At 38.4% G+C, this 121896-nt stretch overlaps 1 protein-coding gene across 2 annotated transcripts; it reads left to right on the top strand.

Annotated features, from left to right (window-relative positions):
• Window positions 1-673: 673 nt before the first annotated feature.
• On the top strand, window positions 674-103764 carry GRB14 (growth factor receptor bound protein 14). Of its 2 annotated transcripts, XM_084891609.1 has the most exons (14): window positions 674-998; window positions 2426-2558; window positions 64277-64433; window positions 78357-78478; window positions 81062-81136; window positions 84119-84256; window positions 88379-88489; window positions 88713-88808; window positions 93237-93317; window positions 99027-99143; window positions 99235-99307; window positions 99443-99530; window positions 102027-102120; window positions 103391-103764. In XM_084891609.1, exons 1-14 carry the CDS (start codon window positions 850-852, stop codon window positions 103535-103537), a joined length of 1581 nt encoding a protein of 526 aa, XP_084747735.1. In that variant the 5' UTR covers window positions 674-849; the 3' UTR covers window positions 103538-103764. The 2 variants fall into 2 exon arrangements, with proteins under 2 accessions (XP_084747735.1, XP_084747736.1); XM_084891610.1 differs by lacking the exons at window positions 674-998; window positions 2426-2558 and adding an exon at window positions 48889-49109.
• Window positions 103765-121896: the final 18132 nt, after the last annotated feature.

Genomic DNA, 121896 nt, shown 5'->3' with positions numbered 1-121896 from the left:
TGTTCTGGTGAAAAGAAATATGAATCATTTCTTTTCTAATTCCTAGGACATCTTCAGGTTTCCTTGTGCTTTCTTAAGAATTCTCAAACACTTCAGCAGCTTCCTATATTGATTGTACTTACTGCCTCCCCTCCTCCCACCCTGGCCCCCCAATTCCCCCTACCCCAGCCTGGGGCTGCGGATGGAAGGAGGGGAGACTGGGGCCAACCTGGCTCCAAGGCCCCCCTGGCCCCCTGGCCCCGTGGGCCTGTCATGGCGGCCCAGCCCCAGCTTAGGTGATGATCTCAGCTTGCAGAAGGAGAAGAAAGGAATAGAGGGGGCTGGGGGTCCGGGCGGCGCGCACACAGCCCCACCTGCAGGCCCGCAGGCAAGCCGGGCGGGATCGTCGCCCGCTGGCTCCCCGCCTCCAGCGGCGCGGGGCCCACTCGGACCCCGGGCTCCTCCTCGCGCCCCGGCGCCCACTTGGGGGGCCGGCGGCCAGGCCAGGGGCGCAGCCACCGGAGCCCGGGGAGGACGCCAGCGCCCCGGAGCGCCCCCGGCCCGCGCGGGGCCCCACAGCACCGGGCGGCCTCCCCGCCCCCTCCGCGCGTCGCCCCGCCGCCCTCGGCCCCCACCCACCGCTCCTCCCCTCTCCCCACCCTCCGCCCCCGCCCCGCCTCCCCCTCCGCCGCGCCCGCCGCTGGAGCAGCTCCGGAGCCGCCCGGGCCGGAGCGCAGCGGCGAGGCCACCGCACCTGCAGCGCGCCCGGCGGCCGGACCTGGCCCCTCGCCTCCCGCCTCCCGCCTCCCGCCGCCGGCTCCCGGGCGCGGGTCCCCCCGGACGCCCGGGCCCCCGATCGGATCGGCCGCGATGACCACTTCCCTCCCGGACGGCCCGGGCGCGGCGGGCAGGGCGGCCGCCCAGGTGTGCGGCGCGGCCCGGGGGAGGGGCGATGCCCGGGACCTGGCGCCGGGCCCCGGGCTGCCCGCGCGCGCGCTCCCCGCCCCGGCGGCGGACAGGTAGGAGCCTGCGGGCCGGGAGGGGCGGGCGGGCGGCCGGCGCGGGGGCGAGGGGGCGGGCCCGGGGGGTGGGGTGTGTGTGTGTGGGGGAGCCATGTGCCCAGAGCGGGGCCAAGTTTGGGAAAGTCTCCGAAGACCAGTCCCTCGGAGCTGGCAGCCACCGGGGCGGCGGGACATTGCGATCTGGAGGAGCCTTATAAATAGCATCTCCGCTCCGGGAGAGCCCGGCTCTGCCCATCCCGCTGCCCATCCCTGCGAAGCGGGAGGCCTCGCTTCAGGCTCACCGCCCACCCCCTTCATTCTTCCTGGCCCTGTATTTAAAATATAAATAAATAAATAAATAACGCTTTTTTATAGATCTTTAAAAATATTTTATTGATATTTTACAGAGAGGAAGGAAAAGGGATAGAGAGTTAGAAACATGGATCAGCTGTCTCCTGCACACCCCCCTACTGGGGATGTGCCTGCAACCCAGGTACATGCCCCCTGACCAGGATCAAACCTGGGACCTTTCAGTCCACAGGCTGACTGAGCTCTATCCACTGAGCTGAACCGGTTTCGGCTTATTTTATAGATTTAAAAAATCCTACCTTAAACGAGTTCACCTCCCACATAGAGTCTTACAGCGACCCCGAAGGAGAGAGAGCATGGATTGACACTTGAGCAGTGAAAGAATAGAGGCTTGGGAAAGGTCTCCCAATTGCCATAGCATTCAGCACGAAGTGCCTTTAGAGTTCACGGTTTTACACTTGCTTTAGAAAAGGAAAGGGTTGCAACCATACGCAATTCTCGAGTCCTTTACATGCATACATGTAATGGGTACTTTCTCCAGATTTTCAAAGTGCTTCAACTTCACTGAAGTTAAAATTACTTTCCAGTAGACTAGATATTTACACTTGCAAGTTCTATTCACTTACCTCCTCAAGCCTTGTGATTTGGTATCTATAAGTGCTTGAAAAGCCAACAGACTGTGTGTGGGCAACATTGTGAATGAAATTTGAAGTGAGATGAACACAGCTATAATTAATAAAGCATAACTTCCAAAAGTGATTAGTAAAATAGCGAGGGATGAATTCACTCTATTTTTTATAGACTTTGTCAATTTAATGGATGCATAATAATGCCTAACTCCTAAAGGTGATTCTTGCATTCATAAATATATAGTATGTATTTGGGCTTCAAGGAAATGATCAAAGTGCTGGAAATGGGGTTTCCATGCCTGGTGACTTTTTATCCCCCCTCTTCCCAAAGGATAGGAAACTATACATGATTGAATATTAATTAGCATTTTATTTTAACCCACAGAAGGTACATCACAGACGCTTGTCACCAAGTGGTGCATGTTAGCCTTAGCTTTTTAATTCTGACAGCAATTACATTTTACTTTCTGTTTTATGTAAATTACATCCTATGTTCTCTTGGTGTAGGAGAAAAAAGAAAGATCTTGATGTTCTGGAAATGTCATCTATTCCAAACCCTTTTCCTGAGCTATGCTGTTCCTCATTGACATCTGCGTTATCGACAGACCTGCTTCCCAAAACAAACTCAAGAAAAAAACAGGTATGCATTTTAAAAATCTAATTAAAAATTATCAGGAGTCCTAAATCTATACAGTCTTTACAATGCTCAATAACTTGCAATATTAATAAAGGCCTATTTTATTTTTATTTATTTTTAAATAAATAAAATTTTATTTTTATTTAAAAATTTTTAAAAATTTTATTGATTTTTTTACAGAGAGGAAAGGAGAGGGATAGAGAGTTAGAAACATCGATGAGAGAGAATCATCGATCAGCTGCCTCCTGCACACCTCCAACTGGGGATGTGCCCGCAACCCAGGTACATGCCCTTGACCAGAATCGAACCCGGGACCTTTCAGTCAGAAGGCTGACACTCTATCCACTGAGCCAAACCGGTTTCGGCTAAAGGCCTATTTTAAATAAGTCTATTGACTGACATAGTTCTTTGGCATTATTTGCCCGTAAGGCCTCAGTTTTCACAGTTGTATGATGGGAATGTTGAAGCTTACCTGTCAGGCCTGGCCAGGTGGTTCAGTGGTTGAGCGGCGACCTATGAACCAGAAGATCATGGTTTGATTCCCAGTCAGGGCACAAGCCCAGGTTGTGGTCTTAATCCCCAGTGTGGGCCATGTAGGAGACAGCCCATCAATGATTTTTCTCTCATCATTGATGTTTCTCTAGTTCACTCTCCCTCTCCCTTCCTCTCTGAAATCAATAAAAATATATTAAAAGAAAACAAAACATGTAGCTGTCAGGTTTTGGGGATGGTTTAAATGACAAAATATCTGCATGTGTAGAGTCTGAGAGCTTTTATTATTCACAGAGTAAGTGGAAGAGGTCTATGTGATACTAGATTATCAATTGTAGGTAAGGAATTGGAAAGGGGGTGATATGGGGATGTGAAGGGGATTGGCTGGTTAATATCTTTTTTAATCTTTCATATTTTCAACCCAAACCAACCTCATTTGCTAAAGAAAAGTGATATAGTGGATCTGTGGCAAAGGTAATTGGAGTTTAGGACCCCATGTCTTCTTTATTTCAATTAATTCCTCTTACTGAAGGTAGGAAGGAGATGACTTGTAAGTGATCATTAGAAGAGGGACTTTTATTTTATGACTAGAGGCCTGGTGCACGAAATTCGTGCACAGAGGGTATGTCCCTCAGCCCAGCCTGCACCCTCTCTAATCTGGGACCCTCAAGGGATGTCCGACTGCCCAGGCATCCCTTTCACAATCCAGGACTGGTGGCTCCCAACTGCTCGCCTGCCTGCCTTCCTGTTTGCCCCTAACCGCTTCTGCCTACCAGCCTGACCACCCCTTAACCATTCCCCTGTCAGCCTGATTGATGCCTAACTGCCCTCCACTGCAGGCCTGGTCACCCCTAATTACCCTCTTCTGCAGGCCTAGTCACCCCTAACTGCCCTTCCCTGCAGGCCTGGTTCCCCCGTAATTGCTCTCCCCTGTAGGCCTGGGTTACCCCCAAGTGCCCTTCCCTGCAAGCCTGGTTGCTCCTAACTTCCCTCCTCTGCAGGCATGGTCCCTCCCAACTGCCCTCCCCTGCTGGCCATCTTGTGGAGGCCATCTTTTGTCCACATGGGGGCAGCCATCTTTGACCACATGGGACAGCCATCTTGTGTGTTTGAGTGATGGTCAATTTGCATATTACTCTTTTATTATATAGGATAGAGGCCTGGTACATGGGTGGGGACCAGCTGGTTTGCCCTGTATGGTGTTCTGGATCAGGGTGAGGGTCCCCTTGGGAGATGGAGCTGCCTGGGCAAGGGGTCTCTGGTGGTTTTCAGACCAGCCATGCCCTCCAGCAACCCAAGCGAAGACCCTGGTACCCAGTTTCCCCGAAAATAAGTGTCTTATATTAATTTTTCCTCCCAAAGATGCGCTAGGTCTTATTTTCAGGGGATGTTTTATTTTTCCATGAAGAAGAATACGGTACACATTTATTGTTAAATGAAAATAAAGGAAATTTATTACCTGTATATTGTACGGTAGTACAGTAGTTGTCAACACAAACCAGACAAACTGTGAATCCTACAGTATCAAGAATTTACTCATTTATTCAATGACAATCATGTCATTATCTTCTGGAACATCATCATAACAATCCAATTCCTGAATTTCCTGGTGAATTTCTTGTGACTCCATTTCTTTCAGAATCAGTGGACCAAATCTCTCATGTTTAGCCTAGGGGGGGCTTTATTTTCGGGGGGATGCCTTATATTTCACTCAGTAGGTCTTATTTTTGGAGAATGTCTTATTTTCGGGGAAACACGTTATCTGGGATTTATTTATCTTCTATAATTGAAACGTTGTAGCCTTCAGTAGAGGCCAGGGCAGGCTAGGAACTTGATTTCCTCCATCACCAGGGAAACCCAAGCTTCCTGTTCCCTCAGTGGCCACAGCCATTTTTATTGGGATTTATCTTCTATAATTGAAATTTTGTAGCCTTCAGCAGAGGCCTGAGCCAGCCAGGGTGTGCAGGAAGCTTGGCTTCCTCCAACACTGGTGAAACCCAAGCCTCCTGTTCGCTCTGTGGCTGGCAGCCATTTTTGTTGGGATTTATTTATCTTCTATAATTAAAACTTTATAGCCTTGGGCAGAGGCCAAGGCAGGCAGGGCTGCGGAAACTTGGCTTTCTCCATTGCCAGGGAAACCCAAGCCTCTTGCTCTCTCTGTGGCTGTAGCTATCTTGGTTGGGTTATTTGCATACTCACTCCTGATTGGCTGGTGGTTGTGGCTTGTAGGTGTAACAGAGGTATGGTCAATTTGCATATTACTATTTTATTAGATATGATTTTCTTTCTTTATGAGTTCCTAGTGTGGTACCAACTTAAGCAAATTAGATTTCAAGATCGAAGCAACTAGGGGAGATCCATCACGATTACACATTTCCAAAAGAAAACAAAAAAACTTACTCTATTCTAGAATAATTATATCTTTTCTTAACATTCTTCCCCCAGTTCTGAACCAAGAAAACAAAGAGAGGCTTCACTAGGCAAAATGTATCTTATTCTTGTAGGATAGAAGCAATACATTTAAACAGTCAGATGCTTGCAATGGGGAGGGAGAGGCTCTGATCATTTTTTCCCATCTGTTGTTTTCTTTCTTTTTTTCTGCACTTTTACTACCTGTGATGGGTTCAGTAATGTGTGTTTATAGTTTTAGGAATGGAGGAAATACCATCGGAAAGAGATGAATCCTTGTAACATATAGTAGTAATGCCGTCCATGGAATGTTGTGTTTTGACAAAAGTCTGGTATAACAAGGCATATACACTGAGTAGCCAGATTATTATGATCTCTGAACACATAATAATCTGGCCACTAAGTATATATCCTATATAATAAAAGGCTAATATGCAAATTGTCCCCTCGACCAGACCAGACCAACAGGCAGGCCAGCCAACCGCCCAGGTCCTCCCCCTGGCCAGGCTGGCCAGATCCCACCCATGCATGAATTCTTGCACCAGGCCTCTAATATATATAATGAGTGGCCAGATTATTATGCATTCAGAGATTATAATAATCTGGCCGCTCAGTGTATATTTCTCTTTGGTGCAGGGGAGGTGAAATTTAATTGGTGCATGTACCTTTTGGTTAAGGACTGGAGACAGTGGGAGTAAACATTCCCAAAGCAGACATATGTTAGGAGTTATTCCTTAAGCGGTGGGCTGAGACTTTGGGTGGGGAGATGAACAAGAAAGAGACTTTCTTGAGAACTTTATTGTAGAGTGAGGTTTAAAGTAAGAGCCCAAGGGAAAAATGCCATTCTGAAGTGTCTGGGCCCGTTGAGAGCTTGGCTTTTGAGGCTATAAAAATGGAAGTGTGGATGATAGAGTTGACTGTGTGTCTTGCTGGTGGAAAGAATTGATTCTGGATTGTCCATGTGACTCAGAACGGGAGAAGGAAACGTCTGGTGGAGTTTCAGAGCTCTGCCTGTTCCTTGTGCCTAGGCTCTGAGACATTGAGCTAAGCAAAAATGCCATCTAGAGGGTGTTTACCAATGTGGGGCTTTGATTTGGGGTTGGATTAATTTTGTGAATGGATATAGAGAATGCCTGTGTCTAAGAGATGCATCGGTGGGGCAGGTTTCTTTTGAATAGAGGGATAAGTATTGCTTGTTTATGTTACTAGAATAAAAAGAGAAAGAGTGGGTGTGGATGTGAGGGTAAGCCAAGGTGTGCCCTACGTGTGAGTCGTCATCATCCTAGAGTAAGACATCTTATCTTGGGGAAGGACATTTCTTCAGATCAGGCTTAGCAAATGGAGCGATGGGATGAGGGTGCAGTATTACTGTCTCAGACTGATATCTTGCTCAGGCCTTGTGCCCTGTTTCCCCAGTGACCTTCTCAGAGAGCTCCGCACCCATAGACAGCTGTGCTGTTTCATGAGCAGAGTTCTGGCCTGAGTCCTAGAGACCAGTCCCAGAGGGGCGTTCCCCCCAGAAAGGGCACTTTCTGCTCATCTCTTCCTCCAGCCCAAGGATTGGGGTCTCTAAGAAGAGAAAGGCTGTCCCAAAGTGGAAAAAGGGAAGGTTCTTTTTCATATGTTTTTTGTTTTCTTTTCCCTACTGTGACTTTGCCTTTAGAACTTACCCTTTGTTTTTATTCCTTTGTATAGGCTCAGTTCTTTAGAATGAGTGAAGTTTTGGGAATGCATGATTCTATGTTAGTGATTTCCCCAAGGTCAGTCAGTGTCTTGGTAACACAGGTTACCCTTTTACAAGATGTTATTTGTGGACCAGTTGTCTCTGAACTTTGGTTGAGATGATGCAAATGACAGTATGGAATAGGGACTATTGAATACTGCACATGGATAAAAAGTTCTAGGAAACTATGTATCTTCTTTATATTCTCTCTTTTGGTTTGCTTAACTATTCCAGTCATTTTAGCAATTATTTCTCCCATTAGAAATGCTAAATTATATGTGGCTTTTCAAAACCAAAATCATTTTACAGGCTATATATATATATATATATATATATATATATATATATATAGTTACAATTTGACTTGCCTACATAATGCATGAGTGCTAAACTGCCATGAAACCACAAATAGGATATGCCTTATCTCTTTTTGCAAATACAATATCCCAGAGTATTCAGTATTGTTGGCATCTTCTATTTTTCTTTTTTTTTTTTTTTTTTAAATGAGAGCTAAAATGAGATAAAATCTGAATTCTTTTACTTACCCTCTCTCCTAGTATTTTTATAACATTGGCCAGATATATTTCCTAGGCATAGTTCTTTGTGTTCACCAATAAAGCAATTTCAAAGTGTATCGTCTTTTTGTACATGGACCTGTCTCATATAGTTGCTCTGGTTAATTGCTTACCAGAACTATGTAGTATATCTAATTCAAAATAAAACCTTTGAAGATTTTAAAGATAAAAAGACACCTATGAAAAACTATGTCATGGAATGTTCAAGCTGGAAGAAATCTTTAGGATCATCTAGTCAAATGAGCTTCTTTCACAGATGAGCAAACGGAGGCTAAGAAATGCTGTGGCTGATAGAGGCATACCTGGACCCAGAATCTGGCTTTCTTTTTTACTTTTAAAATATATTTTTATTGATTTCAGAGAAGAAGGGGGAGGAAGAGAGAGATGGAAACATCAATGATGAGAGAGAATAATTGATTGGCTACCTCCTGCATGCCTACACTGGGGATTGAGCCCACAACTCAGGCATATTGCCTGACATGTAATAGAGCTGTGCTTTCCTGGTTTATAGGATGAGGCTCAATCACTGAGCCACACTGGCTGGACAAATTTGGATTTCTTGAGGCTTTGACCATCTTTTTTTGAGGAAGGTACAATTTCCAAAGCAATGAAGAACCGTAAGTGTTCTTCAATTAATAATCTTATAGTAGTGTTGTTAGTGATAACTCTGCCATAATACAAGAGTAGGGGTGACAAATACCATTTGTTAATATTCTAATAGCTAAGGACCTGAATCTTTTTATTTTTTGACAAAGATAACTGTGCCTTTGTATTTTCCCCTTCTAGTTTTCTTCTCCATCTTCAACCTAACATTGATAGGAAAAAGTTACCAAAAAATAAGTTATATCACTAAATAAGATGTATCAGCATTGTTAATAACTAGCTTTTGTATGTAGTTTATGGTCCACAGGATGAGGTAAGAGATAAGGCATCTAACAAGCACACAAGTGAGTGGGTCTCTGATCCAAATTTTAAGCTTTAAAAAAGGAAGTCCAAAGCCAGAAGTGATTTGCCTGTACGTCTGCAGTTTATTTTTAAAAAAATATATTTTATTGATTTTTTACATAGAGGAAGAGAGAAGGATAGAGAGCTAGAAACATCGATGAGAGAGAATCATCAATCAGCTGCCTCTTGCACACTCTCTACTGGGGATGTGCCCGCAACCGAGGTACATGCCCTTGATCGGAATGGAACCTGGGACCTTTCAGTCTGCAGGCTGACGCTCTATCCACTGAGCCAAACCGGTTTCGGCACGTCTGCAATTTAAATAAAAGGAGATCAAAAAGATGATTATGCCTCTGTGTGCTTTGCCCCTCACCACACTATTTCTAGTGTATTCTGTATGCAACTAAATCTTTTTTGTTATTTCAGAAAAATAAAAAATATCTTCCAAATTATTAAGAAATGACTTTTCCATATATGCTCTGCCTTTGAATTTTTTCCCTTTCATTTGTCAAGGATGATAAAAAGAAGCTCATCTCTGTTCCCAAATTAGGGGCCTCTGATTTTAATCCTTTGTGATGAAGTAATTATTCCATTTTGTGCGATGCAGAAACTGTGTGCAGAGTCCATTAGCTACACTCTCATATACTCATTTCTCCAGTCTACACAATAGAAAACAATAAACTGCAGCCCCTATTTTCATTTATCAGATTTAGCAATTATTAGGATTTTGTATCCTTTATTTCATCTATTTCTTTAAAAAAAATTTATTGTCTTTGAAATTTTATAAAGTAAACCCTGTACATCCTGGTTTTGTCTGAATCTCTGAAAAAATATTCACATTTCCTTAAAAGGCCATTATTCCCTAATGAGAACATTAATTACTTTTAAAACCATCTATAATCAAATTTTCTCATTTACAACCATCTATAATCAAATTTTCTCAGTTGGAATGTTACATCAAATACTGAAATTATAAAATGGCTGTCTTTCAAAGTCTTTAAATTAGTGCTTTGGAAATTTAAATTTATTTTCACATGAAACATTATAAATTGTATTTAGGCCACCCAAGCCATTTTACAAAATCCTATCTGGTGTAAAATGAAATGCAGATATTATGTAAAGGCAAAAAGAATAATAGAAACAATACTTGCTTCTATTAGGGTTTCAGATAAATATGTCTTTCCAACAGCAATTACTACTTTTGAATGTTGGCACTTGATGAATATAATTTTTCTTGGAGAGGAATTTGAAAGTACACAGATCTTTGTAGCAATATTGAAGCAGGCTTTAGAACAGTACTTCTCGAAGTGTAGTCACTGGACCAACCTTCCTCAGAATGAGCAGGGATGCTGGTGAAAAATATAGAAACTCGAACCTGTTCCACCACCCACTGAAGAATAACTTCCTGGTGAAGGGCATAGGAATTTGACATTTTATTATTTTTCTCTTTGACATATGTACAAAATCAGGGGTATTCTTATCCTCTGCTGCTTTCAAACTCTGGGGCAATCTGACTTTTTAAAATTGTGGGCAATTTCGTTTAGTTGGTGAAAGGTAGGGATATTACAAATGGACTTTAGTCACTCTTTGGACCAGGTATTGATTGTTTGGTGGAGGAAACAGAACTTCACATGAACTAGCCTGAAAGGTTATGTTATAGTACCTGAAGGTCAAAGGTCACTGGTCTCATGAGATATTAGAAACTAGAAAGTCAGCAAAAATCACCACAGCCATTTTCTCCCTTCTCTTTTGTTCTCTCCCAAGCGTAGCACGTAGTCTCTGCTTCGTGTAAATCGATTTCATTTTATGACCTTCTGCAGTCCTGCTTGTCTTGATTGCGTGTCAGTGCATGTGTCCCAAACGGTCACCCAAATAAGTATTTCCTCCTGGTTACTGCCTGGAGTCTATATCTGGACAGAGATTTTAGCCCAGAGTGTTTAATTCTTATTCAGTCAGCTGTGGTCAAAGCACATAGGGCCCTGGACCAAGGCTCACTAAGCAAGGGTTGTGGGAACGCATGTTGTGAACTGGTGGTGCAGGTTCAGTAGGTATGGTATATAGTGGTGGAGAAGAAACAATGATGGCTAGGGACCCCCCAAAAAAGATCTCAGAAAACAAATACCTATAATAAGTGTATGACGTGGTGATCCATTGATTGGTTTGGCTAACTTAACCTATAGTGACCAGTTTCTTCACCTCAAATCTCTTAATTCACTTGGAGTCTATTTAATTGATATGGTTTCAGTTGATGCCACCTGTCAGTGATGGGAACCCCCTTGCCCATTGTTCTGAGCTTAGCCTCTGATGACAGGAGCTACCAACTCTGGTCTCTCACTCATTCATGCTAGTTACTTTCATTTGCAGCTGATCAATGATTCTCTTTCATTATTGACATCTCTCTCTCTCTCTCTCTCTCTCTCTCTCTCTCTCTCTCTCTTTTTCTCTCTTTCTCCTTCTGAAATCAATAAAAATATATTTTAAAATAAGCCAGCTTATATGAAATAGTAGTGAATTATGTTGTGTAAGCATCTGATCAGGGATAAGCAGACTTGGGAATTGTCCTTTTGGCACCCTAGATAAAGGACAGCTCACGGGAGAACCTGGGAAGTGACTACAAGCCTTTGCCAAGGCGTGGAAGCCGAAGGGAAACTTTTGGAATGAATTCACAAGAGAAACGGGAGAGCCAATATGGGGAGAACAGCCATTAGTTCTTGTCCTTCCCTTTGGTCCCACTTATTTAGTACTTTTCAAAGCCACAGAAAAAAACAAGCACAAATAGGAGGATATTCTTTTCTTTTTTTTTTTTTTAAATAAATATATTTTATTGATTTTGTACTGAGAGGAAGGGAGAGAGACAGAGAGTTGGAAATGTCAATGAGAGAGAGTCATCGATCAGCTGCCTCTTGCACACCCCCTACTGGGGATATGCCCGCAACCAAGGTATATGCCCTTGACTGGAATCGAACCCAGGACCCTTCAGTCCCCAAGCTGACGCTCTATCCATTGAGCCAAACCGGTTTCAGCATGGAGGAGGATATTCTTAACAATTTTATACATATTTCTCTCTGTTCCACAAGATCATTTGAAAGTTGGCTGTTTACTTACACACACTTTCCTATAGATGTAATGTTACACGAGGTGGTTAGGTTGGTGTGGCAGTCAGTAAAAAACTTTAAACCCATAATAGCGCCAAAGAATAGTTCATTTACAACATCCTGTTTACTATTTTTAATAAGTTTCTATGGAAAGAGGTGAGTCAGTATGATGTGATGAAAAGATATTAGGTTGGGAATAAAGAAACTTAGTTTTTTTTTTTTTTTTTTTTTTTTTTAAATATTTTATTAATTTTGTCCAGAGTGGAAGGGAGAGAGATAGAGAGCTAGAAATATCGATGAGAGAGAGTCATCCACCAGCTGCCTCTTGCACACCCCCTACTGGGGATATGCCTGCAACCAAGGTACATGCCCTTGACCGGAATCGAACCCGGGTCCTTTCAGTCCCCAAGCCGACGCTCTATCCATTGAGCCAAACCGGTTTCGGCAAGAAGCTTAGTTTTTAATAGGGTCCTGCTGATGGGTGAGGGAGAAGTGCACATTGCCCACACTTTCTGGGCCTTTGAGCACTGATTTCTTCCTATTCCGAGAGCCAATGATTCTGATAGCTCTTGAAGAACTAATGACTCAATGTAGTAGGTACAGGAGTCTTGGAAGATTTCTTTGGTTCCATTGCCCCAGAAGTTTTTTCTAAGCCTTTGTTCGATCTTCCTACCTGGTCACCACGCCTCCTTTGATAAAAGGTCCATTTGGGATTCCACGGGACAAGGAGCATAGGAGCCACGTTTGTGGAAATGATGGGGGAAGGCGGGGCTAGTTAAACCACAAATTGTGCATCAAAGTCAAGGTCCAAATATGAGAGAGTCAGAAAAGGTATATCTGGAAGGGGGGCCAGATTAGGTGACACAGTCATATTTAAACTTAGATGTATGGATGTAAGATTAGATGTGGACATCTGAGGCCGACGTAGGTCCAGTATGTACTTGGCTGTTCTCCACTGTGAAGTCATCCATTGGTTGCTCAAGCCAGAAACCTAGGAGACTTCTTTCTGATCTTTGTCAAGTACATCTCCATCTTTCATCACAATATGCTAGAATCCATAAACTTGTCTCTGTCTCCACTGCTATCATCCCAATTTAGGTCCTGTCTCTTCCTGTAAAAAAGCCTCATGAATGGCCTCCTTGCTTCTACGTTCGCCTATTTTGGTCTATTCTCCATTCACTTGCTAGAGCAAACTTTCAGAAATGTAGAGCATATCATGTCATTCCCTGGTTGAAAACTTTTCTGTTCCTTAGAATGAAATATAATTTCTTACTTTGGCCTATAGGACTGTACATGGTTTAGCTTCTGTATACCTCTAAAAACTCATCTGCATTCTACTCTTTGTTCATTATACTCCAGCCATGGATGGGCGATCCTACCTGTGTGTGAACTTGGAAAGCTTTTTTTCTACTTTTCCTGATCTTCACATAGCTGACACCTTTTTAATCTTAGCTCTCAGTACAAGATCATCTTATCAAGGAGGATTTCTGTATCCCTCTAGATCTATAACCACTCCCCTCCCCCACCTCCATCACATATCCTGTTGTATTTTCCTTAGCTATACATACCGTTATCTAAATTGTTTTGTTTTTTTTAAATATATTTTTATTGATTTTGTAAAGAGAGGAAGGGAGAGAGATAGAGAGTTAGAAACATCGATGAGAGAGAGTCATCGATCAGCTGCCTCCTGCACACTCCCTACTGGGGATATGCCCGCAACCAACGTACATGCCCTTGACCGGAATCGAACCCGGGACACTTCAGTCTCCAAGCCAACGCTCTATCCATTGAGCCAAACCGGTCTCGGCTGTTTTTTTTTTTTTTTTAAATATATATTTTATTGATCTTTTACAGAGAGGAAGAGAGAGGGATAGAAAGTCAGAAACATCAATGAAAGAGAATCATCGATCAGCTGCCTCTTGCACAACCCCTTCTGGGGATGTGCCCGCAACCAAGGTACATGCCCTTGACCGGAATCGAACCTGGGACCCTTCAGTCCACAGGCTGACTGTCTATCCATTGAGCCAAACCAGTTTTAGCTAAATTGTCTTTTTTCCTATTTGGTCTAATTATTATTTTTCCCTCTAAATAGAGTATGGTGGTGGGGTCATTATTTTGGGGTTCTTTGGGAAAAGAATAGATAATTGGATTATTGAAGAGAGTTAAAACCAATTTTAACAAATTGTACAATATTTTATCATATCTTTTTCTAATCATGATCAATCATTTTCTTCCTCTTCATCAAATTAAAAATATATATCCAATTATATTAACAGAGTCTATGAACAAAGATAAAGTTATATGTTAGAATACTGGACCAACTGGATTTAGTAGTATATACATTTTGCTTTCATTATACACATAGGATCATATGTAATGAAATTTCTGACTTTATACATTATTTCATAGAGTTATAAGTGAAAAGTACTTGTTGGGCTGCTGTACATTTTTCCAGCTTACTGTGTATTAACAAAAATTTACACATTTAGCAGAGTTTAGTGGAAATATCCATTGGGTTTATAATATAAGTCAGAGCAGGGGATCGGTGTTAGCACATTTTTAATTGTTAACTATTAGTGGCATAGTTGAATTATTTAGTGTTTATAATGTGGAAATGGGAAGATGTATACCCTTTAATATATAAGACTTTCCAATGGGTGTACAAAGTCATAGATTTAAGAAAATCTGTTTTTAAATCCCAATCTTCCAATGTACTTTTTCCTAAAACTTACCTTCCTGGGAACCCGCCAGTGTTCACAATAACTTCTCACCTGGTGCATTACCCTGGGGCATGTAAACCTCCGGGGCATCACATACAGGGAAAGCTTCTTTTAATAATTAATCAAAGCACCACAAATCAGAAACACTTCCTATCTTTTTATGCCTTACACATATTTCTTTGAAAGGGAGATAGGGTTAGAAATATGAGTTTTGGCTAGTGTTGAAATGTTCTGAATTTAGATAAATGATGGTGTGATGGGGGTAATGACAATTTTCATTTTTTTGTTTTGTTTTTCAGCTTTCAATTATTGTCTTCAGTTCTTCCCTCTCCTGTTGTCAGAGAAGGGATGGCCTTTGAGGGAGAATTTCCTAAGAACAAAGCAATAGTGCATCAGGGAGAAATAGGGAATGCTGAAAGTGGCCTTTGGTCGTGTCTTTAAATGCATTTTCCCTGCTCCCAATACTTAGGACCCATCAGTAGCTGAAAGACAACACACTGACAAACACCTGATGTGATATAGGTCACTGCTGTGGCGAGGATCCTTGGGAAGCCAACCTGAAGAGTAGGTTTGCCTATAGAAAGTTTACTAGGGAGAGCTCATGGAAGCATTACCTGTGTGAATAGACACAGGGAATAGACACAGCCAATAGCCAATCCGATAGGAGCTCTGGATCTGGGATGACCCTACAGAATTATTCACAACTAGAGGCCCGGTGCATGAAATTCATGCACTGGGGTAGGGGAGGATTCCTCCCTCAGCCTGGCTTGTGCCCTCTCACAGTCTGGGAGCTCTTAGGGGATGTCCACCTGATGGCTTAGGCCCACTCCCCTAAGCCAGAAGTCAGACAACCTTAGCACTGCTGCAGAGATGGGAGAGTCTCTTACTACCACCTCTGCGCTCATCAGCCATGAGCCTGGCTTCTGGCTAAGCGGTGCTGCCCCTATGGGAGTGCACTGACCACCAGGGGACAGCTCTTGCATGGAGCATCTGCCCCCTGGTGGTCAGTGTACATCATAGCAACCGGTCATTCTACCATTTGGTAGATTTGCATATTAGACTTTTATTATATAGGATTAGGGCAAAGGAGCTGGGCTGCCCATGAAGGGTTCTCTTCAGTGAAGTAGCTGGCAGGGAGGGCTTAGCCAGAAGGTCTTTGTAGCTGACACTCTAACATAGGGGTGTCGAACTCAATCAGAGAAGGGGCCAAAATCTAAAATCTAGCCTAAATCGCGGGCCGAATGGTTTACTGAACAGTCATAAACTGACAATGTCATAAACTGACAGAGGAGTGCAGTGATGACAGCGCGGTGCGGGCCAAATTGCAAGGCCTGGCGGGCTGGATTTGGCCCTTGGGCCTTGTGTTTGACACATGTGCTCTAACAGCTGGGAGGATGAGTGCTTCAGTGAGGAAGGTTTGGGATGGTGTGTCACAGAATCTGCCACCGTCAGTAACTGATTCTTTCAAATGTCACAGAAATTTCCCTCAGGGACAACCACATTTTTTTAGATAAATTAGATAAAACTCAAGGAGGTAATGTATACATGATTTCTTTCAGATTTTGTGCATGCTATTTAATATTGTGGTTAAGACCCATTTTATGAAATCATATCATGAAATATTTATTCATATGCTAGTCAATTCCCATCCTATTTTATTAAAAAAATACTTTAATGTTTCTTAATTTCTATTAACAAAAAATATGCTAGATGCTAGATTCATTTTTAAAAAACATATAACTTTTGCTTTCATTGAAAACATAAGACATTTTTATCACAATGTGATTCCAATTAATGGGACTGTTTTTAAAAAAATATATTTTATTGATTTTTTTACAGAGAGGAAGGGAGAGGGATAGAGAGCCAGAAACATCGATGAGAGAGAGTCATTGATCAGCTGCCTCCTGAACACCCACAATGAGACTATTTTTAATTTTGTTCTTGATTTCTATTTAGGTAAATAAAAAAGTTGAAAGTCAATGTGAAAATGACACTCACGCAAGGGAGTTTCTTGCCCTTTTTGACACTTCATCATACTCCTCAGAACTCTTAATTCTGTATTTAATTTTGATTGCTTTCAGTTATTTCTCTTATAAGATATAATCAATAATTTTGATAATCTCTTATTGTATAGAAAAGTAAAGCTGGACTTTATCTGATAGAGACCCTAATAGCTTTACTGGAAGATGGATCATTAAAAAGATTCGGTGGAATTTAAAACTGTCATTGCTTTTCATTACCTCTGCACTCTTTTCTCTCTCCCCAGATTCATTTTTTCTTTCTAGCTCATCATAGGTTGCCACATCTATGTGTTCATTCTCTGCCTTTTCCCACTAGAACATCAATCCTAAGAGAGGGTAGGGACTTTGGTTTATATACCGCTGAATCAGTGGAGATTGCAATGCCTGGCACTTAATAGACATTCAATACATTTTGCTGAATGAAAGAATAAATGAGTGAATAAATTAATGAGGAAGGATCAGAGAAGTGGTTGTTATTAAGGACAGAAATGAGGAAATATTTGGGAATTTACTGATAGTTTAATATAAATGATAAAGAATTTGCAATGAAACTTAGAAAAGTGAAATTTAGTTTAACTACTAAGAGGGGTCTGATGTTGTTAAAAGAGATCCTAGACAGGATAAACATTTAAGTGTCGATTTGTCGCTTTTAGCACCTTCTCAATTTGGGTCATCTTTACTTAGAACAAATTCTATTTTTTGTCTCTCTGGTCCTTTTATAAGCATTTTCAGTTTTACCAGCTCATGTGTGCCAGTGAAGAAGCATGTATACTTTATGGGCTGAGTCCAGTAAAAGCTTTTCACCCAACCCACATTCACAGTGGAAGATTACTGTCATTCTTGGGAAGGGTGACATATGCGTGTGAAGCGCAGTATTCAGATGAAGGGTACTTTGGTATTATTCAACTGTGTATTGGCAAGACTCAGGCCAGTATCTGGTTTCTCGTTGGAGACATTTTGCATTATATTACAGTGCTCTTACTGTGCGGTGCCAGGGAAATTAAGATCAGCTGGAACACTCTGTAGGTCATTGGCTTGGAAGCTTAGGGCACTGGGAACTTGATGTTTTGTTTTAATGACCTCATTTAGGCTGAACCTGCCTTTGTTCCAAAGGCATAAGGGCCCCTTACAAAACCAAGTCTGCACCTTTGGAGAGGTTTGGAGAAAGTGACCAAACTATTTAAAGGCATTGGGTCGACGTCCATGTAAAGAGTACTTGGTAAATTATGGCTCTTGAGCCAAGAAAGACGAAGAGGCACAATTCAAGTCTCCTCTACTTGGTTGTAGCCATTAAATGTCCTGGTGTCTGAAACCTATGTTGAAGGTTGAAGGAGGTAGTTTTAAGAAAAACGGAAGGAAGAAGTGTTGATAGGTCATGGGTCTTGTGCTCTGGCAGATGCTCTCTGTAGAGATCTCCAGAGGACATCACTCCCGTGGAATGAAGCACCCCCTGCATATTTCTCTGAGTGAGACGTGTATATGCACAGGGGGTGCCTGAGGATTGTGGGAGGGCCGCATGGGAAGTGGTAAGATGAACGTGGAGCATCTTTCAGGAACAAAACTTTTAATTGAAAATGGGGGAAACAGTTTTATATTTATATTATTTGTATTTATATTTTATATTTCTATTTCTATTATTTCTATTTCTATTATTTCTATTTCTATTTCTATTTCTGTTTCTATTTCTATTTATGTTTATATTTATACTTATATTTATATTTATAATATTTATATTTATACTTATATTTATATTATTTATATTTATATTTATATATTTTATATTTATATTTATATTTATATTTATTTATTAGAGGCCTGATGCATGCAATTTGTGCAAGAGTAGACCCTCGCAGCCCCGGCTTCATATGGAAAGTCATCCAGACAGATGGCAGTTGTTGGGTCGATTTGCATATTCTACTTTTATTATTTTATATTTATATTTACATTTATTTATATTATTTATATTTATACATTACTATTTTTAGAAGCAGAATCCACAGGTTATGTGTATATTTAAGAACAAATTAAATACCTTAGAGTTATTGCTTACCCTGAGATGGACAGGGCTGTGTGATTACTTTCTTTTGCATTCCGTAGTTCTGGTGGAAAACACTGAGAAACATTAGTGTTGTTTTCAGTTCTGTGGGAAGTGGCTCTTTGCAATCCTCAGGAGATTTGGTTATCATCACTTTTTTCCTTCTCAGTTCTCTAGACAAAGTTCTTTATCTCTAAAGCTTCTCTTATTTTATTGGTACCTATGCCATTAATATTGAGAATATTGGCCCAATTGGAGTGTCTCAGTTGGTTGAGCCTTGTCCTGCGCACTGAAAGGTTGCTGGTTTCATTACTGTTCAGGACTTATACCTGGGTTGCTGAGACATCATTCTTTCATGGTATAACTGATGAGCCTGATGGAACAGAACATGTTTTAGATTAAAAAAAAAATACTTTTATTGATTTCATAGAGGAAAGGAGAGGGAGAGAAAGATAGAAACATCAGTGATGAAAGGGAATCACCTCCCACACTGGGATCAAGCTCACAACCCAGGCATGTGCCCTGCCTGGGCATGGAGCCATCACCTAGTTCATAGGTCGATGCTCAACCACTGAGCAACACTGGCCAGTCCTATTTTAGATTTATCCAAAGGTTTCTTTCACTCAGCATTAGCTTGGACTCGATTAGTTTAGTGCTAAACATATAAAATTGTAGTCATATAAAATTTAAATATAAAAATGCTTTTTACTTCTTTGAGAAAAATGATTCTTCAAAAACAATTATTAAGACAATTAGAGGCCCAGTGTATGAAATTCATGCATGGGGGTGTCCAACCCTCAGTCCAGCCTGCAACCTCTCCAATCTGAGACCCCTCAAGGAATGTCGACTGCCCGATTAGGCCCAATCCCACTGGGATACCCCTCTCACAATGCAGGACTGTTGGCTCCAAACCTCTCGCCTGCCTGCCTTCCTGATTGTCACTAACCACTTCTGCCTGCCAGCCTAATCACCCTCTAACCACTCCCCTGCCAGCCTGATTGATGCCTAACCGCTCCCTTGCCAGCTCAATTGCCCCTAACTGCCCTCCCTTGCCAGCCTGGTCATCCCTAATTGCGCTCTTCTGCTGGCCTGGTCCCCCACAACTGCCCTCCCCTACAGGTCTGGTTCCCCCACAACTGCCCTCCTTTGCCAACCTGTTCACTCCTAACTGCCCTTCCTTGCAGGCCTAGTACCCCCACCTGCCCTCCCCTGCCAGCCCGGTCACCCCTAACTGCCCTCCCCTACAGGCCTTCTCACCCCCAACTGCCCTCTTCTGCTGGCCTGATTGCCCACAACTGCCCTTCCCTGCTGGCCATCTTGTGGTGGCAATCTTGTTTTCACATGGGGGCAGCCATCTTTGACCATATGGGGTGGCCATCTTGCATATTGGAGTGATGGTCCATTTGCATATCACTCTTTTATTAGATAGGATATGCTAGATTATGGAGGTTGGTGCAGTTATAAAGCAGTGTGATTTCTCTTATGCTGGTTTCCAAGGAGCATATATCCTGCCTTTATATTAGTGATGATACAATTTTCAAGATACTTTTGAATGTTATCTTTTCTATCCTTTGAATATCTTACTGTAGTAAGTATTTGAGTTAGTTTTATCTCACTTTTACAGATGTAAAGAGATAGGGTTAAAGATCGAGGGTTAAATCATACAGTATTGCATGACAGAGCAGACTTGAATCCAGATTTTCAGATTTCAATTTCAGCCCTGAATGCCTAACACAAAATTTATAGGTGGTCTTATATTAAAAACTAGACACAAAGTCAATATTGCAGATTTTTATATGGTGAAACATGCAGTGTGACAATAATAAAAAGACTTGTCCTTTAAGATGCACATGAAACCCATCCTTAATATATTCTGATATCCCATGACCTCCAGTTTTTTCTTATGGTGTTGGTATATTGTTTTCAGGAAACCAAACCTTTTCATTATTGTTTCGAAAAATGTCAGAAATCCTTACTGTTATTTTTTAATGTGTAGTATTTTGAATGATTTTGAGAAACTAGCAAGGAACTTGGATGATTCTGAAATCAGAACGTATTTTGACTGAAAGAGTTGTTATACTCTGAGGTGTTAAATTAATTTTCATTGACAGGCCCCTGCCTGAGATTTAATTGAGATTTATGTTAGTAAAAATCCTGCCCTGTGGCCTAGAGAACAAAGCTGAAGGAGATGGAGTGAAGAGGAATGTGTTTTCGCTTCCTTTTTTCTCTTGGACAGGACCCAGGTCGCCTCAGAAATTGTAGATGTTTGGTAGTGGACCTGTCCTGCCACCTTAACAAGTCCAACATCCATCACTGGAACACTTACAGGGCTATAAATACCGGTGTAGAGAAAAATGGTTTTAAAGCATGGGATCAAAAATGATTCAAATATTTAGAGATCGAATTAAATTCCATTATAAAAAAAAAGTTAGCAGTCCTTTACTTATCAATATGATACCCCATTCATCTTTAAAAATTTTTTTTTTCTTAATACTCACTGAGGATATTTTTTCATTGACTTTTAGAGAGAGTGATAGGTGGTGGGGAGAGAAAGAGAGAGAAACATCAATGTGAGAGAGACACATGGATTGATTGCCTCTTGCACACATCTTGACCTGGCCAGGAATGGAGCCTGCAACCGAGGTACGTGCTCTTGACCTGAGTCAACCCTGCAACCCTTCAGTCTGTGGGCCAATCTCTGTCCACTGAGCCAAACTGAGTAGGGTGAAAAGTTTTATTTTTTATTTTTTGTTTTTTATTTTTATTAGGCTTTAGGGTGGCAGTTCTCAAATCTTTGTAGGCATGTCACATACCTGGAGTACTTGATATAAGTACAAATGCCTGGTCCTCATTTCTGAGCAGTCTCGTTCCATAGGTCTGGAGTGGGACTAAGGTATTAAAACTTTTAACAAGCACTTGCCTGGAGAGTCTTATGATTCTGATGCAGGCTCTCCGTAGACCCCTTTTGAGGAAACCATGGTATCATCTAATTGAAACAGCAGTTGGCAGGCCATTTCCTCAACAGAGGAAGAATTGGGAAATCCACCTTCCTTTCTGGAAGTGGTCTTACTTGTACATCCACATATTTTATATATGCTTGTGGTTCTATAATATTTTTTCTAAAAGGTAAAACTTGTTTAAATGTTTTTCCTTCATTTCAAAGCTGATTAGCTTCTGCTTGAACTTGAAGTTGCATTATCTTTAAAAGGTAAATTGTATTTGTTGTTTGAAAATGAACCTCAGTGGCAATGGGAACTGTCAAGGCTCCAGGACTGTGGAAGTGGTGGTTGAAGTAGGTCACACAGGGGCGCTGTTGAGATATATTTTTGCTAGTGGTTAAGTTCCAAATGCAGACAGCAGAGGGGGCATGTTTTCAGTGACCCAAAGGATCTGGGACCTGATTGTTCTAGTATGGATTAGTCTAGATTGTATTGTTCAATTCATGTCATTTAGACTATTAGAGAAATATTCATTAAGATAAATGGTCTATTTAAGAAAGGACCATGTGATCAGAAGCCTTTATCAGTTAATTGTTTGAGGAAAAGTATTTTAATAATGCATTTAAATAATTCTGATTTCCAGTCACATTTTCATGATACATTATGAACAATGGTTCTAGATACCATTAGTCTTAGTTGTAAGAGTATGATACACTAAAGTGTTAGTTGACAATAAAACTAGAATTGGCGGATATGTCCTATAGATTATTTGTTGAATAAAGTTTCATAGTTGTTTTTTTTTTTTTTTTCTTAAGAATTAAAGATAAATGTAATTCAGGTCATATTATATGATTAGAAACATTTGAAATAAAATCCCATATCCTATAACTTTCCCCTCTCCTTCCAGATGTAAATATTTTATTTGTATAACCTTGATATGTACATCCTATGTGGCATTTTAACATACATGCTTTCATCAATAAATGCTCTTCAGTAATAATAGAATATTATTAATTATTATATTATTTTCCATATGAACAACTATAAACCTGCTATTGCCCAACCCTCTATAACTAAGACAAATTACAGGTATTTCTACTAGATTGTAAATCCTTGATAGCTGGGCTTGATTTTTTTCTCTATAATAAATTTTCACATAATTTTGAATGCTTAGCAATATTAATAATATAAATTAATAAAGATTAAAATTTTGACCTGTCTCTATGATCACATATCTGTGCTAGAGATTGGTTGAATGCACTGAAAATTATTTTATCCTGTAAATGCTTGCACATTCCCCTCATTTCTAGCTTCTATGTTTAATGCAAGTGTCTGTAAAATGTCAGTTTTTGCCTTTGGTTTTCTCTTTTACCATTAATTTTCCCTCTCACTGATGGTCTGGTGATACTGCTTTACACTCTTATTATGATACTATAAAATGTGGAGCTGTGCAAAGGCATAGGTGTGCTGTGGTTAATTAACTACTAATAAGGGGAATATATGATGTTATTTCTGTTCCTTGGAGTAAGACTAAATGAAAGTTTTGTAAGTTATTTCAAGGATTAAAGGCTCAATATTGGAAACATTTTTTTCCCAGCTGGTTTTTGATAACAAATGAACTATAGTTCTTTACTGAAGCATAGTAATGTGCACTGTGACCATTTCAGCTTTCCTCAAGGATAAGACAATAGTTATGCTTTAAAGTTCAAGGTAATTTTTGTCTTTTATGTTTCCTTGAGCCTGATTTGAAGTGTAAAAATAAGATGCCAAGATGACCCAACTTAAAGAACACATTATTCCACAAAATAGTATATTTGTGTATGTATCAGTTTTTTTGCTCTTGCTATTCTAAACTACTTTCTATTTTTATCTTCTAGACTAAATGTACTTTAAATAATGCTTCAAGTAATCAAGAGGGAAAACACAGCTATGAAGGAAACCCAAAGAGTAATTTTAAGAGAGACTTAGACTATGTAAGGAAACATTTTATTAAGGTTCTTGGTAATTCTTAGGGTTTTATGTTTTGTTTTGTGTTTTAGCACAACTGGAACTAATGTGGCTTGGGTTCTTTAGACATCCAGTTGGGCACAAATTCTTTAGAAACTCAATATTTATAAAGGTGAACCTTAACTCTGTTTTACTAAAACTTGACTAATTAATATCACATATATCATAGCTTTTATAAAAAGCAACTGTTATCACTGCTTAATCACTTTTGTTTTGGAAAAAAAATATATGTAATTAACATGTTCGAAGTTGGAAGTTGATATGTAGGTTCCCAATAAAGAATGCAGAAGTTTGGGAAATAGCTGGTCAAAGCGGCAGGCGCATGGGATGCCCAGAGAGCAGTAGCACAATGGGAAAGGAAATAAGGCAAATGGAGGTGGGCATTTAGGACAATTTTCAGAGACTGAGGACTATTTCTGCATGTTCATAATAAAATCGTTTGAAGAGTCCATGCTTCACCACGTCTAAAGCACACACAAAGTAAGCAATGGGAAGGTTAGTCTTACCATGGCTTCCCAGAATACCTAGTGAATAGCAAAGTATGAATCAGAAAGTTTTACCACTTCCAAAAGAGAAGACCTATCTGTACACACCCTGAAGAGTTTTGATAGACTTGAGATTCTTAAGGGTTTCTGTGATTTTTGGCTCCACATCTATAGTCAGTAATAAATATCATTCAGTGATTCAAAATGAGGATGACGCCTTCAAGGAAATTGTAACATCCTTCTAGAAAAACAATTATTCAAAGACTTTGCTGGTGGAAATTCAGATAATGATGCTGCATAAATAGTTCCATCAGGCTTTGTGTATGTGTAAGTAAGAAAGCTCTACTAAAGCAGCATAAAACAATACGAAAAATGTTTGGTGATTTGAAAAAAACCTTGCCTGATTTCTTATATCAATCTCTATTTGTTGAAAGAATATAATTTTATTTTATATTTATAATTTAAAATTATATTTATGTTTCAATAATTTATTTGAACTATTAAATATTAAAGAAAATTGGAAACTATATACAAATAAAATATAAAACTAGAACTACTGAACAAAATCTAAAAGCACAATTGTGTTGCTTAGAAATAACTCCCGCTGATGTCTTGGGTATCTGTCCCATCCTTCCTACCTTTTTAATGCATCTAAACATAATTTTAAAAATGTTTGTCAAATATTGTATATTGAACTAGAGTCATAGCTTTTAGCAGAAAAGGGCTCTATTGAGGATTTCTTTTCTTGTTTTACAAATGTAGGGTCTGAGACCCAAATGAATTGAATTACTTACCAGTACTTGGCCGTAATCCCTTTATCAGCCAGAGGAGAACCTGAGTTGATCTTTGTACAGTGTCACTAAGTGCAGGTCCCACACTTCCTTTAATTTCTCAGATTGTTAGCAGGTTGCCATGTACACAAGTGCCAGACTGTGAAGATGGAGCTGCATGAACACAGTGTGCCCAGTGGCTGATGCCAGCCACCTGCTTGGATCCCAGCCTGGCAGTGCCCAAGAGACAGGGCCTCCACGTCAGAGCTGGCTTGTTCAAGGTTGGCCCATAAGCCTCCCTCAGATCAGGAGTAGCCTATGAAGCAGAGCCCTGGACCAAATTTACCAAACGTGGGGCCCAGCTGCCCGGAGCAATAGCTACTGCTTTGGAGAAGGCAGTGGGATCAGGGGATGGTTTCAGAGGGCTAGAGAGAATGATAGAGAAGTAAACTGGTCTGAGGCCTTTGGAAACCTCTGGCCTCCAGACTAACCCCCCGAAGATTGGAGGATTCCAGTCTTTTGTATATCAGTCCTCTAGTTCTCTGAGGGTTAGCAAACTAACAAGATGGTATTGTAGGACCCAGGGGGGCCTGGGCAGAATAACTTTTCCCCTTTCACTTTTTTATTGAAAAAAGGAAGTACTGTTAAGACACGTTGAACCCAAGGCTCTGCTTTAGGTGTTATTGATGTGCATGAGGGGGAGGCAAAGAGAAGGAGGTAAATATGTGTGTGTGTATATATGTGTGTGTGTGTGTGTGTGTGTGTGTGTGTGTGTGTATGTGTGTGTGTGTTTGTGTTTTTTATTTTTTTATTTTTAGTCTTGAACCATCCCAAGACTTTTGGTACTCAGTAGACACTTTCAATGCAATGTTTTGTTCAAAACCTCTTACTTAATGGACTGGGATGGAAGGCGACCTCAGTGAGATGCTGACAATAAAAGCAAACACTAATGTAATCTGCCTGAGTCCTTTTTCCTTCCCTAGTCTTAGAATAGGGGTGTCGAACTCAATCAGAGAAGGGGCCAAAATCTAAAATCCAGCCTAAATCGCGGGCCGAATGGTTTACTGAACAGTCATAAACTGACAATGTCATAAACTGACAGCGGAGTGCAGTGATAACAGCGTGGTGCGGGCCACATTGCAAGGCCTGGCGGGCTGGATTTGGCCCGCGGGCCTTGTGTTTGACACATGTGTCTTAGAAAGTCTATCATTCTGCACATAAGACAAAAGTATCGAATGTAGTTTCATTCGGGTGTGGCCTAATGTCATTCGATGTATGCTTTTTATTCTGGGATTGATACATGGGAATAAGTTCAGTCTCCTTCAAGTAGTCACTAGGAGTTGACGTTGATTCTAGGGATGGTGCTACTACTCAGGACTTTTGGAACAACTGACTTGTTTTTAGAGATTGATAGCAATCTCAACGAATGTTCCCACGGGTGGCTGATCTTAATTCCTTCTGACTATCTGATTTTGAGAAAGAGCAAAAAGGTTGTTGAGAGCCAATTCTGGAGAATGACATAAGCCCTCAACCAAGGAAGAGCATGAAGAAGTTAATGAGGCTCTGCGTTTCTTGCTGGACTTGGACCTGGTTGGTATTCCCCAGGGGGAATATGGAGGCTGTGTGTGGAGAGGCACATTGTTAGAAGGAGGATGCAGGGTGTCTAAAACTTGCTGCGCCCTCTTCTGTGGAACTGCAAAGTAGAATATTTGAACTAGGATAGTATTGTTTCCAAAGGTAATTTCAACAAAATACCTCCCAGCAGGGACAGCATCGCGAAAGCAAACACACCATAACTGCAAATCCCATAAATAGCAGTGGAATACAGTCTTGTAATTCTGCTCCTTTAAAATGTCTGTAAAATATACACATTGGTTCGTGGCAAGAGCTCTATGCTCTGTGCTGTGTACACCAACAGGTAAAAGCTGTAATGCTCAGTTTGGTCGTGCCCCTCATATGTATCATTATGTGAATTTCGTTAAAAGTACCTTCTTAGAATGACTTATCTGAATTGGGAATTGTAATAAAGATCTGGGATGTTTAAACAGAAAGTATCTTTTTCTCAAAATAGCTCTTCCTGCAGCAGGCTGAACTCAAAACTACCGCATTGACTTTAGAACCATGCTACGAAAATAGCTTACAACTCTTTCCCTTTATGCCAGAAAAGAAGGGTCTCTTCTTTGTTAAAGATAAATGGATAAAGATGGCTGAAAATAAAAGTATAGGTTTATTTTTAAACATTTTAGAATGAAGCACTACATGATGAAAACTACATGAGTAACTTCTGAGACAGTCACTGTAAAAACTATTTTTTTAAAAATTGATTTCAGAGAGGAAGGGGTGGAAGAGAGACAGAAACATCAATGATAAGAGAGAATCATTGATCTGCTGCCTCCTGCATGCCCCACACTAGGGTCAGAGCCCACAACCTGTCAGGTATGCTGACCCAGATTTGGAAGAGTGACCTCCTGGTTCATAGATCTATGCTCAATCACTGCGCCACCCCAGCCAGGCTGCGGACACTCACTTTTGAAGGTTTTGCTCATTTGCTGCATCTATATATTCTTTTTTTTTTTTTTTTTTTTTAAATATATTGACTTTTTACAGAGAGGAAGGGAGAGGGATAGAGCTAGAAACATCGATGAGAGAGAATCACCAACTAGCTGCCTCCTGCACAGCCCCCACCGGGGATGTGCCTGCAACCAAGGTACATGTCCTTGACCGGAATCGAACCTGTGACCTTTCAGTCCGCAGGCCGACGCTCTATCCACTGAGCCAAACCGGTTCCAGCTGAATCTTTATATTCTGGTATATTTGTTAAGTCAGTATCATTGCATGGTCACACCTCATAAATATTTGAACATGTGGTCAAAATGCATATTCTTCCACAATTACAGTTAAGAATATTTTTTTCTTTCTCCACCTACAGACAGCTCTGTAATGATGTCCACATTTGCTTTCTTGAAGTTTCTGCTGTGACCACTGGCAGAAACAGCATAGGGACCAGATGGTCTGTTGAGTTGAGTAGAGAAATTCTTTGGCCGTTGCTTAATTCAGTAGTTCTCCTTGGTCTGTACAAGAAAGTCTAATGAGAGAACATAAGGATGCTGCTGTTAAGAGGAGGTACATTGGCAACATTTCTGCATTTCTTGCCTACCCTTGGCTGGCGTGTTTGGAAGTTTCTTTATCCTTATAAAACCAATAAATGAATAATTTAAATATTAAATGCATTTTTTCCATGTGGTGTAATATTTTTAAAAAGTTGTTCTACATTTAAAATCCTGTTACCTAGATAGGTTGTGAAGACTGGAAACACAAATTTGTCTCTTAGCAATTGATGAGAAGTTGGTAATTTCATTTGGTTTAAGAAATATTTTGTGACCAGTGTGATTCTAATGGGGAAGGATTGGGATGAGTAGGAGTGGGTTCCTGAACAATGCAGGGACTGTCTTTGGGACTCTGTTTTATATCAGATATTGTGATGACAAACACCATCTTTGGAAAGACCCGTCACATCCTCACCTCCTTCTAATGTTGTCTGCAGGGATTCCATGTCACACTCTATGTGGTCTTTTACTTCTGTGAGAAAATTCTAAGGCAGCTGCAGTTTTCTTTACAGTTGGTCCTAATACCTAGAGTAAAATTTTGCTTTGGAAGATAATGCTAAATGTCAGTTGCTGATGGTAAGGTTAGCAGACTGAATTTGGGGAAAATAAAAGTAAGTATCTTTGCTTTGAATTATTTCTTGGAGCTTCACTTATTGACTGCCTGACTGATTCCCCTCTCTTCTCCCCTCCCCTCCCCTCCCCTCCCTTCCCCTTCCCTTCTCTTCCTTTCCTTTCCTTAGCAGTAAAGTATTTGTTAGTTCATGGTATGAGATTTGATAGGTACAAACAATAATACATTATTTGTGTCAATTCCAGTATAAAAACACTTATCTGTAGAAATATTGGAGATGAGGATGTTTGGAGAATACAGCATTTTAGTAAACTGATTAAAAAAATTCTCACCTAAGGATGTTTTTATTAATTTTAGAGGAGAGAGGGAGAGAGGGAGAGAGAGGGAGAGAGAGAGAAACATCGATGTGAAGGAAGCATCAATCAGTTGCCTCCTGCATGTGTCTGGATCTGGGATCGGACCCACAAACTTTTGATTTATATAGGACAATGCTCCAACCAACTGAGCAAGGGAAAATAAACTGAAACTTAAAAATATAAACCGAAAGACAACTTTTTATGCAGGAAATCTGCCTTGGGCAGAGTAGTGCACTTGAAATAATGAATGCTGAGCACCCTGCCTGAAACACATAGGGTGTTTATAGGGCATAGAGAAAAAAGCTCTATTTTAAAGGATTTTTTCACTTGTTTAATAATTTGTCTAGGTATAGAATTTCAGGTTCAAAATAAATATGCTCTCAGACTTTGAAGCTCTTAATACATTGCCCCTAGGCATCCAGTTTGGAAGACAAAAAGTTTGTTGCCAGTTTGATTTCTGTTTATTTGTGAAACTTTTTGTTTTGATTTGTTTGCTGGTTCTTAATCTTTTCTTTGGAAGCTCTGTAGTCTTTTTCTTATTGTTGGAGTTAAGATATTTCACTAAAATATGTTTAAAATACTGTCTTAAAACATTCACTCTTCCTGCTCTGTGCTTGGTAGGCTCATCTGAAACCTAGTCTTTATTTAGCTAAAAGAACATTATGTGTTTCATTATTTTCCCTCTTCTGTTTTCCCCTTCTGGGTCCAACTTTTGCCAAGCATTATGTCAGCATTGTGGTTTTGAGCAAGTTAACCTCTAACATCTTTGATCATCAGTTGCATTGCTATCAAGTGGAAATTATAGTCCCCAGGAGGCCAGTACCCAATATGGTAATTATTCTTTCTCCTGCAGATGCCTCGCTCCTCTAGGCTTATCGTTTTGATCAAGGCACTTGAATCTAAATATAGACTTCTGGCTCCTAAAGTGATGTCTGGGCTGTTTTTAGCATGAAGGTTATTGGACATGCCTCTGTTCTTCTTCAAGGTAGCACTGGCTCATTCCTGAAGGCTTCTTTGGAGACTGTAGGCTGTGTTCTATGGCACATTCAGAGACCAGCACAAGAGGAGTCAAAGCATATGTGGAAACGGGAAGGAGGATGTTAAATGACAGGGTGACACAACACTTTGTTATAAGGTAGAAGTCTCTGAAAGAAAACAGTGGCATGTACAGGATTCATCTGATGAGTGTGTGCCAGATTCATTTTCCCAGAAGGATAGCTTGAATCACGTCACTCTGCTTAACAATCTTTACTGGGACCCACCATTGCCTACAAAATTAACAACAGATTCTTAAAGTTAATTTTCTAGTTGTCCAAAATATTGACTACAGTGAAATATCCCAATCTTGTATCCTGCTATTCTCTACATATTCCTTTTGTGTCATCAAAATATATTACTCTGTTTCCAAATCTATGCCTTGTTCCTTTTCCATGCCTCCTGGTCCCACCAGCAAAATCCTTCCCTTTTAAGGTCCACGGCCTCTTCCTGTACGAAGCCTTTGTCAATCTCGTTAACGTTTTCCCTGTATGCCTAAAAGCACACAATCTGTGCATCTCTCTGGCACTCAACACACTACACTGAAGTGACTTTAGGTAGGAACTATGTCATATTACTTAGGTCTAACAGTGCTTCATGTCTAATCTGTGCTAAGTAAATATGGTTGAATGAATAAATGAATGGATGCATTACAGTCACTCTGCATAGTGATGTTTTACATGGAGAAAAGTAAATTTGGAGTTTTTTTTTTTTTTAATGGAGCTGATGTAACTAAAATTGTACTTTGTTGACTGTTTTTATTAGAGGTTTTTATATTGTCTGTATGATCACTTCTTAGTTTTGTGTGAATAATTACAAGTGTTTGCTAATGACACTGGGGTAGTGTCAGCTACTTGGGAAATAGTTACTCAGCTTTCAGTCCTTTTTCAATAGTTTATATGAAAAAAATGAAAATGGAATATAATACTGCTGGTGACTGAAAATATTGTATGCTTGCCAATGAAATTTCTTGTGTCATCAAACTTGTTTGCTTGGGAAAAAATAAACAAACTTGTTACTTAGGATTGATGGGAATAAATCTTCTTAGAGTTGAGGTCTATTTTTAAATGCATTCTGTCTTCTACTTCTTTTCCCCTGATGAAGTTGAAGATACTGAAAGATCTTATTCTCTATGTTACAGCATTCCCTGCAAAGAAGTGTATAACTTTTATACAGGCATTTGGGGTTTCTTGATGAACGTGAAGAGGAGTAGGGCAAGACATCCCATGGGAGTTTGTTATGAGTGATTTATAATATTTGGGAGAAGAGCAGCCAAAATTTTGTCTTTAGTCAGTAGGATGACTGATTTGTGGCAAATTAATGTATTCCTATATATTTGTGTAACATTGATAACATTTAAGAGAAAAGTACTTAAACTTTCTGGAATGACTTTTATGTTTATTTATTTATTTATTAAACAACTAGAGGCCTTGTGCATGAAATTTATGCACGGGGGTCGGGGGTGTCCCTCAGCCTGATCTGCATCCTCTCCAATCCAGGAGCCTCAGGGGATGCCCTACTGATGGCTTAGGCCCGCTCCCTGTGGTTTCGTGTACAGGGACTGATGCTCTATCCACTGAGCCAAACCAGGTAGGGCTGAAAATGACTTTTAAATTGTAGGAACTTACATTATTTTAGTCATCTGATAAATATACACATATATTAGTTTCTTTCAGGGCATGAATGTGTTTATAAATTTATATTAATATTTTCCCCTTTATGAATAGGAAAATACTTAAAGATCATTTTGTGTAAATAATTCATTTTACAGATAAGGATCGATTCCCTGAGAGTTGGTAGAGGACTAGGATCAAAATTCAAGTCTTCTAGCTTGTGCCGTAACACATGCATAGATTCTGGGGATTAGGACATGGACATTTTGGGAAGAACCATTATTCAGCCTGCCACAGGGAACAAAGCAAAGCATAGTTGGAGAGACAGGCTCTAGAGAAAAGAAGGGGACATTTTTGAATTACTTGAAAATGTATTTTGTTTGGTAGTGGAAATCTGTTTTGTGGCTGATGATTCCTCTTAAAATGGAGCATGTTTCACTTGCTTGAAGGGAGAAGCACATATAAGAGATACACAGATGAAAGTGCCACTATACCAACCAGCGCACTCCTGCCTTTAGCTAGTAGTTAATAAGAGCCTGCTAGAAACAGTAGGCTCAGGGATACAAAGATAGCAACACATGGCTAAGAAAAGTAAGAAAACTTTCCCCTGACTAGAGATTTTGAGGGAGTTTTAAATGACCAATTTGACCAGAGGTGTTTAGAAAAGATTCCTCGGTACTAAGTGACATGAGATGACTTATAGACAATTCAGATATTTGATGATTGTATAAGAAATGTCAACTTTCTAAATATAATGTATTGTAAAGATATGGGTAATGTATCATAGAATGTACTAAATTAAATTGCAGGGATAATTACTCAGAAGTAAAGATACAGGAAGGGTTCTTAAGGAACCATTGCCAGCAGACCGACTTTCTATCCACTGAGTCAAACCGGTTTCGGCTAGTTTTTTTTATGTTAATTTTTATATAAATAGTAAATGAATTATAAAAAATTAAATACCTGAAAATAACCAGTTCATGATCACATCTCTTCTCAATCTCATCTTTCTAACTAGAGATGAATATAATTAAAAATTTGGCATGGATTCTTCTAGTTTTTTTCCTATGGGCTTACCTATACATACATATATAGCTTGATTTTACACAAATGGGGTCACACTAAATTACTGTTCTGTAATTAAAAAAAAATTCAGCAGTATGTTTGGGAACCTTAATTGTTCATCTAAACCTTAGTTCTATCAGTTGCTACCTAACAATCCATAGTCTGACTGCAGTACCTTTTATCAATATGTAACTGTTTTTAGCACATCAATTATTTTCAAAAATTTCCTCTTATAAACAGTGATGCAGTAAACATTCTTCCAGGTGCCTTTCTAAATATTTATGCTAGTTACTCTCTAAAGTATGAAAACAGGAAAGTCGGAGTAATAGCAAAGGGCGTGGCTTCTCAAGATTTTTATGGTTGCCCCCAATATCCTTCCAAAATCTGTTCCCATTTATTCTACTTTCATCAGTATCTGAGAGGATTGCTGTCTTCCGAAAACTGGTGTCATTATTTGATGTTTTCAGTCTTTGATATTTTTGTCCAGTAGTGAAAATGCCTTGTTTTAATGTTGAGACCGAATATCTTTTTCTGTTTCTATATACAGTGATATAATATGTTTACTAGTATGTGTGCATATCTGCCCTTTGTTTATTTTTCTTTTGGGATGTGATTTTAAGAACTCTTTGTGTATTCTGGACATTAGTCCCCTCTTTAATATGTTACACATGTTTTCTCCCAGTCTGTGCCCTGTACAGTATTTGGATTTTATATGTGAGTCTTCTATACTATAAACATAAAATATTAATGAGTTAAACTTGTTAATTTTTTATATGGCTTCTAGGTTTGATTTAGGAAAGTGTGTGTTTTTTTTCCCCACCAGAAGATTATTCAACTACTGTAGTTATTTCTTCTAACCTGTTTATAAATTAGTTGATTTTGAGAAATTTCTCTTTAGTTTTCTAATATGGGAGTGTGTCATGCTGGGCTTGTTAAAAACAACATCCCACTGAGTAAATTTGAAGATCTAATGAGCTCTATTAAGTGATCATGAATCAAGTAGTATCCCATTAGAAGAAGGCTCCAAGGGGTTGTACAAAATGGAAGGTTTTTATAGGAAGAAGGGTGTGACAAGGAATTATTAGCAAAAGAAAAGGATTATATTTAGGCCAGGACAGGTTTTTGTGTGTGTGTTGGGGGAAAGAAGGGTCAGGCAGGGTTTTATTAAGTCGATCACATCTTTATTTATTTATTTATTTATTTATTTATTTATTTATTTATTTTATTTTTTGTCAGGAGGATGGAGAGGGACTTTGTCATTCTTGTTGACCAGAAAATTCGATACTGTGTAATTGAGATTACATTTCTGGTGAAGGTTGAAACTGCAATAAAGTCGAGTATTTAGTCTAGGTTTGTTATAATGGGGTTAGCACAGGTGATTCCATTCTGGGCCTGTGATTTTCTCTTTAACAATAAAAAATCTACATCTTTTGTTTACGCTTATGGAAATATTTAGCCTTTTTTGAGTGTCTCATCTATTTTCCATTCATTTCAACTGTTGTATGTGCTCATGGATTTGTCAGTATCTTTTAGAATTTGAATGACTGCAATTGTATAGTATATCAGTTATGGGAAACACTTTCTTCTTCTAACTTTCTTGGCTGTAAGTGTACGTTTTCTTTACATTCATGTAGTTTGAATAGCATAGAATTTATTTTTCCCTTAAAGATTATATAAAATTTACCTGTTAAAAAACAATTTGGGACTGGGACACTTTATTTTTGGAGTAGCTCTGGCAAATTTTTTTCTATGGTAATTGAATTTTTTGTTTTCTGGATTCAATTTCTGTAAATTATATTGTCCTAGAGAATTATCCATCTCATCCATGTTTTATTTGCATAAAACTGGGGGAAATGGTATCTTAATATTCTTTTAATTGCTTTATTTCTCTGGAGTTATTTCTCATTTTATACACTGGTACCTTTTTTTCTTTTTCTCCCTAGATTTGTTTCACAGATCTACTTACTTTAATTATATTTTCTAATTCTGGATATTAATTTATTTTCACTTTTGTTTACTAGTAGATGTGTTTAAGGATATGAATTACCATATGATGAGATGTTATCTGTGACCTAAAATTTGACCAAGTTTTTTTTTAAACACTCTTTTAAACACAAGTTATATTCTCTGATTTAACCTTAAGAGTTTAATATGCGAACAGTTAAATCTATTTTATTAATTGCATCAGTCTTTCTATTTTATATTTATCCCCACTTGTTAATCCACTGTTGCTTCATAGTTTGAGAGGAATGGATAATAGCCTATCTTACCTAATAATAGATAAACATGTAAATTGACGGTACCTCTGCTACGCTTATAGCCAATCAGAGTGAGTATGCAAATTAACCCAACAAAGATGGTGGTTAATTTGCATACACACCTGGGTCCTTTCTCAAGCCTGAAGCATCCCAAGCCAGCAATCCGAAGGGTGGGGGTGGGGATTGCCCAGCAATCAGGTCACCCCTGTTCAAGCCTAAAGCCTCGAGCCTAGCTGGCGATCAGAGGGGTGGGAGTGCCCTGCCTAAGGCTAAAGCCTCGGCTGGAGACATTACTCCATTTAGTGGAAATTATAACTAGTGGGGTCTACTGAAACTTGCTGAATGTTGTGGACAAATAGTACAACAAAGACTGCCCTCCCACCTCGTTATACACACAGTATTTATAAGATATTAGAATTTTTTTGCCTTGATCTCTAAAGAGTTTTTTTAAATTTGAAGTCCAGTAACTTTGCTAGGTGTCTTACTATTGACTGTTTAAAATGAGTTTCTCTGGGGAGCTGGGCAACATTTTCAGTAAGTATTTTATCACAGAAAGTTTTCTTTCCTTTTATGTTTATTTATTCTTTTCCATTATTTTGATTTTTCTTTTGTGGAGATTCCAGTTGCATGTATTATATAGATATTAGAGGCTCGGTGCACGAAATTCATACACAGGGGTGAGTGTCCCTCAGCCCAGTCTGCACCCTCTCCAATCTGACACATCCCTCTCGTAATCCAGGACTGCTGGCTGCCAACTGCTCGCCTGCCTGCCTTCCTGATTGCCCCTAACTGCTTCTGCCTGCCAGCCTGATCACTTCCTAACCACTCCTCTGCCAGCCTGTTTGCCCCTAACTGCCCTCCCCTGCAGGTCTGGTCACCCCTAATTGCCCTCCCCTGCAGGCCTGGATCCCCCCCCAACTGCCCTTCCCTGCAGGCCCGGGCGCCCCCAACTTCCCTCCTCTGCCAGCCTGGTCACCCCTAACTGTCCTCCCTGAAGGCTTAATTCCCCCCCAACTGCTCTCCCTTGCAGGCCTGGTCCATCCCAACTGCCCTCCCCTGCTGGCCATCCACATGGGGGCAGCCATCTTTGACCACATGGGGACAGCCATCTTGTGTGTTGGAGGAATGGTCAATTTGCATATTACTCTTATTAGATAGGATAGAGGCCTGGTGTGTGGGTGGGGGCCAGCTGGTTTGCCCTGAAGGGTGTCCCAGATCAGGGTGGGGGTTCCCTTGGAGTGGCCTGGGCAAGGGGCCAGTGGTGGTTTGCAGGCCAGCCATGCCCCCTGGTGATCCAAGTGGAGGCCCTGGTATCTGAGATTTATTTAACTTCTATAATTGAAACTTTGTAGCATTGAGCAGTGCCAAGACTCCTGCTTGCTCCACGGCCACAGCCATTATTGTTGGGATTTATTTATCTTCTATAATTGAAACTTTGTAACCTTGAGTGCAGGCCTGGGCTAGCCAGGGTGTATGGAAAACTTGGCTTCCCCAATTGCCAGGGGAAATCCAAGCCTCCTGTTCGCAGCCATCTTGGTTGGGTTAATTTCCATACCTGCTCCTGATTGGCTGGTAAGTGTAGCGGAGTGATGGTTAATTTGCATATTACTCTTTTATTAGATAGGATCCTTTACTTGTCTTTAGATCACTATTTCTAATATAAAATTTGTAGCAGTATATAGTGTTTTGGCTGCTGTTCTCGTATCTGTTATTTTTGTACTTCAACTCTGACTTCACTATAGATTTCAATACATAGCAATTAAATCTCTTGAACTCTGCTATCAAATGTTTCATCCCCTCTTATTATCTTAGTGTTTCTTATGCTTTAATTTTCTTCTTTGAAGGTGAACAGATATGATTTTGCTTATTTCCTTTATTCTTGGTGTCATATATGATCTTAACTTATATCTGATTGTAGGCAGTACTTTTATTGTAAGTACCCCTTATCTGCCATTTGTTTTTCCTGTACCTTTTCACTTTTCATCAATACTATGTTTGCACAGATTCAATCCGTTGTTTCCATTTAAAAAAAATATATATTTTATTGATTTTTCACAGAGAGGAAGGGAGAGGGATAGATAGTTAGAAACATCAATAAGAGAGAATCATCGACCAGCTGCCTCCTGCACACCCCCTACTGGGGATGTGCCCGCAACCAATATAGATGCCTTTGACCGGAATCAAACCTGGGACCTTTTGGTCCGCAAACTGACACTCTATCCACTGAGCCAAACCGGTTTTGGCCGTTGTTTCCATTTTATTATTTATCTTTAAAGGGGGTAGGTTTTTCTTGGACTATATTTATGGGAAGATCCTGAGGAAGACAGTCATGGTAAAAAATATTTTCCTCTTATGTGTTTGAATTTTTTTTAAGTCTTTGTTTCTTCTAAGCTAATGAGAATGGGAAGGTATTACTCTCTCTTTTTTTAATATAATGACTTCCTACTGCTACAGAGGTATGGTGTTCCCTGAAAGGATAGATTTCTGAACTCATCTGGTTACTGTTATTTTGTGTGTGTGTGTGTGTGTGTGTGTGTGTGTGTGTGTGTGTGTCTGTGAGTGTGTCTGTGCTCATGAGCAATATTGATGAGAAATTGGATAATATTGTGCTACTAGTCTGATTCTCATACCTTGCAGGTAAACATTAAATTTTCTCTAAAAAAGTCTTAAGAATTTTATTTTTTCTCTTTGAATTTGTCACATTTTCTACTATTTCTTCATTCAAATTTCTTGACTACGTGGTAACTTTCATCAGATCATTGAACTTCTCTTCTACCTTTCCTTTTTTTATTTTTTCCTATAATTCATATTCTATATGTGTTGCTCTTTTGGGATTTTTTTCTTTTTCTTATAATTTCTTTAATTTTTTCTTTTACATTATATAAGACACTCAACTTTATCTCCCACACTGCTTATTAGTTTTTAACTTGTTTATTATAATAATATCTTACATTGTCATAATTCTATACCATTTATAATATCCAAGAATGGTGTGGTTTTTTGATGACCAGTTTTACATAGCAGAACGTCCTCTTTTATCAATACCATAGCACCTTGAATCTTAACTCTATGTGAAGAGTTCAGTTAGACTTTTCAAAAATTTTTTTTCCTAAAATCTTTCTCATATTTTTGGAGGGGTTCATATTTATTCTTTTTCAGGTTGTTTTCTTCAAATGTTTAGTGATCCTTGCATGTCTACTATTAGTGTACAATTATTTATTTAGATATATACTTTTTAATTTTTATCTCTTGTCTCTTGGAAGTTCTGGGTTGTCTCCATCTCTGCTTTATTTTTCTCTTAAGTATTTACATAATATTTATAATGAGCTTTCATTTTCTTTAGGTATACTTTAAGTATAATTTCTTGGATCTGTTTTCATCTCATTTCTTTGATAGGTAAATTTTTATTTTAATTTCATATATTTTTATCAACTTAATCCCAATAACTTTCTAGCTTCTAGAAATTTTTAAAATTAATGATTTACTGAAGGTAACTTTCTTATGTCCTACCACAGTTTAAAAAAACAAACACAATTTTTTCTTTCTTAACAAATATATTTTTTCTTTTTCTTTGTGTCATTTTAAGATTTTGGTGATATGAGTAAATATAGGCACTTGTTTTTTGACTGTTCTCTTGACCCATTCTTTGTAAATTTTTGATGAGTATTTTTCTTAAGAAAACCTTAAAGTGTCTGAAATCTGAAGAGCTTAGATAAAATGTTTATATATTTTTATAGTCCATACTTAAAAAAATTATAACTTATTTTGTAAGTTTATATATAGGAAAATTTAATGACCTTTGTGTGCACTTGGCTACCTGTTCCTACTATCATCATTGTTATCTTTAAACTCTTGACTTCTTTCTAATCTGGTAGTACAGATTTCTCTCTCTTTGCTCATTTAAGCCTTTCTGTTCTCCTTGCTTCTAGTTACCATTCCGAGAAATAACACAGTTCATCTTCAACACTGTGGTAAAATTCACAACCTATCAAGTATTGCTGCCTTCAAGGACAAAGTTAAACTCTCAGCATGACTCTTCTTGCCTGGTCTCATCCTCCATGTTTTCTCAGACTCATTTTTGTTTACCTTTCCTTTACCTGGAATTGCACATATTCTTGAAATGTATGTCTTCCTGGGAAATTTGTCTGCTATCTCATGGTGAAGTTCAACTGTTTCTCTTTGTGGTTCCAGAATTTAGCATATTGTTATAATTATTTTTAACTGTTAAATCTGCCCAATAATTCCTTGCTAGGTAGTCATAATGCTCCTAGAAAAATATCAAGTGTAGAAAGCATATTTTTATTGTTTTCAATATATTTTTATTGATTTCAAAGAGGAAGGATGAGGGAGAGAGAGATAGAATCTTCAATGATAAGAGAGAATCATTGATCACCTGCCTCCTGCACATCCTTCACTGGGGATCGAGCCCACAACCCCGGGCATGTATCCTGACCAGAAACTGAATCCTGACATCTGGATTCATAGATTGATCCTCAACCATAAATCCACACAGGTCAGGTACATAGGCATTTAAAAAATACTTGAATAAGTATGGTTTACTAATACCATTACTTGAGCTTATAAGTCATTCTATGATTTCTTTGAAAGAAGAAATTTAAAAATATATATATTTTTATTGATTTTAGAGAGGAAGATAGAGGGAGAGAGAGAAACATTAATGATGAAAGGGAATCATTGATTAACTACCGCCTGCATGCCCCCTACTGGGGATCTGCCCTTGACCGGAGTCAAATCTGGTACCTTCAGTCCTCAGGTCGATGCTCTATTCATTGAGCCAAACCAGCTAGGGTGAAAGAAGAAATTTTTTATTAATAATTTCACATCAATGAGAAATCCTTTTATAAGGAAATAGCTGTAAACAAGGAAGGGGAAATAGGATAGAGGAGATCAGATCAAGTTCATCAGATATGAAGACCAAAGCCAGGCCCTCTACCTAGGGAAGTAAACTTAGTAGAGTAAACTGAGCAAGTACTGAGTTTAGATATAAGATAGGCTGTCAATTACTATATCAAAATAATTTAAGACTTTTATGAAACTCGTGTTCTCAGGATGAGTTAAACTTAGTGCTCACTCTACTGACGACTAGCAGAACTATATTAGATAGCAGAAGAATATCCAAATGTTCCTGTGAAGAAGACTGTGTGCTTTCCTTCAGAATAAACCATAAGGCCAGCAATTGTTAAAACGAGAAAGGAGGCTTGTTTGCTGTGTAACCAGAGTGACTAATCTTTCCGCGTTGATTGTGCGTGAACATAATGCCTACTGTGTACCGAGAGAGCACTCTGCAGAGGATATTGGAGGTTGGGGCCAGACTGTAAGGATTATATATTTTTTTTTTTGTCAGACCAAAAATAGGGCTTATGAAAGGATTTGTTGGTTATCAAAGCAGCGTATTAATAAGTACAGAGCATGACATGAAAAATGGAAAAGTTTAAGCCTTAAAAAGAGTCCAAAACAAAGGAATGCTATAATTTAGATGGAAGAATGGCTTCTTGGAGGGGTGAGTTTTGATCTGAGTCTTTGAGGGAGATAATGGACCTGGATTGGAAATGATCTATTAAAAAAACGACAACCACTTTTCTGTTTTAAAGCTTCCCCCCCTCCCCCCAATATCAAGCCACTGGGTAGACAGTGTGATGGTAAAAGAGAAGTTAAACATGTCCCTACCCTCAAGGAGTCTACATTTCAAATGATATAAAGTGCATACACAGCCCTGGCAAGTTTTGCTCAGTGGTTAGGCATCAGCCCATGGATCAAAAGGTCATGGGTTTGATTCCCAGTCAAGGGCATGTCCCTCAGTTGCAGGTTCCCCAGTCCCAGTAGGTGTAAGGGAAGGCGAACATCTCTCTCCCGTTGATGTTTTTTCTCTTTCTCCTCTCTTCTTTCCCTTCCATTATCTCTAAAAATCAATGGAAAAATATCCTCTGGTGAGAATAAAGAAAAAAATAATAAAGTGCATACACATAGAAAACAGTCGCTGAAGCTTGGCTAACCTAGTGTATTATAAAGAGTAAAGAGACAATGTGGAAAAGTTGGGTATAGTTTGAATTTGTAAAATGGGATTACAAAATATCTGCTTGACAGGTGTGTTAGAATAAAATGAAATGACAGGTAAATTGTCTCACTTGGTAGGCAATTGATGTGCATGCTGTCTCTCCTGTTCTACTTCTCAGTTCCAAGGTGGTTTGTGGGGGAAGGGGGAAAGAAGAGATGCCTGAAGGATGCATGATTAAGGAAACTGTCCAAAGAGGCGTGGCCTGTCTTGGGTCTTGAAAGGTTGTGGGGTTTAGTGATGAACATACATACAAAGAGATAGGAATACAGAATGTGCTTTTGGGAGATCCAACAAGCTATTATTAATATTGAGTGGTAGACCCTGATTTATAAGGCAGGCTTGGAACCTGGAGGCTTGTAACCTGGAGGGTGGCTGTGCTTATGCACATTCTTCTTATGACCAGATCCCGATTTTCCTAGTACTCTGACTAATTGTTTACATGTCACCATGTGTCAGCTTCTTTAGTAAATAGGAATCAGAAGCTGATCACCTTTGGGTTCCACATAGCAACTAGCATAATAGGTAAGGCCCTCCATACATATTTATTCAGTTAGCAAGATAAACACTTAGGTGCATCAGAAACAAGGGCTGTTGAGGATGACCTTATATCCTGATATTAAATCAGGTTCTGTAGCACAGTGTGGGAGAGAATGTTGTTGGGTGGAACAGTAAAGTGTCGTGGAGATGGCCAGATGCTGTTTTCACCTTGGCTTACTGGCTCATGTATCTTATGAACTTGAGCAAGTTCTTGTTCAATATGTACTTGTATCTGAGCCCATTTCTTAGTTGTCTGTTCTTCTGGCCTTAGTTTCATCATCTATTAAATAACTAATGCCTTGCTCATAGAGTTGTGAAGATAAAGTGAAAACTAGCTCAGTGCCTGGCTAATATTGGGTGCTCACATAAATATTATTAATGGTCATCATAATAGTTATTTTTGTTATTATTAATTCACATTGAAACATGCTTATGCGCCTTTTTGTTGGCAAAATTCATAGTTATTCTATTAAAATATTGAGCAAAAACTGAAATAATGGACAGTACTATTCTGTAGTGCTTCATTATTGACCTTGCTATATTAAGTTCAAAATGATGTTATGTCAAAATTTCATTTTTGGAAATAAAGACCTGTGACAACCTAAAGAGAATGCATCTTAAGCCCACTACTTCGCAGCAGGAATTCAAGGAGTGTTTTTCAGCACCTGCCTGAGGCTGTCCCAGGCTGTACACTAACTTGATTTCTTTGATCTCATAGCAGTTCCGAAATTGTTGACCATAGCTTTTTATCCTCATTTTTGCAGCAGCTGAGGGAGGTAAGGCTTGGGTGACAGCTTAGTGAGTATGAAAGTCATTTAGAGTAATGATAAAAAAGTTAAATTTTGAATCAGTGTCTACAATAACTAGGAAGTAAGATAAAGCAGGGTCATTATGAACACTGAGGAAGGATTAACTGAACAATGAGACTGTTTATATTAAGTTTGGATGTCATCTCATTAGTCTTTCAGCCTGTTGACTATGAAAAGTATATGTGAGTTTTTCAAAGATAGATGCCATTCTGGTAACATAGAGTCACAGAATGTCACATTTTGCTCTTTGTGGTTTTCACTGAAAATTTATGAACTAGTGTTCCAAAGAGATGACATCACACATCAGCAGTTAGTTGTCTGTAATGTTTTTTAAGCCCTTATTGAGACTTAAAAATATTAATAAATGCAGACATAACTATGGACATTGTTTTGACTCGAGGAATTCAGTTTAGTGTTTTAAAAGCTCCATACTGTGATATAAAATAGCAACTTTGATTTCCACATTCCCAGATTCAAACCTTGATGTCAGCTTTGACAACCTCACTCTGTATCCACATTAGTTATAAAATTCTGCATATTCTTGTCCTTTGATCACATTTCAAACCAAATGCCATTTCCTTCTTGAGGCCTGCCATGATCTTACTTCCCTTACCGTGGCACACTCCTGGTATTTGGCATGTAATCACTATTAGACTTACTTAGCTCCCTCCTAAGGGTGATTTTTAAAATACAAACTATATTTCATATGTCTCTTGGCCTTCCTTATGTCCTCTTTCAAAAAGTATCTATTTATGCCTAACTGCTCTCCTGCTGACCCGATTGCCCCTAACTGCCCTCTCCTCCCCTCCATTGCCCATTTCTGATTAAGTTATCTTCCTTTTGCTAAGCTGTATGAGTTCCCTGTAAATGTTGGAGATTAAACCTTATAGGTGGTACCATTGGCAAATATGTTCTCCCATACAGTGGGCTTTCTTCTTGGTTTGTTGATGGTTTCTTTCGCTGTACAGAAGTTTCTTATTTTGATGTATTCCCACTTGTTTATTTTCTCTTTAGCTTCTATTGCCCTAAGAGCTGTATCGGTGAAGATATTGCTTTGGCATATGTCTGAGATTTTGCTGCCTGTGGATTCCTCTAATATTTTTTAGGTTTCCTGTCTTATGTTTAAGTCCTTTATCCATTTTGAGTTTATTTTTGTGTATGGTATAAGTTGGTGGTCTGGTGCAGCCACTGTGGAGAACAGTGTCTCAAAACTGAAAATGGAGTTTCTTCAAAAAACTGAAATGGAACTCCCATTTGACCCAGTGATCCCACTTCTAGGAATATATCCCAAGAAACAAGAAACACCAATTAGAAAGGATATATGCAACCCTATGTTCAGAGCAGCACAATTCACCATAGCTAAGATTTGGAAACAGCCTAGGTGCCTGTCAGCAAATGAGTGGATTAAAAAACTGTGGTATATCTACACAATGGAATACTATGTTGCAATAAAAAAGAAGGAATTTTGCCGAAACCAGTTTGGCTCAATGGATAGAGCATCAGCCTGTGGACTGAAAGGTCGCAGGTTCGATTCTGGTCAAGGGCATATACCTTGGTTGCGGGCACATCTCCAGTAGGGGGTGTGCAAGAGGCAGCTCATCGATGTTTCTAACTCTCTATCCCTCTCTCTTCCTCTCTGTGAAAAATCAATAAAATATATTAAAAAAAAAAAGAAGGAATTTTTACCATTTACAACAGCATGGATAGAACTGAAGAGCATAAGTCAGTCAGAGAAAGATAAATATCACATAATCTCACTCATTTGTAGAATATAATGAACAACATAAACTGATGAACAAAAACAGATCCAGAGACAGAGAAGCATCGATCAGACCGTCAAACCTCAGAGGAAGGTAGGGGAAAGTGGGGGTAAGGGAGAGAGATCAACCAAAGAACTTGTATGCATGCATATAAGCCCAACCAATGGACACAGACACCAGGGGGTTGAGGGCATGAGTGGGAAGAATGGAGGGGGGGAATAAGGACACATATGTAATACCTTAGTCAATAAATAAAATAAAATAAAAAATAAATAAAAATAAAAAACAAACTATAATCAAATATTCTTTATTCCACTATGAGGCAGTGACCATACCTTATTCATCAAGTGTTTTTACTGCCTGACTCAGTGCCTAGCACATCATGGGCACTTTATTTCATGCATTAGTAGATGAATTGCTTTGATTCTGTTGGAACCCCATTTTTGAAATCAGATATCATACTTCTTTGTAATATTCAAAGGCTAAATGGAACAAAGAAGAAAGGAAAAACCGAGTATCTTATATAATAAAGAGGTAATATGCTTATTGACCATCACTCCAATACACAAGATGACCGCTCCCATGTGGACACAAGATGGCCTCCACAAGATAGCAAGCAGGGAAGGGCATTTGGGGTCAACCAGGCCTGCAGGGGAGGGCAGTTGGGGGCAACCAGGTCTGTAGGGGAGGGCAATGGGGGGACAACCAGGCTGGCAAGGGAGGGCAGTTAGGGGTGACTGCTACTGGTCGGCAGGGGAGGGCAGTTAGGGGCAATTGGGTCAGCAGGAGAGCAGTTAGGCATCAATCAGGCTGACAGGGGAGTGGTTAGGGGGTGATCAGGCTGGCAGGCAGAAGCGGTTAGGGGCAATCAGGAAGGGAGGCAGGTGAGTGGTTGGTAGCCAGCAGTTCTGGAATGTGAGAGGGATGTTCGACTGCCTGTTTAGGCCCTGTTCCAAACATGCAGCCGGACATCCCTAGAAGGGTCCCAGATTGGAGAGGGTGCAGGCTGGGCTGAGGGACACACACAACCCTGTGCACAAATTTCATGTACTGGGCCTCTAGTAGGTAATAAACTTGAAAATATGTAGTTACTGTGAGCTTTGTTATTGTTGGTCACAAATGGTGACTTTGCTTTCAGTATTAGATTTTTGTTGTTATTTAGTTTTATTTTTTATTTTTTTAAAATATATTTTTATTGATTTTTTACAGAGAGGAAGGGAGAGGGATAGAGAGCTAGAAACATTGATGAGAGACAAACATCGACCAGCTGCTTCCTGCACACCCCCCACCGGGGATGTGCCCGCAACCAATGTACATGCCCTTGACCGGAATCGAACCCTGGACCTCTCAGTCTGCAGACTGACGTTCTATCCACTGAACCAAACCAGTTTGGCTGTAGTTTTATTTTTAAAGACCATAACAAATCTAACTAGATAAGGATTAAATGAATACCCCCAAACTAGATCTGTCTGTGACATTTTTCTTTATTTCACATTAAAAAAACATTTTTTTCAATGACAGTTTACATTTAGTATTGTTTTGTATTAGTTTCAACATACTGCATAGCAGCCTAGTGGTTAGATAACCATAGACTTAATGTGTTCCCCTGTATATTTCTAGTACCCTCCTAGCACCATACATAGTTATTACAGTATTATTGACATATTCTCTGCTGTACTTTACATCCCCATGTCTATTTTGTTACTACTAATCTCTACTTGTCAGTCCCTTCTTCTTTTTCACCCAGTCCCTCAGCTCCCCTCTGGGAGCTATCAGCCTGTTACCTATATCTATGAGTTTGTTTCTTCGTTTATATTCTTTAGATTCTACGTATGAGTGAAATCATATGATATTTGTCTATCTCTGACTAACTTATTTCACTTAACGTAATACCCTCTAGGTCCATCCATGCTGTCCCAAATGGTAAGATTTCATTCTTCATTATGGCCAAGTCATATTCCATTGTTTATATGTACCATAGCTTTTTTAATTCACTCATCTACAATGAACATATGGGTGCATATATTCTTTCAAATTATTGTTTTGGGTTTCTTTGGATAAATCCCCAGAAGTGGAATTGCTGGGTCATAAGAGAGTTTTATTTTTAATTTTTTTCAGGAACCGCCTTACCGTTTTTCACAGTGGTTGCACCAGTCTGCATTCCCACTAACAGTGCACAAGGATTTCCTTTTTTCCACATTCCCTCTACCACTTATTGTTTGCTGACTTATCGATGATAGCCATTATAATAAGTGTGAGGTAATATCCCATTATGGTTTTGATTTGCACTTCTCTGATGATTAGTGATATTGAGCATCTTTTCATATATCTATTGACAATCTGTATGTCCACTTTGGAGAAATGTTTATTCAGGTCTTTTCCCCATATTTAAATTGGATGTGTGTGTGTGTGTGTGTGTGTGTGTGTGTGTGTGTTAAGCTGCATGAGTTCTTTATAAATTTTAGATATTAACCCTTTCTTAGATGTGTCATTGGTGAATGTCCTCTTATTCAGCGGGTTCTCTTTTCATTTTGTTGATGGTTTCTTTTGCTGTGCAAAACCTTTTTCTTTTGATGCAGTCCCATTTATTTAGTTTTGTTTGTTTATCTTCTTTGTCCTAAGAAAAATATTAGAAAAAATATTACTAAGAGAAATGTCTGAGATTTTACTGCCTGTTTTCTTCTAAGATTTTTTACAGTTTCAAGTCTTACATTTAAGTCTTAAATTTATTATGATTTTATTCTTGTATATGGTATAAGGAGGTGGTCTCTCTTTTTTTTTTTGCATATATTTGTTTAATTTTTCCAACACCATTTATAGGCTGTCTTTATATCATTGTATATTTTTGTCTTCTTTGTAAATATTAATTGACCATAAAGGCATGGGCTTATTTCTGGGCTCTATTCTGTTTCATTGATCAATGTCTGTTTTTATGCCAGTACCTTGCTGTTTTGATTACTATAGCCTTGTAGTATAGTTTGTTATCTTGTAGCGTGTTTCTCCAACTTTGTTCTTGTTTTCTCAAGATTGCTGTGGCTATTCAGTGTGTTTTGTGATTTCATATACATTTTTGGATTATTTGTTCTAGTTCTGTGAAATACACCTTTGATGTTTTGATAAGAATTGCACAAAATTTATAGATTTCTTTGGGTAGTATGGACATTTTAACAATGTTAATTTTTCCTACCCATAAGCTTTCATTTATTTGTAACTTCTTCATTTTCCTTCTTCAGTGTCTTATAATTTTCTGAGTACAGGTCTTTTACCTCCTTGGTTAAATTTATTTTTGATGCAATTATAAATGGGACTTTTTCTTTAGTTTTCTTTTCTGATGGTTTTTTATTGGTGTACATCTGTGACTTGTTATATTAGGTGAATTTTCTTCCCCCTCGATACCATTGTGAGGGATTATAGGTTTTGAAAATCAAAGTAGGAAACCCTAGAATTTGTGAAGAATGTAGTGTTTCTCTTTCTTTCTTTCTTCCTTCCTTTCTTCCTTCCTTCCTTCCTTCCTTCCTTCCTTCCTTCCTTCCTTCCTTCCTTCCTTCCTTCCTTCCTTCCTTCCTTCCTTCCTTCCTTCCTTTCTTTCTTTCTTTCTTTCTTTCTTTCTTTCTTTCTTTCTTTCTTTCTTTCTTTCTTTCTTTCTTTCTTTCTTTTTAATTGAGGAATATGAGATCACCATGCGTATAAAACTCACCCAAGTGTAAGGCAGTAAAGTGAACCCTGACTAAAAGCAATCTGGATAATGAAGTGGAAAGTTTGTGTCTGAGTTGTCGAGAATCTTTCATTTTGCCTTGTGACTACAACAGTTATGTTGCGATCTACCATGTTTCCCCGAAAATAAGACATCCCCTGAAAATAAGACCTAGCACCATTTTGAGAGAAAAAATTAATATAAGACACTGTCTTATTTTCGGGGAAATGGTAGAAATGAAGAGGAGTTCATCATGGTGAAGGCAGGGGGTTCTTCCATCTGTCATGGTTGAAGAGCACTGAGTAGGTGCTTATTGCAGGATCAGTTCAGGAGGGATTTTATAATTATAAAAACTCAGATTACCTTTGATCATTTTTAGTGTTTCTTTTACTTTTATTTAGGCATTATTGAATTTTTTCTTGTTAGGGAGCAATGTTTAGTTTTGACCCTCCTCCAACTCTCCAAAGCAGAATACAATTTTTAGTTATTATAAGAAAAAAGGCAAAAAGATCATTAAAATGTTGATATTGCTTTGAACAGTGATTATTGTGTAAGTGGTTTTCATTAAGTTACACATATTCGTGCTTTTTAAAAACAAGCTTTTTAAACTCATATATTGTAGTTTACTACTCCTTTTATATTTAACATTATTTTTAGGTTGATTGCTTAGGAATATTGCAACAGGAATATTTAAATGTGCAACCTCACGGATAGCTGAAAGGTTCACGATACTAAAATTTTAGCTGTGTAGGAGATGAAATGCATATAATAGTAAATATATTAAGAATCTTTTATTATAACATGTAAATTAGCACTTTGGGACCAATTCTAACTTCAGGATTATTTTTTGTTCCTCTGCAATGCATTCCAGTTGACGCATTTATCAATTTTATGAGTAGCATAAATAAATTTAGTTCATCTGCCTATTTGTATAACTTTTAAGTAGGCCAATGTAAACAGTTTCTTATCTGCCATATGTTGAAATTTTTTAGAAAAGTAAAGAAAAACTGGCTAGTCAACAAAGATGGCATTGAGTTTCATTGTTTTGGAAAAAAGAGTGAAGTGAACGAGATGCCTGTTCATCTGGTTCTTTTTTTTTTTTTTTTTTTTTTTTTTCATCTGGTTCTTTAAATATCATCAACAAAAGTTTCAGAATGTGTCTCCAAGGACAAAGGCGGAGTTTTCCCGGCTTTGATTGGTTGCCGCCTGCTCCTGTCCTGCAGCCATCCTTAATAGGCTTTGGGTAGATCGGAATCACACAAGCAGGCTGACATTTATTGCTATCCTACTTGTTTCTTTGCCCTGAGCCCTGAGATTCTCAAGGAGCCACTGTAAAAGATTTCTTTCATTTCGTCCATGATCTACGAGAGGGGATCACACTCAGAAGAGCAGGCATGAGTTTGAGTGCGAGGAGAGTCACTCTGCCTTCAGTAACACCCTTAGTGCTACCGACGAGGGTATGTGCTGCTTTTCCTTTTTCCCTTGCTGTTTTTCTTTTCCTTGTGACTGTGTGCTTATTCATGTGTTGGAGACTTTAGTTACATATCCTGAGAGAGACTCTAATTCCTTGAGGCTACAGGTAATTAAAGAATATGTTATTGGCTTAAGATTAAGGGGGGGAAAAACCCCACACACATCTGTGCTAGAACATCTCTGTAGTAAAAGCTCCCTGTAAAAGCAGTTCGGTCTCCATTTCAGGGCATTGTGATTTAGAGACTGTATTGAAGTTTTTACTTTTTTTCTTCCTTCTATTGTAACTTCAGGCCTCTTTGCCTTGAGTGCAACAGGAAATCTGCTAGCTATTATGTTTTCTATTTGTTTACTGAGGAACAGTTTGTTTGTTTGACTATAATTTCTTATATATGCATCTTCGTTTTTGTATGGACTATATAATTGTTTTTACTGCTTACACATGTAGCACCAGTTTATTACTCTCTGGTTTCTACCCATTTGGATTGAGTGTCTCCCTATTTGCTTAAGAAAAACTTTGCAGTAAATTTCCCTGTGAAAGGGCTTTCTGTTAATTATTAATGCAATCAAGCCTGTGTATGAAAATAGTTTTTCTGTTAGTTTTTTGCAAAGATTATTTTCATGGCTTGCAGCAGTATATTTTATAAGGTGATAAATGTACCGTGTAATGTACCATTTAAGTAAAACTGAATATACTAAACTTCTCTTGAAATTGCATCAAATAAGAATATTGTATTGACTTCTTTAAAGAATCAAATATCTTGCATAGAAAAAGAAAGCACAAAAGCACATTTTTGGCAATATTTTTTCTGAATTATTTTGGTGCTACTAGAAACTGCAATACTTATTTCCATACCTGACTTTTAATAGCTAACTGTTAGTTAACTATTAGTGTATTCCACTAAGTCAAAGGTCATGGTTTAATTTATTTGAAAATGACAACTCTAATGATTAAGATGGATTTTTAAAAAATAGAAGTATCTCTTTTGTTATTTTCAACTTTTAGGTTTTCAACTTGGCTTTCTTATCCTATTCACCAATTTATTCACTGGGGACATTTTACTTGGCACTGGAATAGTATAAGGTAATTTTGCCAACATTTGTTGTTTATAATCTTTCTTGATGACTTCCTCTCATTTTATTACTATTTTTTAATATAGTTTTTATTGACTTCAGAGAGGAAGGAAGAGGGGAAGAGAGATAGAAACCTCAGTGATGAGAGAGAAGTATTAATTGGCTGCCTTCTGCACAACCCCCACTGGAGACTGAGCCCACAGCCCAGACATGTGCCCTGACCGGGAATTGAACCATGACCTTCCTGGGTCATAGGTTGGATACTCAACAACTGAGCCGCGCCAGCCAGGAATTTTCTCTCATTTTAAGCAAATTTAATTAAAAATATTTTGCTTTGAATCTGTTTTGATTTAGGCTTGCCACTGCATTGATGATGACCATCAAGGTTTTCTTAATCATTGGGAATGTGAAAAGGCATATTAACATAAATCAAATCTATGTTTTTATGTTTCCTTCTTTGTCCAGTTAATATTGTAGTGTAGACTGACCATGAAATGCTCACCATGAGGATTTTTGGACAGGGTGCTGGGGTGGTGGAAAGCATACCACCTGGACTCTCCATTTACTGGCTCTGTGACCTTGGCATGACACCTAGACTCTCAGAGACATTATTTTCTCACCTGGATCACAGCTGAGAGATTTCCATCCAGTGATCTCTTAAGTCCTATTTGCATGTAGTTCTGTGAATCAAATAATATATTTTGCATTTTCATAGTTATAGAAAAATATTCAAACCATTTTTATTTTTCTATTTTCGGAGAGTATAAAGCATTACAAAAAGGTGCTGTCATTTTTAAGGACTTGGAGCAGTTAGTCTAGGGAAAGTGGTATGAGCACACCTTGGCGCTGCCTGGTGAATTGCAAACCAAGAGTATTCTGGAAAGCCGTGGTTATAACTGATGTTAGTTCTGAGCTGCCACTGGACACATCATTGAGATTTCTCTTGGCCTTTTGATAATAAGCTTCTTGCTGGGTTTCTATTATAATAATTACAGAAGTCAGAATCCCCTAAGCCCAAATCTATGTTGCTCCTTTGCATTGAGTATAGATATTAAATGTTCATATATTTTAGCCCATTGTCATTTGCAGAAAGCACTTCTTTCACCTGATATTATAACCCCCTAAGGACCCATTGTCTATAAAATTGTTCTGAAAATTTTAGAACCTCTTATTTTAAAAATTTAGAAACCTGTTATTTTTCTGGCTAAAATGCATACATCTGCTCTGATTATAGCATACTTCTTCCCCCCCCCCCCCCAAGATAGAAAATCATTCCACACTTGTAATTAACTTGTCATTTTCTGATGCACCATAATATGCTGCTTTTACAAATCAGTACAAGCATTTCTCAGAGTATTTTGGGAGCAGCTTTTTACATTCCCAAGAAGGCAGGTACTTTTCCCACAGGTTTGGCATAAAGTTTGCTCATCTTAAATGAGTAGTTCTTGCCAAATAATTTTCCAACTGGAATACTAATCATTTGAAAAGCTGAGACATTTCTGAAAATGCTCAGCAGCACTTGGGAGTACATTTCTAATCAGTTAGTGTATCTGGCTGTAAGAGTCTCCTGAGAGTGATTGGGAAATTGAATTTTAAATATGGCCCTCAACATTGTATGGGTCTTTTTTTTTGTGTGTGTGTGTGGCAGATCAAATACACTTTGATTTTTGAGGAACGGAGTATTTTGGTAGATTTCCTGTCAAGCAAATTGTAAATAAATTTTTGGCTTTCTCTAATCGTATTTAAAACTGATTGCCTCAATTAGTGAATCAAAATTCTAGTGAAGATGGTTTTATCACATCTCTTATAAATTATCAGATCCTCACCAAAGGCTTTGAATGAATCCTTTACCTCATTTTTTTCTCAGATAACTACTAGGTTATGCCTTTTTTTTTTTTTTTTCCCCAGATGAGAAGACTGAGTCTATGGGTGTGAGTGACTTACGCAGGGTCACTCAAAAGGTCAATGACAAAGCTAGAAATAGAATCTAGGTCTTGTGACTTCCTGTGTTTCTCCTAGATACCTGTTACCTCCTGAAGTTAATATGTCAATGAAATTGCCGTATAGTGTGTGTAATTACCATTCAACTTCTAGTCTGGAATTAGTTTAGACAAATTCTTTCATCTTTCTTTGTACCTCTACCAACTCCTATATACTCTAGTGTAGAAAACACATTGTTCAGAAAGCAATTGTAGGCAACAGAATGAGTGTGTTAGTGTGCCTGTGTGTGTGTATGTGTTTGTGTGTGTGTGTGTGTTTGTGTGTGAGAGAGAGAGATTTAGAGAGACAATTTATACCCAGAGTGCTAGATGGTACATTGCATCAAGAAAACATTTTAAGGTTCCAAAGAGTTAACTAAAGACTCAAGCTAACTAAATTGTAAGATATACATTAAGTGCAAAATAAAATCCACATTTTTTCAATAGAAAGGCTGCAAAGTCATAGGGCCAGATGTCTATATTCTGATTCTGTGGGTAGAAATATTTCATGCCTCTATCAGATTAATGTTGTGTTGTAGATTATGCTTTCAGGCATTTCTGCATTCTAGTCTATAGTTACAGACATGTTGATAAAAACACAATCCTGAAGAGTCTCAAATCTCAGAGGAAAAGGAATAATTTTTAGGTTATATGTTTTTTAAGATTCATATCCTTTTGAAAATAGGAAGTTGGTGAGTATAATATGGAGTAATGCCATTTAACAGAATATTCAGTCCCCCTCTATACAAGAGAATAGTTTGTTATATTCATTTCCTTCATACAATTAGAGTCATTGCTATATTTAAAAATATTGAACACGATTTTGCTAAGAATGAAACATCACACCGCTGTTTTGTCCAGAACCTTTTAGGTACATTCAGAATCAATCCAAATGTATGTGGCATTCACTGTGCCTCATGGCCTGGACCTACCGCAGTTCCCCAGCTTCACGTGACACCTCCTCCCGCACATCGTTTTTCTCCTGGTGCGCCCAGCAGCATTCACTGTCTGTCCTTCTGAGCTCAGTGGCCGATACACCACTCCAGGCTCCTGTTTGCCTTTCCGAAGATGGCTTATTGCCTGTGTCTGAGCTCTGGTACCACCGGGAAGCCTGGAATACTCTTTCTCATCCATTTTAATGGTGTCTCCATTCAGCCTCAGTGGATATGTCTTTGTTACTCATTTCTCAATTCAGTAACTACTGTCATGGGACCAATTTTATTGTTACCTTTTATGATATTGAAGTCTTATTAGCTATCTTATGCTCTCTGGCTTTTCAAATTTGACTTCAAGTCTTCTTTATGTATCTTGGGTATTTTTTTGTATATCTTACCCTATTTGGTTTTTAAAATTTATCTCTTTTTGTCTTCCAACTAGGTTTTTTTAAAATTTAAGGGAAAGGCTCTTAAACAAACTGCTTTGTCAGTTACAGGCTGAATTTAATTTTATGTAATCATAGAACTCAAAAGAAGCATATTAAAGAGGGACGGTACTTATTTTTCTATTACTTTACAGGAAGAATCAGTCCAAAGCGAACTGGCCGCCTCACAATGTCCTCAGGCCTCTAAACTTCTTGCTTTCTCTCACATCTTCCTTAGTGTTTGTCCCTTTCCTTTTAAGGAAAGATAAATGCAAATCTGCAGGCATCCTGTTCACATTCCTGGCACGCAGTATGGGGAGGACCTAGGGCATGCCTGCCAGTCTGTGGGGTATTAGTGTGCTGCTCCGAAATAGCCAGGAGCGTCTGCTTATGTCCTACTGGCCAGGACTGTGTCTCATGGTCAACCCTGGACACAAGGGAGGCCAGGACATGTAGGGCTTGAATTCAACTCATTGCCCTCCTCAAATCCTCACCCAGTCAGGATTCATTAGGAAGGGAGAAGGGAAGGGTGACTCCTGGTGGGCAACTAGCCATCTCCACTGCAAGTAGCTTGGATATATGAGGCATCCAGTATGTATTTTTCCCTTGGATTTTTATTGCTGTTACAACAGATGCAAACTATGATTCTACTTTTTGACCAAATGTTTTCTATTTCTTGTATGCAGATAGTAGAAAGGGTTCTGAGTGGGGACAGAGCAGGTTTCCTGAGTAGGGGGGTTTGTGGAAATCCACAGATGGGGCCCTGAATTCAGATGGTTGGATTTGCTTGGAAGGTGGTCGCGGTGTGGTAGTATTTGCCCAGAGTTCTCGTTCTTGCCAAACCTTGATCTTTCTGCTGCCCTTTTAATTTTTTATACAGGGTCTCTACAGCATATTCACCCAGGAAGGGTGCCACTGAGATGAGTGGATTTTGTGTTTTCACAATTCCCCCCCCTGAGAAGTGAGTTTTTGAGAAGTGGTGTAGTAGAGATTGTGTGTTCTGGAGCCAGGAAGTCCTGAGTGTGAGCTCAGCTCTGTCACTGACCAGTGGGATGACGTAAGGTGCCTCTTCCAGACCTTTCTGAGAGTCAGTTTTTCTGTCTTGGAGGCAATGATGCTTCTATACAGAACAGTTGTGAGGATACATAGGGTAGATATTTAAAAATACTTGCCATATAGGAGCTCAAAAATGTGAATTGCTACCCTACCCCCTCTAATTTAAAATGGTATGTTTTACTAGTTTCATAAACACTTAAAACTCTCCCTATTTCTATGAATGGACTTTAATTTGAATTAAAAAAAAATTAAACCAACTATCATATGCTGATAAGCGGTGGTTAGGTGGTAATAGGGGGTTATGTTAGTTCTCCTTTTACTATCCCAGGGAGTATCTGGTAGGGACTCAAGGGTTGTATATTTGAAAGAAGGAGAATTGTGCCTCGTGTGCAGACCTGTTCCAGTAGACAGGGGTGTCATTGCTGTAATGTTAGTGACATGGTGGCTGGACTGTGTCACTTTTCATCATCACTGGACTTAAGGTGCAGAGTGGGTATAAATACTATCAGTTCAACAAACACAGATTTTTAACAAAATAAAATTGGGCTCCTCTGGCACTCACCTGCTACTGACCTTTCTTCTGTACCTTCGTCTGTCTGTTGCAGTCACATCATTGTTCTTGGGTTTCATATCTTGTGGTAAAAAGTCATGTGCTCAAGGCTCACCTCAGCCAGTCCACCTGCCTTTTTGTTAGCGTATCCAGTCCCAGCTTGCTGCTGTGGACAGTTTGGTGTACTCACTGCCTTCCACACACACACCAATAAAAATAAAAACAGCCGTCAGCTGTTCAGCACTGATTACACGTTCTCTTTAATCCTCATAAGAGCCCTGTAGGGTTGAGGGACAAGTTGGGAGGAGGAAAATGAGGCTTGGAGAAGATAAGTGTCTTACCCAAAGTACACCACTAATGTCAAAGCACCTCTCTAATATCAACTGAGTGCTCTCAGGTTGCCAGTCGGTCCGTGTTCCAGAATGAGGAATCTGAAGCTTGTAGCTGAAGAGCTGCCAGTCTAGGATCTGCTCACAGAGCGGGCTCCAGCGTCCATCACTGCCGTGAGCACCTGGACTGAACCTGCAAGAGACAGGGCCATGCCCCATATCGCTTTGTAAACTACAGCCCTCGGTCCGCATTTGGCAGTGAAGGCAGATTAAAAATAGCTGTCTGGTTAACAGTCTCAGACTCCTGCTGGGCAGTCTTAGGGCTGGTCTCCTGGCTGTGCCCCAGCACCCTAAGCCAAATCGAGAAAATAAGCATCTCTTCCTGGCAGGAAAAGGAAGCAAGACCTTTGGTAATTTCAGATATTAAACCCTCTGAGAGGGTAAAAATTTTCTCTCCCTGTAGGATATTAAAAATGCTTGCTCTTAAGACAGTTCCAAAAGAGAAATTAAAAATCCATTTTGGCAAAAATAGCATTGTTAGTAAGTGATTATAACTTCCTACTTGGACATTCATAGTTGGACATATACAGTACATTCAGTTGTATTTGTGAACATGTCAGGAATAGTATCTCTCCGTTTCAGAAGTCAAATTAGTTTAGGTAGTTCTGTCAAGGTTTGAAGAAAAAAATTTGACGTTATCATTCTAAATGCCAGAGAGAACCTCCCCTTGAGATCCCAAGTGAGGTGACACTCACTCTCTCTCTCTCTCTCTCTCTCTCTCTCTCTCTCTCTCTCTCTCTCTCTCTCACACACACACACACACACACACACACACACACACACAAGTTGTAATCTGCAAACCGTCTTATTCCTCTTTTTTTCCACCCACCGGGAAATTGAGACTCCCTCTGCTGGCTATTTCAGTATATGCAACTTTTTCTGGCAAATTATGCTAAGAAAAGTGAAACAAAGGAAAACATATTTGGACATTCAAAAAGCTAGGTCTTTGGGATGCAAAAGCATTTTTATGTTCTGGTGTTCAGTTTTCTAACACTTGCATCCATGATGTTCTGTAGAAGTGGCAGCTTAAAGGAGCATGCACCTTGGATGAGGACAGCGGAGGATCAGGTAGGAGCCCAGGGACAGGTTCCATGCTGGCTCTGCCAGGGACCAGCTGGGATCCTGGGCAAGTCACACCCTCCCCAGCCTCAGCTTCTTCACTGGAAAAATGAGAGGATTTTAGTGGATGTTCTCCAACAGCCCTTCTAATGATCACATTGTAAGATTCTAATAGCATTGATTCCATTTCTTTCACAGGAATATGTGCTACCCGTGTTTTACACTGGCATAAAGTAAATATCTAGAAAAATGAAGCAAAGGTAAATTACAAAAATGTATACAAAGCATTTGTTCCTCATGCTGTCACAGCATGGGAATGTTAGGTTTAGAAAGTGATATTTTGTTTGCTATTATAAGTTTGTAAGATAATACCCTCACATGTCCCAGAAAGACTGAGAACTGCCTGACTCATTGATTTGGTGAAAATTTAAATTATAAGATGCACCATTATTTTATATGCTTCTAATTAAATTATGACAAACCATTGATGGTAAATTACATCTAAGTTTCAGGGAGGTTAACTGTGAGAAAATGTGCTTATAGGAATCCGTAAGATAAGGTAGTTCTTAATAGTGCTTCAGCTGATGCCAGCCAGCTCAAGAATTGAACAGTGTGATGTGTCCTGGCTTCCAATCAGTCTCTTTTCTCCCCTTGTGCTCCTTGTGCTATTCCCTCTGTCTTCTAAACACTCATCCTCTCCTCTTCAACTTGTCTTTCTCACCATGTGAGATGGTTTTTAACTTTTCTGCTGAGACATGTCTGGTAGTTATTCTGGGAAGAAATGATTGCTTAAAAGGTGAAATGAGACACTGGGGTAAGACTGCGTCCAACATAAGCATGACCAGTGGGTTTTTGCTTTAATATGAATACGCATTAACACTTGTGAAGGTCTTTTCACTTTGAGATGGATTAGTCAGCACTGGCATCTTCTCGGGAATTGAATGTGTTTCAAGAACACCAGGCCTCAGAGAGCACTCCTTTGATGGAGTCATTGGACGCTTTCAGGTGGGATTTGTCATCTGACCCCCTTTATTATTCATGTTGGATTTAGGATCTAGGATAGCATTTATATATTCATATGTTTATGTGTGTGTACCTCTACATCCATGGTTTAGGATATTTCTGGACTTAGTTTTTAATTTGACTTCTTTCATGATGAAATTGGAGCTGTGTGGTGTGTGTTTTTATTACTTTCTTTTTGTTTTTCTTGACCACATAGCAGAGCAAACTGAAAGAGCTTCCAATTTCTCTTTGTAACATCTCATCCCCTCTAGGGAGAAAGGAGGCCCAGGGAAGGGACAGTCTGCAAGGCTCTTGGCCTGAGGTAAGGATTGCAGAAAAGTAAAGAGCAGAGTAAGGGAGTAGAGTAGAGCAGAGGGGCTCTGAGGAACTTTCTGGGCCTCCCTGTCCCTGCAGACGGTCCTTCTCCTGGTTGAAAGCCTCGCTGTGGCATGATTTGGCAGTGTCACTGGTCCAAGCGGCCAGGTGTGGCCATGCTAAGGCCTCTGCCCTGCCAAGTGTGGCATTTCCAGTAGTGAGGCCTGGTCCTCTTTGGCCTGGCCTGATGCTGGCCGGGACACGGATTCATACCCAAAAAGGCTCCTATAAGGTCTATATGGGCCACAATAACCCAGGTCCTTTCACCCTGAATTAGTTCCTCTCTTCACCCAGTCATGCCCTGTGATTTTCCTGTTGAAATGTGGTAACATGGGAATGTACGCAATTCAGTGTTTGCAGAGGAGGCATGGGGCTGATTCATCTGGTGAGACCTTGAGGATTGCAGACTAATAGGAAGAGCCTGGGCCAGTGGTGACTTTTGATGAAACCGCATCACCAAAACCCCAAACTGCCTGCCTCTGGTTTCAAATGTGAGAAAAAACAATATGAGACCTAAATTTTGTAGGGTAGCTTTTCTGTTGCTTGTAGTTAGACTGCTTCCTAAATGATTAAATCATCATGTGGTTATTGATATTTTTTTTTTTTTAACTTCTTTGTGATCATATGCTTGTAAAGCTATCATGTAACACCATAAGCACCCAGCCTGTTTTGTCTTCCAGGTGGAAAGTATAGTGTCATTCACCAGTGACTGACTGGGCACGTAACATGTTATATGTAATTCTATGTTTTCATTCATTGAAAAAGGGTACTCTGTCATTTATGTATCTAAAAAATGATCCCTTATTGTGGTGGCCCCCGCTCTAGTTGGCACTGATGGAAACCCGTGTTCAGCAGTGCTGGCCCTTTAAAGATGCTCCTTCCATAGGCATCTGTGATTGCTCAGCTGGTCCTCATGACTCGGTCCCTCTGATCTTGGCATAGTGCTCTGTTTACTGTTCTCTACATATTTTTGCTCTTTCAATCCTCAGTATCTTTGCTTATAATATTTGTCCCTCTTAGATATCCCCCTACCTTCTCTTTTTGCATTTTCACAGATTCCCAGGTTTGAAATGGACCATCGAAGTCACCTGGCCCACCTTTGTTTACTTCACACATTTCATGAAACCTTCCCTGTCTTTTCTGTTTGGTCCATATGTTTCTGCCCTTCTTTAGTTTCCAGACCTTGCCTTATCCAGTTTGGCTCAGTGGATAGAACATCAGCCTGTGGACTGAAGGATCCTGGTTCGATTTTTGCCAAGAGCATATGCCCGGTTGTGGGTTTGATCTCCAAAGGGGATATGCAGAAGGCAGTAGATCAATGGTTCTCTCTCATCATTGATGCTTCTATCTCTCTCTCCATCTCCCTACCTCTCTGGAATCAATAAGAAAACATATTTAGAAGTTTTCAGACCTTGTGAAGTTTTAAAGCTGCTATTTTGAAATCCCTAATGTTGTTTCTACAGGGCTACACATGATGGTTTCACTCATCACTAAAATAACATGTTTGTTTGTGCACTATGTGCCCAGAGCTGTGCTAACTGCTGGGGATATAATGGGAAGCAAACATCATCCCTGCAATCATGCAGCCTCCTGAGGTTGGTGCATCATAATTACAGAGTCGCACACCTGCATATGTGTAGCAAAGGGCCTGGACCTAAACTAGGAGAGTCACTGAGAGCTTTCCGGCAGAAATAATGGTTTCTCTGAGTGGGGTTGTGTAGAGAAAGTGAAGAAGCGGTGTTCCAGCAGAAGGTGGAGAGAGGTTCCAGGCAGCAGAAACAGTCTGTGCAAATGTCCTGTGATAGCGAAGAGCATGGCTATTTCAAGAAACTTGAGAAAAAGTATGGTTAGAGATCGAGAATGAGAAAGGATCCTAGGGAATAACGTTGAAAGGGGCCACGGGGGTATGGAATGGACCTGTCTGTGTCAATCAATGTATGTATTATTTATATTGATGATATGTTTTGAGTTAATATAACTAATTGGACATGTACTGCTCATGGTGAAATAAAGTGCATTGTTGAATATCTCTTGTTAGAAAGAACTTAAGGCTCCTTACTACTTGATTTCTCTAACCTATATACTGTTTTACTCTAGATAAGTACTTGGCAGCTAGCAAACTAATTCAGGATGGTAGTAGGAAACAACAACTTTTCTTGAGATTTTAGGGTCTTTTGGAAAACTCTTTCTTAAAAAACACAACATTCTGTTAGAGATTTGGAATAAGTACTGATGACTATGTTATTTTCCATTCTCTTCAAGGGAACACAATAAGTTGCTTAATTCAGAATATCTGAGATGTTTTCTCTTATCTTAGGACTCTGCGTTCCGTATTTAAAAGAATGTAAAAACCCAGGGCTACCCTGACCTCGATGTAAAAATATTTCATATGACATGGCACAGTTGCATTTATATTAAAATAATAGAGAAAAAAACAAAATAAGCATTAAAAGGTAAACTTTTAAAGAGCTGTACAAATAAGCTCTATTTTGGGATATAGTTGAGAGCAAGTTTCTGTGGTCCTTGTTCCTTATTTTCTATTATCTATAAATAATAGATATGTGTGTGTAATTAATAGATATAATAAATGAATGATTTTTTTTCTGTGTAAAAGTTATATATACTTTTCATCACGATAAGATCTTGGTATTAAATATGGTGTTTAAATTATTTTAAGTTAAATAATAAATAACAAGAGTTAAATGTGGTACTTGAATGTAGTTAATGTGAAAAATAAATTTGTGACCTTAAAATTGAAACTTTGACCAGAAGGTAATCTTGTTTCAGTAGCCTCTTTCTTCCTTCCTTCCTTCTTTCTTCTTTCATATATTTGTTTAATCAATGCTTTTTAAAAATAAATTTATTAAGGTGACATTGGTTAATAAAATTATATGTTTCAAGTACACAGTTAATTCTATTATACATCATCTATATATTGCATTGTATTCCCACCACCCAAAATCAAATCTTCCATCATCATATATTTTACCTCCTTTATCCTTTCCTACCCCTCTTCCCTCTGCTAACCACCATACTGTTGTCCTTGTATATGAGTTTTTTTCCCCTAGCTTTTTTTCCCCCGCTACTGAATGATTATACCTCTTCTCTCCTCCCTTCTCTGGATAAAAGGGGGAAGCTATCCAGTAGCTAGATACTTACCTTTGGATCCAGTGCCCCTTTCTGCTTGATGGCATTGCCAAATGACCAGATGAAAACCCTAAATACCTTTTAAATACCCTTGCATGGGTCAGGTTGGAAAAGGACGTGGCTCTCCCTGCCATCACAGTCCTGGGGTCTGCAGGGAGGAGGGGAAAGGCTGACTGTTTAGCCCTCGCCCAGGGCTTTCCTAAGGCATTTCATACAGTCTGTTCTGAGAACCAGAATTTCCGGTGAGTGTAGAGTTAAATACTTGGTGTGCTTTGGGGGCAATTTTGATATATTTTGAATTGACTTTCAAACTAGATCTCTTGATTTTTTTCAGAAATGGCCTTTGTCTTATTTTTCAAATATTCTCTGTCTTTTAGTCTCAAGACTTCAGAGGCCTCGAGACTTTTCCTGAAAAGTTAACCTGAAAAGTTAACCGTGTCTTGCTGTGTCTATATTTGAACGTTGTTGTGTCTACTGTTTGGGTTATGTTACTCTTTTATCTCTTGCCTCCACTTAATTTTTAAGGAGGGCAGTGTAGGGGAGTTGGGGTAGAAAGTGTATCAACTGCCTTGATAAGGATGTCAGCCAAGACAGAGGTCTGCTCTGCCCTCATTCCAGCACACCCCCTGCAGCGGCTACTCTGTCTGTGTATTACCTTCTCCTTGCTCTGTGCCATGTGCTTCCAGAGCAGTTTTTTAATCTGTAAACCACTCCAAAGGCCAAGGTTGCTCTGATAGCCAGGATTGCAGCGACACGCAAGGGCTTCCAGAACACAGCCTGTATGTCTACACGGCTGGCTGTCCTTGGGTGCTCTGTTTACGCTGGTGGGATGTTGTAGACAGACCTTATCAGTACATGTCTCTTTTGCTAGCCAAGTGTTTGTCCACCGATGAAACAAAGGGAGTATTTCTTTTTCTTCAGGGTCTAGGCAGTATTTCTTCCTGCCGGTATACAGTTTCAAATGATCTTGTGGGTAAATTGATATGATTAATATTCTTCTCACCCTGTTTTTTACTGTATAAAGTAAGCTGGGAATTGGGGCTACTGAACTGGAAATGTATAATATCCCTTTGTTAAATAGCATGATGATATGATCTCCCACTCTCTGTTCTTTATAAAGAACTCAGGAGACAGGTACTTTGTGATAGCGATTCTTAAGAACAGCCCTGTTATTTGGTTTTTACATGATCACAAAAGCTTTTAACTTAGTTTTAAAAGCTATTTAAGTCTTGTAGCCTTTCTGGTGACTTGAATTTTTTCTCACATAGGAAGTTTTAGCAAAGTGATACTTTTGGCAAGAGGCACATTAAACTCTGTTAGAGAGTTAAGGCTTGGATTAACTTTCTCTTTTTCATAACCTTTAAGGAGAAATAAATAGGAATAAAGTGAGACTTTTAACAAAGGCATTCCATTGGTAGTGAAAGGGATTTTTCAAAATTACCAAAAAGATCTAAGAGATGACAGGGACTTACTACCATGGAAAATCAGCCAAAATATAACTTTTTATTTTTTATTAAAATTCTTTATTGTTGAAAGTATTATATATATATATTTCTTTTTTAACCAAAATACAATTTTATTATTCTCAGATGAATGTATATTTTGGATAAATGTCAGAATTAAGTAGGATTTTTTGAAAAGTACGGGTTTGAAAAGTATTACATTTTGCTCTCAGCAGGTGTTATTTATTTAAAATGAGTACTTGTTCCTATTCCAGACATTTAAGTTGGCCTCGCTCTTCTAAATTTATGTGTCTTGATTCTTGGCAACTTATTTTGTTCAAATTTGTACCAGCATGGTTTGAAGAAAATACTGGCTTTCTGGGTTGGTTGGAAATCTTTTTCATTTTCCCATTTTAACCTCTTGCTCTGTCCTTCCCTCTTCATGAATTTGGCGTAGGCTTCAGAATGTTTTCAATGTTTCATTTACTTAGGCCCTCTGACATAAAAGATAGAGCATGAAAAATAAGAGTCATGCTCCTGTTTACTGTAAGAAAACAAGGCAGAGTCAGGAAGGGCAGGGAACCCTTTTAGCAGCCACCAGGTCATTCCTAGCCCCCCAATTTCCTGGTGTGGAATGTGCAGGTGGTCTCTGAGGGAACTGAAACCATGGCTCACCTTTGCCTCCATGATGGAGCAGCCCAGGCTTGGATCCGCTTGTCCTCTCCGGAGTGGTCATCTTCACATTGCTTTTGGCGGGAGCAGCCTCCAGTGCTCGGTCCAGTCATTATCAGCATGGATATAGAAAGCATCCTTTAGAGGCCCACCCACAGGCTGCTGTCTCTAGCGCAGATACAGAAACTGAGGGTGCACTCTTAAGAGCAATGGCTTACTCAGATGCAATCATGGGAGACACTGAGATTCCAAATAGATCCTGGGATCTTAGGGACCCACGTGTATTAACTACAAAATAAGTAAACTGAAATGAAAGCTCAGACAATCATATCTGACTAAAACTCAGAACTGCCCACTAATAATTGGCAATATCGAGCCAATTCTGACCTGGGATTATTAGTATGAAAAATTACATATGAGTTGATCATTGAGAAAAATTTACGAGAAGTGAAAAATGGAATGGGCTTATGCTCCATCTACAGTCCCATGGCCACAATTAATTGCAAGGGAGAAAAGAAAAAGGATTTAGTGAACTTCTAGCAAGTTTTTGGCAAAAATTCCATACCTGAAATAAACAAGTCTTTTCAAAAAGTCTGATTTTTTTTTACTGCTTTTATTGTTAGAGTATATCTGGGAAGAAATCCATGTTTCTTGAATTATTTACATGATTTAAATATGACATAGAAAATTTAAAATATTGATAAGAGATACAGAACTTTGGAATAGACCAGAGTGGTAGAGAAAGGACATCTTCTTATAATTAATTTAATTAACATATAACATTATATAAAAAATAGTGGCTAATGGCTTTAAATGGTCTTTGGCCTCTGGTTTAGACATGGGAGAAAAGAGTGGAAATTGTTGGATAAAGTGATTTGACACATGTTATAAACAAGTCTTGGGATAAGTAATCATTCACTTAATGTATAAATAAATTAGATGTTGAGCAAACTGTATAATTTGTAAACAGCTCTACCAATAAGTTTGATGACTTTCTATAATGTTTCTAATGTAATATTTTAGCTATTTTCTTATTTCTACCTACACAGGTAATTAAAATCTACAGTGAAGATGAAACCAGCAGGGCCTTAGAGGTACCCAGTGACATCACTGCCCGAGATGTGTGCCAGCTGTTGATCCTGAAGTGTCATTACGTTGATGACCACTGCTGGACCCTTTTTGAGCATCTGACTCCCCTAGGTCTAGGTAAGGATACAGAATCATGGTCACATCATTGCTTTTCTGTTCGGTATAGTTTAGATCATATGGCAAAAATTTTCTTCAGATATAGAAAAATAAAAGAAAATAATGAATAATTCTTTATTATTTTTGGTATTGGCAGTTGAAAGATGGAAATGAAGGTAATAGTATTACACATTTACCACCCTTGTTTTTTAAATAATGATTTATGGGAATTTTAGAGCTAGAACCTTGAGTCTAAATTGCTGGAAGGATATATTTCATAATAATTTTTAGTAGCACAATTAACACTTTTAAAGAAGTTAATAAATAAACTGTTGTTTGGATTATTTTTTGAATTGATTATAGGACAGATATGGGGAGTATCCACAGTGGTGGTTCTTTTTATGGGAGCATACACCCTAAACTTTTCTTGAGGAAATAAGTAACTCCTTCACATTTTAAAATCATAAACATAATAAGTAACCTTAATTTTTTTTTAAATTTTGCATTTAAAATGCGTTGTTGTATTGTGATTTATAGAGGGTTTTTGTTTATTTTTCCAAATCTTTTAATGAGTTATAAATTTTTTCCTCCTTCTGCTAGAGTGAGACAGGATTGGCAACAATTTTGTCTCCCCCTTTTTTGTCTCCCCTTTCTTATTTTTGCATTTATCCGTGTTAAATAACATGTTCCCATAATAAGTAGATGAGAAAGGAAAAAGTTATGGCAATGCTGTTCAATGCTTTGAATTCTGCATTAATTTCCTGTGGTCACTATAACAAATTACTACAAACTAGATGGCTTAGAACAACCAAGTACTTATTCTCTAGCAGTCTGGAGTCCAGGAGTCTGAAGTCAGTATTGCTGATTCTTGCGCTGAAAGGAAGGTATTGCTAGGGAGGCACTTCCCCTGCAGGCTTCAGCAGAGAATCTGTCCCTTGCTTCTTCCAGCTTCTGGGGGAGCTGCCAGTCCCTGGCTTATGTCTGCATCACTTAGGTCGCCAACTCTGTCATCACCATGTTACTGTCTCCTCTTCTGTCTTTCAGATCTCCCTTTGTCTCTCTGCCGTAGAACAGTAGCATTTAGGGTCTACCCAAATAATCCAGGAGAATGTCCTCATTGCAAGTGCCTTAACACAATCATAGCTGCAAACTCCTTCTTTTAATAACATTCATAGGTTCCAGGGATTAAGGTGTGGAGATTTTATATACACACACACACAATACACACTGACACACACATAGAGGGGGGTGGAATTAGACATAAACTACTTTGCATTATATGTCAAAAATTTTACTGATAAATCATCGAAATGATTTTAAAGTGACAGCTACATTATTTTCTTCCATTTGTTTAAACTTGTAGGGGTGTCGAACTCAATCAGAGAAGAGGCCAAAATCTAAAATCCAGCCTAAATCGTGGGCCGAATGGTTTACTGAACAGTCATAAACTGACAATGTCATAAACTGACAGCGGAGTGCAGTGATGATAGCGCGGTGCGGGCCACATTGCAAGGCCTGGCGGGCTGGATTTGGCCCGCGGGCCTTGTGTTTGACACATGTGGTTTAAAGAATTGAGAGTTGTATACCTTAGTCATTAGTCATTCATTTTCTTGCAAAGCTAGCTACCAATATAAAAAGTGTTGCCTTTGTTTGATGCATAGTGGGTGTTTACCCAGAGCAATAGCCAAAGTAAGGTTCAGTTTAGATGAGAGGCTTACCTTTGATGAAATGGAGTTAAGATGATGCTGGCAGACAAGGCAGGTTCTGCTTTTTAAATATGCTGGAAAGTGGTTCCTCTAAAACTCCTTGCATTGCCTGGACCTTTCAGAAAGTGTTTGTGGACTTCCTGTTTGAAGACTGTTGTCTAAGGACATGCCAGAATCTCGGGGAGAGGACAGAGGGAAGCGTGTGGGAAAGAAGCTGGTGGTAGTCAGACAGTGTCCACAGTGATTCTGAACCCCAGCTCATTCTCCCCCCTCCCCCCACCCCAGTCACAGCTGATGGTCTATGAGCTACAGTATGTCAGCTGATCTTGACAGCTGAGCATGCCCCTGCCAACCACACCTGAATTCTGAAGGCATATGCTACATTGGCTCTGCCATGTAGTCTCACCTTCCCTGGGCAGAAAAAGCTCCACCTGTACTTTCTTCATTGCCACTTGTGACTAATTTAATTCTATTCATGATAATTCATCTTCTAGAAACAGGGTGTTAACTCTTAACTATTACCTGCCATCTTCCAAACCGTTTCACTTACTTATGCTTGTCAGAACATAGCTCTTAATTAGAATAATATATAATTGCAGTATTTTAGACTCTTACATTTTTCTTTTGGTGAGACTTTAAAACACTTTTTTTTTTTGTATAATCACTAAAATGTATCCTTAACAAATAGCTTGAAGTAATAAAAATCTATACTGTAAATCAGCAGTTTTCACTGAGACCAATGCAAGTTATATTAGGGAATAACATGCACCAGTGTTTAAATGTAGAGGCTTAAAATGGAACACTGAGAAGTAATTCAAGCTATATACTAAATTAGATTTGTAGGTATCAAATTGAAATAAATTTCTCCATTACTATATTTTCCAGAAACTACTGAAATAAAATCAAAGGTGTGAGAATATTGTCTCATGCCTTCATCAACCACGCATTCGACCAAAGTTCATGAGAAAAAAATTTAATTCTAGAGCTTCCTTGTATTCTTTTTGTTTTTTACGCCAATTATACTTTACAACAGTAAAAAAAAAAAATATAGATATTAATGCTACCCAAATGCTAATGTGTAATTGATTTACCAGCTTCCATTTCTTCATCTAACAATATAGCAGCATAACCACGGCTGGCCTTCCTCAGCATAAAATTTACACACATTTAATTTGCGCATGTGTGTCTGTAGATTCTAAATACTCTTGTAATATCCATTCAATCTAATAGTGATATTAAGTAACTTTTTCTTCATTTACATATTCAAATTAATGCAAAGAACTAGAACAGGTTTTTCCTACTTAAAGGGGATATGAAACGCAGATGCTTTTCATATCAGAATGAAGCACAGGCACCATCACCATTAATCTGCTGTGAGTGCTATTGATATAAAGAACTAAAGACAAATGATTTGCCAACATTTTGATGACTAGCTTGTCAGCTCTGTATATTGTTGAGAAGACACCCTTGATATCTTTGTGATTGACACAACGAATTTTCAATAAATAGAATTCCAAAAGAGAGGGGTGGTATCTGTTATCTAAAAAAATATATATGTTTTTTCAATACAAAAATAATTCAGCTCATTGTAAGTACATGAGAGATAACAATGTCAAGAAAGAAGCAATATTATCCATAATTTTACAACATTGAGATGATGTTGATAGTTTTAGCATTATCTCTAATTATACTGTGTATTCACTTTAGTAGATTACTTCTTTTTGTGTATGGGTGTACTACAAAAACATTCTGGGTATTTTAATCCCCCCTCCTCCACCCCCACTTTATAGATTTTAAGAAAACCTAGGAACTCTCCCTGATTTCGCTTCCCCTATTGCCTTCCTCAGAGAATTTAGCAAATATCTATTTCCTGTTTTGTACCAAACACATTCTGTGTGTGGATCCTGGCGACATAAAAAAAAAAAAAAAAAAAAAAAAAAAAAAAAAAAAAGGCAAAAAGCACAGCTTTTGAGAGTTTGCATTTGAACACAGAGAGAAAGATGACTAAAATGTGTAGTCCCTTAGGTCAGTGGTCAGCAAACTCATTAGTCAACAGAGTCAAATATCAACAGTACAACGATTGAAATTTCTTTTGAGAGCCAAATTTTTAAAACTTAAACTTCTTCTAATGCCACTTCTTCAAAATAAACTCGACAGGCTGTGGTATTATCTGGAAGAGCCACACTCAAGGGGCCAAGAGCTGCATGTGCCAACCAGGGCCTTAGGTGATGATGAGTGCTGGAAGGCAGGGGAGAGGGACAGAGTGGGAGGGGAGTAGGGAAGGACGAGAAGCATTTTAAACAGAGGCACCAGGGAGAGCCTCTCTGACAATGAGACATTTGAGCAGAGACCTGAAGCAGACAGCAGCTGGCCTTGCAGTGAATGGAAGAAGATATTTCTAGACAGAGGGATCAGCAAGTAGAAAGGCCTGGATTAGACAATGTGCTTGTGTGCAGGAAGCCACCAAGTGGTGGGTGTGTCTGGAGTAGAGTCAGGGATTTGGGAAGTAAGGGGAGGAGTTCATGGAGCTGCCATGGAGCACGTCAGTTCATTGAGGTCTCATAGGGCATGGAGGGGACTTGCACTGAGTGAGAGGAATAAATTGGAAGTTTGAGTCAGAGAGCAGTATGATCTGATTTGGTTTTTACAGTATACTGCTAAGGAGGCCAGAAGACAAGTTTTGGCCTTTTGGAGACTGAGCAACTTAGTTTTGTCTTTACATCTAACTCCCTATGGCTTCCTGGCTTGGTCTTTGTGCCCATCTCTCATTTCTGCTAGTTGTGCAGGCACTGCTGTGCCATCTTTGCACGGCGATTGGCACACTTATGGGGTATAGTGTTTGCAAGGTCCTGAAGCCTTATGGGCAAGAACATTTCGACTTATGGGACAGAGGAGTGTTGAGGGTTTTCTGCACTTAAGTTCACTTCAATGTCAGAGATAAGCTTGGGAAAGTTTCAGAAACATTCTGTATTGCTAGTAAATGTTGCTTCTGATCCCTTAAAGCGCATTTCGAATTATTAAAGCTAGAAAGACATTCAAAATATAGTATATTTATGGATTCTAAAGTCTGTGTTCAGAGTCTTTTCTGTGGCAAAGAAAACTTCAATCTTCTTAGTATTTTTAATATGAATGTATATGTGTGATAGCCACCATTAATGGGCATCTTCCACATTGATCTTGATAGATGGTGCTAATACTCCACCTCATAGCAACCCTGCAACATATGTTATTTTTGTTTTGTTTTTTTTAATATTCATTGTCCCCATTTTGCTTATAGAATACAATGACTGAGTGATGAAATACCTTGCCTGGAGTCAAATATGATAGAAATCTAAGTTCTGTCAGATTCTAAAGTGTATGTGTTTTCTATGGAAGCACGCTGGTTTCTTCTCACCCCAAAGGGCCAGGCAAATGTTCCTGGGACTCCATGGTGAGTCTGTCTCTGTGGGACTCTCCATCTGTGTCTCTCATGACTGCTAGAAATATAAGTAGAAAATGTGAAATTTTGAACCCTCAGAACATTTTCAGATAAGTCTTCCTTACAGAGGCAGTAGTGAAACTATTGGGATCAAACTTGAAGCACCAATCAGGAAGAATGTATGCACCCCTTTGTTCACAGCAGTATGATTTACAATAGCTAAGATCTGGAAATAGCCCAAGTGCACAGCAGCAGATGAGTGGATAAAAAAGCTGCGGTACATTTATACCATGGAATACTATGCAGCAGTAAAAAAGAAGAATCTCTTACCCTTTGAGACAACATGGAGGGACCTGCAGAGTATCATGCTAAGTGAAATAAGTCAGCCAGAGAAAGACAAGTATCACATGATCACACTCATATGTGGAATCTAAGTAACAAAATAAACTGATGAAATAGAGTGGATCCAGAGATATGGGAGCATGGAACAGAGTTCAGGTGAAGTGGGAGAGGGTAGGTGGGTAGGAGGTAATCAAAACCTTTTATGTATATATGCATAACCCATGGTCACAGACAATAGGATGTGGAAGGCCTGGGGAGGGGGTGGCTGGAGGGAATCAATGGGGGGGAAAAGGGGGCATATGAAATACTTTCAACAATAAAGATTTACATATATAAAAAAAAGAAACTATTGAGATCAAAGTGATCCAACTTGGTTCACTTGATATCAGCTATTTATTTTGACTGGGTCAGAGGAGCACCTTGGAAATGACTTGTCCATGAATTTATACACAACATGAATGGTGATATGCTATTTGTAGCTTTGACTACAATATCAATAGTTCACAGCCTCTGCTCATAATTGCGAATAAATACAGCTGAGAATTTTAATAGGCAGACTAAATCATCAAAGGCAGCGAAACATCCTGATTTTGTTATGCATTGCCGATGTGCCTGATTTTGGATCATGCTCTGATGAGTCTGTGGCTGTCTACACGTTTTCAGAGGCATTGAATTTAAAATATCAGCATATCGACGAATATTTCCCCTTCTCCTGTAATAACCACGTTTTGTAACTGGTGTGTTTTCCTTCACAGCCACTGGGTGTCACCGTAGTCCCCCAGATGGAGTGCCCAGCTTTTACAATCATTGTTAAGAGGATGGTGGGGAGGAAAACTCCAGTTTTCAGTCCTCAGGAACTTAATGGGGTCCATGTTTGTGTTGCTCCCGTTCTGATTCCTAATTGAAGCCATGGTATGAAGCAGTGGCAATTAACACAATACCTCAAGCGCATACCTCTAGACTCCTTGGGAAGAAAAATTAATTGTATTTCAGTGTCCTTGCTAGGGACAGCTAAGATTTCCATTATGAATTTCATCGTGGAGTGGCTTTAATAAGCAAAATGAATGACTGGAGGCTTTTAATGATACCATTTTTATATGTGCAGCTAGCCCCACGTGGTCTCTTTAAGACAGAAGCGTTGCACAGTGGCGGCGAGGGAACTCTGCACAGCCACCTGCTTTGAAGCTGCTCCTTCACTTCTTTCTTTCTTACAAAGAGCAGCTCAAGTGTTCTGTTCTGTGGTGTGGAGCTGCTATGCAGTTGTCCTTTCTGTGCTGTGTGGAATCTACCAGCCATCAGGCTGTGACTACCCCCATCACCAGCTGAAGTACCTGTGAGGCCTTCAGGACATGTGGCACTGAGCCTCCCTCCCTACGGAGACTTCCAGAGCCCTGACCCAAGCTCTGGGAGACACGGTGTCCTGATAGCACATAAGGTTAGAGAATGTGAAACTAGCAAAGAGTGCCATCACTAAATCTGCCTCCTGGTCCTGCTGGTTTTTCTTCTCACTCCCATTGCCTGAGTTCAGATCTCATTGTCTGTATCCCATTATCCCGTTTTACAGACCTTCCTCTTGCCTCTGCTTATTCCAGTTATCTATCTGCATGAAGGCCTGGTTCTCCTTGCATTAGGTCCAAGGTCCTTTGCAGGGCCCTGGCTGCTCCTTCTGTCCCCAGCCTTGTGTCTCACCCTTCCCTTCTCCCATTTATTTATTAGAGAACTGCCTATAGTTGCCTGCATATGTTATGGTTTCTGTTCCTTGATTTGCTTGCTCATGCTGTTGAAATTCTCAGGAAGTCTTTGTCACTCATCTTTACCTGGCTAATTGCTGTTCGTCTTCCAAGGATTACTTGGAATTTTATATAAAAACTAGTGGCCTGATGCATGAATGAAGATTCATGCAAGAATGGGCCTTTGTTCCCCTGGCTGCTACACTGCCTTCGCTCTGGAGCCACCTTTCTGCTCTGGCCTGGAGCTGCCTTTCTGCCTTCCCACGCTGCTCAGAGGCCCGGAGTGGCTGGGGTGGTGTGGAATGCCTGTGTCATCGCCATGGTGATGATGCAGGTACCCCACCCCATCACCAGCCGCTAAGCACCTGCATATGCAAATTAACCCGCCATATTTGTTGGATTAATTTGCATACTCACTCATGATTGGCTGGTGGGCATCGTGAAGTATGGTCAATTAGCATGTTACTATTTTATTAAGTAGAGATATCAATAAAGTTTAACCCTTAGCCTTTTCCTAAAAATGCATAAGAGTACAAGGTAAGAAGAAAACCCTCAATTCTCCAAGCTTACTGATAGCTAACCTAGAGAGAGGAGAGAGAGGAAAACAGTGGGAGCCATTCTGTGCTCGGATTTCTGAAGTGGAGTGGCCCTTTCCATGAGACAGTGGGTAGGAAGACACATCTGCTTTTCCCATGTGCCCAGACTTTGGGCACAGGCATTTGCTGCTCAAAAGCTGTTCCTTGAGGCAATCAGGATACTTGTTGGCATTGACCCTTCTCATACATCCCTTAGGAAATTGCAAATCCCCCATATATCAGATTGGCTTGGAAAACACTAGGAACAGTAATGATGAACGGCGTCCTGGGAGTGATGCTTCCAAGGTACATGCTATTGATGGGCATGGGAGATAAGAAATTTGGACAAGAAATACATATCATTAGGCTGCTCAAGCAAAGATTATCTATTTGTTTATTTTTAATGATTCTTCATTGTTGAAATTATTACATATGCTCTCCCTTTCCCCCATTGACCCCTTCCAGCCTACCTCTGCCCACCCAACCCAGGCCTTAGGCACCCTATTGTCTGTGTCCATGGGTTGTGCATATATGCATATAAAACCTTTGGTTGATTACATCCACATACCGTCCCCACCTTCCCTCCGTGATTCCACAATTTCAAAAATAAAATCTAGTGCTATAATAATAGGGGAATGTTATAAATTTTGTATACACATAGAATGTAAATCACGCAGCTTCTGCTTATCTTTTTGGAGTTCTTCTTTTGATGATTGATATGGGCTAATATGAAATTATAGTGATGATGATTGAACAAAAGTACATATTTTTACCAAATGTAGGAATTGTATATGTATTTACTAGTATGTACATATATGTTTACACGTATGCAGCATTTTCCAGTTATATATATGTGTGTATATAATTACCAGAGAAAAAGCAAGATGCAAATACACTGAAATGTTAACTGCTTTCTCCTGATTGAAAGGTTTCAGATGGATTATGATTATGACTGTTTGTGTTTTTCAAGTTTTCTGTAATGGAAATGTATTGTTGTAGTAATCAGGGAAAAGGGAATAAACACAATTTTAAAAACGATTGAAGAGATTTTTAAAGACTTAGACATCTCCCAGAAGTCCCACGTTGGGGTAACTACCCGTCTTCTATGCTGCTATAATGATCTTCATAGCGCTCATATCATTGCAACGAGACAGTAATTCCATGAGAGTTGGAACTCTGAGTAAACATAGATGTTTGTACCCCAGGATTTAGGACAAATAAATGGCTTTTGAACTAAGCTCTACTAAACTGGAAGGTATTTCTATCGAACAGTTCAAAGGGTGAATTATAACGTATACGGAAGGCAGAGACTTAGAAAAGAGACCAACATGCTGGGCCCACATGGAAATTTACTCTGAGTTTTTAAGCATGCGTTAGGTGACTTAGAATTCATAGGAGCCATTTCTTAACCCTTCAGGTATTAGCAGTCAGCCCGAGATAATATACAAGTATATGCGAACACTGCGGGAAAAGAAGGCTTTCTGTGAATACAAGTTGTGATCAGAGTCTGGGTTAATATGAGGACTATTTCGATTTGCTGAGGAATTATATACCATCAAGCTGAAGTATCAAGCTTCCCTCTCCTTGGACTTGGGGAGCTGCATCTGGCGTGGCAATTTTCCAGGGGATCTTGTTGGTATTAAGCAGTTTTCTTAGGTTAAGGAACCTCTTAGAAACGGAGCCCTGTTTTATCCTTAGCTCCTGCAGTTTTTGTTTTGCTTGGTCAGAGGCTGCTCATTTTTATCTGGAAATAAGATTGACAAAATGTGTGTAGTTTTCTACCTGGCACAGAGAGAAGTACAAGGACCGTTTGTCTCCTGGAGTTTCCTGTAACAAAGGTATCCAGAGAATTGTTTTCTGGGTGAATTAGAGGTAAAAGCCACTCTTGTTTCTTCTCTTATCAAGTGATGAGAAGCGTAGGGACTCAGGTTTCTATTTGAGCCCCACACTGTTCTCTGCGGATTCAGCGAAGAAATCCAGCAGGGGGTCACAGGTGAACACTTTCCATTGAGGTTTTTTTTAAAGGACTTTCAAGTTAAATGAACTGTTTCAGAAGGAACTTCTTTCTTTTCTTCTTTTTTTTTTTTTTTTTATAAGGAAAACGTTTCTGAAAATTAAATAGAAAACAATTATATGTAGTTATCATTGTTTGTTAGTTTCATTCTGTTACCATAATACTACACCGATCTATCAGAAACAGATCTAGATTGATATGCCGGGTCTTATTTGCATGTAGTGTTTTTGTTGTAGAATAGATTTTTTTTTTCTCTTTTGGAGACTTTCTTTCCTCCTTTTTGGCTGTTGCTGTGTTGAAGTGATTTAAGAGGGCCTCTCTCCTATTTTCTTTTACCACATAGGAGTGGTATTTGATCCTTGTAATTCACTTTCCAATGTCTGAGAAATACTTTTTTTAATTAGAAACATTAGAAAATATAGGTATGTCTTTGAAGTTTTAATAACTTTAATTTTAAAATAATATTTTAGATGGATTTATGAAGTTTTAAAAGTAAGATTTTTAAAATAATCATGATGAATTCATGTGAAAATTAGTTGGAGTCGTTTTTCAAATAGTAATTCAAAAAAGTATCTGAGTTCATTCTGGGTGATAGTTTCTAATGTCATTGTTTTAAAATGTTGCAACAAAGAGCCTCGTAGTTAAAGAATTATTTGTTTTATTTAAATGTTTTAAATAATACTTTAAATTACTAGGATTTCTTAGTTGGTTAAAATCTGCTTGGTTTTTGAATGGGGCTAAAGAAGAGTAAAGAGAAAGTGCATTGTAAGCCATCTAGACTGGTATTTTGTTTTGTTTATTCTAGCCACCTCATGTAAGTGGAATCAAACAGTATCTGTTCTTTTGTGTTTGTCTTATTTCATATAGCATAATATCTTTAAGGTTCATCCATATTGTAGTATGTGCTAGAATTTAATTCCTTTTAAGGATAAATTTTTCATTTGTATGTCTGTATTTTGTTTGCCCATTCATTTGTTGGTGGATATTAGAATATTCCCACGTTTTGGCTACTGTGAATAATGCTACATGAACATTGGTGTACGAACATATGGTCTAGTCCTGTGGTCGGCAAACTGCAGCTCGCGAGCCACATGTGGTTCTTTTACCCCTTGAATGTGGCTCTTCTACAAAATACCATGGCCTGGGCGAGTCTATTTTGAAGAATTGGCATTAGAAGAAGTTTAAGTTTAAAAAATTAGGCTCTCAAAAGAAATTTTAGTCGTTGTACTGTTGATATTTGGCTCTGTTGACTAATGAGTTTGCTGACCTCTGTTCTAGTCTGTGCTTTCACTTCTTTTGGTTATGTACTCAGGGGAATTGCTGGAATCCTATACAATAAAAGGCTAATATGCCAATTGTCCCCATGGGCGGGAGTTCAACCTACCAGAGTTAGACGTGTGCTGACCACCAGGGGGGCGGTGCAGAACATGGTGGGCATCTGTGACGTGGCACTGGCAGCAGATGGCAGTGGAGGCACTGCAGGCCCAATGGGCCCCCATGAGAATGGGACCGCAGCGGGATGGTGGAGCAGGTGAGCAGGCAGCGCCAGGCCAATTGGGTGTGAGCAGGGGCCCCAGTCGCCCCACTGTCACCCCACAGTTTGGCCCTGATTGCCAGCCAGGCCTTGGGACCCGACTGTGCGTGAATTTTGTGCACCGGTTGTTTAATATTTTTAGGATTTGCCTTACTGACTTTGATTTTATACAAACTGTGTGTCTGAGGAGGTAGAAAGTCTAGCAGTTAGGAATGAAGTGTGACTGAAAGCAGCTGTTGCTGGATATTTCACTTCAAGAAACTTGACAGATGTGATGGCTAAAAAGGGGAGCATGAATTAGTTTAGAGCTGTGGTTGGCAAACTGCAGCTCTAGAGCCACATGCGGCTCTTTGACCCCTTGAGTGTGGTTCTTCCACAAAATACCATGACCTGGGCGAGTCCATTTTGAAGAAGTGGCATTAGAAGAAGTTTAAGTTTAAAAAATTTGGCTCTCAAAAGAAATTTCAATCGTACTGTTGATATTTGGCTCTGTTGACTAATGAGTTTGCCGACCACTGGTTTAGAGAAAGGGAAAGAAAAGAATCGAGCCAAGGACTGCATCTTAGGATGGAGAAGGAGCTACAGGAGCTAGTCAATGAGACAGGAAAAGAGCAGTCAGAGCTAGGAAAGGAACTGAGTGTTGATACACACGTAGCTCAAACTCATCCATATTCATTGAGCACTCTTGCAGGAACTTCCTTTCAGAAGAATAAGCTTCTATTTAAGTATGACATTACTTTCAAGGGTTTGGGTGTTAGAGGTTACAGATCACTATTGAGTGTTGAATTTCTGAGACACGGATACTTTCAAAAAGGACCCAGAAAAAGCAGATTCCTTACTTGGCTGTTCTCTATTTCCTGTTTTGCACCAGTAATTTCACAGTTTCTTTACCATTTTATTGCAGTATGACATGCTTTAAGAAATGTGAACAAACCATATGTGGACAACTCAATGAATTCTCAGATATTGCATATACCTGAGTATGCACACCCAGATTGACAGCATATTTCCCATGCTCAGTGTTTCCCACCAGGCCCCCACATACTCACCCACTATCTGCATTACCTTGATTTCTGACACCATAGGTTTATTTTACCTGTGTCGAACTTTATGTAAGTGGAATCATGTACCGTGTTTCCCTGAAAATAAAACATCCTCCGAAAATAAGACCTACTTACAGGTTTCCTTCTGAGTGAAATATAAGGCATCCCCCCCAAAACATGGCCCCCCTAGGCTCTGTCTCAGAATGAAAATTAATTTACCTTAAACTGGTCGCTAGGGCCACCCCGAGTGGCGTCTAGCAACCAGTGACTTTCCCCGGAGTCCTGATGTCACTGCTGTGTGGAGGCAGAGCGGAGGTCAGAGTGAGCAGTGAGCACGGGGCGGGAGAGAGGAAATTCAGGAATTGGATTGTTAGGATGATGTTCCAGAAGATGATGACATGATTGTCATTGAATAAATGAGTAAATTCTTGATACTGTAGGATTCACAGTTTGTCTGGTTTGTGTTGACAACTACTGTACTATCGTACCGTATACAGGTAATAAATTTCCTTCATTTTCATTTAACAATAAATGTGAACCGTATTCTTTTTCATGGAAAAATAAGACATCCCCTGAAAATAAGACCTAGCGCATCTTTGGGAGCAAAAATTAATATAAGACACTGTCTTATTTTCGGGGGAAACAGGGTAGTATATATTCTTTGTGTGTGACATCTTTTATTTAATATTATGCTTGTAAAATTTTTCCATATAGCTGCTTATTGCTGTAATATATATTCCACTGGATGCTTTAGATAATTTTATTTGTTAATGCTCATGTTGAGAAGCATTTGGGCTGTTTCCATTTTGTGGCTATTATGAATAGTGCTGCTAAGAATGTCACAGTTTCCTATTAAATAGGTATTTTGCACCTTATGTTCACTGCTTTAAAGTTGTCATTGCTTATTTCATTTAAGTGACTTTTCTCCTAAGTGCCTTCCCATTCTAGCTAATTATCTTCATTGTTAATACAATATGTATTTCCTTGAACATTAGTTTGAAAGTATAAAGTGCCACAATAAATTAGGTTCCTTAAAAATGTTTTGCACTTGCATTAATATTTTCCTTTTAAAGTATTTATTTTAATTTTTCTTAACTATCCAAATTTTGTATCTGAAATGCATATTGAATCTGTCAAAAATTTTCTTCTTTTCATGGGCTGAATTATTCATCCTGGAGGAAAATATTTTAATTTTGGCAGCATGAGGAGTTGGAGAAAAAGAATAACTCCCATATTCTTAATGCTGAATTGTTATCAAACTTATATTATAATTTAAATAGCAATAAAAGAAGGTTCACAATTAGCAAAAAGTACATTGTGATATTTTATGTCATTTTTCTCTTCAGGTTCCAGTCTGCTTTGGTATAAAAATCAGTTATTACTAATTCAAAATTGAAGAAACTTTTATCAATCCATCTATGTCAGAATTGAGTTGAAATTTTCTATCTTAAGTAAAAATACATACATAATATATTTTATATATTTGCATCAATCTATATATCCATATGTATATTTGTCTCCCTAGTTATATTTTTATTTATCCATCCATCTATCCATTGACATACTAAAACATTCTTTACAGAAAGAATAATAGAAGATCATGAGCTGGTGGTTGAAGTGCTATCTAACTGGGGAATGGAAGAAGAAAATAAGCTATACTTTAGAAAAAATTATGCCAAATATGAGTTTTTTAAAAATCCAATGGTAAGTGATATCCCCATTAATAGTTGTGGAAAATAAATAAATTAGTTGTATTTTATTTTAGTTTATGTGAATAAAAGTGTTACCATAAATAAAATGTAATTCCCTAATTGGTAACTTGTAGGTAAGAATTGTGGTCCTTTATAATTTCAGTCATATTTCTTCTTACTCTAACATTGATTAGTCAGCATCATCACAGAAATTTATATACATGTTTTTAAGAACTCTTGCTTCTTCTTCTTGCTCTTAAAGAAAAAAAATTTATATATTTCATTTAGAGAATAAATTATTATATATTATCAAGCAGGTTCCAAAATAATATAGTTTAATACTTTTCAGAGAATTTGGGAAATTTAAAATATATAATTTCTAAAGTAAAAATGAACTGATGATTGTTGGAAGTGTTGTAAATTAAACCAGAAATTTAAGATGGACATGAATTTGGCCCTGGCAGGATAGGATAGTTCAATTGCTTAGTAGGGGTGTCGAACTCAATCAGAGAAGGGGCCAAAATCTAAAATCCAGCCTAAATCGCGGGCCGAATGGTTTACTGAACAGTCATAAACTGACAATGTCATAAACTGACAGCGGAGTGCAGTGATGACAGCGCGGTGCGGGCCACATTGCAAGGCCTGGCGGGCTGGATTTGGCCCGCGGGCCTTGTGTTTGACACATGTGGCTTAGAGCATCATCCCAATATGCCAAGGCTCAGTCCCTGGTCAGGGCACATCCAAGAATCAACTAATGAATGCATAAATAAATGTAACAACAAATCTCCCTCTCTCTCCCTCCCTCCCTCCCTCCCTCCCTCCCTCCCTCCCTCCCTCTCTCTCTCTCCCTCCCTCCCCTTCTCCCTCCCTCCCTGTGTCTCATCCCTAAAATCAGTTTTAAAAGATTGACATGAATCTTGCTATTGCAAATTATTTTGTTTTCAGTGCAGTAATCAATGCACAAAGCAGAAATTAAATAAAGATCAGTGTATTATTTAGGAACAATTGTTTTCATTGTAGTTCTCTTTAAATGATAATAGATGAATGTCACATTCTAATGAAGACTAGGATCTGGAGAAGTCAGAATAGCCTCTGGGATTATTATTTAAATTGTGTGTGTTTTTTCTGCAGCTGTAGCACTTTAACACTAGGTTTTGGAAAATTGGATTGAAATAATCCTTTATGGGGAATATATGATACTAAACATAGCTATTGATAGAATATTTTCAAACCCTGAAAGACTTCTTTTTTATTTGAACCTATTAATAAAAACATTATGATATTTAACAAAGAAAATAAGAGTTCTAATAAAAATTAAATAGAATTGGAATTTGAAGGGAAACTTATTTTCTTATTATGAATCTATAAAAAGCAATAATTTAAAAGTCATAGTTTAAAAAATATGGTATGGTGTTTATTCTAAGTTTTATCTATTTTTTAAAAAATGTAAACAGGCTATACATTCATTTTGTAGACCTATAACAGTGGTTCCCAGCAGAGGTGGTAATTTGACAACATCTGGTGATGTTTATGGTTGTCCCAAAGAGAGTGGGGAGGGCTTACAGTGAGCAGAGGCCAGGAATGCTGCTAAACATCCCACATTGCACAGGGCAGGTCCCTCTCCCCCCACCACGTAGTATTATTTGACCAAATGTTAATAGAATACTGTTGAAAAACCCACTCTAGAGGAAGTAATCTGTATATATAAAAGGCTAATATGCAAAGTGTCCCCTCGAGAGTTCAACCGGGAGACCGGAAGTTCAATCACTTGCTATGATGTGCACTGACCACCAGGGGGTGGCGTGGAATGAAAGAAGGCCCTGGCCAGTAGCTGGCAGCCAGGTAAGGAGGGCCTGGCTGGCAGCCAGAAGGAAGGCCCCAGCCGGCAATCGGAAGGCCCTGATCAACCGATCAGGCCTAAGGACCCTACCCATGCATGAATTTTGTGCACTGGGTCTCTAGTGTAGAATATATTTCGCCAAACTTGTCTGATCATAAAATTATCTGGAGGAGTTGGGGAGTGCTTATTAAAAACACAGCATCCAGGACTATCCAGAACTATGGAATCAGGCTCTTCAGGAGTGAGTGAGGCATGGGAATTCCTATATCAAACAACTACTCTACGTGAATTTTATGATTAAACAAGTTTGGAAAAACAGTGAGTGGAAAGATCTGGATTTTTGCTCTCTAGCTCTTCTACACGGTGGGCTGTGACTCTGACTATATCTTTTACTTCTATGAGCTTTGACTTTCTAAAATGGAGATGCTCGTCCTTTAGCACCAGCTAGAGTGGTTGCAGGACTCAGGGAAGAGATGCAGGAGCAGGCACTGTCCTGAGGGAAGTGTTTTGTGTAAAGTGAGGTACGGTACGCACATCTCTTTATGGTCATCATCTGATGATGTTTGCTACTCTGGGTCCTACTCTGACCATTTCATTAAGCTACCTGAAGGCAGAGTCCAGGGACTGGCATTTTTAAAACCACTTCATGTTTTCAGCACACTGATATAAAGAACTTTTGCCTTAGATTACAATGGTCATAATTGAATCTGTTTTAGCACAGGTTTGGGGATAATGTAACCTGTATCTTTTTGTTAGTATTTTTTCCCAGAGCATATGGTGTCTTTTTCAACGGAAACCAATGGTGAAATATCCCCCGCACTGATTTTGCAGGTAAAATACATTTTCATTAAAATATTTAAGTAATAATAAAGGGTAACTTTTAGGTCCATATTTATAACTGTCCAGAATTTGAAATGTTATGCCTTGAATGATTAATTTTTGCTGGAGGTAAAACTGAAAAGAAAAGAGCAAAATCTGGGTAAAGAATTTCTTAAAGACATATGTACTACTATTTGTAATATTTTAAACAATAAGATAAAATTTAAAAAGAAGTTTTTAAATCCATAAAGGCTCCTTATTATTCTTCCCAGTTTGGGCCAATTATCAAAGAATTTCAAACATTTAACAAGTATGCATCATGAAAGGAAACTTGCAGTTTTGCTCTGTGATGTGTTCAAAGATTATGTTAGTCTTTTGAAAAATTAAAATTTCTAGTAAAATGTAGTCATTTTACTAATAGGTATCTAGTATTAAGGTTTATAATAAATGTCCTCAATGCTATTTGTAATGAAATACTTAGCTATTAAATAGAAGAGAAAAAATTATCTAGAATATATCTACTTCATACACTAACATTTGTAATACCTATGACAGAAATACTTGAAATCTTAGCTGAATTAAGAGTACTGGTTATTTAATTGAAAATCTCCTAGGGTTTGCACTTGATTTCTTCTACACTGACTGTAACTTTAGGTGATAATTTCCCAAGTCATTTTCATTATAGTAAAATAATGGTTTTAGTTATTTTATTTTATTGTTGATAGATTAGTAGAATTTACTCTAGAGGCTCTGGAGTTATTAACAGGTTGAGGTTGAGCAATTTCTTTATAATGGGTGATGTTTAATCTAAGCCCTGAGCATCTCCAAGCCCACTCAATATTTTCTGATCTTAAAGGAAGAAAACTTTTAATATTTTCAATATGGATACTACTTTAAACATATTGATAATGACATATATTGGATATGGCAGATTCATTTTCTGTGAGCTTCTTATGAGGTTATATTTCATTTTGCCCTTCAAAATATTTTAAAAATATGATTAGTCTCAAGAAATCTTTCTTAAAGCTACTTACATGCTACAGGGTTTTCACAGATGCCCCATCAGAATATGAGGGGGAATGGTAGCAGCAATGCCCAGCACCTCAACTCTCAGCCAGTGGGATAGACAGGGTGGTGGGTTGGAGTTTTTCTTCCACCTCCTCTCCAAAATTCTCCCATAATGTAGGTCTGTTACTTTAAGGTTAAATTATAAAAACAAGAAAAACCAAAGCCGTGGAATCAGATGGGTTTTGCATTTGGCGCTGACCTCTTCTGTCCACTGAGGCGATGTTCCCAGTTTTTAAAATGTTTTTTCCTTTTCTACTGTGACCTCTGTGATCCCCTTTTAAAATTTTAATTGGTTTGCTTTAATAACTTGGAAAGCACTCAAACTAAAAATTGTACTTGCCTGTTTTGCATGTCAATTAATTAATATCTGCAGCTCATTAAATTTAAAAAAATTAGTAATTTACTTAAAAAAATATAAATATCTACTAGCAGCCTTTCCCTGAGTAGCCTTTTAAAATGTTCATTGTTTTGGCTAACAATTTCTCTTACTTTCAAGTTTTAGCTTTTTTGCATTTATTTATTAATAGGCATTTTTATTTTCTTCTAATGAGATGCTAATGCATTTCCATTGTTTTATTAATGATACTTACTTAGCACAGCCACTTAGAGCTCTTCCTTTTCATACTCTTTTTTTTCCTGACCAACACATGTGCCAGTTAATTACTGCTGTGTAACAAACTATTCCACACCTTAGTGGCCTAAGTACCCACTCACATTTTGCCAACAATTTTGTGGGTCAGACATTTGAAAGGATTTAGCTAGGTGGGTTATTTCTTTCTTTCTTTTTTTTTTTTTTTTTTAAAAAAAATATATATTTTATTGATTTTTCATAAAGAGGAAGGGAGAGGGATAGAGCTAGAAACATCCATGAGAGAGAAACATCGACCAGCTGCCTCTTGCACACCCGCTACTGGGGATGTGCCCACAATCAAGGTACATGCCCGTGACCGGAATCGAACCTGGGACCCTTCAGTCCGCAGACCGACGCTCTATCCACTGAGCCAAACCGGTTTCGGCCAGGTGGGTTATTTCTGACACGTTGACTCACGGAGGGGCTGAAGTTTCCCTTATAGGTTGGCTTTTCACTACATGTGCCTGGTCCTCCTTGGCCTCTCTGTCTCTCCCCACGTGGTGTTTCATCCTCTAGGATTTCTCAGGGTGGTCACATTTCTTCTGTGACAGCCAGCTCCAAGAGTTAAGTAGTGGAAGCCATCAGGCTAGTTAAGGACTATCGTTACTAGTAGGATGGGCTGACTGTCACTTTTGCCAATTCTATTGGTCAAAGCAGTCACCAACAAGCATTGCTGAAATTCATAGGGGATGAAGAAACAGACTCCACCTCTTTGTGGTTCAGTGGCTGGGTCACTTCACAGAACACATGGAATGGAAGATATGGTTGTAGTTCTCTTTGGAAAACGTAACCTGGCATACCTACTCACAACTGAGAACCCTAGAGACACAGAGATACAGTTTGCTTTACCCTCATCAAGGAGGTGAACTTGGCTTAACTTTCTCAATAATTGAATAACTGAAGTCAGGATTGTGGTCCTACACCATCATAAGTTGAAATTGATATTTTCTCAGGAAAAATCATAGAAAAGAGTGAAAAGTGTCAGGACTTAATTCCATAGATGAAGTGTAATTTTTCATATGGACATTCAAATAGCATCTAATTTTAATGTTTGGCTAAATATTGATAGCTTAGAATCTAAACATATCTTGTAAACCTATTTTCACTTGGAGCTTAAAAGATTGATTTAATTCCTATTGTGTACGTATTGTCATTTCTGTAATGGTATATAGGTGGTATATAGGTGATATGGTTAGATTTTACGAGTTCATATTTGAAATCTGAACATGATTAATATAAAGGTACAATGTCATTGATTTAAAAGCAGTGTGGAAGTGTCTAATTTCTTTTTTCAGATGTTTCTGAGTTCAAGCACATACCCTGAAATCCATGGCTTCTTACATGTAAAAGAACAGGGAAAGAAGTCTTGGAAAAAGGTTTACTTCCTTCTAAGAAGATCTGGTTTATATTTTTCTACTAAAGGGACATCAAAGGTACTTGGAAATATAAATGATGATATAAATCATAGATGTTGCAAGTTAAAATGAGTTTTACTTTGTTTTCTTTATTACTTGATCTCAAGAGTTGGTAATGTTTTCGGATTCCAAACATTTGTTATAATCTGTTTGAAAACTAACTATGCAGCTTTATTTCCCCCTAGATACATCCTTTGATGGAATCTAGATGATCTTATTTCAGTACCACATCTTCTGCTTATCTTTCCCATTATGAATTCACTTTTTTTCCTCCTTACCCTGTGGTGCAGATTTTGATTCCCAATATAATTCACAACCTTTTCTTTATTTCTTTTTTAAAAAAACATATATTTTATCGATTTTTTACAGAGAGGAAGAGAGAGAGAGAGTTAGAAACATCGATGGGAGAGAAACATCGATCAGCTGCCTCCTACACACCTCCTACTAGGGATGTGCCCGCAGCCATGATACATGCCCTTGACTGGAATCGAACCCGGGACCCTTCAGTCTGCAGGCTGATGCTCTATCCACTGAGTCAAACTGGTTTCGGCAACAACCTTTTCTTTTTATGCCAGATATACTGCTAATCTTGCCCACTTCTGAACTTTGATTGCTATTGATGCCATTAGTAACACTCAGCTCTTTAATGCCTTTGTGTCTGTTAGTTTTCTCTCCTGGAGGAAATTATGTTATGATCAGGGATAGATATATTTGTTTGTGTGCTTGAGTATTGAATAATATCTATGTCTACAGTTGCATAGACACACATGTCCATACCCACATACATAATCACTCACACATGCAATTCACACAATGCTTGGCACTGTGCGGTCTGTGTTTCTATGCAGTGTATTCGATGTGGACTATGCCATATGGTGTGTGTTTTGTAAGTGTTGACATTTCATGCCATGCAGCGATATCTTTCAAGAAAAACTGCTTTGGGGAGTTTTCATGAGAAGTTATTTTAATTGTATTTTGTCATTATTGGTTCTTTAAGGGTAATCAGACTTTTTCCTCTGGCTGTTTTCCAATAGTATTATAACCATTTATGTTCAGTAATTTGTCTGCCATATTTCTAAGGTGCAATCAAATATATTCTAATAAAACTTGCCTGATTCTCAACATATGCAGTCAGTCTTTAAATTCCTGTTTTTCCTTTATGCTGGGAATGTTCATCCATTATGTATTTCCCATTATCATTATTTGATCCTTAATGTTTTTAGGAGGGTTAGCTGTCTTGACTAGTCATGGACCCAGGTGCCCCTTTGCTGTGACTGCCTAACTTAAGTCTCTTCCTCTGTCTTCCTGGGATCTTCTTCCCTTTCCCTGTGTGTCTCATAAGGATACTTGTCATTGGATTTACGTCTCAACCAATAATATAAAATAGTTACAGTTTCTTGAGGGTTAAGACATGGACATATTTTTTGGGGGTGCTAGTATTCAACTCAGTATAGAAAACCAGTGAAAATATTTTAGCAAGAGAGTAAAATGATTAAGTTGTAAGATTAGTATGACCATAGTGAGTTTAAAAGAATCAAGGAGAGAAAGAGTGAGGAGGAGGAGGGATGGAGAGAGGAGAAAGATGAGAGAGAGAGAGAGAAAGAGAGAGAGAGAGGAAGAAGAAGAAGAAGAAGAAGAAGAAGAAGAAGAAGAAGAAGAAGAAGAAGAAGAAGAAGAAGAAGCAGCAGCAGCAGCAGCAGCAGCAGCAGCAGCACAGATCTTAATTGGATGATAATTTTGGTAGTTTAGGGTGGAGGTGATGGGATCTAACCTGGATTCATAAATTCATAATTTTATCCTCGCAGTGGTCTTGCCCCTGCCATGGCAAAATCCTAAGCATCAAATCCCTATTCATAGGTTACCGTAGCTTTTTAAACATAGTGTTTGACTTTGCTGTGCATCAGTGCATAATGTTCTTTTTAGTCTATGGCCAGTGAGCTCATGTTCCATATCCTATACGTGAAAATGATTTTGAGTTTCACTCAAAAAATAAATTTGAGGTATTAGATAGCCTCAAGAATTATGACTGATACAAATTATGGATATTATCCAATGTATAATACTGACATTTCTACCTGGCAAGGAGACCATATCCTGTCCTTTTTCTGTGAAAAGGGTTTCACTTTATTTTTACTTTCTAAAGACGTAGGCTGTGTAGGAATTAGATAACCACTGCTGTAAGCCTTGGAATATGACTGTGACTTATTTTTATAGGGAAGCACCAAATTACTCTCCTCTCCAAACCCTCTGATGTATACATTGCACATGCTTAACTTTTGCTATCCATGCCAACTCAGTCTTGTAGTCGTATAATGTCCTAAGCCTTGATATACTTATAGTAATGGAAAAAATAAATCAACAGAAAAAAGTCATTGTGACTGTGTGGACTGCCAGTGTCTCTCAAGTTGTCTTTTCTCACATTCGAATGACTTGGTGACATTGACTTGTATAGTATATCAGTGGGCAGGGATGGTCTTAGTTCACCTTTATAGAAATCAGACCCTTTTTACTAACAAATCAGTCCTCTCTAGGAATTAAGCTTTAAAGGCCATGCCAATCAGAGTATCTTTCTCCTTTCTCTTCCCTTGTTTCATGGGCCCTGAGCTGGGTCTATTTTAGCAATTTTCTTTTCTGTGTTATTTTCCCATGGAGTTGGAACTATAGTCACTCATTAGATATAAATGCCTCAGAATAGTAACATGCAGAGAAACAGTTACGTGCATAGCAATTCTCACTGTGCCAATCATCAGGGACAGCATAGCCTGCTGGTAAATGACTGAAATTTCTGTGGATTAGGATTTGAATGGGTTGCTAAAATTGCTGCATGCTCTGTTTCTGCCTTTCTTTCTTTCTTTCTTTCTTTCTTTCTTTCTTTCTTTCTTTCTTTCTTCCTTTTCTTTCTTTCTTTCTTTCTTTCTTTTTCTTTTTTTCTTTTTCTTTTTAGAGTATTGCTTCTCAATCTCTGTGCATAAGAATTGCCTGGGAGCTTGGTAAAATGCAGGTTTTGATTCAGTGGGTCCTGGGTGGACCCTGAGATTTTGCCGTTCTAATAAAATCTCAGGTAATGCTGGTGTGGTCCAGGACCACACTACCAGCAGCAGGATTTTAAAGAACAAATGTATTTCAGTCAGTTTTGATTATATACTCAACCCCAGAATTAAACACTTCTCTAAGTTATTAACCTATTGCAGAATAATATGACCCAGTGATTTCCATGACCAGTTCTAAATCCCATGGATTTTCCAGAGAAGAGATAGCTGTTCACGATTTCACTTTGCCTTGAAAGTCAGACACATCCCACTGCCAGGTAATTTCCCTGAGCTCGTCGGTACAGGCTTCCTTCTGTTAGTGAAGGGAGATAGTCATGCCTCCTATCTCATTGCTTGCTGTGGTGTGTTAGGCAGTCAGTACCCAGGCGTGAGAAATGCTTATTTCTGAACGAAGCAGGAATCATTGTCTGTTGCTCCTTTTTCTTCTCTAACTGCTGCAGAAGCTTAAACCAACCTTATTCCCTTTAGTGAACTACAGTGATTGAAACTCAGAAAGAAAAAGTTTCAAAAGCCTTTTTTTTTTTTTTTTTTTGCTTCTATCCTTTGGAATCCTTTAAATGGTAGTCAAAGGGAATATTTTGGAATACTATTTTTTTTTTTTTTTTTTTGTATATTGGAAGTTAAATAATAGAAAAGTTGCCACTGCTCAAATTAAATGATATTGTGTCTAACCTCTGGTTATTTAAAGATAGAGTGCTTTATTTTTATTTTTTTCCCTTCTGTTTTTGTGACATTATTTGGGATAATTCTTGCCAAGGTATAAACTTTCTATATGTATAAAAGGCTAATATGCAAATATCCCCTCCGTAGTTCAACCAGGAGAACAAGGGGAGTTCGATCACTCGCTATGATGTGCGCTGACCACCAGGGGTGGATTAGAACATGGTGGGTGGGTGACCAGCGATGGTGGCGGGACACTGAGGGAATGAAGGAAGGAGGAGGCAAGGAGGCAGGGAACCTGATTGGCCCTGATTACTGGCCAATCAGGTGAATTTCATGCACAGGGTCTCTAGTGTACTATAACAGAAAAACAAAAGATATGGTATAAAATACATACCTATGTCAACACTCACACACTTTCTCTTTTTAGGAACCACGGCATTTGCAGTTTTTCAGCGAATTTGGCAATAGTGATATTTATGTGTCACTGGCAGGCAAAAAAAAGCATGGAGCACCAGCTAACTATGGATTCTGCTTTAAGGTACAGGCTTAATATTTTGATAGATAAATAAAGCAAGCCTCAGCCTTTTAGGTAAGCTTGGGGTTTTTTTGTTTCGTTTTGTTCTTTTTTTAATTTCTTAAAAAAAAGAGAGAGAGAGGCAGCTTTCTCTTACATATATGGGAGAATTTTAGTGGCTTTTATTTCAACAGGTGTTACCTTCAAGATATGCATTAACGATAAACAATGTGCTGTGGCCTTCTAGCCTAACAAAGCGCGAGGGCCCCGAGACCTGAAAATGCTCTGTGCGGAAGAAGAGCAGAGTAGGATGTGCTGGGTGACGGCGGTGCGATTGCTTAAGGTAATCTCACTGCAGTTGGGCGTTTCTATTAAATGCTGGGAGTTCCATCAGGGCTTGGAAATAGCTGTCGTTCAAAACGCAGAGATTCACTGTGAGTCTGTGTGGGTATGTGAGGAGGAAGAAGAGAAATCACCGCCCTCCGATGTGTGTATTTTATTTTTATCTAAAAGATAAACATTTGCAGAGTAGAGTAGAATAGAGTAACCTAATATTTATCTTTTATGTGTGAAGTAAGTATTTCATTTTTAGAAATGTTCTGATTTTAATTTTGTCTAAGAGTATTTCACAGAGAGCTGGGAACAGATGGAAACTTCATCTGTACATGACTTAGTGCATATTTTAAAAAACATGGCCATCCATCCGATGTGAGCTATGTTTTAAAATGGGCCCACCTAGATAGGTTTAGTGTAGTGGTTTCGTGTTTCACTTAAGGGTTGTGTAAACTGCTTTCTATTTTAAGTACATCTCAGATTATTATGTAAAGATTACTATAGATATATTATTAAAATGTCTACCTTTGTGTTAAGTAGAAATCACTACTTTCATAAGCATAACTTATGGGTAAGCATTTTGAAAGGAGTAAGAATGTTTTAAAGGTAGGTAGGGAAGAGAGAAACAGAACCGATGTCTTCCAGAATGTATAAAAAACATTTATTTTTCAAATTTATTGTATATGCTAGTACATTTAACACAACTTTGCCACAAAGGTTGTGGCTTCAAACAATACACATTTATTGTCTTACACCTCTGCTATGCAGAAGTCTTAATTGGCCTAAAAAGGAAGTGTCAGCAGGGCTGCATTCTCTGTGGGAGGGCATCTATTTCCCGTCCTTTCCAGCTTTTAGAGGCTACCCAGACTCTCCCAAATCCAGCATCGTGCACCGAGCTTTATTCACACCACCATGCCAACGGTCCTCTCTCTTCTGGTTCCCCTTCTACTTACCAGGACCCCTGGATACTCACCTTATTTCAAGGTCACCTGATTAGCACCCTGAATTTCATATGCGACCAAATTCCTATTTTCCATGTAGCCTAATAGTCATGAGTTCCAGAGATTCAGAGGTGGGCACTTATGGGGCCATTATTCTGCTACCACCTTGGTTTTCCCTATTTGCTTCAATTATGGTAAAGCTTTTCTGGGTGAGGCCCTTTAAAAAATAATATACATATATATATGATTAATTTCAGAAAGGAAAGGAGAGGGAGAGAGAGATAATGAGAGAGAATCATTGATCGGCTGCCTCCTGCAGGCCCCACACTGGGGATCGAGCCTGCAACCCGGGCATATGCCCTGACTGAGAATTGAACTGTGACCTCCTGATTCATAGGTTGATGCTCAACCATTGAGCCACACCGGCTGGGCTAGTGAGGCCCTTTATTCTAGGGCCAGTAAGAAATTGGTGAAGGGTTTCAAACAAGCAAGTGATATCATCTGTTTTACACTTGAAAATATTCAGAGCTAGGAGTCTGGGCTTGTCAGCACAGATACGCTCCTAGAGGACTTAGCTGGTTTCCCTGGCCGGTGGTAGGGTCCCTGTTGGATCCCTGTGGCTGGTGCCCCTGGGCTTGCCTGGTGTTAGCGGTACCTTTAGATGGTCTCCTTTGGGGGTCTATTGTGTTATTTCCAGAGTTTATCATGGCACAGTAAGTCCTCACTTAATGACCTTTACTGGTTCTTGGAAACTTCGACTTTAGAAACGATGTGTAATGAAACCCATTTTACCATAGTCTAATGGATAAAAATAGGAGTTAACTTCCTGTGGCGTATTTCTGGTCACAAAAACATCACCAAATTTTCAAATAAAGACCCAGAATGTTTCTAACATTTAACCATTGAAATAAAAGTGAGCTATCCATACTGTTAAGAAAGGTGTATAAAAACAAGTGAGGTAACGATTTTCCAATCTGTTCAGGGTTGAGGGTGGCCAACCCCGTCCTGGCAGCTCATGGCCCAAGGTGGGACCAACCATGGAGAAGACGCCCTTCCAGCCCAGGCCCCACACCCACACTCACTCAGGCTGGGACAGTGTGGCCACGCCGACTCACCTCAGTTGTACGTGGTTGGGATGTGAGAGGAAAGCGTAGTCCCAGAGAAAACCCACACAGACACGGAGAGAACACGCAAACTCCACATACACAGTCGCCCTGACTAGGAGTTCATCTTTTTTCCCTCTTTGACGTTATGATAAAATGACATTATTCAAGCACTTGCTGTACTTAGTGGGGAGGAGCAGGGAGAAACAGCTATAGTATGTGAGATGAACTGGAAGTGCCCTCTTGTTTTCATTATATCCTACTTTTTTAGAGATAGGCTCCCCAAGGATTTTATTTCCCTTTTGTTTTCATGCACACATTAAAAACTCCCCGTGTATCATCAGAGGGAGATACTCCTGTCCTCTTTGGAGAAATTCCAGCTACGTACAAAATCATAGAAAATTCGAGACTTAGACAAGGGATTTGCTCATGTACAGTGTCCTAGTTACATGTCTCCTTCCCTTCCCCTCAAGTGAAACTATGCTGGCTTCACTCTAACATATTCTGTCTCCTTTCCTGCCCCTCTATAGGGGCAGGGAAGTGTTAAGGTGACCCCTGCCCTACTTCTCGGCCAGAGTTAAATGCCGACCAAAGGCCTCCAACAGCACTGAAGCAACTACCTAACACCGCAGGCACCTGGGACAATGCATCTTTGAAGAAAACAGTCATATTAGCTGGCAGAGGGCTTTTCACTGCAGATAAATAAAAGGCCAAGCAGCATGTACCTTATGAAAGCGTTGGTTGGAAGTTATTGTATATCCTCCAAAACAAACTTGATTAGGAATTAAGCTCCCCTGTCTTCTTTTTCAAATTATTGTAGGTTTAGAGTTGACTTACAATAAAATTTATTAGGTCTCATTCATGTCCATCAAACCTTAAATTAGAAAAAATAATTTTTAGATTTTGAGAGGAAAAAAAAAAGGATAAAGAAGTCAACACAGATCATTTTAAATGAATATGGGAAAGCAAAATTTTGAAAACAGTGACTTTCTGCACTCCACTCTGGTTTTCTGTCTAATTACCAAATCTATCCACCTCACTGAAATTGCTTTTAAGGAAATAGTCTTTATAGTAGAGAAACAGCTCTGTTGGAATGTTTAAATGGTATTCACCCCAAGGGTAAGATTGGATTCGATGGTATCTCTTTCATCTTTTTTATGTAGGACCTACTTTAGAGTTCATCCTAGCTCCATGAAATGGAGAGCTGTAGAGTGTAAAGCGCCCCCCTCCTCCAAAACAAAACTAGCCCATCTGTCTCAGGGGCTGCTTCCTTCCTTCTTTCTTTTAAAATAAACTGACCTATATCTAAGGGGGTTATCTTCCAGTTTCAGACAGGGACCCCTGCAAGATAAGACTGGTCATGGCAGTTGACATACTTAATGTTTCTCAAACTAATAATCCAGTATTATAGTTTAAACCCATTTCTCAGTTGCAGCCTGGCAGCCCAAGTCTTATGAGGCTATTACCCAAAGTAAAGACGCTGTAGTTCTTATATACTGCCATTTACATTGTATTTTGTGACCCTTTGTCTGAAATCATCCTGATCCCCACCAGGCTGGTTTTCCTGAATGTAAAGCCACCCATAAAACCGTGTCCTAATAGTACCGTTGCCGGAGGATTATGCAGTGCCAAAGGCCTTTGACACAGAGCCCCGCCATGGATTGATCAGACTAAGTGATCCATGCCATGGATTGATCAGAGACATTGTCGATGACTGATGCGTGAATTTTACCTGGTTTTGCTTAGGATGTGTTTGCAGAATTTTTGTAGCATAAAGCCTGGCATCCTTCCCAAGTGCGTGTTCTTATCAGTAAGTGACATAACCCTCTGAACAGTTTTAGTGCTAGTGGCGCTAAAAATAATGTCTAGAAATGTCAGTTCCAGATCTCTATACTGGTGAGCTGCACTAAAGAGTGCCTCCAAATAAAAAACACTGTTTTTTTGTGTGTGTTTTTTTATGCCGAAACCTGTTTGGCTCAGTGGTAGAGCTTCGGTCTGTGGACTGAAGAGTCCCAGGTTCGATTCCGGTCAGGGGCATGTACGTTGGTTGCGGGCACATCCCCACTAGGGGGTGTGCAAGAGGCAGCTGGTCGATGTTTCTCTCTCATCGACGTTTCTAGCTCTCTATCTCTCTCCCTTCCTCTCTGTAAAAAATCAATAAAATATATTAAAAAAACAAACAAACAAAAAAAAACACTGTGTTTTTAAATGCATCCTTTTAAGGAACTGAATGCTCATCTTACAAACATTTTGTTGTTAACTTACTGGTTTTAAGGAACACTTAAAGTTTTTGGTTTTTATTTTGATGGTGTATAACTAATGAAAGTATTAATTGTTATGACTTATCTGTGCAGTAAAAGCAGTGGAATGTGTTTTTATTCATTTGTTCTGCAGTATGGCATGCAGCTGTACCAGAATTACATGCATCCGTGTCACGGTAGAAGTGGCTGCAGTTCTCAGAGTATATCACCCATGGTAAGCACCAAATTCTTGAACCTATATTTTATTTTGTATTTATATGATGTTAATTTGCAGTGACATGGCATTATAATAAATGCACGTAATAATGCATCTACATTCTTTCCTTTTGGTCAAGTAAAGCAACTCTTTGGCATCATCTTACCATAATGTTATATTGAATTGTTTATTCTTTGATTTTATATGATTGCAGCCTATGTGATAAAGTCGAAGCAGCAGAGTATATATTAAATATTCAATTAAAATAGCTATATGTTAAAGAAATGTTTAAATATTTGAAAGAATTACTTGAGTCCTTTTGTTTCATTATTTGAGGATTAGATCTTAATAAGATGATATATAGAATATTTTCTGTGGGTTTGTAAATGTTTTCTTAATTATTGATTCTTAGTGTGGGCTTATTTATTTCTGGATGGTCTATTATAAATATTTGAAATTTTTAAAGCTGTACTGTACATATGTGCACTATTTTGCATTCTGGCTCTCTAACAATCACATTTTTAAAGTTCCATGTCCTTAAAATACAAAAATATTTTAACAGAAAACCCCCAAATTGCCAGCTAAAATGTAGGCCATGCACTATTATATTAAGTCTACTGCTGCTTTTCAGATTTGTACTGAATACAATGTGGGTATTTATTTGCAGACACACACAAACACATCTCTGTTCTTCTTCAGGACCTATTTTAATTTTCCGTACATTAACGCAAGAACTTTATTTATTTTTATTATTGACACTATTGCAGATGTCCCCCACTTTCCCTCCCTTTGCCCACTTCCACCCAGCCCTCTCCCCCTTCCCTCTCACCATCTCCACACTGTTGTGTATGTCCATAGACAATGCATATGATATGGTTTTTTTTGGTTAATCTCATCATCTTCTTTCATCCTGTCCCCCTTATCTCCGGTCCCTCTGACCGCTGACAGTCCGTTCCATGTATTCATGCCTCTGTTTCTTAAAGTTTATATTCTGCTGTTTTCATCTGTGCTTCTTAACATTGAATATATCAGGAATTCAGACAGGTGTGCCTGTGTTACAAATCAGCTAACGTGCTGCACTTCCACTTAGGTTAAAAATATGCTCCGCATGCCTGTGACCAAGGCAGGCACATTTCCCCACATGTAATGCAGCAGATGAAATGCTCGCTTCTAGGAATGAGGCATGAAATAATGTTGATTATGAAGCCAGATAGGCTAATAGAGAAAAAGAACTCCAATTCTGTAGTTATGTTGCTTTAACTATAAGTTATGGAAGAGTAACTTCTCACCTTTGTATCATATCACTTTTAAGCCTTAAAATAAGAAACAGGAATGCAATGAACTTCTATAAAAGCAACTGCATTAAGGTATTTTTTATAATTTGTCAGCTTATCTTTATCTTTCAATCTATATGAATAAAAAGAATAATGAATTTTATTATCTTAATCCTTTTCTAAATCCTTCTACATTTCTTTGAGAGTGTAAAGTTATTAGGATGAGCATGTTAACAGCAGCTTTGAAGGCAATTATTGTTTAGTGCCCTCTTAATCATGGGGGAAAAATTGTCATAAAGAACTTTCTGGTCTCACCACTGTCATTAGCATATAAGAACGTAATTATTTGTGCTTGTTTCCGTTGAAAGTGATCCTACTATTGGTCAATAGGTGTATGACAGGTTAGATGGTGTAGTTTTCCTTGTTCAATACCATGTATAGGAAATGACACTCCTCAAGTAAATCTGATTGGAAATAGGATTGGAGGAGAAAAGGGTTAGGTGACTGTGTGTTGAGGAACTGTCTGTCCTGCATGGCAGTTTTCACAGTCAAAGAGCATTTGAGATTTGAGCTCCACTCTACTTAATTACATGAAGGAAATACTTGTTGGGGAAATACTTGTATTATCTATACAGAATCCCACTTTTCTAGATTATCAGTGACCTATGCAATGTGTACCAGCGCCCCTCACCTGCCTCTGTTGGTTTTCATCCCAGCACTATTTTCAGAGAACATAGAAAAGTTAGTGTATTTTAGTTATGGTTTTGAAGGAACAGCAATACCATCTTATCTTCAGAGATACATTTTGAGAAAGGAAATGAGAAAAACATGTTTGTATGCCATAATGAATATCTTAGCTACCTATAGCACTTAGTAGCCACCCCTATCAGCCTTTGAAACGAAAACCATCAGCAAGTATTTCAGGAAGCCAAATAGAGTTGGTCCTTTTTAGGGAAAACAAAGGATTCATTTAAAGGGTCATCTGTTAACATGGTCCTGGATGGAGTGAGGGGATGGGAAAAACAAGTCTACAGAAATTCTTATTCTTCCTCACTTTTGACCCTGAGCTGGGCATTCTGTGCCACCATTTCTGCCTGTACCACCTACTCTGTGGTGCATAAAGGTACCCTAGATAGAGCCCGTCAGTCACTGCTTTTACCAGAAGCTGCCCGTGTGACCGTAGTGGATCACTGGTGTCCTGCAGTATATGCAGGGGGTGGTTAAATAACCTCCAGAATCAATTTCATCTCTGATGTCTTGTGGCTCTGTATGAAGCAGATGAGAGGTAAAGTCTGAGGAGATTCTGTGCCCTCTTGCTAAGGACTAAACTGCAGTTTTATCTAGATCTTTTCAATGGGATGGCAACTAGTTGCCACCTAGCTGAACTGCCTAAGAAGCAATTTATGTCCACTTAGAAGGACTGGATCTGGTCTTTCTGTGCGGCCTGGATAATCCAGACTGTCTCAGGTCTTTTCTCTCTTTAAAAAAAGAAAAAAGAGGCATGCCCTTAAAATCATGGACCCTTTTTTAGGGCTTTTCTTCCTCTAGAAGAAAGAGCTGGAAATAGGGACAAATGCTTTGAAAAATACACCGATTCTGAATATCAACATTGCTTTTCTATGTGAAAGAAATTGAACTGAAAATGACTTTTTGAGTTCAAGTATGATCTTGCTTCTCTTCCATGTCTTTGTCCACCAAAGTTAAACTATTAATTTTTCATCCACCACCTGCCATTCAGCAGAAAGTACTTGCTATATTCCCATGTTTCCTTCTAGTGTAATATAGCAAATGAAAAGACTTATTTCTATTGTACAATAGATTCCCTACTCATGTCAAGTAATGATGGAGCATAAGATCTTGTTTTATATACTGGCCTATCATATTATAGAAAAACAAAAATAAGAACACTGAGTACATTTACTGTTCTCTCCTAACAGTGTTTTTATGCCACTAGGACCTTGAGATTACAAAGCCCATCTTGGCAGGTGAAGTAGAGAGCTAATAAGGATGCAGCTACCATTTTGAGTGAGATTAGGTGGTCTGTGGTTTGGGCAGGTAGAGGCTTTTCATTAAAGTGGGCAAAGCAAACGTGTATCCACCTGGTCTACAGCCGAGCACAGAAGATCACGGGTGAGAAGGGCAGAGTCAGGTGTGACTGAAGATGGAGGTTCCAGGGACAGCGTCTGTCTGGCAAGAGCATCTGTCAGTTACAAAGGCTTGGGTAACAAATAAAAGATTGCAGGCCGGGTCTCTAGAAATAAAGTTGAACCTTAGGAAGATTGTGGACTACCATAGCCTGGTCTGAAGAGGAAATAACAGATGCTAAAAAGTGCAGTGTGGATGTGGGGATAAATGAGCCCCCTGATTTTTCTGTGTGTGGACAAGGTTTAAAACACACATGTGACTGTGGACACACTGGGAATGGGTGAGCCCAGCAGAAAGAGATAAAATGGTCTTAAGCCAGGAGTCTCTTAATGTGCATTGGCTCCTCATTTACCATTAGACTTCCTTTTTTGTTCTGCAACTCTGTCAACTGGTGGAGAATAACTGGTAAACATCGCCTATGCTGGTTTTGAATGTTTTTCTTTCTCTTTTCTTTTCTTTTGGAAAGTTTTATTTTATTTTAGATTTTTAAAAGTGAACTCAACCCATGCATAACCCATGGACACAGACAATAGGTGAAGGCCTGGGGCAAGGTGTGGGGGCAGGCTAGAAGGGGTCAATGGGGGAAACAGGAGGACATATGTAATATTTTCAACAATAAAGATTTAAAAAAAAAAGAAAAGAAAAAAGAAAGAAAGGTTGTTTTAAAAAAGTGAATTTTGCCCTAGCTCGTTTGTCTCAGTGGATAGAGCACTGGGCTGTGGACTGAAGGGTCAAAGGCACACGCTAGGACTGCAGACTCGATCCCCCAGTAGAGGGCATGCAGGAAGCAGCGGATCAATGATTCTCTCTCATCAATGATATTTTTATCTTTTTCTCCCTCTTCCTTCCTCTCTGAAATAAAACAAACTTTGTAAAAAAAAATATTTTAATTGATTTTTAGATAGAGAGGAAGGGAAAGGGAAAGAGTAAGAGAAATATTCATCTGCAAGGGGAAACATCAATCAGCTGCTTCCTGCACACCCCTTACCGGGCATATGGCCTGATCAGGAATTGAACCATTAACCTTCTGTTGCATGGGAGGACACTCAACCAACTGAGCCATACTGCCCAGGCTCTTTGCAGAGTTTTAATTATTAAAAACTGAGTGACGCTCTTGACTGGAGATTTTGACAATTGTCTTTTTTTTTTTTTTCTTAAAGATGCATGATATGGGGTGGCATACTTTTAAAAATATGGTTGTGAAGTAGAGCCCTAAACAAAAAGTATAGGTTTTGGATATTTTATTTCACATTCAGAATAATATAAATACAAAAAGTAACTGATAAAAAAATAATTAGAAATATATTATTATTTGTTTAAAGATGTCTTCTTGTTATATCAGTTCTTCTTTTGTCATTGACTTATTTTTGCAGCCCCCTTTTGCCATATTTATCCTCAGGAAATGAAACATTATTCATATGTTAAATAAAATAAAATTTAATAATGTAGAGTTATTTTATTAAATTTTATTTTCTACGTTAGATAAAAGTTGAGATGATAAACTTAGATATATATTTTAGTTCTATTATATAAAATGAGCACCATTGCCCATCCAGTGTGGCTCAGTGGTTGAGCACTGACCCATGAACCATGAGGCCACCTGTTCCATTCCTGATCAGTGCACATGCTCCCTTGGGAGCTCAATCCCCAGTAGGAGGCATGCAGGAGGCAGCTAAACAATGATTCTCATCATTGATGTTTTTATTTATCTCTGCATCTCCTTTTCTCTTTCTGAGATCAATAAAAAATATATTAAAAAATAAAATACAGACAGTTATAAAAAATGAGCAGTTTTTCTGAAGAAATGATATGTCAGTTTGTTATAGTTTCATCATATCTTGAATCATAACATATAGCTGTTTCATAAGTAGATAGATTTGATATTTAAATGATAATTGTCAAAGCACAATAGGGAGATGATTTTGGAGGTAATGAATATTTTTAGCTACAGGAAGGGCTAAAAATTCCTTTCTAAATTGGCATTTTCCTGTTTTAGTAGAAAAAATGAAGAGAGGGTTGTTTTAGGAGAAACTATGCTTTACCTTGAAAAATTAATTCCTTTTAATTCCTTTACTCAGCACTCAATTCAATGACCTTACCTAATACTGTATAACTTATTTAAACAAACTATCTTATTGCATTGTTTTATCTTGAATATGTATTTTTAACATTTTCATTTCTTGCTAGCCACCTTTGAAACCACGTCCTAGAATGAAAAACCAATTGCCAGCAAAGCACTGTAAGATGACTTCAAATACATTTTCCTGGTTAAAAAAAAAAAAAAAAAATGTTTTCTTTTCTCTTCCAGAGAAGTATATCAGAGAATTCCCTGGTAGCAATGGACTTCTCAGGCGAGAAAAGCAGAATTATAGACAACCCCACAGAAGCCCTTTTAGTTGCAGTTGAAGAAGGACTCGCATGGAGGGTACACATCGGTTCATGTTCTTTAAAAACATTGACGATTTCCGTTTGTTTCACCCAGAAAGGTGAAATGTGTTTTTCCCTTCTTTGTGCAGAAAAAAGCGTGCTTACGCCTGGGCAGCCACAGTAGCCCCAGGGCCTGTTCACAGCGCTCTGCCATAAGCATGGGTATGTCTGCACTTGCACGGGGGTTTCAGGGGAGGGCATTAGGCACAGTCACTGAGGGGTCCTGGTGGAAAGTTTATGTCATTAAACCGTGATCCTTTCATACAGCACTTTTATTCCTTCCCTCTGTTTCACCAGCTATCCACCGGTCCCAACCGTGGTTTCACCACAGAATTTCTAGAGATGAAGCTCAGCGATTGATTATTCAGCAAGGTCTTGTGGATGGGTAAGTTAGATTTTGAATGGTTGTGGTTTTTTTTTTTTTTTTAAAGAAATATATGTATTATTTTAAAATATATTTTTATTAACTACAGAGAGGAAGGGAGAGGGAGAGAGAAATGGAAACATCAATGGTGAGAGAGAATCATTGATCCGCTGCCTCCTGCACGCACCCTACTGGGGATTGAAACTGCAACCTGAGCATTTGCCTTTGACTGGAATCAAACCCAGGACCTTTCAGTCTGCAGGCTGACACTCTATCCACTGAGCCAAACCAGCTAGGGCTATATATATTTTTATTGATTTCAGAGAGAGAGGAAGGGAGAGGTAGAGAGAGATAGAAACATCAATGATAAGAGAATCATTGATCAGCTGCCTCTTGCACGCCCCTTACTGGAGACTGAATTCACAACCCAGCATGTGCCATGCATGACCAGAAACTGAATGGGTGGCTTCCTAGCTCATGGCTCAATACTCAACCACTGAGCAACATGGCCAAGCGAATGGTCATGATTTTTTTTCCTGCTATAGCCTGTAATTACTTATTCAACAACACAAAGATTTTTTACTTCACCTTATGGAAACGGAAGTGACTTTGTCCTATAAGGATGGTTGCCAAACTATCCTAGCAATATCTATAGAAACCTCTTCCACTGTGTGTGCTTACTATTTGTGCATAAGTGAAAGTGATTTAACACTGTTGGTAAATAATGATCACTAATATTAAAGTTTGATGCAGGGTATGTTAAATAAAAAGTTTCTTATATATTTAGATGGCCTTTTTTTTTTCTTTCTTTCTGTTTATATTCCAGTTTTTTCCCCTCTAAATTTTAAAAGCTTAAAGTATTATAAACCTATAAGAGTACTTCTTGACTGTTTTTCATGTTATCTTTTACTGAGGTATTTTGGGAGATATAGTAGAAATATAAAATGTATTATGAATGATTTATAATCTAAAGAATTTTCCTTTTCTCAAAGTATTTCATATACTTCCTATAATACTGGCTAAATTCTCTTCCCAAATGCAATCCAAATTAATGAGGTTATATTGAGGTTTGGATGATAAATGAAACCAACATCAATTTAAACAAAGGGTAATGGGATCTTATATCTTTCAATGGTTAGCTTAAGATGATGACAAGATCTCAAGGTGATTTAATACTGACATTTGGATAAAAATGTATCTTCACATGGAAGATTATTAATAGCAAATCAGAATTCCACTAGACTCTAAATAAGAAAATATTTTAATATGCTTTCCTGCGTGGAGCACAGTCTTGTTAGATATAAATTTGGACAGTCAGCAGAATTACTATCTGATGAGATCAAGAAAAGAAATAAATCACAGAGTAGAGATAAAATGTTTTGGAGATTATAATTTCCCTTCTTTCTGAACCCAGTTTTTGTAAATTGAAAGGAATAATTGCATAAAGAATAATAGTATCTTTGTATTTTTAATTTAAAAATGTTTTATTTGTATTTTTTATTTAAAAATGTTTTATTTTTAACATTTGTGAAAGATGTGCTGCTGCCAGACAGTCCACTAGGTGGCAGTGGTGATTTATTGGGGAATGGGGAGGGACTCACAATGAAACTCCCTTTTGTCCCAGCTCCCAGTGATACAATGTCAGACTCTCACACAGCATAGATAACATGGGATGTCTCAAGTTTGGCTGCCTCTTTGCCTTGTTACACTGAGATTAGTACTGGAGCCACCAGCGGGGACTGGTTAGTCTGAGTGACAACAAGTAATACAGAGCTGGTTTTGCACTGTATTGCCAGTGAGTACGAATCCACGCCAGGTAGCACTTTTCTCTTAGGATATTACTCCATGTCTTGCTTTTCTAGCCTGACATTATAGAGGCTTTTATGCTGCATTTTTCAAGGTTAGAGTACATGTTCTTTGGGTGTTTCTTTATCTCAAAATATTATACTCAAACATTCAAAAAATTATTTTAGGATTGATTTTTTTTTTCTTTTTAGAATATATTCATTTCTCACTTTCTGTTGTACATGTAACAGTAGGAACCAGAAACAAAAGAAAAAAAGGAGTCCAGAGGAGGAAGTTAAAAATTATTTTATTTTAAGTAATTTTCTCTTTCAGCACCTATTATGACCCACTATTAAAATGAAAATATGCTAGTGCCCTATTCATTCTCTGTACAAAACAGTTACATGCAAATACCTAAATTTCCAGTGGAAAAAGGACACAGCACTAATTATTGATGCCGTGACAGCATTACATTGGTTATTGAGAGCAAACAATCTGACAAATGGGCTCTATAGTTATCCTTTTAAAATTAGCACTAATGACAGTTTGATAGTAGGAAGTAATGTTATACCATATTATTTACCAGGTTGGATAATCCCATCATTGAATACACAGTGAAAGAAAACTCTGGCTGCATTTATGTATATATTTTTTAGATTCTGTATATGCTGTACTTATATGAAAACTTTAAGTAAATGAAGAAACATACTGAAATTCTTTCTCTCTCTTTAGAGTTTTCTTGGTGCGGGATAGTCAGAGTAACCCTAGAACGTTCGTACTGTCAATGTGTCATGCACAAAAAATAAAGCACTTTCAAATCCTACCAGTAAGTATTTGGTGGTTTCACATTCCTATGTTAGAGATGATTTTAATGCATAAGCTTTCAGAAACTTTGGGTCCTTTTATTAAATAGAATTTGGGAGCTTGTGCTTTGACTAGAGTTAAGGTTGGCATAAGTGGTTTTATGGGTCTGAATTAATATAAGAAATACAGGAATTGTAAAAATTAAATTTTCTTTTTCCCATGAAATATGATTTAGCAATATTGTATAGACTCCCTGCCACCTATTGTTAAAAGGTCACTAAAGATTCTCTCCTAACTTCTGATGATTCTTTACAAACTATTGTTTTAAAGCCCTTCTCTCTGATCCCCACATTGTTTTTGTTTATTTGTTTTGTACTTTTGTTTTTAATCAGTGTGGATGGATACGTAGGTGCTGCAGAACTGGAGATCATTTAAACTATTCTGAGCACATTTAAAAAGTTTTTGTAATTCTGCTTCTGAGTGGAACAACTTGCTTTGGAGTTTTTATTGCTGCTGCTGCTGCTGTGTGTGTGTGTGTGTTTGTGTGTGTGTGTGTGTGTGTGTGTGTGTGTGTGTATGTGAGTGTGTATACATCTGTGTGCATACATATGTGAGTGTGTGTGTATGTATGTGTGTATGCACGTGATCTATATACTGGAATCAGGTAGTGTGCAATAGAGAATTATTCTACTTTCAGGAAAGTGTTACATGAGATTGCTAAATTACTGTACTTCCTTTTGAATGGCTCTTTTTGGAATTATCCAAAGTCTATATGAAGTATCTTTCCTACTTCATTGATTATGTGAATGATGTCCCTGGCAAGTTATGAATTGCTTAATGCCAGAAGATCACACTGACTAAAGAAAAAAAAAATCACTGTCATCCCATTAACATAATGCTTGATTGCTTCAGAATCAATTTACTGATACAAATTGTGTGAATATTCATTTTTAATATACTAAGTGAGTCTGTTCGGTAGTCAACATTTAGAAATAGAAATTAATATCTGTAAATGGGATCATTAATAGACTGAATAGTGCAGATTTCTCACTGTATATTGATTCAGAATAGTCATGCTATTCCAACTTCAGAATATTGCACGAAGTACAGCCAAATTGCTTATTCTAGGATCAAATAATATTTCTTTCAAATGCAAGTGAAATTACAAAGAGAAAAGTAGGCATGCCATAACATTTTTTCACTGTCCTTTAGTTTTATAAACTTGTTAGTTTTGTTCTATATAAAGACACAGTATGCAATGGAATGTGATTGTCCTGAGTTTTCTCCTGCAGGTGGAAGACGATGGTAAGATGTTCCACAGCTTGGATGATGGCCACACAAGGTTTACGGATCTAATCCAGCTGGTGGAGTTCTACCAACTCAATAAAGGTGTTCTTCCGTGCAAGTTGAAGCATTATTGTGCTAGAGTTTCTATTTAGCCAAGCTAGAAGTGACTTGTTAAACTGGTGAAGAAAACAAGGAAAAAAAATACAAAAGGAAAAAGAAAGACTATAAAAAGTGTGAAAGCATTGCTATGGTGAAGAGAATTTATTTCACCTCCAAGTTACAAAAAATAGTTTGTGCGTTGAAAATAAGCAAAGATTTGGATTGCTATTATATTCATCATTTAAAATTCATTAGTTAAAATTAAACCTCTGAAAAAGAATGGTTTGATGTGTTCTTGTGTGATTTTACATTAATATATTATTTTCTTCAAAGATGCATATTTTAAACTTTTTTTTTTGTCCTTAATATAACAACAATAGAACTTTCAACTGCAAAATATGAAAAGAAAAAATTGGGTTCAGAATGAATTACTTAAGGACTGAGTTTAAAATTACTCTTTTTTTTTTAATATCTTAAGATGTATGATTAAAAACTCAAATTATCAATTAAAAGAAGCCATCTATAACCTGTCAATAAAACTAAAACTATTTTTAATTATATATTTTCTGAATTTCCTATAACCTTAAAATCAAATGCTATTTGAAGTATAAGTTTAAAATTATTTTGAAATCTATTGATTTTTTTTTTCAGGATGACTCTTACATTTTTAAATTATTAATCTATATCAATAATAGACAAATATAAAAATTGACCATACCCTCTGCAACACCCACAGCCAATCAGGAGTGAGTATGCAAATTAACCTGACAGATGGTGGGCCTGTGGGCTGTGTGTATGTGCACAGGAGCCGAGTGGCTGGGGTCCTGGGGATGCCACTGGAGTGTCTGGTCCTGTCAGTCTGGCCTGGGGGTGGCTGGAGTTCCAAGTCCTTTTGGTTTCTGCAGCCCCTGGACTAGAAATGGAAACCAAGAGTCCAGGGAGCACCAGGAATTCTGGGAATCCTAGTTCTTGTGGCAGCCCCTGGACTGGAAGTGGAAGCCCGAGCACTGGAGCACCACGAATGCTGGGAATCTTAGTTCTGGTGGCAGATGCTTTGTGGGATCTCTTAGACACTAGAGCAAAGTGAGCCTGGAGCAAGTTACTATTGCTGGTGGGGGATGGAGGGAAAGCGAAGGTGAGAGATTTAAGTAAAGTCAGAGTGTCAAGGACAAATTAAAAGGAAGATATCCTGCAACCTCTAGGGAATCTCCACAATGGAGCAAAGGAAAAAAAAAAAAAAGACTATTATTCTGTGAGCACCAAACCAAACTGGGTTGGGGTCTCAGACAATTTGCTCATGTGATTGCAAAGACAGACAGAAGCTCCCAGATTGGAGAGGGGTCCCCTGAGGGCTCCCAGATTGGAGAAGGTGCAGGTTGGGCTGAGGGATGCCTCTCTCCATGTACGAGTGTTGTGCACTGGGTCCCTAGCTGTACTATAATATTTACACTGGCATTGCACCTATTAGTGACACATTACTCATTGCATTAAAAAAAAATCATTTAGTAATTGACTGGAATTATCTAGTCATGTGCCCCTTAATGGCAGTGATACATTTTGAGACATGTATCATTAGGCAACTTCATCTTTGTGCAAACATCATAGAATACTAGGGGCCCAGTGCATGAATTTGTGCGTCTTGAAGGGAACTGTGGGCTGTGAGGCTGCTGTAGGCACAAGGGCGGGTCTTGATCCACCCTCCACACCCCCTCCCTCCACGACCCCCAGTTCCCTGTCTGCCGGCAGCCCCACTCCCACCGCTGCCACTCCCATGGGCTGACGGCGCCAGCTGTGGGTATGAGCAGTGCTTGTGCAGGACTGTGGCACGCTGGAGCAAAGAATTTTCAGTAACCACCAGAAGCTCATCCTGATGACAGCAACTGGTGCCTCACCTTGGTCTGGCACCCTCCGCTCACCTGCACCACCATCCCACCATGGCCACACCTGTCCCCTGGTGGTCAGCGCACATCATAGCAACCGGTTGTTTGGTTGTTCTGCCGTTCAGTCTATTTGCATATTAGCCTTTTATTATATAGGATGGGACTATTGTCATATATGTAGACCATCATTGGCCATATACAGTGCATGACTGTATGTTCATGAAAAAAATGGTCAAAATATAGAGGGAATTTTATAATTTGCATATGCTTTCTTATAGCATATAATATATGACAATGTTACATTGTCTTCTTGATATTTCACATTTGTCCCCATGCTGAAAACTTTATGAAGTCTTCTAATTGACCCTTATAACAGTTAGGTGTGCTTTTTGAAAGTGGGATTTTTAAAAATACAGTATTTCAAAACTGCATGTTTAAGTTTTAGATAAAAGCTGTACATTTTTTATAACAACATCTGAAAACATCCACAAAATGCTAATTAAATAAATTATTGCTGAAAATAATTATTGATTAAATTTTAAAATATTTTATTTACTTAGCTGATGCAAACCTATTTCTTAAAACATTGAAACTTAGAACATAAATTTGATACTATAAAATATAGATATGGTGTCTATAAAGGCTTGGAAGATACATAGGACCTCAAAATGGAGGGGCTTTCAAAAGAGCTCTGAGTATTTCTAATTTATTTCCCGTTTGTAAAAATTCTGTTTTGAATTGAAATGCGTTTTCTTCTTTTTCACCCAGTTCAAATTGACAGTATCAGAAAATATAACATTTTAAATGCTAGACACTAAACTGTCCAATTTGTTCTTATCTTTATTATTTGTACCTCTAACTTTATTCATAATCTAAAGTTATTATGGAGCCCACATTTTGACTGTAATTGCTTACTTTGAACTTAAAACGTAAGTCAAGAAAAATTATTGAGGAAAGGTTGACATTATCCTTCCTTTTTCCTCTGATAAGGGTTTTGAATGTGTATGTGTGTAAATCTAATATGAAATTAAATCTGAGATTGTCAGACACATTTATAGTTAGTACAATATTAAAATGGCTTTCCAGGAAAATGTGAACTACCTTTGAATTATTTTTTGTTTTAATTTAGCCATGTTCTGCTAGCTTGTTCCATTTTGGATAGAGATTAGGGTAAATCCGCTCTGTGTTCTTCTTTTTTCTTTTCATATGGGGGAGTTAGCACACTTTCCTCTCCTAGCAAGAAGCAAACACAGCAGACCATCTGGTCCACGATGTGTTTTTAACATTTTCTTATATAGAAAAATTAAGCAATTACTTTGAAACATTCAGGAAATCCAATCAAACAAGATAAAAAATAATTAAGAGTCTTTCATTCAGAATAATCACTTATTTTACAAGTATAATGGTATGAGCCCTGACTGATTGGAATATATTAGGTGGAGAAGATCATTGTTTTAGCTCTGCTTTATGGTGCTCAGCATCAATTAATTAGATTCCGATGTGGTCTCTGCCTTCTGGTCACCAACAATGACAGCTCTATCTGTGGCAGTTGTAATTATGGCAGTTATATCAGACTATGGATTATGACTTTTCGGAAGAGGAAAGATTGTCATTGGTTATGGTTACAATTTGATGTTTCAAGCTGGTTCCACTATTTAGAAAGCTCCTCTCTATTACTAGGCACTCTGAAGTTCTTTCATGCCTTGGAACTGTGCTTAAAGTAGTACCCTTGGGATACAGAGTTCTCATAACACTTATTGAACACCCAATCAAACCTTTATACCTGCCTTCTGCGGGATGTATCACCTCCCTGCAGCCCCAGCTCCCATAGTTTTACCTTCTGGGACATTTAGGCTTGCTGGTCACTGGGGCACTGCTTATAACGTCTCTGGTTGCAAATTCTTCATGCCACAAAAAACAGATGTGAGTGAGGGAAAGGCCAGCCAGCCACTTGGCTGAGGACACCCAAAAGTCCATTACAGAGATCCCCCAAATTGAGAAAGGTGTCCAAGTGAATTTCTAACCAGTATAAATAATTGTTCCTGCAGTTGGGATATCATGTGACTAGTCCTTTCCCATGCCCATTACTCTTGTAATTAAAAAAAAAAAAATACCACTTCCTAATTTAACTCCACATAACACACAAGACATTAGAAACTGGAGTTAAGGTTATAGCTCTGACATGGACTTTGAAATCCAGCCCACTATGTAGTGGCTATGTAGCCTCGGTTAAATCAGTTTCTTCAATTCTATCATCATCATTCATTTTTGTAGCACACGGTCTAGATTTTAAATGTTAGTGTGTGTGTGTGTGTGTGTGTGTGTGTGTTTTGTTTGTTTTTTTGTGTTTTGTTTTTACATTAGTGATTGTATATTTTGGAACCCCGCCTCACTGGGACATTCCTTTTCCACCACTGAGTGCCCTTTTCACCAAGAATACAGTGTGCAATCTATGTTGTGCCTCTGCTCTCATTTCTGTCCTTCCGATAAGACTGCTTTTATGGAAACAACCATAGTTACATTACAGTGTGTTTGTGTGTGGGGGGGGAGGGAAGAGGGTGCCCATCTGTAGGACAACTGTGCCTACCTGTACCAGACCTACAGATTCCCCCGCTTTCTTCTTACTGATTAAGACTATGAAGTGAGCTTTGGGGCTTTTACACTTTCCATCTCCCTCCCCTGAAATAACACTGACTGACAGACTAGGAAATAGGTGTGTGTTACGGCTGTTGAGTCAGCTCCCACTCCTGGTGATTCTAAATGAGTGATGTCCACAATGTTCTGCCCTCAACAGCCCCGCTCAGCTCCTGTAGACTCCTGCCTATGGCTTCTTTTATGGAGTCAATCATTCTCATATCTGGTCTTCCGCTTTGCCTGCTGCTTTCTATTTTCCCCAGCATTGTGGTCTTTTCCAAAGAACCCTGCCTTCTCATGATGTGCCCCGAATGTAGTAGATTTGCTTTAGAGACCCCCACCTGTACAACACAGGACATGGGCTAATGTGTGGCTGAGTGGAGAAAATTGAAAAGACTACGAGAGGTGATTGGTGCATGTCTGAGAAATTAATAAACTTCCACAGGATGAATGTGTCCCTGGCCATACCCTCACAGTGGTCAGACCCTTCCCTGAGAAGTGCTTGTAATGTTAGTGATCAGATTAGGAGCAAAAAAATGGTGTTCTTACCTGTGTGCTTGTTAAGTTCACTTCAGCATGTATGGAGTGCCTATTATTTGAAAGGCACTTTTAGAGCTGTGAGACTGAATAATAGAGTACAGATACACAAGTGTCTGTCCTAGAAGCCAGGGTGGGTAAGTATCTATAAATACAATGGGAGAGAGACATTGGCAACACTTGCTGAAAGATGGGAGGAATAAGGTAAGTCCCGAAAGCCCTGTAGGAGTTACTTTTAGAAAATCTTGCAGAAAGGACTGTACAATATCATCAAAGGGACAGTGGCAATGCCAGGCGGCATGGAAAGGACATAGATTGAATGTAAGAGTTTTCCAGCAAATGATAGCTTCGCTGTAACTGAAGTATATAGGGTATTGTGACAAAGATGAAAGTCATGGCAAGTGGCACCAGGAAGGCAAGCTCCTGCTGCATGAGGGAGAGCTTCGTTGCTTGGCATAGTGGCTTCTATTTAATTAAAGAAAGCCAGAAGTTCCTCAGTGTATCACCCCGCTAAATTCTTAACTGTGTGAAATCCAGGAATGGGCTGTATTCATCTCTTTATCCCTGTATATTGGAAATTCTCAGAAATGTCTGTTGAATGAATGAGTAAAATAATTACAGGTTAGAAGCACTCCAGCGATGTCTGAGTTAGAAGGGCAACTGTGTATAAGGTAAGGATGGGCAAGGGAATAAAAGGAGGATAACTCATCCAGAAGCCGATAATCAGGAGAGCCTGCTCTAAAGCCACAGGCATGAAAGAGAAAGGAATAATTTTATGGAGGGGGAATCATTAGTGATTAGATGAGTGTGATGAGGGATAAACAAAGAGAGGAATGAAAAATAATCGGTTTAGGGCCAGAAAAACCAGGAAGATGGTGATATATGAGGGTGAAAAAGTTATGATTTTAACAAATGTCATCAGAATTATTAGAGAAAGAATTGGTTTTACTTAGAAACTATAGGAAGGTGAGGCCTGAAGGCTTGATGCTGAAAGAAAGAAATGAAGAGGATTTCATTTTGCATTGGAAATTAAGAATTTGGTCCTGAAAATAAAGAGGGGAGGCAGTGAGAGGGTGAACCAAGAGGCCTAATAAGGTGGCAGAAGGCTGGAAGCTGAGGAGAAAGATGGCCATTGAGAAAGTTTAAAAGACCAGGTGGCAAAAAGACTTAAGAATATGAATATTGAGTACATAATTTTTTTTGGATGTGTGCTTTATAGTTTTGCAACTTAATACCCTTTCATCTTCCCAAACCTGACATAAAGTCATTTTTGTTTTCTCTATTCAATGTAAGGTCGTGGCAAAGAAAGACTATCTTGTTCATGATTGTCACCTCAGAACTTAACAAAGTGTCTAAGACTGGTATTAGGTGCTCAATGCTGATGTGTTGAATGAATCAATACGATAAACAGGAGCAAAATATGAGGTCAGTTTTGGGACTCCTAAAACTGGAGTTTCTGTGGGACATCCATGAGGAAATCATTCAAGTCCTCTGGAAATATAAATCAATTTATCTGTCTATTTCTATCTATCAGTCTGCCTACCTATTTATCTATCTATTATCTATCTGGTTTCAGATATTATGCAATAAACATCAGAATTCAGATATATCCTGTAGTCACTAACCTAAACTTGAAAATCGTTTTGGTTTCTTTCCATCCTTATTTTGTTTTAATTCATTGGAAATTTATACTCATTTAAAAATTGGTTTCATATTGAATTCAGTTGAAAACGTCCAAGAATCACCATCTGTTTTTCTGGGCCAATGGCATGGCATTTCTCCCATTTCACTTTTTAAATTGAGTCTCAGCACTCAGCAAACCTATAAATTCAATACAACTCTCATCAAGATTCCACTGGATTTTTTTTTCTCTTGATGTAATAATTCTAAAATTGACAGGAAGAATAAACATACAACAACCAAGACTATTTAGAAAACAGTGGGCTGTTACTACCACATATATTAAAATGTAAAGGAAGAGTGATTAAAATAACTTTAAAATTGTTTTTGTTGCTGCTAAGGACTCACCAGAGAAGAAAGCTAATCCCTTTCCTCTCTTTACGTCAGGAAGCAGAGACCAGCATTGTTTGTGATTGTGCACATCTGAGTTCCCTTACACATTCATATCCTACACATCTGAAAAGTGGTGGTAAAACCTCGTGTTTTTTAGGACTATTGAAGGTTAGTAAAGGGTAGGGTACTCAAAGAGGAGGAAATTGATTTTTATGTTGCATGAAGAAGAAATGAGCTAACTGAAGAAAGAGAAATATAGCTCAGACAAAATTGAGAAGCCAAATTGGTTGTTTGGAGGAGCAGAAATCTGTGTCCATCTTATCACAGTTCTGTGGAGAGGTGAACGATTGGAGAATGTCTGTGAGAATAAACTCTTAAGTATATTATCTTTGAGACTAAAGACAAGGACTTCTGTGGCAGAACCTGTGGTCAGAAGTAGCCTGGCCAGAGCACTGACGGTGACCTGATGGCAGAAGATCCATTGCAGCAACCTTTCTTAGCAACAGGACCACATGGTGCTGATTGCCAAAGAGAACGATCAAGCCATGGCCCACATTATCTGGGACTATGCCTTGAATTTCCACAAAGTGAGACTTGTTGCACTTAAGTGTCATTGAGCAAATTCATATTCCTTTTAAATGGGAAAAAGAGAAACCAGTAAAAAAATCGAGAATAGGCTTGGATTTAGAAATTAATAAGTGACCCATTGCCTTTTTAGGTTTGATGGGACAACTACTATCTTATAGCTCCCTATATCACTCTTTATGCCATATTAAATTTCAGATAGTTCAAAAACTTAAACATAAAGTATTGTCATAAAAAACTGGAAAAATGAATAGGAACATTTATGTAAAATCGTGGTTGTATTTAATCATGATATTAAAGCTATAAATAAAAGAAGATTTGAAACATACAAAATTAAAATCTATACAAAAGGAATTACCACTATAAATAAGGCTTAATAACAAAAAATGGATAAAATATTTATAACATTATTAATAAGAAATAAGTTTAATATGCAAAATGCCTTTATATATCAAAAAACAAGATATGCATTCCAATAGAAAAAGGCAAAGAAATGAACCAGTAATTAAAATAATATATAGCCTCCCCCCCAAAAAAATAAAAAGATGTTTAGCCTCATTAACATTCAGCAATTAAAATTTAAATTTGATTAGTTATTTATTTTCCTAATAAGTTAGTATTAAGTATTGTCAAGAATGTGGGGAGAAAAATCAAACATCTCCACAATGTTATTAATGAGAATTTCAAGTGTTGCCTACTTTTGATAGAACAGTTGGGCAATAATTTTTGCCATTTTAAGAAATTGAGATATAATTGACATATAACATTGTATTAGTTTTAGGTGTACAACACAATATATATATGAATATATATATATATATATATATATATATATATATATATTTCAATACAATATTTCAAAATGATTACCATAATAAGCTTAGTTAACATCCTTCACCACACAGTTACGATTTTTTTTTCTTGTGATGAAAACTTCTTTCTTGTGATAAGAACTCCTTTAGTAACTTTCAAATATACATTACAGTATTGTTCACTATAGTTACCATATTATAACTTATATTCCTAGGATTTATTTATCTTATAACTTGTACCTTTTGACCACTTTCACCTATTTCACCCCCACCTTCCAACCCCCACCTCTGGCAACCACAAGCCTCTTCTCTACATCTATGATTTTAGGTTTTTGTTTTTGTTTTTTTAATTTCACATATAAGTGAGATCATACAGCATTTGTCTCTTTTTGTCTGACTTATTTCTCTTAGCATAATGCCTTCAAGGTCAATTTATGTTGTCACAATTAGCAGGATTTATTTAATTTTTTATTGAATTTCTTTTGCTCATCCTCACTGGAGGATATTTTTCCATTGATTTTTAGGGAGAGTGAAAGACAGAGAGAAACATTGATCTGAGAGAAACACATTGATTGGTTGCCTCATGCACTCCCCTGGCCTTTTAACAAACAAAAAAGTGATAAAATGGGATTTATATTTGAGCAAGCTTACTCTTAAAGCTTTGTGGATAATGGATTAGAATTGGGCAAGAGCAGATATTTGCTGAAGCACTATTTATAATAGTGAAAAAAAATGGAAACAGAAAAATACCTAGGGGATAGATATATAATTCTCCATCATAATAATCATGATAGAGAATTATATATCTCTGTGGGTAAGATACCCACAATTTTTAAGTAAAAGTGTGCATATGCACATACATGTGCAAGTGCTTGCTGGCAAACACGTATGAGAAAGATGGTCACAAAATGATACAGAAGTATAAAATTAGTGGAATTTTATGTGTTTTTATAGATTTTTTTATGAATAGGTATGTGTTTTATAACTAGAAAAATAAATCTCTTTTCAATTTAGAGAAAAAAGATAGACTTATCTGCACAGGGGGAATCATTCAATTCATTTTTTACTCTCTACTCTTCTGTTTGCCTCCTTCAATTGTTTGCCATTTCTTAATGTGAACGGGCATTAGGGTCCAGTAAAACACACATGTGGATTATGGAGGTCTTGTCCCTCCAATGTACTGTTTCAATCTGTGCATCTACTCTTCTGCCAAAACATGTGGATTCGTTATTTTCCATTAATTCTCAATGGGCAATGAGCACACATCTTGGCCGATACCTGCTAATTCCTTAAAGAAAGAAGTCTAACTTTAGGCTCTCAGGCTCTGGTCTTCGTAACTCAAAAAAACAAACACACAAACAAACAAAAAAACAACAACTAGATAGTCTTTATTAAAAGAGACCTGTGTATTTTTTTTAATCTTCTGATATTAGGCTAGCTTTAGATTTTTGAAAGACTGGTAAAGATTACAAGTGACCTCAGCTTCAAACTATCAAGTCCTCTTCCAGCGACATTATCCCAGACACACGTGAATCCTACTCAGGCATGTGGGAGCCCGGAGGTGGTTTGAACATGTTTTCTGAAAGGGCATCCCTTTTTTGCTGCCTTACATGGTGACACTGTGACATTTTACTACAGTAAAAGGAAGAACTTACCTGGAATTGTCATCTATCTGGTTAATTTTCAATCCCTTCAAGAAATGGGAAACAATAGTTTTCCTTTCTCTAAGTTCTAGCTGCTAGCTCTCCTGTTCTTCCCATTTGATAACCCCATCTCTATAATACATTTTCCTTGGTTTCTCATAGAAAAATGGCTTAGCCTTTGTGCTTTCTTGGCTTTCCATCTCTTCCCTTTTTGATTCTTCTCAAAATTGTCCTTTACTCCAAGTCACAGTTGTTAACTTAGAGTCATTAAATCATAGCTTCCAAGTAAATACTCAAATTCTTTGTGCAGTAACTCGGTTCTTGAAATCATCCACGACTCTTCTGGTTGGTTGAAGGCTTATTTTGGGATGTAGAGGGAAGAGGATGATAATAATGGTGATGGTGATTGGTTAAATATTAAGATTGCTGAACGCACCATAGAGTCCTCCTGCATAACCATGACATCCCTGGTGCCTGTATGTTTACCTAACTTTTGTAAAATAAAAAAAAAGAATTACATAAATAGAACATCTTCATTGCAGAAAAGTCTAACAGAAGTAGCAAAAAAGTTTACCTGTAGTTTTACCACCCACAGAGAATAAAACACTGCTAACACATCGATATAAGCAAGTATAAGTTATGTATTGCCTTTGAGTGTTTCACATTAGTTATGCTCTGCCTATTTAACCTCATTTTTTCCCAGGTGTCTGACTTTTATTTATAAACAATAAAATTAGTTTTGTCTTATGTGCACTATCTAGAAGATTTGATTTTTTTCATTTATAATAACTTTTGAATGATTTCATGTCAATTTTGGCAAGTGACAATTTAAGAATTGTTCCACTTATAAAGATGCACTACTCCCCCATGCTGCCTCCAATAGGTTGTCTAAAATTGAGTTCTACATTCTGTATGGATTTCCATTTTTTGAGAATTAAAGATAAGAGGTTCTTTCTCTCAGTGCAGTGTTCCTCAAAGTGTGGTTTGTGAACCAACTGCATTAGGAACGCCTCTCAGTGATTCTGATAGAGCCCAGAAATCTGCATCTATAATAAGCAGTCCAGAGATTCTGATGTTACTACGCTTTCAAGCCACTAACTTAGTGCACTTGACCATTCCTGCCCAGTACTAGACTATGCCAAACGTGTCTCTGTTTCCAAGATTATAGCAACAAGACAATTCAAAAAATTCCCTCTACTGTAAAATGATAATACGGATTTTTCACTGATCAGATAGCTAGTGATGGTGTTTTCTCACTATGTTTCAGTTACTTTTTTTTTTTTTAAACTCACTGGGGTGAGGAACTTCATTTGAACTCTAACTCATACTACAAGAATGATTTAAGCTTTTAAAGGTTAGACATGTTATGCATTAAATGGATATATAGATTAACCTAACTAATGTTAGTACCAAAGAAAGAGTAAATGTGTAAAACACAGCAACTTTTGTTTTACAAGTCACAGTGAAAATCTAAAGAATCTGAACATTGCTTGAGGACAGCCAGTGGATGTCACCAGTGTGCCACGGATTTGCAGAACCAAGCCTTGTTTTTTTGCTGTTACCTCTCAGAAATAACCGAGGCTAGTGGTTTTATACGTTCGTAACATCTATTTTTCTCCTTTTCTTATAAATTATTGACTGATTCTGTACCAATTAGTTCTACCAGTTGGTAGGTTTGTTACCAAGTTAAGCTTCAAGACAAGAACCTGGACTCAAATGATTAAAAATTTAGAGGCAGTTGATTAAATATGCAGATAGTCTGTGAAGCTATTTCTTGAAACCATTATATTGCCTTTTAATACTAATGATTTGTATAATTAATAAAAACAAGCTTGAAAGCATTAAAGAAAGAAATTAGATATTAAAGGCAATTGGGCTAAATGCCAAGAAGTTAGAATATAATGCAATCAGGGCACATTTACCCTATAAGTTAGTTCTCGCTGTTTTGTTTTAATAATATAATTCCCTTTTTAGCAAAGACTATGTATTGCATTCTGCAATTGTTTTGAAAATTATGTGTTGGGCCAGTGAGTGGTCTGAGGGCTAATTAAATACATTTAGAGGATTGTATACTTCTTCTTCCAATTAAAAATCTTAATTACTCCAGTGAATTTTCTGATTTGAAGGTTTGTTGTGAAGTATAAGCAGTGAAGCGTAGATGTCCAGATCAAATTGGGATTGCCGTGGAGATGTCCCTTGGCTTACAATAAAGCTATTTTTAGTTAATTATGAAATTGCCCTCACAACTCTGACCCTCAAATTCATGTTTTTTAAATGCATTTTTCTCCAGATCATGGATTCCTTTTTGCTATGAGCACAGGTTTGGAGTCAGTCCAGGTCTTTCCATTGTGTGATAGAAAAAAAAGAAAAAAAAAGCATTTAAACTCCTTATACTTCTGCTTTCTTAGCTATATTATAGGGCAAATCAAACAATATTTATTATTGGAATAACTATTATTTAGGGCTCTGCTAAGTGTTAGGCACTATCTATCACAGGGTCTTTGCATGGTTTACCTCCTTTAATCATTGGAAAAACATCTCAGAAGGTATATGGTGCTGTTCTGATATCACAGAACAGAAAACAAAAATAAAATACTGGAGCTTGCTTTTACATTCTGGAGTGTCTGGCTGAAATGCCTAAGATCTTTCACACCAGGGCTCTTTTTTAGTACACACTGCTGTTGCCATGCTTTCTAAAACCCAGGCATTGCCAAACGTTGCCCAAGCATTGACTTTAATGTGTTCCATGGGTAGTACGTTCACTAAGGGACTGGCAATGTGAGTGCCATTGATGCTCAAGTACAGTGTTCCTGGACAGAAAATATCTGACAAGCCTCCTCCAGGGCCCCTCGAAGGGGGCTGTCTGTGCCCCGGATAGGACTGAGTCCAGTGCCTTACACTTTAGAGACCGTGGAGTCAGAGCCCTGTAGACATTACTGTTTACGTCTGGCACATTGCTATAGAAAAAAGAATATTAAAGAGATTTTCAATCTTAACCTAGAGATGGACAGAACGTGAAGAATATAAACAATAACTTCAAGGCGATTTTAAGATTCTGGATTAAACACTGGGATTTACTATTTCTTCTCCTGCTAGGCCTGGGCATCACCTGTTTGGGGCTGGTTATCCATCCTACCTCTGTGGGAGACATTTTCCTGAAGATTGCTGTTGTAGCTCCAGTTTTCACGGGGTTATCATTAACCATGTACTCTAATGTCATCCCAAACTCAGCATGACACAATTATATCTGTGGGTAAACATTGTGAGACAATAAAATAGCAATATGTAAAATGATTAAAAATAGACTACATGACTAAAAACAAAGGTTCTGGATTTTTAGAAGCATGTATGTATATATAAGTATGTTGGTGGTATAATTTGTTTTGTGTTTCTTCACATTTTAGTGTTTGTTGGTGTTACTATCCCCCACCCCCTCCAGGATTTTGATAAAACTACTTTATTTTGCAGTTGCTTATATGTGTGCTTTTCAGTTGCTATTTAGTAATCATTTATCTATCTCTACCTATACCTATACCTATACCCATACCTATACCTATACCTATACCTATACCTATACCTATACCTATACCTATACCTAGCTATCTATATATCTCATTTGTTTTTCCAAACCAGACTATAAGGCCTTTGCATAGAGGACCCCTGTCACTGGATATTTCAGTTGGAAGGGACCTATTGGAGGCAGTATATATATGTAAGATGCAGGAGGTAGAGGGAAAAAACAAACAAACAAACAAACAAACAAAACAAAACAAAAAAAAACATGCCCAGGACCAAACCAGAGATGGGCGGACCTGCATTACCACCATTTGTCCACCAACCAGATCTGAAATATCATGGCTGGCATGTACACATAAGGAACTATCTGGCATTGAAATTGGGACTCAAAAGAACTCTTGGTCCAGAAAGGAACTCACTACAGACTGATTCATTTGCCTCTCAGCATAACCATTATGGCTTGTTGCAGTTTAGGTTCTTACAAGGGTATTTCTTGGATCACAAGATCTCACACATCTAGAGGAAATAATGAACAACATAAACAGACCCAGAGAAAGAGAACCAGCGATCAGACTCTCAAACCTCAGAGGGAAAGTAAGGGAGGATGGGGGTAAGGGGAAGAGATCAACCAAAGGACTTGTGTGCATGCATATGGGCCTAGCCAGTGGCCATGGACAATGGGGGTTGGGGGGGGGCATATCTAGGAGGGGTTTGGGATGGTAATGGGGGAATAAGGACAATTATGTGAGACCATAATCAATAAAAAATAAAATAAAAATAAATAAATAAATAAATAAAAACCATGAGCTTTGGGTCCAGAAAAACAGGGATTCAAATCCACTTAACAGCTCTGAGATCTGGGGACAAATAGCTTCTCTGTACTTCCCTTTTCATTTACAAAAAGAATTATTATAATGATTGAGATAATATATATAAACCTTGAGGCCTAAGACTTTGCACAAAATCACTCAATAAATGCTGTTTTAAAAATCCTTTCCTTTTTATTTACTCTATGTGAACACAATAATCATTCAACATAGTTTGATTAAAAGAATAAATGACTGCTATTATATGGATAAATTTTAAAGTCATTGCTTTTTGCTTTTGTTCTTATCACTAGAGGCCCAGTGCATGGATTTGTGCACCAGTGGAGTCCCTCAGCCTGGCCTGTGGGGATCAGGTCAAAACCAGCTCTATGGCATTCCCCAAGGAGTCCTGGATTGTGAGAGGGTGCAGGTCAGGCCAAAGGACCCCATTGGTGCAGGATCAGCGTCCGGGAGGGACCACAGGAGGGCTCCAGGGCATGTCCTGCCTATCTCACCCATTCCAACTGGCCAGGCCCCAGCAGTAAGCTAACCTTCTAGTCAGAGTGTCTTTCCCCTTGTGGTCAGTGCATGTCGTAGTGACTGGTCGAACGTTTGGACCTTAGCATATTAGGCTTTTATTATATAGGATAACCTTCTAATCCTCTACCTCTCAAATAGTTCTCAAAGTGAGCCTGTTGTCTCCAAGGTCTCTGTGGGTTATCCTTTGGCTCATCACTGCCTTCTTATTTTTGGTCGGCTCTCATGCCTTCCTTTTCACTCCTACTTCCCCAGCAGTAGATATTTTTCCTCACCCAAGGTAGTCTTAATTTATTCACTGTCTCACTGTATTTCAAAGTACAACTTGAAATATACCTTTTCCATGAGACCTTCCAAGATAAAAATATTAAATTCACAGTTCTCTCAAATTTTTACATCTCTGAGGTTATGATGAAGTAGACTTTGTAAAATTACCATGCGTTTGAAACCCACCACATGGAAATGTATTTCATCTATTATTTTCCATTCTCTGGATGCTTCCTAGTAAATTAGGCACTCAAGTATTTGCTAATTAGATTGCTAGATACATTTCTAACCAAACCATGCCAGAAAGAAAGAATATAAAACAACTAGAGGCCCAATGCACAAAATTCATGCCAGGGGCTCAGCCGCTGCAGTGATCTCCTTTGCCTTGGCCCCGCTGCTGCAGCTTCATCCAGAAGGACATCTGGTCTAATCTAATTAGCATATATAATATAATATAATGCTTTTATTATTATAGATCTTTCTCCAGAATTTTAGAGAAAAAAAAAATCACCATCACCAGTACCTCTATTTTCTTTTCTTTTTGCTTTTCTTTTCTTTTCTTTTTGCTTTTCTTTTCTTTTCTTTTTGCTTTTCTTTTCTTTTCTTTTCTTGTCTTTTCTTTTCTTTTCTTTTCTTTTCTTTTCTTTTTTCTTTTCTTTTCTTTCTTTCTTTCTTTCTTTTTTTTTGAGGAATACGAAAATAATTTTAAGCCCATTTGTAGGTAATAAAATTTTCTAAAATATATTTTGGCCATAACTGTTTTCTCTACCTCCCATTAATCTTTCTAATGTCTTTTGATCATCTCCTGTGTCTTAGACACTGTTGTAGGTGCTAAGGAAATGAAACAAAAAAAACATTAGGTTTCTGTCCTCAAAGAACCATGAAAGGTGAGGAGTACAAAGCTGGTAACAGGTAAGTATAAAATTCTGGTTGGTGAAGTGATAGAACTCAGGAATATGAATGGTGCACACAAAATGGGCAAATTCAACCTGCTTTCAACTACCACTCTTTTAAAATAAAATATTGAAAGGAATTTTAGAGACAGGACAGGGAGTTTTAGGTAATAAGGAAGGTCCATGGGAAAGGACTGCATAGATGGGGGATGGAGCTGCCAAAAAGCTTGTCTTACTTGTACAGAGGATAAATCAATGCCAGGATAAGCGGAGAGGAATACATTCACAGAGGACAAATGAAAGTCACAGGTTATTGGGAAGAAGGAAACATATTGCCACAGGGGATAGAGGAATGTTGCAAGATAAGGGGAGAAAAAGGAGGGGGTGGGGCACCACGTGGACTTTGAGTTTGAAACTGATACGAGGTATGTAGCAGAATGACCAGTGAGGAAAGCACTAAGTTATAGAAGGGTCCAATTAGAAAGGGTCAGGCTCAAACAAAGAACTGCAGCAGCATAAATAAACCAGAGACAAAGAAGCATGACACAGATTTTTTTTGGATTTTGATTTTTTTTTTTCCATAAAAGACAGGGCGAACAGGTTTTTTTCATTTGGGAGCCCCTTCCGAGGGGTTTGCCATTGGGGCACCCCTGCCCAGATTGACTTTGTGTATGTTTCTAATAAACTTCTACATTTAAAAAAAATTTTAAATATATTTTATTGAGTTTTTACAGAGAGGAAGGGAGAGAGATAGAGAGCTAGAAACATTGATGAGAGAGAAACATCGACCAGCTGCCTCTTGCACACCCCCTACCAGGGATGTGCCCACAACCAATGTACATGCCCTTGACCGGAATCAAACCTGGGACCTTTCAGTCTGCAGACCGACACTCTACCACTGAGCCAAACTGGTTTCGGCAACTTCTACATTTTTAATTAAAGAAATTTGATTCCACAGATTTATTCTTCATCTTCTTCGGACAAGGACCCATGAGAAGAAGTCTGCACCCCAAACTCCACATTTCATATAATGTTTCAATATCATCTCACAACTTGCCCATGAAGATCTTGATTTAGTGGGTCCACACCCTTTTCCAATCCCCTGCACTTCCTTTTCCTATGGAACTAACTTCAGAAAAATTTAACACTTATGTCACATGTTAGAAATTACAAATATATGCATGTGTGTGTGAAAGTATGTATTTCCTTAACAGCTCTTCTCCATTTTATGCATGAAATTACCATTTAGATTTTCTCTGATGGCAATATTGATAATATGGCATATATACTGATGACATTTGCTTTTACCTTACAAGATCATCAAGAATATGGACAAGATCTATTCTTACTGTAAACATCTGTAAAGATAATAATATATTATATTTCTATATCACCTGATACTCTTTAATGCATTTTTATGGAGATCTGAGCCAGGCAGGTATTGTTTTGTAGAAAAGATGTACCATGTTCATAACAGAGTACAATGGATAGAATATTGGGCATATGCCACGTGTGGCAGCTTTTTCTTCACAAAGGCAGTCTAAATATTTAAGCAATTCTTGTCATGTCAGAGAGTGCAAATGTTCTTCAGGTATGGTTGGTTGATTTTATAAATGAGTTTTTCCACTTTCCATAGTTACATCAACAGACATTTCACTAAATTATATTTAAAGATTTGACAAGACAGGTCCTGTGAAAAGCATGTTAGCTTAAATCTCACCATCTCGTCACACTGTGATTGGTCTACGGAAGGTAGAGGCTGAAAGGGTGAGCTTAATCAGCATGAACATTTGCAGAAAGTAATGAAATTTAATAATAAATAATTCCAAGAGGCCTTGTTAAGCTGGAACATTATTATCAAACTGAATATACATGTTGACAGCTATGCCAATAAATTTGAGAGCTGTGAACATTTACCACATATAAAGTAATGAAGGTCCTTTCAAAGGCTGTGCTGCTCTTGTTCTAGGAGAGGGATTGCTACCCAAGATTTTTCTTTTATTTTTCAAAATGGAAAAATGAGTCAGAAAAATACTTCTAGGGACACATCTGCAAAGACATGTAGTAGGTCTAAATAAAATTAAGAAAAAAAATCCTAAAGAAGGTTATCATATTATCTCTATTATCAAAATTAAGACTACATATCTAGATTGCCACAGCAATTTCCTTGAGGTTTTATAGCTTATCAAACAGAGAGTGTTTTTGGATTTTAGTTATGAATAGAAATATAAGATGATTACTTAATTCCTAGATCTTGATTCTGAATGCAGAACTGAACACAAACTCATT

This window comes from Pipistrellus hanaki, assembly GCF_964339955.1.
Source record: "Pipistrellus hanaki genome assembly, chromosome: 8".
In the NCBI taxonomy this organism is placed as follows: Eukaryota; Metazoa; Chordata; class Mammalia; order Chiroptera; family Vespertilionidae; genus Pipistrellus; species Pipistrellus hanaki.
This window is presented reverse-complemented; position numbering and strand designations above follow the sequence as displayed.

What these genes read in the sequence shown, in the direction of transcription:
- GRB14 (XM_084891609.1), top strand. Translation starts at nt 850, where the DNA reads ATGACCACTTCCCTCCCGGACGGCCCGGGCGCGGCGGGCAGGGCGGCC. An exon ending in TCTGACTCCCCTAGGTCTAG is followed by an intron (nt 64,434 to 78,356) that starts GTAAGGATACAG and finishes CATTCTTTACAG; the next exon opens with AAAGAATAATAGAAGATCAT. An exon ending in AAGAAGGACTCGCATGGAGG is followed by an intron (nt 99,144 to 99,234) that starts GTACACATCGGT and finishes TTCTTTGTGCAG; the next exon opens with AAAAAAGCGTGCTTACGCCT.